The sequence below is a fragment of the Saccoglossus kowalevskii genome, chromosome 17 (genome assembly GCF_978046115.1).
Source record: "Saccoglossus kowalevskii chromosome 17, keSacKowa6.1, whole genome shotgun sequence".
In the NCBI taxonomy this organism is placed as follows: domain Eukaryota; kingdom Metazoa; phylum Hemichordata; class Enteropneusta; family Harrimaniidae; genus Saccoglossus; species Saccoglossus kowalevskii.
Window position 1 is genome coordinate 8,402,287 of NC_140657.1, and position 144,179 is coordinate 8,546,465.

At 36.8% G+C, this 144,179-nt stretch overlaps 5 protein-coding genes across 6 annotated transcripts; 2 read left to right on the plus strand and 3 right to left on the minus strand.

Annotated features, from left to right (window-relative positions):
• Window positions 1-12,817: 12,817 nt before the first annotated feature.
• On the minus strand, window positions 12,818-15,847 carry LOC100371965 (ependymin-related protein 1-like). The gene is made up of 5 exons (XM_002732698.4): window positions 15,544-15,847; window positions 14,829-14,907; window positions 14,332-14,499; window positions 13,631-13,740; window positions 12,818-13,145 (listed from the first exon to the last, which is right to left on the minus strand). Exons 1-5 carry the CDS (start codon window positions 15,790-15,792, stop codon window positions 13,083-13,085), a joined length of 669 nt encoding a protein of 222 aa, XP_002732744.1. The 5' UTR covers window positions 15,793-15,847; the 3' UTR covers window positions 12,818-13,082.
• A 6,778-nt stretch (window positions 15,848-22,625) lies between these two features.
• On the minus strand, window positions 22,626-25,811 carry LOC100370897 (ependymin-related protein 2-like). Its single transcript, XM_002732692.3, has 5 exons — window positions 25,478-25,811; window positions 24,934-25,012; window positions 24,479-24,649; window positions 23,359-23,468; window positions 22,626-22,924 (listed from the first exon to the last, which is right to left on the minus strand). Exons 1-5 carry the CDS (start codon window positions 25,745-25,747, stop codon window positions 22,865-22,867), a joined length of 690 nt encoding a protein of 229 aa, XP_002732738.1. The 5' UTR covers window positions 25,748-25,811; the 3' UTR covers window positions 22,626-22,864.
• A 5,220-nt stretch (window positions 25,812-31,031) lies between these two features.
• LOC100370752 (ependymin-related protein 1-like) lies at window positions 31,032-34,491 on the minus strand. Its single transcript, XM_002732691.4, has 5 exons — window positions 34,202-34,491; window positions 32,765-32,840; window positions 32,413-32,580; window positions 31,820-31,929; window positions 31,032-31,384 (listed from the first exon to the last, which is right to left on the minus strand). The coding sequence occupies exons 1-5, from the start codon at window positions 34,445-34,447 to the stop codon at window positions 31,322-31,324; spliced, it is 663 nt and encodes a 220-aa protein (XP_002732737.1). The 5' UTR covers window positions 34,448-34,491; the 3' UTR covers window positions 31,032-31,321.
• A 6,449-nt stretch (window positions 34,492-40,940) lies between these two features.
• Window positions 40,941-120,376, plus strand: LOC100371816 (uncharacterized). Of its 2 annotated transcripts, XM_085491801.1 has the most exons (61): window positions 40,941-41,274; window positions 66,592-66,783; window positions 68,329-68,539; window positions 80,275-80,437; window positions 80,545-80,697; window positions 80,830-80,859; window positions 80,976-81,017; window positions 82,699-82,740; window positions 83,231-83,293; window positions 83,926-84,000; window positions 84,108-84,191; window positions 84,620-84,676; window positions 85,154-85,261; window positions 87,276-87,329; window positions 87,898-87,951; window positions 89,100-89,153; window positions 89,276-89,374; window positions 89,570-89,668; window positions 90,619-90,717; window positions 91,896-91,940; window positions 92,108-92,206; window positions 92,608-92,661; window positions 92,904-92,957; window positions 94,049-94,102; window positions 94,581-94,634; window positions 96,208-96,261; window positions 96,413-96,511; window positions 96,650-96,694; window positions 97,092-97,145; window positions 97,697-97,750; window positions 98,632-98,685; window positions 99,053-99,160; window positions 99,273-99,362; window positions 99,494-99,547; window positions 100,004-100,057; window positions 100,385-100,438; window positions 100,562-100,615; window positions 101,150-101,257; window positions 101,490-101,543; window positions 101,789-101,896; window positions 102,347-102,400; window positions 106,066-106,119; window positions 106,446-106,499; window positions 106,687-106,740; window positions 107,289-107,504; window positions 107,788-107,841; window positions 108,077-108,184; window positions 109,397-109,450; window positions 109,565-109,618; window positions 109,752-109,805; window positions 110,452-110,559; window positions 110,753-110,806; window positions 112,157-112,228; window positions 112,999-113,016; window positions 113,141-113,161; window positions 113,562-113,820; window positions 114,542-114,654; window positions 115,612-115,662; window positions 116,909-116,977; window positions 117,733-117,951; window positions 118,915-120,376. In XM_085491801.1, the coding sequence occupies exons 1-61, from the start codon at window positions 41,154-41,156 to the stop codon at window positions 119,056-119,058; spliced, it is 5,088 nt and encodes a 1,695-aa protein (XP_085347927.1). In that variant the 5' UTR covers window positions 40,941-41,153; the 3' UTR covers window positions 119,059-120,376. The 2 variants fall into 2 exon arrangements, with proteins under 2 accessions (XP_085347927.1, XP_085347928.1); XM_085491802.1 differs by lacking the exon at window positions 115,612-115,662.
• Window positions 120,377-125,354: 4,978 nt separating this feature from the next.
• Window positions 125,355-142,030, plus strand: LOC102800728 (MAM and LDL-receptor class A domain-containing protein 1-like). Its single transcript, XM_085492390.1, has 17 exons — window positions 125,355-125,507; window positions 127,116-127,265; window positions 129,566-129,822; window positions 130,087-130,324; window positions 133,030-133,183; window positions 133,280-133,436; window positions 133,580-133,727; window positions 133,969-134,109; window positions 134,382-134,647; window positions 136,509-136,599; window positions 136,683-136,835; window positions 137,116-137,139; window positions 138,728-138,874; window positions 139,118-139,380; window positions 140,103-140,256; window positions 140,529-140,631; window positions 141,095-142,030. The coding sequence occupies exons 1-17, from the start codon at window positions 125,414-125,416 to the stop codon at window positions 141,240-141,242; spliced, it is 2,688 nt and encodes an 895-aa protein (XP_085348516.1). The 5' UTR covers window positions 125,355-125,413; the 3' UTR covers window positions 141,243-142,030.
• Window positions 142,031-144,179: the final 2,149 nt, after the last annotated feature.

Consider the following 144,179-nt stretch of genomic DNA (forward strand, 5'->3'; position numbering starts at 1 on the left):
AAAATATATAAAACGATAAGTAGCGGACAATGTTATAATATAAAACGATAATAGTCGACAATGTTATAATATAAAACGAAAATAGCGGACAATGTTATAATGTAAAACGATAATAGCGGACAATGTTATAATATAAAACGATAATAGCGGACAATGTTATAATATAAAACGATAATAGCGGACAATGTCATAATATAAAACGATAATAGCGGACAATGTTATAATATAAAACGATAATAGCGGATAATGTTATAATATAAAACGATAATAGCAGACAATGTCATAATATAAAACGATAATAGCGGACAATGTTATAATATAAAACGATAATAGCGGACAATGTTATAATATAAAATGATAATAGCGGGCAATGTTATAATATAAAACGATAATAGCGGACAATGTTGTAATATAAAACGAAAATAGCGGGCAATGTTACAGTATAAGAGCAGGCAATATATCAGTATAAACCTGGCAGCGAGGCCGTGTTACAACAGAGGAGCAGCCATTTCCGTGGTATAAAGAAACAGCGGGAAATATTACTGGGTAGTTTTCCTTATTTCTGACACATGGTGTGATAAGTCTATACAATATAACAATTTACAGGGAGAAGTATGGCGGACAGTATGTGTATACAAATGGCAAAACAGGTATGGCCAGCAAGAAACGTAACTACTAGTATGTGAGTAAGCGGCAATGTCACACTATACATATGACAGCGGGCATATATAGATACTATTACCCAACATTCCTGCGTGAGAAACACTGTAACTTGGAACTTTAGAAAATTAGCGCGCAAACAAAGTTTGTTTCTCTCTCGCAAATTAATTAATAGGAGAAATGTGCTTCTGCGATGTACGAGACCACGCCCTCAATCTACTGCTTTGTGAAACGCCCACGCAACGTTTTACCAATTAACTCAGTTTGGGCAGACAGCTCGGGGCTACAACTGTTGCCGTTGAAATTATACATCATTTAAAACTTTTACTGTCTGAAAGTATCCACATTTTGTAAAGTAGTTCCGACGCATGGTTTGATAACAGCCCACCAGAAACAAGTTAGACATCATCTTTTAATGTCACGCGAAATTAAGCGTTATTTTCCCGAAAAGTTGAAAGATTATACAATTGTGTGCTCGTATGCTGTAGGCAAAGTCACCTGCAACGGCCTAGTCGGTTTACGCGACGGTGATGTTGCACCGAACTGCAGTGTCTTAGATTTGATGCCACTGCGCAAAACATGTGAAAAGTTACGCACATTTGACTTTTGCCTCTAAATGGTTTTGAGCTCACATTTAAAAAAAAAATGTTTTTAAATTGTTAACTAGAGAGAAAATTCGAGGGTTGTAGTTTATCTCAGTTACCTGATTTGTACACCTCGGCACAAGTGAATGAACTCTTCTGTTCAGAATATAAAAAAAAAACTACACAATTTTTTATTTCGTTACACGCGCCATAAATGAGAGAATAAGCAACATAGAATGTCATATCACAAGAAAACCATATAATAAATTGAAAAAAAATGTGTGCATCAAAATGACCCGGAAGTAAACAATTGTATCGACTGTATCAATTACGTGCCCAATAACGACGACTTCAAGTTCGTTTTACCGGAAATTTTACTAAAGAACTTGATGATAAAACTAACTATCCGAGAATTAGCATGTAGACGGAACTGATATAACAGTAATGAAAATTATACAGTTTCAAAATCCCTTATCGAAAAGACATGTCCACAAATTTCTCCCCTTTAAAATGCAGAATTTTACATTGAATATGAAATTATCGAGACTAAGTAAGAATGAAGCAGAAATTTGTCATCAAATTCCACTTCGGGAAGGAATTGGAGGTAGGGCCCCGGGGCAAGGTCTGGCATCTCTACTTTGTCACGGAGATACGGATAGGAGCCCTGAGGGACAGGGTTAATTGGGCATGGAGTGTTCAGTGCATAGTAGGTATCGGCAGTTATGTGTGAGGTTAGGTAACTAGAAAAATAGTAAGCGCTCTGAGTGGATTTGGGAGAAATTAAGGGGCGACCTATTGGACTCTCAGGGGGGTCAGAGCAACTTAGCAACTTTGAGCCAGAAATCTGATTATGGGATTAGGTTGCTGTATTCTTTTTCCCAAACCTAATTTATAAATTTGTTGTTATCTTAGATGTTCCGAAGTATAGTTTATTGTTAATTCAATGTGCAATATTTGTTTTTCAAATATGTCATCCCTCCTTTGACAGTGCAGTGGGCAACCCTTAATCGATGAGTTATGTCTCGCAGTACGGAATCACATCATATCCGTTACCATACTTTTGAATACTTTCTAATATGTTTAAGTTTTTTTTGGCTTGTTTCACAATCCTGGAAGTCTATCGCGCTACTTGCGAATGCTTAGATCGTTGACGGAATCTATTCATTTCAAACTACTCTCGTCAGTCTTCTAATTAGATCTTCTAGACACAGTTTTGCGCTTATCACGATGACTCAATCAGAAAATGCAAACAATATGTTACCATGGTAACTGAATCGGTGAAGGTTACTGTTCGAAGAAAACAACTAACTACCAAAGTTATCTGATACGATATACCGGTATAAAGCACAGTTAAAGTGAACTAATGTTTCATAGAAAACCAAACAAACTATCTCTTTTTGTGCGTCGACTTGTTACTTTCCCATTCAAACTTAATTATGTATCACTTGTTATTAATTTAATGTGCAGCACACAATATCAGTATATTTGAAAATATGCACCGTTGTAAGTAGGATCTTTAGTGGCTCGATTATTATTCGGGGGTCCATTGTTTCTCCGGACTGTATGCACATGCAAGGTAGTGTGTAATTTTGTTAACTTGCAACAATGAGAAACATATTAATAAATAACAACCAGCCATTTTGTTCACCCTCGTTCATAGGTAGCCGTGTTACAACCACTGAAACAGTTCTCAACTTCTTGACAAGTGTGTGTTTGCATAAAATGGGGTACTACGAACCGTGAAATAATCGCAATCGATCGCTTGTAGAAAATCGGGCATTGAGAATCCAGTAACCAGCACGCTGTGAACCGACTCGTTCGAACGAGACTCGCAGACAAGCCAACCAAAAACCGCCAAATGACTTGTTATAATCGTTATTTTCGATGCGTTCTCCAACTCACCGAAATAAACGAATACACATGCTACAAAGAGTGGTAGTTTAACATTATGGCAACAAATACCAAGTCCAAATAAGTATAGTTATGATCAAATTGACGTCGCCAAATTAGTCGTTTCAATTTGTGTCATGACTACCTATCCCCGCTATCTTCATATTCTTTATACATCGGCAGTCTTTAGTATTGATTGCACTGGGAATAAAATTGACACGTTTGTGTTCGTAACATCGTATCGTTAAATCTATCTATAAACATCTCAATTCTAGGGTCGTAAAGCCCTTTGTTAAGATCGAACGCTGTTTGTCCCAATCGACCCAATTCTGCCCTTACAAGACACCTCCATAGTACTAAGATAAAAGCGAACTATCGTTAAGCGATTGTAGTGTGTAAACTGCTTGGGAAAAAATCAAAATGAAACGGTTATCGATAAAAACTTTAGAACACCCGTTCTGTTATTGTTTAGAACTCCAGCTTTTCATATGAGTTCGAAAGGCCGTGTCCATGGTAACCCGGTAAACGATTTTCTATATTCTTGATAGTGAAGAGTGTAAAAAAGTTCGATTTTCCCGACAAAATGAAAGTGGCAAGCTTTCTGATGCGTATACATGGTTTTGAATTGTTTATAACTTCTTAAATGACTCATTTCACTTTTTCTCTGATTGGAGTTTTTATTGAACCCATCGTTGAAGTATTGAGTAAGTTTTATATGTATTATTTGGAGAGTTGTATCGGCTACTCAGTCGCCACACACAGGGACGCTGCAGTCACCACACACAGGGACGCTGCAGTCACCACACACAGGGACGCTGCAGTCACCACACACAGGGACGCTGCAGTGGCCACACACACGAGCGCTGCAGTCACCACACACAGGGACGCTGCAATCGCCATACACAGGGATGCTGCAGTCGACACACACTTGGACGCTGCAGTCCGCACACACAGGGACGCTGCAGTCACCACACACAGGGACGCTGCAGTGGCCACACACACGAGCGCTGCAGTCGCCACACACAGGGACGCTGCAATCGCCATACACAGGGATGCTGCAGTCGACACACACTTGGACGCTGCAGTCCGCACACACAGGGACGCTGCAGTCACCACACACAGGGACGCTGCAGTCACCATACACAGGGACGCTGCTGTCACCACACGCACGGACGACGCAGTCACCACACACACGGACGCTGCAGTGGCCACACACACGAGCGCTGCAGTCGCCACACACAGGGACGCTGCAATCGCCACACACAGGTATGCTGCAGTCGACACACACATGGGCGCTGCTGTCACCACACACAAGGATGCTGCAGCCACCACACACAGGGACGTTGCAGTCACCACACACAGGGACGCTACAGTCATCACACACAGGGACGCCGCGGCTGCAGTCGCTACGGGAATGAGATACATACGGTACTGAGATTGCCATAGTTATTTAAGAGCTGTCGTTTATTTGAAATAATGTAATGACAATTAGTTACAACGCACATTAAAACTATATAGGTCTTGACAGGAGAACTCCAGTTGCCATTTATGAATAAAGCGGTAACTACATAACCGATCCTGTTCTATTTTTTTCCCAAGGATTAAACATTGCATGTCATCACGTTGCGTTGTATCGAAATTATGACAAAATAAAAGTTTGCAAACGAGTACGCCCTACCGTTCGTTGAAACAGAGATAATATCGCTTTTAGTGTCTCCGATTCTTGCCGAGAAGCCACACGACGCACACTCACCTCTATTGCTTCCGCCTTCTCTCTAGTTGTACGCTAATCCCTTAATCCCATCGGGTGCCCGGGGTGTTCGACGCCCTAATGGGTTCATTTATTGATATATTTTTGTCATAAAAATACTATTTTCTACGTTTTTTTCAGAATTGTTATTACTGTTTCTAGTTTTGAAAAAATATAAAGTATACAATTAGAAATATTAATCATTTCACCACCAGCTTTTCCCGCCCAAATGTGTCTGCACTTTTTTTTTTATATTTTTTAATATTTCTGGAAATGAACCTTAATTTTGGAGCCAACAGATAAAACTCTGGTAAATTTTTATTTTTTATTTTAAAATTTTACTATTTTTGTCCCAATCTTCTGAACGAAAGTGCAGACTATAATCGGGACTATTTTGTGGATTTGTGATGAAAAGAGGGAACTGGTGGTGAAAAGGTTAAAGATAGTTGAAGAACGTGGGTGCCTAAGGGTTAACGTTTTAGGGAACTTTAGTTTCTATAGAGTGTTTCACACAAAAGGCCTTCTATTTGTAAAAAAGTGAACGCTTAATTGCGTAGTTTTTTTGTGCGATAAACTAATTTGTAGCAGACTAGGATTATCGACGTTTTAGGTACTTGTATTGTTTCACTGAGACTATTCTGAAGATTCAGACGAAGATCAGATGCAACCCATTCATTGTGTATGGTAAATACTTTAGATACCCGGATGTATATGTGTGTCGCGCGTTGCTACGGTACTTGAAAAAAAACCCGAATTGATTCTACACTCATCCATACTGAATATTTCATGAAATCGCTTTCATATAATAGAGTCGTATAACTTAAGGGTTGTACTGTAGAACCACTTATTTTCCCGGACACTATTTCGATGTTTTCAGCATATTAACTGTGTTTTATTGTAATTTTACTTGATCGCGTAAATTTAATTTAGTGGATTTTACTAATCAGCGAATCTAATAAATTCTGTCTGTACGACCAATTATATTGTACATTTGTATATACATATACACCTGTTAATATATTTGATAATTTCACATGAATATCCCGATGTTTAAGTTACGTCGATAATCAATCATAAATATGATATTTCCATATTAAACTGCATTCCTCGTGGTAATTCCTGCTTAATACAATGTTTGATAACCATGGTAACACGCTGGTGAAAAATATTTAACTTACTACTTATAAAACCCAAAGATAACGACGTGAGACAACGGATACACCATTAAAGTAATTTAATACTCTATAATGTAGTACATTATCATGTGCATTCACTACATCCGGGGTAGTTTGTAGTCCAGCACGTACCATTGCCCTACAGCGAGTTGTTTACGATGGCGTCGGTGGACAGATAGACGGGCTTGCTTTGGTGAGTAAATTTCACCAATATCAGTTGAGGGACAGTAATACAGATATTAAATATTGAATTATAATTCCTAATTCGTGCAAGACAATAAAACATTAGCTCTCCGGTCATGTCCGGCCAATGAGCTCCTTCGCCCGTGCACTTAAATGTCAAATGTCAATATTCACCCAGTAAAACTGGTATATAAGTGAAATAAAAAAACAAATGATACGGAAGATTCATAGAAATATGCAGAAGCCAATAATGATGACTGGACGTTGGTGATAAATTCGGTTTCACGATGCCGCCATTTGAATTAAATTGACGTTTTTCCATGGTAACATATTGTGTTGCATTTTAATGAAAAAGTATTGCAAACAGACCTCCTCCTCCCATGCGATGACGTCATAGTGTTTTATCGGGATATAAATGTGCTCGCGAAATACTGCACGTGTTGTTCAAATTCAATACACGAATCAATTGAAAAGTGAAGTTCATATTCATCTCTGTTTTCGCGCATTTTAAACAAATCTTTAGAATCAATGGACACTTTATTGTCAAAAATCATGATTCAATTGTGCGATAAACGATCGGAATTGTTTTTAAATTCATGACAGAAATCTTTTATTCCAAATTGATCGTTTTTCTTAAATAAATCGTAGATCGAACGAAGATAAAGTGAAGAGCAATATTTGTGCGGCATTGGCTTTGGGTTTCGCTTGATTGAACTTGAAAAGTAATAATCGATTCATGGAACCATTTAATACATCGTCTATAGAAACGTAAGCTTTTTATCGCTTGGTATCTTGTAATTGACCGGGTACCAACTGTTGTTGTTCAGAAATCATCCATTCCCCCGTCTCCGAATACAGTATGTGAAACAGTGCTGTTGTACATTCGTGAAAATTACAACATCTCTGTTTTGTTGACAGCTAGAGCTACTACCGTGTTACACACCTGACGTAACTAAACAAAGGCAGCTCAATTTGTCAAGTTCAGGAATTGTCTATCCTCATAGTATTAATTTTGGTGTAAGCGAGTAGTGCATTTTACACACAATGCCCATACGCGTCATCAGAGTCACATCGAACGCCGCGCGACGTCTTCCATAATCTTATCACTAACCAATATTAAACACGCACGGTTTAGACAACAGTTACACGGTCAGATTTTACCCTATTTTTGACGCAAACAATGTCATTAAAATATAACGTGGCTGCAATTTCGATATAACTACACCTGGCGCCCCGTTGCAGGATTTCTGTGTTTCGGTATCGCAACGAGATTTCAGTGTTGTATCGTTGTATAGATTGGTTCAACCACAGTCCCTCAATTCAACCGACGGGTGGGCAAGAAAAAGAGACTTGTCCACGACTACACTTCGTCGCTCGCTTTACGGACTAGATACGTGCATTGATGATGTGTACTGCGAACTATCGACATACATACAAAGCGTGTGAAACACTGTACTTCAGAACGGATAGGAGAAACCATGATGTTTTATACGCTAAATGCACTTATGCCTGATTGTGTCGTCCAAAAACATTGAAAAAAATGCACAATGACATTCATTGCGGTGTGAACTTTTCGAATCACTTATTTATTAAATGGTATAATTCATTTTTTCCATAGATAACTTTGGTGTATTCTGAAAATCGGACCATATGTAAAGACGAATATTTGCCCTCAGCGTATTGTGACAGAGTGGACGGTAAATTTCAATTGCGTTGATTGCAAACACAATTTTTAAACAGCGACAGCGCCAACGAAAATACCGAAGTTAAAGGCTCATTTCCGTCGATAGAGACTTTTTATCACCTGTTACGTTTTTATAATTTTGTTGATGGCTTGGATTTGCGTATTTGGCGTTTCAAAGATGAAGCAGACCAGTTTCCGAAAACAACGTATTACGGTAAACTAGCACAAGCGTGTAATTTCTTAAATGTTTTTATAAAAAATTGCAAACAATTATAAATTGAAGTTTAAAAATACGGCAAAAAATTGTACCAGGATACGTAATATTAATGAGTTATGCATAATAATCTCCTGATTTATGATTCGATAGAGTAATGTAGGATAAAGTGAAAACAGAATATATAATGTTATATAAAGTTCGAGACTATATCATACGTCGTGACTTCAACAATTATAGTAAACAGTTGTGTTCACACAGTATTAAGTGATCTATGTGTTATTTGTATACGTATATATGGGTTATATTTACGTAACAGTGGGAGCGTAGATATGAACATTATGGTGATACAGGGACACTTATAAGTAGACAATGACATGGAACGAACAATCTGACGGCGGAATACTCACCAGTACAGGGGTACGTCATGTTGTGGCGAGATCGCTAGGTGGCGTACTATCATTCGTTAATGGACATTGACAAGTGGACACGTGACCTATAAACGTCTGGTATAGATGAAGTACCTTAACTAATATGTGTGATGTATTAACAAGGCTGTGTCCGACCGTGACTGTCACCGAATAATCAATACCATTATATGTTCTCCACAATATTATTGTTGACAAAGTTCACAATTACTCGTACGATTGTTATAAGCTGGTCTGACAAAGCGCACAGATATGAATGCTGTTGAAACACACTAGTGCTTAAGGTAGAGATGCAGTTTACCTGACGGGTATTTTAATTAGTTAATTAGGAAACCAAGATGACCTCCCTTGTCCACTAAACTATATATTTTCGGAAAGCTTATTGTATGAATTTTAAAGTTTTGTTAGTATTTTATTTTAATGGACACTGTAGTTTGAAATATGCACAACAATTTGCTTTTTTGGTCAAAAGTGATTTTAAAAAAATAGCTTCTAAACCATGCTTCTGTTTCCTGTTAAAATTGGTTTATGGGTACATCTGTTTACTATGAAGAAAGTGCCGTCTTGAAAACTGTCTACCAGTTGTCAATTTTGTAGGGCAGCAGCTCAAATTTCACTACTTCAAGTTTATGCATAAATTAACACCCAGGCTAGTTGTCTGTACGATTGCTGTAACACTATTCAACTAAAAACAATGTCTCGACGGCGTTTTGAAGATAAACACATTGTCAATTATTTGTGAAAATTTCAAAACAAAAGGTTAAAGCGTCTAGGAGCTATTTTTTTAAAGTTCTGGAATGTGCACTAAAATGAAGCTGAGATAATTGCTAATTTGCATAACAATTCACTCAGTAAGAAGTTTGCTAATGCTCATAATTAAAATGGCTGTTACAGTTTCAAATTTAAATGTATTATCGTTTTGTAACAGTTAAATACGTGCATAATATGGAGATCCCGTCATTTCTTTTTTTCACCATGTTTTTTTATTATTATTTATGTACAGCCTGCTAAATCTTGCAAAGCATTCAAAAGAGATAATTTTGCACCTGTTATCTATATTTTAAAATCGTTTTTTGAGTATGTTCCACTATTCACAATTCTATAAAAAATTCAACAGTCTATAGCCAAGACTTTTTTGATAATAAAAAGCAAAACAAAAAAAATTCACTCGCAAGTGCCCACGAAGAGTTGTAGTCGTTTCTTTCTGCGTTTGTTCATGATAATTTAATACTGACCTTGAACAGTATGACTTCACCGATATTAGATATTGTAGAAATGTCGAACACTGGCGTGTTCTTTGTCCCCGATGTCACATTAATATATCTAATAGTCAAGAGTTGTAACTTTGAGACAAAAACACAAGACGTCACGAACATCACGCGATACTTGCATAATGAGTGTGGTGTGTGTTAACATCCAATCGTAGGCAATGTGCCAGGCACGTAATTTGTAGGTATCATTCTACGCTGGATTTGCCACGGTTCAGTTGACTTTAAACATTATATAAGTAGTCTAATTTACTAGTATTTTAGTCTGGATGAAACCCGACAAACATGACAAGGCAGGTTTGCAGTTCTATTTTTCCCCAAAATCGGCTGTTATTTCTGTGACGTTTTTTTGGAGGCATGCGTGCTAAAAAGAGTATATAAATGTATTTGAGTATGATTGTTTTCAGTTTCGTTTTTCAGCCTTTTCCATGTTATTTTGGCCATTTTAATCTCGTCTGGCGTCACGGTTTGTGCAAATGAGTAAATAATTGGTTGGTCGGACTGTCCCAGGGGCTACACCCTGCAACCTAACCATATACCTATCGTTCATAGTATTCTGTGTGTTATTAAGTGGGTGCGTAGTCTGTGAAGACATTGATATACCCTAGTCTCTATTGATTTAACGGGTCACGTGATGACGGAGCAAATGCGTGGTTGGTTAAGGTAGCGAGAAGGGAAATTTTCACTTTTTTCTTGATTTTTCAAAAATTGATAAAACGGTTACTTTAGACCTTGATACATCACCCCAGGTTTACAAAAGATCGAAATTGCGAAATAACGTTGCTCAAATTAGTGTTTTAAAACACTAGCAGAAAAGACTACAACTGGCGTTTCGTGGATATTTGCATAATGTTTATCTTTGAAAGGGTTTAAATGATAACATCTTATCTGTACACTCTGTTGTTGACGATTCTGATATAACGGGTGATAAGCTTCCAGTTGCAAACAGTGCGTGTTTATCTAACGTCCATTGTCAGCATTATTGTCAGTCGAGACTTCGTCCGAGAAACATGGTCATACAGTACTCATTTCGCCCAACCTTCCGCTTTTACATCGACCGCTTATCGCATAATTTCCGACCACGCGGTCTTGTCCGAGCGGAAACCGACCGCATTTTAATCGCGTTTTTAAGTTAGCTACGAGTCACGTGTCATATAAACTCAATGGCGTCGGCATACAACTGTAATTCAATATTCATTAAGAACCGCTAGGAAATCAGTCATTCGTATATACTCATAAATGCTTTCAAAAATGGAAATCAATTGAGTGTTGCACTTGACGTCGGTAAAATGAATCATATCCCATGATGCCAAGCGGTATCACGTGTTTTGGAGTAACGTGACTGTCTTTTGTTCATTCAAGGTGTGAATAAGCACAGAGAAGGGAACTGTGCCGCTACTTCTGCAAAATATTCAATGAAACTCTTTGATTCCATTTGCTCCTCGGTAATATTCATTGGCATGTACCTAATAAGACCAATAATACTTTGAACTTTGACCTCTTTGTGTTTTACTATTGCTGATATAGACAAACTCAATTATAATATATGTCTATCTACAGTAGCTCGATACAAGAACGATATCGTACTACATATATAGAACATAAAAATGAGGAGGTATCACCCGTTGAGAAATTTGCCGGACCAACTTTTTTTTGTCAATTTTGGGATGATTCCTAAACAAATGTATGTTATACGGTCGTTTACTGATGCGTTTAGCATATTTCAGTTTAAAGCTTCATTAATAGCCAAGAGTGATCAAGGTTTCAAATTATTATTAAAACACCATCACAAGGAAGAGGGGTGGTTCGGTCGGAAAATGTACAAAGCAAGCTTGTTGGACACACAATTCTTGTTTTATAGTGTCTGATGTAAGATGCATACTGTAATAACAAAATCAAAGCAATTGGTCATGTTTTTTGGAAGTTGAACTTGATTTTGCACCAGTCGTGGTGGCGCTGTAAGTGATGTACGTACTTTAAAGCGTATGCATCCGATGGCCATCGCTTGTCATTGTTTACAAACAAGCATCTATCCATGAGCCTTTGCGTTTTAGCGTGTGTTGTTATCGTCGCTTGGGACTCAATTCCCGCGCATGCGCAAGTGACGACCCTCCCGCTATAAGTGCACGTGACATTCAGACGCGTATTTCAAACACATTGTGTAGTCTAGATCTTAATTATGCATATTGATGTGCGTCAGATGTGTGTTGGCGTTGTATTTGTGTCCGGGAATTATATTCGTGTCATAGCGTTATATCTATATTACGGCTTTAGATCAGTGCCACGGTATTCAATTTGTGTGAGGGCGTTATAGTTGTGTGAGGGCGTTAGATTAGTGTGAGGGCGTTATATTAGTGTGACGGCGTTATATCTAATGTATCGCGGCATTAGATCATTGCTATGGTGTTAGATCCGCTTAAGAAGGTTATAATATCATTGAGTTGTATCTGTGTCAGGTTGTTATACTAGTATTCGTATCATTGTCATGACGTTAAATCGGTGTTGCGGTATTAAATCCGCGTGATGGTGATTAACTGTACGAGAGCGTTATATCTGATATACACCCGTCCGTATCATGGAACCTATACCTGTGCCAGGTCGTTATATTTGACCTTGGGTACATTATTATCCATACGATGACATCATCATGTTTTTATCGAGAGATTATACAACACTTGCTAGTCATGCTGCAGAAATCATGTACGTATACTCCAATTAATACACAATGTATAACAGACGTTCATATGGTTTACCCCTTGTCTTGCTTACTCGCGTGAACGTATTTGGTATGACTTCACTGTCACACCTTGCTGGTTTTAGCGACTGGGAATTCAATTACTACTCACTTTCTGAATTCTGCATTCATCGTATAAGTAAATTATACTAGTATATTTTGTGCTATAAGCCATATTTTATTAAGCCATCACGTGGCTTCGGCTTTATGTGTGTTTGTGTTACGACAGTCAACAATCAGACTCAGGTCTTTGTAGGTTACAGTTTATTAAAATAAATTTCTCTGTAATTTGGGTGTGACAAAGTATACAGAAACATAAACCTATTTAAAATGTTCCTTTATTTTGGTATAAAATTTAATAGAACCAATAGTTTCGAACACTTAGTTATATATAATTCTCTAATGAACTTGGATAATTAATGCATTCCACTGACAGACCATTTTATATATACTGTGTCCTCAACAGCAAAACATGGGTATGTTGTTTCTATTTTTCCTATTGATGTGATTGGTCAACGAGCACCAAATGTTAACATCATCCGTTTCATGCGATCCGATACGATATTGCCCATTGCCTGAAAACAACCACGTGACGTGAATAGTTATAATACAAGCAGTGTGAACGAATGAATTGACGTGCCGTTAAGTCTGCCCTCTAGCGACGAAATGATTCCTCGACTTGGATATATGTTGTGGGTAGCTTAAAGCGGGAGGGTCGTCACTTGCGCACGCGCGGGAACCTCAAGCGACGATAGCAACACACGCTAAAAACGCAAAGGCTCATGGGTAGACGCTTGTTTGTAAACAATGACACGCTATGGCCATCTGACGCATGCGCAGGTGACGACCCCCCCCCGCTTTAAACAATATTTGTACATGTAATAAAGCACAACTACGTACTTCTTCTATCTTCATCACATAAACACTTCGAAGATAGATGACAAAAACGAATTCAGAAAAATTTTGACAAACAAATTAAGTTTACGACAACGGTGACCTGAATGTAATGATTTGTGGCGCTTTGTGACGATATAGATACAACATTCTTTCATTTACTGACCTTGAACGGTATGATGTCATCGTGATCGCATATCTTTGGAATGTCGAACACCGATGGGTCCTTGATTCCCAATGTCACATTCATAAACCCAATGAACGAAATAGTTTCCGCTGTAAGAAAATCGACACAAGACGGTCACGAACTGTACATCACGCGAGACTTGCATAACGAGTGTGACGAAGCAATGACATATATTCGCTCACATTGCTATCAAATAGTGGATCTTTGGTTACGTTGAAAATAACAATATACAATTAAATGGACGCAGATTTGGTTTTAGTCTTATAATAAATTAGTTTTAGTAAAGTGATGACAGCAAACAGGTCCATGATACGAAACACATCTTTTTCATCTTCACTACTAGCAGTAGGGTTAATTCTGAGAAAATGTGTTTGGAAAGTGGTATGCAATTCCAACATTCATTGAATGTTTAATATAATCCTCAAAACTCGCTAAAAAGTTTTGTTCAAGCTATAAAACATTAGTTCTGACGGAAAAACAAACAATACGTTACCTGCAGGACTATATATTTCTAGCAACACTGAGTCAATATCAATTTCATTTTGGTTGGAAGTACATCCAATCTTTTGCCCAGAGAATTATTCCCGGGGAATGAACCTCATAATGTATTTATAAAATGAAATGAACTTGTGGAGAACGCACAGTATTTATGAATATACTAGGATTTTATAGAGGTTTACCTTGAGGTTGATCAGCAAAAATGGTCAGGCCGAAAGGCAGGCATTCATTGGCTGTGACGGCTACACCAACACTGACGTTGGCCCCCATTTGTTGAGCGTTATATGTATACGAGTCAGCCGTCAATGCGTCCAATCCGTACACGTTTGTACCGATGTATTCAGCGGCGTCTGAAAATGAGATCAATTATCTATAATTGACAACGGTCCATGGAAAAAAACTTTTGCTCAAAATTCAAAACAATCGAAGTCTTAAAAAATGGTTTACTTCCCCCAAAATGTGTAGTGCGAGTTTCATTCGAGAATTTTGAAACAGTGAGCAATATTTGTTCACAAACGATAACAATGTTGATTGGAGCGGTATTTCGTGCATATAAGCAATGTTAGAATTGGCTACCCTTCTTGTGGACAGGAATAAAGCGCCACCACAGGTCAAATCAGTATTATATTTAATTGCGTTGACGAAAATAATTTTTGAGATTAAATCGAGATGTTTATACCTGGTATGCACGTGTCATCAATGCTACCCGGCAGATCCGACTTCGTACATTTTCCCGCCATTATTACATATTGCGTGTTCTGTAAATATAGAAATATAAAAATAAAATAATATCAAACTACGGTGGATTTGAATTTTACCAGTGGAAAACCAAATGAAACCAATACATCTACAGCGAAAATTAATCCAACTGATGATATCAAACGTTCACTGATTAGCAGCAAGGCTCACGTGGCAAGAATAACTTTAATTTTGAGAACTGAAACATTGATTTTTCGAATGTAGTGCTTAGACATGCTTGTCACGTACTTTGTTTTGAACTCCTATCAATAACGAGACACACGTGACATGAAATGTACACATTAATAGTCCCGTGATGCTAAGAGGCGTCACGTGTTTCTTCGTAACGCCCTTTATTTGACATTCTCAAGCGTAAATTGAGAGAGGGCCCATCGCAATTCATTACGACGGTTGTACACGTAAATTTAGTGCGTAGCATTATTAATAATATCTAACAGTTTACAACTTTTTAAAAATGAATACGATGTCATTATGTGCTAAGGTGATATTCATAAATTAATTGCATGAATTAAGGCAGCATAGTTGCAATAAGTTCAATTAAGTACAACGAACTGTTGACCCTTCATGTAGAATACCATTTCCGCTGTTGCAAAACAATGAAATTTACAATGCATGAGCTTGTATAAGACACTTACGCTGTTAAAGTCTTGTATGACCTTTACTTTGAACTGTTGCTCCCCGGCGGAAATGTATTCTTCCAAAGCTACCATTTCTTTGCTGTAGTCATAATGTAACGGCCCGTAAACGGTGAATATTCCAGACTTGCCTTGCCGGGTGCAAGTGCCTCCGAACTGTCCCATGGTGCTTTCGAATTGCTTTGGTGGGCAGCATTTGTACGCCGTGGTGAGGGCGACAAATGAGGCTAGCAGCACGATCAGTTTCATTTTGTGTTGTACTGAATGTTCCTCGCCGATCAGTAGTATACAAACCGGCCCTCAGGCGTGACATTGACGTCACTAATCACGTGACTAGTGGCCTAGATCTAAACATGACTGGTAGTCGGACACAAGACAGAATGGAAATTTAGCTAAATTGTGCATATTCAAATATTTGCTCCGTGCCTGTAAATACCGTAGTCTTTGTAACAAAATACTGACATTTTTAGGCAAACGTTCAGTTTTGTCTTTTCGGGTACACGATCAGCAATCAGTCACGAGTTGCTCGTACAAACAACGCTGACTTAAAATGAAAATTTGAATATAAGCTACTAACAAACAAATTGTTTCATAACAATATATTACCCACTTCCAAATATAATGTATTCCGATTCCAAATGAACACTTCGGCCGGATTTGGAAATTTTTGGGAAAATGTTAAATAACATCTGTTTAAAATATGCCGTAAATTATTTGCAATCTGTTTTTAGTGTACTAAGCAAAACTCTATAAATCTAGGAAAAAAGACACCAATCGAAAAAATGAAAATCAAACATCGCTAGCTTCGCCTCGGTACGACAGTCACTAAATAGTGTCAAGATTTGAATATGCTGGACTTCAATTCACAGAGAAAACGAATGATCCTGTAATGTTTAGCGACAGAAAAACTTTGTTCAATCATGGAACTATAAACCCCTAGTTCCATGGTTCAATGCACAGCACATGTATTGTTTATCCTGTGATAATTTACCTATTCGTATACAAACTAAATCAGTCTTCTGCACAATCGTCACGAGACCTAGTTTGCATATGAAAATTTGTGCTTACAACTGGTTTTTAATCCGTGTCGAAAACGTGCACAGAATGGTGGTTTTGTGCACGTTTTCGACACGGCTTATCAGCTACCTCAAGTGCCAAATCCATAAAATAAACAACCAATGTCAATAGAGTAGCCTAGGTGTTAAAAATGGATTAAGTACTGACAAACCAACTTCTGCATAGGTATGTCTCTAAACGCATGCTTTCTGGTTGATTTAGTCATCTTTTTTGAACTCAGAAGCCCGCAAAACCTAATATTACATGTGAGAAAGAAACAAATCCGTCGAGACTTCCCGTTTTCCCGTAAAAGGGATGCTGGCTGTTCCCTCTCTGGACTCCCTCCCCGCGTATACTAGTACTGGTACTACTATGGATTAGTACCATCCATGGTACTACCAACTCTAACCATATCCCCATTTGGTGACGCATGTCAAGCTATAAATGGGCATCAATACTCATTCCGCCCAATATTTCGCTTCTATAACATTTTAATCAACAGCATATCGCTTAATTTCCGACCGGAAAAACGACTATGTTTTTATCCCTTTTTTTTCTCACTCGCTTATTAAAAACACTGACCGCTTGTTCAAACACTGAACACTGGCACATGAGTTGTCGAAATGGTTGTTTTAGTGCTAAAGTTTGAGGATTCAACAAGTATTAACCATTATTTAATTTCGAACGACATTTCCAAACCATCATACTTTTTTTTGTTCGCGAACGTAACTTGAACTATGACCTCTTGTTATGTGAACGTTCCACAACAAGCTGTTTAGAGCGGGACTGTGTTCCGCTTGAATCCCAGGGCTGCTACCTCGTTTCAACAATATGATTATCGAGACAATTACGTGATACAGGCAATGCTAACTCCTTACGGCAGAGAGCAGAGACACCAGGAACATATTGATGCCACGGCCATGTATTTAAAATGCGAGCATGCAGACGGGCGATATTTCTGGGTTCGCGCGCTCGAAAAAATAAGCGAAAATTATTCAACAGGCGGTTGCAAAAGCGATTAAAAATGATAATCGAAAAGCAGAAGCGAGCAGGAGGTTGGGTGAAATTAGTGCTGTTCATTCAGGTCCTTTGTAAAAATACGATCGGCCAAGATCTACAGTATATCATTCTGAGGCACGCTAGAGACAGACAAAAGGCAGTTTTAAATATTGACATCGTTCGTATTTTTTTACATGTAAATGAGTCAAAAAATAGCGATGATCGATCGAAACAGACTCGCTTTGCAAGTTTTAACGGCTACGTTTTGCTGAAGATGTAAGACTTCACTTTCGGAGTTATTACCGAAGATAATGTACGACAGCAAAAAAACAACAACATTTGGTTATGTGAAATAGATTAGCATTCATGTAGGTCCAATCAGTACTGTTGTATCGTTTATTTCGTCAACCGAACGTTACTACCCGGACCTGCTCGTCGATTATTATTGCAAATGTCATTTCTTCCTCCCTGGTCAATGAATCCGGAATCAATTGGGTATAAGTACGTTATTTTAGAATGATTTTCATTTGGTTTCACGTGATAGTTAATCTGATTTATCATATAGCATTACAAACAGGAAGTCCTCGGCATGGGTCGGAGTACCAGTATACCCCAGACCACTCGTTTTGTGATGAATGGTCTGGGTGTGGCTTGTGGGTAACAATAAAAAATGAATTTCGGTGAGGTTGTGATTATTTGGATTTTTGAGAACGGATTTTTACTATTGAAATGAAATTATCACGTCTAAGGGTGAATGGTTAATAGGTGTAGTGATGTTAAAAACATAAGTAGTTCATCTTTTCGCGTACACCACAACAACAAAGGTTTATTTTTTAACACATATCTCCAGTCGTTTGGCGTTTGGACGTAACCCCGGAGTTAAACCATAGACAATATAGTAGGAAGGACAAGCAACTCCAGCGATTCTATTGTAGCAGGGTAGGCTGGAAAAAAGTTAAGCTGCTATAGTCTTTGTTACAGGTATTTTAATTAGTTAATTAGGCAACCAAGATGACCTCCCTTGTTCACAAAACTATATATTTTTGTAAGTATTTTTTTATGGACACTGCAGTTTGAAATATGCACAAAAATGTGTATTTTTGGTCAAAAGTGATTTTAAAAAAAAGCTTCTAAACCATGCTTCTGTTTCCTGTCAAAATTGATTTACGGGTACATCTGTTTACTATGAAGAAAGTGCCGTCTTGAAAACTCTGTTTTTAGGCGGCGAGAGTCGTGAACTCTCGCGAAATGCGGTATTCTAAATGATCACGAGTTCCCGTGTGTAGATGATTTGCTCGATGTTTTTTTTCGGATTTTGATGACGGTGGAAATGATAGTGCAGAAGATCCAAACGCAGTAGACACAGCAATTCGTGTTAATAACTTTGTGTGTGTGATTCAGAGCCCGGGCATCCACATCGAAAATAGCGAAGATTTGCGTTTTCTTGATCGTCACGTAAAAGAAACCCTTTAAAACGCTAACAAAAAACCGAAAATAGTGAAAATAAAATAATAAAGACAATCGTGCCTCATTTATACACAAGTATTCGAGTTATTTTGTTGAAATTATTAATAAAAACAGAGTATAACGTAGGTAGACGTGTATTCAGGCTGAAAGACTAGACGTGTAGTCAAGATGGCGACAGACGTGAAAACGGAAGACGGAATGAAAGTCTATTAAAAAAAATGCGAGACAGAGAACAACAAAAAACAAGCGTAGTCGGTGAAAATAAAAAAATTTGAAGTTTCATGCACCATAAAAACTAAAATTCGAGTATTTTATCGAAAACGGGGTACAGCCTTAGACATGAATTCCGTCCAGTTGAAAGAGTGTGAGCTATAGTCAAGATGGTGACAGACGGGAGAACATACGGATTCAAAGTCTGTTTGAAAAAAAATGCGTGGCAGAGAACAATAAAAAAACGAGCATAGTCGGTAAACAATAACATAATAAATATGATGAAAACAAAAATATTCAAATATTTTGTCGAAAACGTGGTACAAACTGAATATAACATGTACGGAAACATTACTGCCGTCTGAAACTAACTTTTAATTTATAATTAGACAGGAACATATATATTAAAAGTAATATTTACATCTGATAACTATTGTGTGTTCGAAAGATGTGTATTGCGGAAAGAAAACGACTCGTTTGGGGAAAGATACTTGTAGTTCGATACGAAAGTTGTGACATCGCATCGAAGTAAATAACACGTCACTGTTTACTTGCTCATTATAATATTCCAGCCCAGCTTGCGTTGGGCATACGGCGTTTGACTTTGGTGTTACCATGGAGGTTATAATCTGATTAACTACTGGCTGAAAATAAAACATATGGATGAAACCACTCTGATCTCTGAGGCCTACAAACTTGGCACCAATTTGGACAAAGAAAACGTCAGTAATTGGACCACAGGCATAAAAAAATTACTGAACCTTTTGGAAATTAGTGATGTTTGCGAAAAAACCAGTATTATCCCATTAGCTACAAAAAAACTAAAAAATATGTTTGAGAAACACTGCACAGAAACAATGCATAATGACAATAAAGGCACTAATCACAAAAATAAACTTCGTACCTACAGACAGCTGAAAACTGATTTTGCACTTGAAAAATACCTTGAAATTATTAAAAACCCCATCCACAGATCATCTATGACTAAACTGAGGATAAGTGCCCACATACTTCAGATTGAAGTTGGGCGATATCACAACATAGATGTCTTAAATAGAACATGCCCTGTCTGTGACTCCAATGAAATTGAAGATGAAGAACACTTCCTCTTCAATTGTAACCAGTACAAATTTGAAAGAGATGCTTTGTTTGAAAACGTAAACTTATCCGGTAATCTGAAAGCACTTCTCAATAACAAAAATTCTGAAACCGTCCAAGCAATTGCCAAGTTTATCAGCGACTGTTTCAATAAAAGAGAGAATTTCATGAAAAGCAATTTATCAGCTGCCTCAAAATAACACCATAAAAATATTTATATAATAATATTTTCACAGTATTACTATTTATTTCTTTTTTATTATTATTATTACTTATGTATTTTATTGTTCCTTATATCCTTATTGTATTCTAATCTAGATCCCAGAAGGGATACGATATCAATAAAGGTTGTTATTATTATTATTACCTCCATGGTGTTACTATACTACTATACTGTCTATGGTTAAACAGGGCCCAAATTGATAGGGAGTAAAACACGGAAGTGGAAGAGCTGTCCTTGCATTGACCAATCACACAAGAGCTCACAAACACCAAAGAAATATTTGTTGTTGTACTTAACAAAGGGATTTGGCACTAAAAACAATGGAACGTTTATAGGCTTAACGTTGGATTTAGATCGTGTTATAATCCAAATCCCCTACTAAGACTTGTAAGCACAAATTTTCATATGTGGCTTAATATTAAATTTATGTAGATGACGTCTCCCAAACAAATAACCACCTCAGGCTGTTTACTATTAAAATATTTCAAAATATTCCACGAAAACTCTGTTCTCAAATCAAATGCGAAATCTAATTCCGAACGTTTAAATCATTACTCAATTGGGACACGTCATTTACTGAGTAGGACAATGGATCGTAACAGTCAGCGAAGGCCGTAACACGAACCTTGACTATACAGCGAGACTTTCAGGAATATGGGAACAAATCGACAACTCTAGAACCAGAGTTATATATTTAAGAATCCCCCCCCCAAGAAAATGGGTAACAGTTTACACCAATTTACCAAGACACAGTCAATGTGTATTGAAATATGAGTATTGTGGTATTACTCAATTATAACACATGGGGGGGGGGGGGGGCTCGTTTGCCTCTATGTCTTTCTTTGATTTCTTTAATGCTAAGATACCACCTTTTATACGACTTAGTAATTATTTTATAAGGTAATATACACCTAATTAGTTTCACAAACGTGGATATAAGCTAATTTACAAAACACTAGACGATTAGTAGAGTTGTTCAGTTTTATTCAATAGTTATGAAATCGTTTGCGACTAATGTTTTAACGTCCGGTAAATTGTAGATGATAGGCAAGCATTTGAAAATCTTTTAAAACTATATCATACTTGGCTATGTGGTTTATTAAAACGTGATGGTCGTCACCTGCGCACGCGCGGGAATTGAGTCCCAAGTGACGATAACAACATACGCTAAAACGCAAAGGCTCATGGGTAGACGCTTGTTTGTAAACAATGACACGCTATGGTCATTTGCAACGTTTCAGATATTGTTTATTCTGCGCACATTGTAGCAATGTGCATATGAGTTATATAAAACGAAAGTAACTTTTATCCATAAATATGCATTTTTTACCGATATGTTACCGGACTTACCCGTGGTGGTCTTTAGCAGAAGTTGTTTCAGCTGACTCCCAGGATAATATTTGGCATGATGTCACTGTTTACAAATTACATTTCTAAGCCACTTTCTGAATTCTTTCTTCGTCGAACGAATAATATCGTCTGTGCTATAAGCCGCATTTTATTATGCCACCACGTGGATACGGCGTTATGTAGTCCAGACATACACAAACAAAATGGAGCCCTTTGTACAAGTGGAGCCCCAAACTTGGGGCTCCACAATGTTTCATAATTTATATTAATATTTAATCGAATTTAAGTCAGGTTTGCGAAGCTTAGGTTTAGTATCGGGGAAGGTATGGTTCAGTTTATATCAATATTAATATAATTATACCATATCTTACCCCGATACTAAACCTAAGCTTCGCAAACATTTCTATGTTCAGTCACGGGATATTCAACTCTAGTTTAATTAAACTTAATTAAAGTGCAATTCTCCATTGTATTGCATTGTAATTGAGTTTAATTAAACTCCAATTAAAACGCAACCCTATATAGGAACGCGTTTTAATCGAGTTCATATCGCAACTATATTAAAAGTTAATTCAACTCTATTAAAAGTTAATCCAATGGTGGCTCCACAATTCATGAGACACCTGTATGTGTGTATGTGTGTATGTACGTTTTGACAGTCAACAATCAGACTCAGGTCTTTATACGTTACAATTTATTAAAATACATTTCCAGGTAATTTGAGTATGACATAGTATACAGATCCTTCTGCAGGTAAACAGCGGTAGTGATGTTCGTCATCTAATTCATATTTATCTTTTCAAATAAATTGAATGCAATTCGAATCCAAGAGACTGTATATGCATTTTTTTTTCTGAAGATCAAGGCCGAATACTATATATTACCCAGTATTTCAGCAAATGACTCGAGAAGTTAAAGTCAACGAGCACCAAATATTAACAGCCATTTCATGCGATCCGGTATGATGTCATGCATTGCCTGCAAATAAGCAGAGTAAAATGGATAGTAACAATAGCAGTACTCTTGTGAACGAATAGATCGGCCTTTCTAATAAGCCTGCCCACTGGCGACAGGAGTACTCTGTGACGTAATATGACGTAGCATGGTGAAGGGAGTACTGTTCAAATCGCCAATTTTGAAATGTAAATATAGTAAATACTACAAAAAATATTAGTTATTGACAGGATTATATAGATCAATACAACAGAGACGTTTAACGGCATTGCTTTCACTGTCGATCTACGTCACGGAACATTTCGCCGTTAGAGGGCGCAGATGAATTCGAAACGGTCAAGTCAAGTTTTGACGAACAATGTCAATTTGAAAGAACTGATGGAGTTACCTGAAATAATTTAGTGATTTAAAGAGCTTTGGCCGAATATGTACAGCTGTCTTTGTTGATTACTACTGACCTTAAACGGTATGACGTCACCGTGATCACATATCTTTGGAACGTCAAACACTGATGGGTCCTTGATTCCTAGTGTTGTATTTGTATATCCACTATTCATAATGATATCCACTGCAAGGAAAACAACGCAATGGGTTACACACATCACGCGAGATTTGGTTTAAATTTGCATCTTTGTATAAGAAGCATTAATTACGTCATTGTTAATGATATAGTCTCCGTCCAGTTTTTAGATATCGTTTCAAATATAAACAATTAAATATGCAGATAGATAAATTAAATAGAGTGGGGAATAAAACGTGACGTGTAGGGCAGTGGTCGTCACGTCAGCGCGTGTTCGAATTTCGAATTGCTGAGTTTGATTGTACAGGCATGCTTGGGAAACTGTTGATGACATGTTCAAGTGTTGATTTTAGTGTGTTTTTGAGGGTCAAAATAGTCATCAAATTGCAACAAATCACAAAACAGTCAAACATGCACCGGTAACCCACTCTGATGATGTTCATACCAAGGTTAAATGCAATGGATGAGAAAAATATGGTCAAACATTAGTGATTTATTTGCTCACAAATTGCTGCCAGTTGGCTAAATTTTATCGAAATCCAAGAATAACTAAAGAGAAAATTTATTGCATCATAATGTCTTGTTTTTTGTACCAGATTTGATTGTTCATACTAAGTTTCATTTAAGTCGGCGAAGTAATCACTGAGAAACGGTTGATGACATGTTTGATTGTTGATTTTCGGTGTTTAGCAGCGGCGTAACAATGACGGACAATCGGTAAAAGTTCAACCAAATAAAAAACAAACAAACAAATCGACTTGTCTTTGTACTAATATGAACAAAACCCATTCTGTCATATCAGAGATATGACGCGCGCACGAACGAACGCACGCACACGCGCGCAACAGTCCGACTGGATTAGCATTGCAACTACTCTAATTTCCGAGTCAACAATTCAACACATAAAACCTTATGTAAATACATTTACGTGACAAACTTTGAATACTGGAATGCAATGAATTGTTACGTAACGTGCAGCGTGAATTCTAAATTGGAATAAAATTTTCGCTAACAGACAATATTTGATTACAGGAAATATAGTATTATTCAGGGTATACCTTGAGGAGAATCAATGAATGTGTTCTGGGCGAAATAGAGACATTCCTTTGAGGTGACGAGGACTTGAACACTATAGTTGGTCCCCAGTTGCTGGCCCTCAAAACTGTACATGTCTATCTCCAAGGCGGCATTCAATCCGTATACGAGCCTGCCACCATACACGGCGTAATCTGAAAACATGTAAAATATATTAAAACAAAACAACACAAAGGGTGACCATGTTTATACCTAGCTGCAAAAGTACAATTTGTATCGAAGTTCACAGCAAATATGTTTATATATATTTTTATATTTTGTATTTTTTACACCTTTCCAAAAGCAAGCAGTCGTCATTAAAATTTTGAGGTTGATTTAAGATTTTCCAAAACTATGTAAGAAGTATTCATCCGAGGATAATAGCCCTAGGTGGTACCTGAATGATGCACAAATACATTTCAAAATGTTCCCATCGTACCTGGTACGCACGTGTTTTCAATACTACCGGGTAGGTCTGACTTGGTACATTTTCCCGCCTGGACGACATATTGGGTGTTCTGGAAATATAGAATATAGATTTTTAATGCAAGATAAGTCACGTGCATGACACAACGTGACAATGACCTTGGTTTGGTGTTTATTCCAAATTGTTCCAATACTGTGAGCAGGCGGTTGCCATGGCGAATAACATTTTCAATGAATTATGTTGCCTTTTAAATATTCTTGTTTTTATCAAATTAAAAATATATTCTGACTGTACAACCATACATATTTCCCATGAGGCCAATCGGCATCACATGATTCTGTGTAATGCTAATGGCCTCTATCCGACCTTTCGAAGGGGTGGCGTCAATCTCCGATAATACGGATCCGTACTGCAAGTCATTGAGAGGATTTCAATGAATAAATGTCTTGCTTGCATTTTTTCAGCAAATCTTCAAGCACCCCCCCCCCCCACGATTTCAAATGGTTTTTAAAAAAACAGTTTGAGTATCGCAGCTTGGTACGGTATGCACACTTACACTATTGTAGTCTTGTATGATCTGCACTTTGACCTGTTTCTCGGTGGAGATGTATTCTTCGGCAGCCACCATTGCTTTTTTGTAGTCATAATGTACCTGCCCAGTAACGAAGAAGAGCCCGGACTGGCCTTGCGGGGTGCAAGTGCCTCCGACCTCTCCCATAAAGGCTTCAAACTGCTTTGGTGGACAGCATTTTTGCGCCGCGGTGCAGGCGATCAGCCCCGCTAGCCACGCGACCAATTTCATTGTGTTTGTAGGTGTACTGAGCATTCCTCGCCGAACGGTGTACTCGGTGACAGCGTCCCACGAGTGACGTCAGTAACCACATGAATAGCGACCGATATACAGGTAGTTGACATACAATAACCGAATGTAAACATGTGTTCCATTTCAACCAGTCTGTTTTACCCTTGCGTTTCAGCCTCAAGATACTGAGAGGTTAATACAAAAACGTATTAAACCTGAATCCGACCGCAATGTAAGTTTAACAACTTTTTTGTGCACACGGTCAAGTGAAAATATACTCTTATATGCTAAATTCACCGCTAGTTTATTTTAACGCTTTTTAAAGATGTTTTTTGTTTTGTTTTAAAGACGATTCATAGAAAAAAAAAATTAGTACCACTAATCCAAAATGTTCTTTCTCATCGCCCCATATGTTCAAACCACTGTCACATCCATTTATTTCAATCGTTATTTTGCCTAGGTTCAAAGAGTCACAGTTATTTCGAGAAAGTTGAGTGAATGTTATGTTGGTCTAGAAATATACCTTTCTTGAAAATTAGTTTTATTGTCTGTTATTATTAAAGTTTAAACATGTTTAAGTGTGGTTCCCACTGGCAACTACCGAGGCGAAACATGAGAATGATTGAGGTGGAAACGTACGCATATTTATAAGTTGATAACATTTGTTATAAATTGCATGACAATAATTATTGGTGTATAATATTTACAATCATAGAGTTATTTTTGTGTGTGTTACAGTGAAATTTTTTGAAAAACTTGGCTTAATATTTTTCAAAAATCATTATTATTAGAACAATTCCATAGAATACAACGTTTTTAAAAGCTAACATTTTGAAATAATCAATTCAGGTCAGCAGCTGAGTTCACATACTATAGCTTAAAGTCTCTGCTATAGAAATCTATGGTGAAATCGTTATAATACTGCCAAAATGACAACTGTCCACTAAAATACAACAAGCTTACCTGAAGTCTAATTTATTGCAAAATAAATGCTGTGTATTTTCAGTTAGTAGGCTTCTATAGGTGAACAGGACCAGTGAGTGTTATCAGGGACGAAAATCCAGGCATTTTCACCGTCTGGCAACCATCGATAACTCTAAAAAACTGTACTTAGTTGCTGCGATTCTCCGATCCTGAACAGTATAACAAGACCCCCCCCTCTTGTGCAACAAATAAAAATTTTGTTGTTAAGGATTGTCTCGTGCTGTTTTCGACTATGGATGTTCTCACCGGTGTTCCACATCAGCTAACACAGAGCCCATATAAAAGACTCGGTACAGCGGTAAAAATAAAATGTATCCAATATCTCAATGAAATCAATATTGTAGCATCTTAGTTACTGTCTCATCATGTGGTCACCACATGATCTTGCCAGACTACGCATCGATATACTTATATATACCAAGGGGACATTGTTCCCCATCACGGTTTCGTATCCCTTCATCCCGCACTGGCAGTAAACTGGGACATTATACATTGAAAATTTAAGATAAAAGGAAAATGTGCGAATATCTTTTGTTCCAGTTTTAGAATGACTTAAGTCTTCATGTTGGGATTATATTTCTTTCACAACCTATTTTTGTAAATAAATTTGGTGATACCTTTTTTCGGGGATATTCACTGCATAGAATGATAAATTAAACTGTGGGAAGTAAACTCCCTCAATAAAATTAGTTAAGGTAGAAGCCTACTCATAAATTAAAAACCCCAGAATTTATTCATTTTGCAATAAATTGTACTCCAAGGCAATATAAGGACATTGACCTAAAAAAAATTGCGGGTCACCGGCCTTTTTTCGAGAAATTGATGGTTGTATTTTAGTGGAAAGTCGTCATTTTGACACTATTGACTATGACATTTTTACCATAGGTTCCTATGGCAGAGATATTATGCAATATCTCAAAATCTACCTGGTGACATAGGCTGAAAAAATCATATATTGTTAATGATGGAGTACTTTTTGTTGCTCTGAATTATTTAAAAAATCTGGGTTTTAAAATGTGTCAAAATCTGCAATTTTTCTTTAACATTGTGTTCTATGGAATTGTTCTAAAAATAACAATTTTCAAGATATATTAGGACATGTTTCTCAAAAAGCATAACTGTAACACACAAAACAATGCTATTTCATTGTACCATGAGACATTAGCTTCATGATTGTACATAATAAACTAATGAACATTGTCATGCGATTTATGACCAATATTGTCAAAAATTATGACTAGGCTTCTAAACTTAAAGTGCCTGGGAATGATATATCTAAACATTCCTACTTCACTCAATGTTGTTCCGCTCATACAATATTAATTTTGTATTCATACGGTAAGTGTGCATATGCCGTATTCATAAACAAACTCGAATCACTGGTATAGGTAACACCGTCTTAGATTTATCGGAAGCAAAGCCGGGATGACGGACTGGAAAAGATGGGCAACATACGAGAACTGGAAAAGCTGAGGGCAAACGTGGCTACTCGGTTAGTTATACGGTTAGGGCGAAGCTCGGGACAGATTACTTCAGCCGTTACTTGTTTTCATTTCTACTAGCAAGTCTATTGTATTTAACTTTATTTCATTCGTTATACATGAATATTGCGTGCTTGTAACACTAATTGGATTACGAACTTCCTATGGTTTCTAGATCACGAGGTTTTGAGGTGTGGCTCCATGGCAAGTCACATGACTGGTCACCCATCTACAGCACCATAATGTATTTTCAAAACGCAATTTATAAGAGTATGTACCAGGCGGTGGTCACGAGTTCCTGAGTAATACAGGTATGTCTCGGTTAACACAGTATATGAGTATTTGAACTTCTAGACTTACAGTCGGTTCGGAGAACTAACCGATTAAAGAAACACTACAGATGAGAAATAAAGAGGAGCAATTCAATGAGACGGATAGGGGTGAGACGGTAACTATGGTGACAAAAATCAGACATGAAATAGTTCTCTGAATCCCAGAGACGTCGCGATTTTTGAAGAGTATATACTACAACCACTATAATGTTGTGATTACTGTAATATCAAGCCATTGGCAGCCGCCATGGTTGGGGGGGGGGGCTTTCATATGTGACTGGAGTGATAAACCAGTGTGATACCCGACTGTCAGGTTTAGGGTGTTATTTGTTTAAACCACGGCATATTTAAAATCCTCGTTCGATGCCTGATTCATTGCATTTCAGTGATAGTTGTCGTACATGTACTTCAAATGGTCACGTGCATTTGACTCATGCACATGCGCACTATCGTCCACCCGTCATACAAATGTCATACATCGATACAAATGTCCTAAATCCCCGAAAATATCTTACTGCGTTCTATCCGTTTACCTTTACTTTAATAAATACAGTAAATATAATAAGATATACAATTGCAATAAGGAATTACCCGAAATGCACTTTGATTTTTCATTTTACGTATTCTTCCCCTTCATGTGCATGTCGCACATGTAAAAACAAGTAAAAAATTGATAAAAAAGCGTTTTCTCCAGTCTGGCAAAGAGGTTTTTGACTGCATATACTAGTATAACCAAATCATATTACAATATATGAGCTTGTAATTATATATGTCGCAATGTCAACATGTTCAAGTTGATGTATGCAAACAAGACGTACCTATTTGTCAAATTTCCAATGTTCTGGCATATCTGAACCAGTACTGTTATTCTTTTTCTGAATTGTCATGCTTTTGTACACAGAAACTTATTTTCAACTGTCTAGCATTAGCATTGTGCAGGTTTTCCGTGCAGTACTGCGCTTATACAAACTAACTAGGTACTATCTCCTCCATGGTACTATAATGTTCGCATATTATTATGTGGTTCATATCGCTTCTATGTTGTATACTGGCCAGATGCCTGTATAGACGACTTTCCCGGAAGTAGCAAGACTGGGGTGCAAAAATACTCCTGCTTTGTCATGGCAGAAGATACAAACATGTCAGTTGGCTAATAGTCGATAGGAGGAAATTGTATTTTTGTGACGTCGATACACCCCAAAACGGCATGCGCGCGCATGCGAAACGCCGTATCTTCGACTTCCGGGGATGTCGTCTATATATGATGTTACCAGTGCCCTGGTGGCAGGTCATGCTGGGTTAATAAGTTAACAAGATCGCATTTCAAAAAAATACTTGTGTGAAGTTTACAAAGTCCCTGTTTTACAACAAACGTGTATCTAATACTTTAAAATTAAATTACTAAAAATTGCAATTTTAAACTTTTCAACAGGTCTAAGGTATCATGTCATAAACATGAATATAAAATGTAACGTTTTCTACTGATACTGAATAATGTCTTTGGTAGTCAGCTGGAACTTGAGATAAGAATCCGAGATAAAACCAAATTTACATTTATAACATATTCAATTATAATTGAGATATATAGTTACATCAAGTGTCTCTGCAACTGAATACAATGTGTGTTACTACCCCAATACTGGAACAACTATATACGTATTAACAAAATTATTGACTGCCAGTGTGAAGTGAAATATACGTCAAGGTCTGGTGGAAAATTCCATGCCCTATAAATACGATTATTGCTTAAAATTATAATTTGAACATCCATAATTGTGGAGCATATAATTTAAAATGGTTCCAAGGACCTAAGTAATTTAAAGTGCAAACAACTTAGTTGGATGAAAATGTACAGAGCATTTTAGACCGCGTTGTACTGCACTGATTGCCCAAGAAGCGATTTGTTTTACACTGTCATTCTACTTATTATGGCATTTTGTATTTTTTTTTACAGTTTTGACAGAGTGGCTTGATTTTATTCTTGTCTGTTCACTGGTTACATTTATTTATTTTTAGAAAGTAAAAAAAAAAACGTGCAAAACACAAACTAGCTGTCATAACAATATACGAATATATTCAGCCTATGTACATGTCAAATATTATATGTAAATATTTCATTATATTTTGTACATTTATTAACCTCACTAAATCGTACTAGTGTAGATTATTCAAACAATAACAAATACCTTATTTATTTACTATACATTGTGCACCACTTAATCATAGTACATGTGAGCATTTAGTGTGAAATATTTGTGACTTCTATGCATATTGAAAATATAACACTAATTCTAATTGGTGGATTTTGAAAAATTCGATTGTGATATGCCAGTGCATGTCGTATAAACGAAGCTGAATTAGATCAACATAAAAGCTGCTCTCTGATTGGTCCGATTGTTAGACGTTGGGGGTTGGAAGCCAATCAGGCACAATCTTGTAAGTAGCTTTGCATTCAAGTTGATTCAATAAATATGACTCGCTTTTGTTGAGCACAGGGACTCGTACAATAACTTGTAAATGTTGAAATACATAGTTACTACTTGTCACATTTATTTACAAGTTCTGAAGACAATAACCATGGAGCCAAGCCCCCCCCCCAAACATTACTCAGTATACGACGTGTTCAATTCGCCCCGCACATTGCAAGAATGTCATGTTACATAGAAGTGAAGTTTATTTCAATCTACAACATAGTCGTTATGTCATATTGAGTAGATTAACTATCAAGCCTTCATTGAAGGAAACTATTGAATTTAATTACTTCAATTTGTACCACGAAAGACAACGCTAATTGAAGTGCATTAACGAGCACTGTATGATGACATCACCACCTTCATACGATCTGATAATTTTTCACCCATTACCTAAATAAAAATGGAACGAAAAATACGTGTGTTTATTCGATGCATCTTTAAAACAAATAATATTCAAAATAATAAATTATTTTATAATACACGGTTATTATGAGGATGCTGCAAAGTACTAAGGCATTACAGAGCGAGTATTGATTGACAAGTAGAAGAGGCCGACGTGATAGCAAATTGTCAGAGTCCAAACTGTACAATATCCTCAGTAGTGATAACTATTATACGTCTTCTCAATTCAACTGCACTTTGTGTTTACTACCCTGGACAGGGCAACATATTGAACATTATGTTTTTCAAAAAACGCCCGCCATCATATTTGGTAATTTGTATTTCCTAATACGATAGGATGCCGACATCCCATGCAACACGTGACCAAAAATTACGTCTTTTATGACAATAGATAGATTTCGCTTATATGACTTTCTTACTGACCTTGAACGGTATGACGTCATTATGATGACAAATTTCAGGAATGTCAAAGACCGATGGGTCCTTGATTCCCAATGTCAGGTTTGCATACCCAAAACTCATTACAATTGAAGCTGAAAATGTGAAAAAAACAAGGTTAGATTACGCGAGAATTAAAAACACAATAGTATGGACATCACGCGAGAATTAACAGCACAAGGTCACGAACAAAGTGGAACACTAAACAAGTAATAATTCTGTTGTCCTATAAATATATTGTGGTTGCCAAAACAACTAATGCACAGCCGAATATACAAATGCAGTTAACCCACAAACAAGTAGTTTGATTCTGGCTATTAAGAAAATGTCAATCTAACTTTATCATACATACTCTGTACACGTTAAATATCGAAGCAATCGGGCTGGTATTTTTCAAAGTCGAAAATATAATTTTTTAACAAAAAATGACAGAAATAATCGCTAAGAATAAAGAATTATTGACATCGTCACGAAATGAACAAATCTGATAGAGGTCAACCAATGTACTTACTTACAACATATCAAAAGTGAAAGCTAACTGGGTGGTAGTTTTCAAGATTCAATAATCACAGGCTTACCTTGCGGGTGATTTATGCCCAGGTTTACACCCATGGGGATACATTTATCACGTGTGACGCTGATTTGACCAAAGAATGCATCGCCAAAAAGTTTACTACCGTATGAATATATATCTACGGTCATAGCACCCATTCCGTATTCTTGCGTCATTACGTACACGGCAGAGTCTGGAATAGAACACGTATACAAACACTATGTAATGAGTAAGTAACTTTCTGGTATAATACTGCACCATTGAATCACCACAGCAGTCGTGCAGAACTGTAAGATCTGATTTTTATTTTTATTTTTAAGTTCAGGGCAGCCAATCCAAAATGATCATTTGCATAATTGATATAAAGTGGTATTTACCTGGAACGCACATGATTTCCGTATCTGGCAAGTCTGATTTTGTACAATTCCCTCCAATAATCAAGTACATTACTTCCTGTAATTGAGTACAATATTATAGTTAGATTATTCGAAAAAGACGAGTTCTGGATTGGTAATTTTGGACCAATAGCTTTTCCTCTATGTGGTTCGAAGATAATTCCCGTTCAGAATAAACGATATGATTTCAATGTAATATTCGTTGTGTCGTGTCTGTTGGTGATGGGGGGAGGGGCACAACAAGCGAGAAAATTCCCAAATTGTGCTTATACTTTCGGGTTTCTTAGCCCATATTCAGCAGTATTCGCGTACGCCGGTTACTTAGCATGGACACAAGTTTTAGACTTATTAGCCAGTGCGAATGTAACTATAGGTACATGCCAAGTTTAATAAGGAATAACAACTTTAATTGATTAATAGATCCAGGGGAAATAAAATAAGCTCCGCGAAATACGACTGAGACCATCACAGTCACATCAACGATGTAAGCCAATTAAGTCTCTGGGACACGTAGATACTCAAGTGTGCATGAACAACAACGTTCGGGTTGTCATGGAATAACACAGTTCGTGATGTATTCATAAATATATGTATTTACGTAATACATGTATTTAACGACCCCTGTAATAGTTAATGAAGAAACAACTCGTCCATTACAAGGCCTTGGCCTTTAGACTTCTCAGGGGACTTTATCTGTACAGTTGTATCCATACCAGTGCAATATCTAGATATCGCTTTGCTACCAGTGCCTGCCATATCCAGATACACCAGTGCAATATCCGGATATTGCACCGCCACCAGCGAAATACCCAGATATTGCTTCGCCGCCAGCAGTGCAATATCTAGATACACCAGTGCAATATCCAGATAATGCACCGCCACCAGCGCAATATCCAGATATTGCACCGCCACCAGCGAAATATCCAGATATTGCACCGCCACCAGCGAAATATCCAGATATTGCACCGCCACCAGCAGTGCAATATTTAGATACACCAGTGCAATATCCAGATATTGCTTCTACGACAGTGCAATATCCAGATATTGCTTCTACGACAGTGCAATATCCAGATATTGCTTCTACGACAGTGCAATACACAGACTCCACGAGCCACCTAGATAGAGGGTCGTGACTCTTGTTTCAGAAATCTTCACTCAGTCTCATTATATAACTTTGGATATACCGTCAGACTGTTTTCATGTTGCTTTGAGTACGTATTCTCTGATGATCTCCAAATATGATAAATCGATAATAACATCTAATGAACAATTATTACCGCATATGAGAGGGGCCTGCTTGGTGATCGTAACCAAGCCCGCTCAGTTTGCTGCGTGTAGTACAACTCACCTCGTATCTCACATAATACGACACTACTGCATAGCGTACAAAATGATCTGTAAACACTTACACGTACTCACATTGGCATAGTCCTGTATGACTTGCACATGTTCCTGTTGTTTATCTACATACACGGTTTCCTCGACCGCTACCATCGCCTTTTTGTAGTCGTAGTGTACCTGGCCCCATGAAAAGAGAAGCCCGGCCTGACCCTGGTGTGAACAAGAACCTCCGTAACTTCCTATAAAACCCTCAAATTGCTTAGGAGGGCAGCACTTGAACGCCACTGTGCAGGCGACGAAACTCAGAAAAACTAGCAGCTTCATGTTGTACGTATTATAGTGTCACGCTGAATTCTCTACAAAGGGTGGCTTGTATTTATATAGGATTCGAGGGTTTCTATGACATCATTCATCACGTGCTGTTTGACCCAGTTACTGTTCATTGACCTTTATACTGTGCGTCCAAATTCTGAGCGTTTCTCGTACGACTAACTGTCACATCGCATAGTGATACCATCATGCATTTTATATAATTACTATGTGTTCTTGACTTAATACAGCAGCAAAATTAGTCAGTAATTAGGCAGTAATAGTCACGTGAATTTGATGCATGCGCATGCGCATTAGTTACCACACGTCATATCGATTCCAATAATACTAAAATTGTTATACCACTGCCGCGTGATCTTAAAATGATTGTTTATTTCCTAAAATTCGGGACCGTTTTTCAAGTTGACATTTTATTTGAAGATTGGACTTTGGTGATATCATACTACTGTGTTTCTGCTTCTCGCTTTTGCAAATTAAATTAAATTAATTATAAAACTGGTATATTGCTGTTGACATCGCGCAAATCCTAATACAAAAATTCCAGTATGATAATATTTTTTTGCAATATGGGAAGTGTTTCATCACAATGTATTGTACATGCCAGAGGCGACGGTACAAAAATCACCTAATGTTGACCCTCTGAAACCCTGCATTTTGAGGGACAATTTTCAACATATATGTGTATTGATAGGAATGCGTTATTGGCCGGGTGGAAACTGATACCATTTGGTTGAGATGGGACACTTCATTACGAGGACAGTGTGCAGGGGCGGATACAGACTTTTTTATGGGGGGGGGTCCAAACTTTAAAATCACCAGACTAAGTTAATGATTTGTTTTTATATTATACAACTTAAAAACAAATTGAATACATTTTTTAACTGGGGGGTCCGGACCCCAAGAACCCCCCCTCTAGATCCGCCACTGGTGTGTTTTAAATAATAAACAACACTCGAAAGCCATTTAACCTAGAATATTAATCACTGGAATGCGAACCTCCAAGGTCACCTTGGAGACTGACATCATCACATGATACTGCGTAATAAGGCCCGTACAGGCTTGATACAGTACAATATTAATATTTATTAACATTTTATAAACTCAGGCAACAGTTTCGAATTATTCAAATTTAGTATTGATGATATGAATTCAGTAACCTGAAAAACGGAACTGACCGTATTTATTTATTTTTGCTTACAAATGTAAATTCACTTTAAAGCAAAACTTGTAATTAATTATTGTAATTATTTATTATAAATCACTAGACAACGATAGAATTGCGAATAATATTTATCTACCTCAGAACCTACTCGGCACTGGCTGCATCGATTTCGAACCAACTTTAATTAATAGCCTTTCGAAATGAAATAGAGACTATGAAATAAGTTAATGATTTCAGTTTAAAAGACAAGTTATACAGAAATTGACAAGACTCAGATATATAATATGTGGATATAGAGGAATATAATTACAAATAATAAATAATTATAATCACAGATGCACTTCCGTTATACTTGGATGAGATCGCTTAGCGGTGGCGCCAGATACAGGACTACATACACAAACGGATGTTATATATACCACATTGTAACAGCTGAAAACAATAAACCCCATATCAATATTGTTTCCAATTCAAGTGTCCTATTTGAACATTTAAGCTTGTATTTGATCATGATAACCATTGTGTGTCTGTTGTTATTGACGGGGTTTACTCATATACCCTCTAAAATATCTTTTAAAGGGTCTATGGTTTACTGTGACAATGCATTGTTTACTATGCAAGTGGTTGAAGGATTATTGCTTATTTTTAGTTTTGTGCAGTTAGGCTTCGACACGGTTAGTAATTGTGCATTTGACGTCACAGTGAGCCGAGCAGATTCTGACCCTATTGATACTAAGTCATCTCTTATCTTTCATTTTTTCTATGACGAAGTCAAATGCTCATTTCGACTAATTTAGCATCATCTCCGAAAAAAATAACACGCAATTATAAAAACATTTCCCTATTATAAAGGCAAAAAAACCCGAAATGTTCTGCGAGAACCCCATCGCGCGCATCAGTTTAAAACCTGTTCTTCGCGCATTTCTTAAACTTGTTACAATAATTTTATGTTGAGTACCACTAAAGTGTGCCACTTACGGTGTAATGGAGAAATGTATGTTTTCAGTTTCAAGCCCAGAAGACGTTTTGTTGATCCAACTCAGCCTTTAATGTATGTATTGGAGAAGCAATATTTAATAAATATTAAACGTTGAACATATTTTTTGTTGCTGTGGTATTTAATTAAAAAAAAATAAAACCGCTCTATTTTTCTATTTTCTCTTGGACCATGCAAAGAAGCAAAAACCTTGATTTGACTTAAAACTCGCTATAGTATTTTTAATGAATAATCATTATTTATTTAATCATATTTTTTAACTTGCTGTTTCAATACCAGATTTATTAAATGAGCTGGAGAGTAATAATTTTCGTTTGTTCCTCGCTAAAGGCTCAGAATAAATAAAAATTACTACAAGCGTTTATTAAATCTGACATTGTATAGCCACTCATGTGACATCTTCTTTGTATTCTCTGTTAGAGAGTTATTAAAATACGTATAAATATATAATTCCCAAATACTAGTAAATTTAACCTTGTTCTATAACTGCAGAGGGGGATATTCACTAAGTTAAATTTTAGCGTGCTTGACCTTGTAGGTATATTCACTAGGTGTTAAATTCACTGTCTTGTGAAGGTAACAATACATTCCATACCCCAGTTTCATCCGACTGTTTCTGTGCTTTGCTGCCGAAAAGAGCCTATATTTTCAATTCGGCAGCGAAGCGAAGAAACAGAAGGAGGAGGCTGGTATATACATTTCGGTAGCGAAACAGAGAAACAGGCGGAAGTAGCTGAGGTACAATACATTCTATTGCTGACTTTGCGCATATCAACTGCGTCAATATCAGCTAATAATTACGTCCTATACAATATTTTGGTAAAGACAGGTGTCATATAATACATGTTACTAGCACGTCGCGATGAAAATACGTATAAACCATTTTGAAGTAGTTATACGTAATTTTATCGAACTTAGCTTAATGCAGGAGGTAACGTAAAACGTGACTATGGTGAAACACATTCACGCACATGGCCAGTCTCCACTTTGAGACTCTATATTACTAACACGGTTCAACGATGGTCAGCGCTTTAAGTCCTACGGACATATTTCAACACCACATTTTATTAGCCGCGGTTATCACCGCCACAGTGAAAACAAACACCGCTTACAGGCGGCCACCGTGAATTAGTGGTATCGCACTCCACGTCATGGTCACGAGAGTCGCTAATATACCTGACATGCATGCATAAGGCCTTCTAAGTGTGTAAACATTCTGCAACTAAGAAGTGCATTGGTCACCTCCCCCGTCATGAAAGTGTTTATGTTTTTTTTTATTAGGATGCTCATGTCAGGAGATTTTCCATAAAATATTGTAGTCTTGTATCCCAGCACAGTTAGGGCACATGAGGTAGGATTATTAGGGTATATATTATTAAAAAAAACATATATTAAAGTTTAATTTGTCTTGTATCTACGTCTCTTGTATTGTTACCACCAGCTGCCCCGAAATAATCACTCAATTTTACATTTCTTGTATTTTTTTTTTTACTTTTGTTCTGTTTTACTAATTGATGTAATTTTCTAATTGTTTACTTTATTTTGTTACTTTTTTAGCTAACTGTTGTTTATTTAAACAGCATTCTTTATTGTATTATTTTCAAACTCCCAATAAGGATACGAAATCCATAAAGTTGTTTACTTTATCAATTGTCGCCACCGCCTGTTTAGACAATGGATTGCTCCACTTATCAATGACCTTCATAAATAGAAATATTTACTCGGTAAATATAAGCGTACATTTGTCAACGCAGTGTACACACATGTAACTTACGAATAACAACTCACTGTTCAATAACAACTTTCTGGCCAATAAAAAAATTAAAACTATCTACTGGTAAATAACAACTCATCCATTAAAAACAACCTAATGAACAATAACAAGCGGTTGATTAATAATAACAACCTACTTGCCACTAAAGAATTTGCTGGTTTATAATAACCTTCTCAATAATAACCAAATTATCAATAACAAAAACCTACCGGTTAAACTATAACTAGTAATTAAAAAGACACACCAGTATTAACTAAATAATCAGTTTTATCCAAAAATTTCCTGTATCGTCGTTGCTTTAAGTTGTTCGTGTTTGGGTGAAAAAATATTGATGACAGTCATTTATTATCGTTCTATTTTGTTATCGCGCCCTCACACGTGTGAATATTAGAAATAAACGACTTCGTTTGAAATTTCAGGAAGGTATTAATTTTCTTTGGCAAAAAGATTGGTACAGTTTTCTTCCATCTCTATATTTTTTTTCTGTATTTTTTTTATTAATGTTGAATCAATTACACATAATTGTCCATTGCCTACAGGGATCGATTGGTTAAAATTATGGAGAAACATGGCCGAAAGATAACCATGCATATCTGTTCTGTGAAGACCAACTTGTATTTGACATTCAACTAAAGAAACGCTTAATGTGTAACTAGGTAAATGGAAAGGGCTTTAAATTGCAGAGAACTCGGTTAATAATATTAGCACCCATGCTCATTCAACAAAAAGATTCGTACTCTTTCAAAATTGGTGCACATACAATTTATCATTATGTACTAAGCATTTCCACTTTATTCACTTTCTGCGTTTGGGTGAATTTCTCTTAAAAAAAAAGAGGTTACAAAGATAAACATATTATTTTAATTTGGTATGTAATATAATTCTAGTTAGAAAAACACGCGTTCGTCAGCTCGTTCTCCTACAAAATGGATGTACACAAAACACATATATTTGTAAGGCTCTCTGCTTTCAATATTCTCAGAAAAGCAGCCGTTCTGAAGTGTCTAATCGAGTGTTGTCCAGATTCACAGATCACTGATACTTGTCAATAAATAAACCTTCCCACATGTACGCCCTCACACGCCGCGCTTCAGACACAGCGAGGTGAACAAACCCATTGGCTAACAACAATTATATTAGTTTGATATGCTAATTGGTAAATTGGTGGTATGAAATTAATGGGTGACAGAAAAGCCGTTCACATCACCGATATTGCTGTGTTCTGAAAATAACATACGTTTATACAATATGACTTTGCATGGAAAATGTTCAATTTTATTAATTTTAGATCTGGGGTGATATTTCAACTTCACAATAAACAATATTCACGCTATGTGCACTTGCAATATAGTCGTAGTTTTATACGAATATTTTAAATATATTAATGTAATCCAATAACAGTAATTAACATTAATCAAATAGGGAATATTAATCATATGATTTCAACTCCAATCATTTTTCCCGTCGAGCTCGGCGGGAATTACTGCGCCCTCGCCGATAGACTCGGGCGTAAACTGAAAGTTTGTACCTTGGCCGAGGACACGTTCACTGACATAACGGTCGACCAGCGACAATATGATATACGATCTGCCACAAACACATTGTTTTTACTACAATTCTCAAACGCGACCAAAATTGATACATAAATAAAATCATTCAGTGTTTTCAATAGCGTGTAGCAAACGGGATTTACAAACGTGTAACTTTTTTCAAGTTTGACAAGGTGAATTTAAAATGATAAGACATACTACTGATTTCTGTTAGTGATGTTAATGTAGTGATTCTACACTTTTTATTCCTGACCGATCCTCTCAAATAAACAAATAATAATAAAAAATGAGCACACTAATATGAAATCAGGACAATCTCCTCACGTGGGATAATTGACCAGGTAGACATCTCCACGTCACACCGTACAACAAACATCACATGTGAAAATAAGTAATGCAAGCTGACGTAAAAAGTTTCAATGCCCAGTAGCATTTTGAAGAGTTCCGCTCACTCAACACACACTAGTCACAATTTTAAAGCGTTTTACTTTTACTACCTTATGATTACAAAACCCGTGAAAGTTCCACGACGTGAACACCTATTTGTTATTTTTAGACAGTACTGACCGTAGTATTTCCATGGCAACAATATTTGAGATCAAATCTGACCAGCACAGCACCTGCGAATTTATTTCATTAGAAGGATTTAATTGACCCGACAAACACGAAGGCTTAGTCCCCCTTAAGCATCGTTAATTGCTTTGCTCTTCCATAAGTTTAGACCTGGATTTCACTTGAGGCGGCCAGCTGAGTCTTTTCCGGACTAGTTTGTAGGAAAGCGCTCCACACTCCAACTTCAGCTGAAAATTAAACAAAGAACGTCTGAGACCATTTCGGTTGCCCCTGTGGCTACTGCCATTAGACGTATCCATGGCAACCATGTTGCCTTAATGTTGATTCAATTGTGGCAAAAGACTCCGGCTGTTATTCAACTAAACGGCACGATCAAGAAAGTCCGGACATTCTTCAGTCTGCACTGCGATTGGTGCACTAGTCAGACCGTGACGTGGTTTAGGTCATAGACGTGGGGGCCTCGGTCTCGCGTGAGCCACTGCAGAAGTTGACGAGATCTTCACTGAACTCTTGAGTTGCGCTGTGCTTGGGCCGGTTTCAGGTTTTTCGCTGCTATTCATTAAGCTCGTCTAATGGCTGGATGCCACTAGTTAACGTAACTTTTCAAAGGACGCTTTGATTTTGGACGTTAGCCAAAGCTGGTGATGGCCCGGCCTAGGAAATATAGTCGGCATAATTCAAGCCCTTGGGAGAGCGTTTTGTTCTTCAGTCTATTTGCAGCAGTCTTTTCATGCACAAAATGCACGGTTGTTCCAATTCCCCCGGGTAAGTCTTATTTTATGTCCACATCTTTCAGCTCCTTACTTTTTCCAACATGGTGTTCAAAATTCAATATCAGCTGGCATTGGCTATCTTATCTTTAAAGATCATTATCTGTGCTTTATAAATAAGTTGACGCATATTTTGTGCAATCGGAACGCGCTTTCCAAGTTCCATCAGTGTTAGGCTGTACTGTCAATACTGGATATGTGATGAACTCACACGATGTGTTTGATAATCGCACAACCGCAGCGGGGAAGTTAAAATATAACCCATTTCCCCCCTCACATACACTTACACGTATGTGAAGGTTTTCTAGGGTCACTCAGAACACAACGGTCAAGGGTCCACGCTGAGTTTTGTCAAAAGTCAACCCATTTGCTCATACTGCAACAGAAAAAGATATTGCATATTACTACTCAATTTAAAGTAACCATAGGAATATTTTTTTGAAGGTATTTTTTTTTTTGGAAGTTGCCTCCGGTGTTTTATGATTTTTTCTCACGTTCTTGCTGGGAGTCTGGACAAAGAATTTGTTGTATTTAGTGGTACGCAGTAGAGATGTAGAGGGTACACAGGATGTGACGGAAACACTTTCAGACAGTAGTCGCGTCGATGGGCAATTCCTGTCACATACAAGACGAGGACCGGGAAACACTTGAATGACGCTTTTGTGGCGTATAATTAAGATGCTATCCTAACAATTTATCTTTTTTCGTCTCGCTCTGCGTAAGGAAGGTTAACCATGGGGTTCACATGTCATTTTCTGAAAATAATGAAAAAAGAAATGGATCCATGATGCGACAGTGGGCCATATTTGAGGAGAAAGATAAAACTATACTTTGGCAAAAAGCCAATCCGGGGGTGTAGTCTCGACTTAAATCTTTTTAAACTTCAGACAAAATACGCCCTTCCGTCTAATTGAGTGAGTTCTTAAAGACCATTCATTTTCGCGCAACGTATTTATTTTGTCAGCCATGTAAGCTAGAATGGAGGACTTTACGGCCCATGTGGTATTGAACTAGTATGTGTATTTATTGATTTAAAGATAGGCGGACTGATGGAGAGAGACCTTGGACAACAGAAGGCTAGAAGGTGTTCCTCGATAGTGTAGAGTAGTCGATTCGATCCACATGGCTTTAATTGTACAGAATGGAGGCATCATAGTGAGTTGTTCATCAACTCTGTGACGTGTTAACCGTTGTTTTAATACCTTTACACATAGCGACAGAAGAATACATAGCACGCAAGGAGCTAATGTGTTTCAGTTGAAGTCTTGTAGATATTTGATTGAAAGTGTGTTTTCAGCTATAGAGAAAAAATGCATATACCCTGTTGGCCGACCGTGCGAATACCAGATACAGTCACTATCTGGCCCACTGGCGTTATCCCAAGAAATCAAATGTATGATTTCCACGAACACCCAAGGGCCCGTGTTCCCAATTCGACCGCGTTCCCCTCTTTGTACTTACGTTTGTTAGTATACACTTACATGGCGGTTAACACCATTCTTATCGGCGACGATGATCTACGATAAGGGCATTTTTTCATGGTTATTTCCACTTGATCATGTTTCAATTATTTGCCCTGAAAACGTCAATGTCGGGAAGTAGATAATTCGCCTGGCCAATTTCTATATTGACTACCTGGCTTTGTATTGGTGATCGAGTTCGCAAGTCCTAGGGCGCGGTCGTGGCGTTCGGGGTCCACTAATGCCGCTGACTTCTCACCAAGAATTCACGCTCCACTGATATCCGCGTGACTGTATAGCCACTGATCTATCAACGGTCGTATAACATGTCCAACACTGATCCCGACCATGATACCTAAATCCAAAACATACACGAGCAATAGTCACTTGAGCTACACTTTACCCGGACTGCTGTGTACGTGGCTATTTTTACCACCCATCGAGCCCTGTGTAGAATGTTTTTCACCACTTTAGAAGTTGTTTTCTACATTTAGTGCAAACATTAAATTAGCATCCCTGTGTTTACAAAACACTGCGTTGAATAGAGAAATGCACATGGACACTTCAGAAAGGCATTAATTATGCTGCCAACCGACTGAATGTTTAGCAATTCAACCAGACAGGTATCTACTTCCGGACTGAATTCCGCACATCTTTCTCATTCGCCACGTCCCCGTCTTGGTCGCGTGTTTAAATGGGCATGACGGCGGCCTGCCGCTTTCAATGGCGGTGATAATGATCTCCGGTTATGAGCACAAAGACCACGGGGCCGCGACAACAGCTTTAGTAGTGAGTACTTCTAGTATTCTTACTATTCTTGGACGGATGACCCCCGAGCCCCGCGGTTGACCCCCACGATGGCGCCGTTTGCGTGAATCATTGGTAACGCCGTGACCTTACAGTATCATGATGGTGTTACTGTACCATTTTAATAAAACGGGGTCCCAACTACGTACAAACTAGTACGAAATCCGCGGACGCATGCGCAAGTTTTTTCTTCTGTAACTTGTTGAAATAAAATAAAGTTGAAAAGAAATTACTATTGATACAAAAAACCATTGTCACCAAACCAGCCAATCAACGAGCGCAATGACTAATGCCGTGATTTGAAAATATTCCAATATTTTATACTATTGGCCAATATAAACCTCTCGTTTCAGTTTGAATTTTGCAATTTATAAATAAATCAAAAGTAAATCAAAAGCAAAGCAAAACTAAAATCAATTTACTTTTGCGCTTTGCCGGATTTAAATAACAACTTCACCTTATGTCAGCTCACTCGGGTAGCCTAAGGCAGTCCACTCATATTCGAATGCATATGCATTACCCTCCACCGTGCTTAATTTAAATTTTGTCATTTTTTCCCTAACATGTCACCTGTGCAGCTCAATCATCAAATTTGCGAATAAATCAATTTGATAGCGTCATTTTAAGAATGCAAATAAAACAACGACGAATAAAATTGGCGTGATTTATCGTCAAACTTGTATTTTCAGTGACCTGAGAAGTGTACGTACTAGCAACAGTCGTATGTTGAAGGCTTCACGCAAAGTGACATGGCTTATCGTGCGAAACGCGCATGTAGTTATCTTATGATGATGTCATCGACTGTCTAGACTTGTTTATTGTGCAATAATAAAATAATACAATTCAAATTGTACTGAGACAAGTTGGGGACGGTAAAGCGCGCAGTGATTCTAATTTAAATTATTTCTCCTTTTCTCAAGACCGTTGCCGGGGTGACGAGCACGATTATTAAGGCTTATATTATGAATCCTGTATAACAGGAAGGGTGTCATGGCAATGGGCAGCATGTCCGATGAGTAATAACTTCCCCCGAAAAGATTTCCGATAAGAAACATATGTTACCGCACTCACTGATTACTAGGGGTGACCTTTAGTGTGCGGCGGTATACGTACAACATATATCATTGCCTTGCTTTTTGCTCAGCGGCCATAGACAATCACGCTACCCGGCTTCACGAAAAAATAACGTGCTATGGACATATATACTTTCATTGTATCAGTATTACATTGCGATGTAATATATGTATATTTTTTTTGGTGGGCTGGAATTTACGTATTGACCTAACTACACATACTGATTCCGAGAGATCGCCAGAAACTAGAAGGAGAAAACAATTTCCACGATATCTTTAATTTTGTTCGTAATTGTTATTTGGCAAATATGGTGAGATGGGCACCAGTATTGAACCAAAATGAAAGTTCAATGCAGAATGTGAAATCAGATTTCAACATAATTTGAATTACACATACGTGTACATGACCGTGATTCAAAAAATAACAATTCGCACAAAGAAAACAGTGAGTAGATGGTCAAATAGCTGTCTCCATTCTATTAATTAGGCTCCCGCTAAGCTTAGCCACTTCAACGAAAATTTGATACACGAATTGACGCTCACACAACTGTGCATTGAAGGAAACTATTTTACCACAAGAGTGCTACATTTCTCGCGTGAACACAATCCACCAATCACCGCGTCCGTATCTATGGGAATGGAAAACGAGATAAGTATCGCACTCGTTGCGTTGGATACAATTTTGTGAGAGCCGTCGACAGAATTGCCAGAATGAGACAATTCAAACGAAACTTGGAGTCGGCCAGTGAGTGGCAGAACAGTCGGGATATGTTGACCTACTCAGTTTAGAAGTTACACTCCACATTTCTAGAGGCCATTTTGTGGGGTTTTCAAGGACCGTACTTTGTAGCCCCTAGTTTTCAAGGTAGTACTTGAAAACAGCTGTGCCGATTACGCACTTCAGTTACGTCATACAATTCCATAGAATTCAGCGCACACACACACTTAAATAAATAAATATAATGTTAATAATATCTGCCATGCTCTACAATGTAAATTTTCTACTATTTATCGCTTGGTTCAAATTTAAAGCTCCGAAGAATCCAGTCAGTGGATAGACAGGTGCTACCGAGTCTCTATAAAGCATGCAGGGCTGAAAGCATGGGTCGTCTGCAAGTTATTATTTTCTAAGGTGTCTGGCCGCCCGTTTTCCTTGAGGATAACATTACCGGTCGTTGAAAGGGGGCTTTGTTTACTCTTCGGAGGGACAGACTCGATTATATTTAGTTTGTAGAGTATTTAGTAACAGGAGAGCAATTTGAAAGCCGTAGCGAGAAATCAAAGTATTCTGCCATTTAACTTTTACTTCAAGAACCTGAAAGAAAACGGACGCGTGTTGGTTATAAAACTGTTCACGCATGCGCATGCGAATTAGAGGTTAAGCGATCAACAGAAACATTTGTGGGTTCTTTAAAAAAAAAGAGTTTGAGACCTATTGGTAATTGATGTGTCGTCAGTGCGAAGGTTTATGTAAAGTAATTATTAATATGCAATCTTGAAACTTTGAAAAGTAGTAAAACCAAGCCATGGTTTACTGAAAAGTCTGATCGCAGTCCCTTTTCACTTGATTCATTTATGTATTTTACTTGACACTACTTGGACGACTTATTGATTTTCTATATGGAGTTAAATCTCATCCGGAAAAGAAGCTATGAATAGAAGGTCTGTGGAAGTACTAAGGTACCTTCGGTAAACTACCAACACGGGAGTTATTAAACTTACACGCATCAATACGGTAGCCAATCAGTTACAGCCACTCGTATTATCACGTGAGAATCGTACATCAATCATAGTCGGTCTCACATAATCCACCTGACGAAGGAGTAGTCAATCCGAGGTGGCCTTTCGTAAACTACGAGACTGAAATAGTTAAACAGAAATACAGCCGGTGCGTTGACCAATCAGAGACGACCTTCCATTTATGAGCTATTATATTTACCCACACTTGAGTAGATTAGCCAATCAGAGGAGGTTTCTCCTAATCTCATTTACTTCACTTGATCGCGTCAGACATAAACAGTATGTGCGGATATCTGTTTAAAAAAGATTCAGGTCATTGTGATGCGGGAATAATAAGAAGTTAATCGGACGTTAATCAAAATAAACACTCTGGCAGCATTCTGTAGCGTTTGCCGCTGTCTTGCGTGTAATTCAGGCCAAGCGAGGGAAATGCGTAGACCCACTAAAGAAAAACGGGTTGGATCGAGCCATGCGAGTTAGAATGGGTGGTCTAACTTGCTTTATATTGTTGTATTTTTTGGACGGGCGAGGTAATGCAATGGCTAATATTCTTTTATTTTGTGTTGGGATATTCCTTTCTCACCCAGCGGAGTGCTACCACGCGCTACCAGCGAGATATCCTTCCATCCCGAACTATATATTCCTTATCAAGAATGTTCTACGGTTGATATATCATTTGACGTATCATATGTAATTTACTTCAATCCTGCATAGTTAGCATATTCATCATTTGTAATTGTTTCATTTATATCGGATTATTTTTTTATACGAGTGCCCTTATTGGCAATCAATGTGACATGCAGTCTGTGCAACGGTCAGGGGTCAAATTCACTACTTATCGGATTTCATAACGTTTTTAGCAGCATACATTCATATATGCATACCCCAAAATCTCTATTGCAGTGCATACTAGAGGTAATATGTCATACATAGGCCAGGGATTATGATTTGACAACTAACACTGTACAATACACGTTTTATCATCCTATTATTTCTCCCAAGTATGATCCCTCCAGGATTGTTAACAGATTCGTGAATTGACAAAAGTAACAGGAGTCCCCAGCTCAGTCATCAATATTCGATTTATATACGACTCCTCAGCTCAGTCATCATTATTCTGCTATATTTCCTGTAATTAGTGTGATGTTCTTCAGCGTGAGCCGTAAAAGGGTGAAACATAAGGAGAATGTATGGAATAATTATATGTCAATGTACTCTTCTAGTAAACGTTCCCAATATGTGCAATAATAATATCTGTGTACTTTCAGAAAATAAAAACTTGGATCAAGTTGAAATATAATTTCAAAATATTAAAGCGCGGTGGTCGTCGCGCAGCGCGCGTATGAGTTTCATGTAAATAAACAATGTATTTTACACGCGTTGTATACGTCGCTATGAGTCCCATATCGAACACAGGCGCTCGGAACGTTTCTTGGCTAATAAAAAATTACCTAAAGTGGGATCGGCATAGTTAGTCAGTCGCCGGTAAATTCCCCTACTACTCATATAATAATTATATGAGTTATTATATGAGTTATTATATGAGTAGTAGGGGAATTTACCGGCGACTGACTAACTATGCCGATCCCACTTTAGGTAATTTTTTATTAGCCAAGAAACGTTCCGAGCGCCTGTGATATCGAACAGGACGCGGCGCGACGACTACCACCCTTTAAACTCTGTAAAGCAATTGAATCATTCGACCGTGATGTTTATTTATGTTTATGCCACTGTGATAGTTACCGTATGTGTGTTTGTTGACAATAAAACTCGAAAGGAATACTAACTAGCGTCTTTAAGTTTTGCATGTTTCCAACGTAACTAGCGGAACTTGGTTACATTTTAGGGGCAAAAAGTTGAAGGTCAAATTCAAAAAATGTATATATGTTTTCTCGAAATACACTAACATGTCCATGTCGGTTTGTTTCATAATCAGATCAGAGATGGCCGACTGGAATCCATCTTGGTTTTTGGAAAATGTAGTATCTTGGGCAGGATTTTCGGTTTTTGGTACAAACATAATACATTTTGAGATTCCTTTGTGTTCAAATTTAAAATAACCAACTAACAGCCATCTTGTTTTTTCAAAATGTATCGTTGACATGGGGTTTTCTTTTCAAATTATACATGTTATGATACATGTTCGTGACAATTAGTTTCACAATCAGATCAAAGATGGTTGACTGCCTACAATATTGCTTTTTTACCATACCGAGTTTGGATACAAAAAATACACGAATATCCTATCCTGTTTAATTTCTGACCTTATATTTCGATTTTGGAAGAGTAATTGAATACATAATTTCTGTTGATATATACCAACAAATTACCCACTCTCAATTACTAACTATGCTTAAATATTTCCCCTAACTCTAATGGGGACTATGTCAGTAACAATGATTTATTATTTTGCTTCTTTAGTTATATTTAGTTATACTATAAAGCTCTTTCTTGTCCACTGTTTTGTTCGTTACAAGAATTTGTCCTAGATATAGTTGAGTTTTCTTGTATAAGACATGAACGTTTTCACGTAGCATGCGGGATTTCTGGGCGTCTCATAGATTTTCCATTTTTCCATTCTAGTAGTAATTGACACGAACTCTACTTGTTCAAGTTTATTGTGTATCCTTGTTCTTGACTAATTCTGCCAACTTTTGTTTGAACAAACGTGCCAATCGTGGGAACTTGTCGACTGCTTTGCAAAGAACTGTTATTTTGAAATTTGATTATTTTGCCCATGCATATGTGACACGTCATCACCATTATAGTTCGAATGTAGAAAAACAGTTCGTTTACACGGTATAACGAATGAAATATTTTTATTCACACTTAACTGCACCTTGTCTAATTATTGCACAGAACTGAAATACTGTGTGATTTATATGTACTAGTACTATTCCCCTATGATATAGGGGAAAATGCCATTAATTTGGTTCTTGGAAATGTCGTGAATGTTTCTGATCACGTGGCTTTTATTGTATGTGCACTGTCAGCTGTAGATACAATTGGTTGAACATATTCAGATTTATGGGTAGGTACAATTGGTTGACCATATTCAGATTTATGGGTAGATACAATTGGTTGACAATATTCAGATTTATGGGTAGATACAATTGCTTGACCATATTCAGATTTATGGGTAGATACAATTGGTTGACAATATTCAGATTTATGGGTAGATGCAATTGGTTGACCATATTCAGATTTATGGGTAGATACAATTGGTTGACCATATTCAGATTTATGGGTAGATACAATTGGTTGACCATATTCAGATTTATGGGTAGATACAATTGCTTGACCATATTCAGATTTATGGGTAGATGCAATTGGTTGACAATATTCAGATTTATGGGTAGATACAATTGGTTGACCATATTCAGATTTATGGGTAGATACAATTGCTTGACCATATTCAGATTTATGGGTAGATACAATTGGTTGACCATATTCAGATTTATGGGTAGATACAATTGGTTGACCATATTCAGATTTATGGGTAGATACAATTGGTTGACCATATTCAGATTTATGGGTAGATACAATTGCTTGACCATATTCAGATTTATGGGTAGATGCAATTGGTTGACCATATTCAGATTTATGGGCAGATGCAATTGCTTGACCATATTCAGATTTATGGGTAGATACAATTGGTTGACCATATTCAGATTTATGGGTAGATACAATTGGTTGACCATATTCAGATTTATGGGTAGATTCAAATGGTTGACCATATTCAGATTGATGGGTAGATACAATTGCTTGACCATATCAGATTGATGAGTAGATACAATTGGTTGACCATATTCAGATTTATGGGTAGATACAATTGGTTGACCATATTCAGATTTATGGGTAGATACAATTGGTTGACCATATTCAGATTTATGGGTAGATACAATTGGTTGACCATATTCAGATTTATGGGTAGATACAATTGCTTGACCATATTCAGATTGATGAGTAGATACAATTGGTTGACCATATTCAGATGTATGGGTAGATACAATTGCTTGACCATATTCAGATTGATGGGTAGATACAATTGGTTGGCCATATTCAGATTTATGGGTAGATACAATTGGTTGACCATATTCAGATTTATGGGTAGAAAGAATTGCTTGACCACATTCAGATTTATGGGTAGATACAATTGCTTGACCATATTCAGATTTATGGGTAGATACAATTGATTGACCATATTCAGATGTATGGGTAGATTCAATTGGTTGACCATATTCAGATTTATGGGTAGATACAATTGGTTGACCATATTGAGATTTATGGGTAGATTCAATTGCTTGACCATATTCAGATTTATGGGTAGATTCAATTGGTTGACCATATTCAGATTTATTGGTAGATACAATTGGTTGACCATATTGAGATTTATGGGTAGATTCAATTGCTTGACCATATTCAGATTTATGGGTAGATTCAATTGCTTGACCATATTCAGATTTATGGGTAGATGCAATTGTTTGACCATATTGAGATTTATGAGTAGATGAAATTGCTTGACCATATTCAGAGTTATGGGTAGATACAATTGCTTGACCATATTGAGATTTATGGGTAGATACAATTGGTTGACCATATTCAGAGATATATGGGTAGATGCAATTGGTTGACCATATTCAGATTTATGGGAAGATACAATTGCTTGACCATATTCAGATTGATGGGTATATATATAATTGGTTGACCATATTCAGATTTATGGGTAGAAAGAATTCCTTGACCATATTCAGATTTATGGGTAGATACAATTGCTTGACCATATTCAGATTTATGGGTAGATACAATTGGTTGACCTTATTCAGATTTATGGGTAGATACAATTGCTTGACCATATTCAGATTTATGGGTAGATACAATTGCTTGACCATATTCAGATTTATGAGTAGATACAATCGGTTGACCATATTCAGATTTATGGGTAGATACAATTGCTTGACCATATTCAGATTTATGGGTAGATACAATTGCTTGACCATATTCAGATTTATGGGTAGATGCAATTGTTTGACCATATTCAGAGTTATGGGTAGATGTAATTGGTTGACCATATTCAGATTTATGGGTAGATACAATTGGTTGACCATATTCAGATTTATGGGTAGATGCAATTGGTTGACCATATTCAGATTTATGGGTAGATACAATTGGTTGACAATATTCAGATTTATGGGTAGATACAATTGGTTGACCATATTCAGATTTATGGGTAGATACAATTGCTTAACCATATTCAGAGTTATGGGTAGATACAATTGGTTGACCATATTCAGATTTATGGGTAGATACAATTGGTTGACCATATTCAGATTTATGGGTAGATACAATTGGTTGACCATATTCAAATTTATGGGTAGATGCAATTGGTTGACAATATTCAGATTTATGGGTAGATACAATTGGTTGACCATATTCAGATTTATGGGTAGATACAATTGGTTGACCATATTCAGATTTATGGGTAGATACAATTGGTTGACCATATTCAGATTTATGGGTAGATACAATTGGTTGACCATATTCAGATTTATGGGTAGATACAATTGGTTGACAATATTCAGATTTATGGGTAGATACAATTGGTTGACCATATTCAGATTTATGGGTAGATACAATTGCTTGACCATATTCAGATTTATGGGTAGATACAATTGGTTGACCATATTCAGATTTATGGGTAGATACAATTGGTTGACCATATTCAGATTTATGGGTAGATACAATTGGTTGACAATATTCAGATTTATGGGTAGATACAATTGGTTGACCATATTCAGATTTATGGGTAGATGCAATTGGTTGACAATATTCAGATTTATGGGTAGATACAATTGGTTGACCATATTCAGATTTATGGGTAGATACAATTGGTTGACCATATTCAGATTGATGGGTAGATACAATTGGTTGACCATATTCAGATTTATGGGTAGATACAATTGGTTGACCATATTCAGATTTATGGGTAGATACAATTGGTTGACCATATTCAGATTTATGGGTAGATACAATTGGTTGACAATATTCAGATTTATGGGTAGATACAATTGGTTGACCATATTCAGATTTATGGGTAGATACAATTGCTTGACCATATTCAGATTTATGGGTAGATACAATTGGTTGACCATATTCAGATTTATGGGTAGATACAATTGCTTGACCGTATTCAGATTTATGGGTAGATGCAATTGGTTGACAATATTCAGATTTATGGGTAGATACAATTGGTTGACCATATTCAGATTTATGGGTAGATACAATTGCTTGACCATATTCAGAGTTATGGGTAGATACAATTGGTTGACCATATTCAGATTTATGGGTAGATACAATTGGTTGACCATATTCAGATTTATGGGTAGATACAATTGGTTGACCATATTCAGATTTATGGGTAGATGCAATTGGTTGACAATATTCAGATTTATGGGTAGATACAATTGCTTGACCATATTCAGATTTATGGGTAGATACAATTGCTTGACCATATTCAGATTTATGGGTAGATACAATTGCTTGACCATATTCAGATTAATGGGTAGATACAATTGGTTGACCATATTCAGATTTATGGGTAGAAAGAATTGCTTGACCATATTCAGATTTATGGGTAGAAAGAATTGCTTGACCATATTCAGATTTATGGGTAGATACAAATGGTTGACAATATTCAGATTTATGAGTAGATACAATCGGTTGACCATATTCAGATTTATGGGTAGATACAATTGGTTGACCATATTCAGATTTATGGGTAGATACAATTGGTTGACCATATTCAGATTTATGGGTAGATACAATTGCTTAACCATATTCAGAGTTATGGGTAGATACAATTGGTTGACCATATTCAGATTTATGGGTAGATGCAATTGGTTGACCATATTCAGATTTATGGGTAGATACAATTGGTTGACAATATTCAGATTTATGGGTAGATACAATTGGTTGACCATATTCAGATTTATGGGTAGATACAATTGCTTAACCATATTCAGAGTTATGGGTAGATACAATTGGTTGACCATATTCAGATTTATGGGTAGATACAATTGGTTGACCATATTCAGATTTATGGGTAGATACAATTGGTTGACCATATTCAAATTTATGGGTAGATGCAATTGGTTGACAATATTCAGATTTATGGGTAGATACAATTGGTTGACCATATTCAGATTTATGGGTAGATACAATTGGTTGACCATATTCAGATTTATGGGTAGATACAATTGGTTGACCATATTCAGATTTATGGGTAGATACAATTGGTTGACCATATTCAGATTTATGGGTAGATACAATTGGTTGACAATATTCAGATTTATGGGTAGATACAATTGGTTGACCATATTCAGATTTATGGGTAGATACAATTGCTTGACCATATTCAGATTTATGGGTAGATACAATTGGTTGACCATATTCAGATTTATGGGTAGATACAATTGGTTGACCATATTCAGATTTATGGGTAGATACAATTGGTTGACAATATTCAGATTTATGGGTAGATACAATTGGTTGACCATATTCAGATTTATGGGTAGATGCAATTGGTTGACAATATTCAGATTTATGGGTAGATACAATTGGTTGACCATATTCAGATTTATGGGTAGATACAATTGGTTGACCATATTCAGATTGATGGGTAGATACAATTGGTTGACCATATTCAGATTTATGGGTAGATACAATTGGTTGACCATATTCAGATTTATGGGTAGATACAATTGGTTGACCATATTCAGATTTATGGGTAGATACAATTGGTTGACAATATTCAGATTTATGGGTAGATACAATTGGTTGACCATATTCAGATTTATGGGTAGATACAATTGCTTGACCATATTCAGATTTATGGGTAGATACAATTGGTTGACCATATTCAGATTTATGGGTAGATACAATTGCTTGACCGTATTCAGATTTATGGGTAGATGCAATTGGTTGACAATATTCAGATTTATGGGTAGATACAATTGGTTGACCATATTCAGATTTATGGGTAGATACAATTGCTTGACCATATTCAGAGTTATGGGTAGATACAATTGGTTGACCATATTCAGATTTATGGGTAGATACAATTGGTTGACCATATTCAGATTTATGGGTAGATACAATTGGTTGACCATATTCAGATTTATGGGTAGATGCAATTGGTTGACAATATTCAGATTTATGGGTAGATACAATTGCTTGACCATATTCAGATTTATGGGTAGATACAATTGCTTGACCATATTCAGATTTATGGGTAGATACAATTGCTTGACCATATTCAGATTAATGGGTAGATACAATTGCTTGACCATATTCAGATTTATGGGTAGATACAATTGGTTGACCATATTCAGATTTATGGGTAGATACAATTGGTTGACCATATTCAGATTTATGGGTAGATACAATTGGTTGACCATATTCAGATTTATGGGTAGATACAATTGGTTGACCATATTCAGATTTATGGGTAGATACAATTGGTTGACCATATTCAGATTTATGGGTAGATACAATTGGTTGACAATATTCAGATTTATGGGTAGATACAATTGGTTGACCATATTCAGATTTATGGGTAGATACAATTGCTTAACCATATTCAGAGTTATGGGTAGATACAATTGGTTGACCATATTCAGATTTATGGGTAGATACAATTGCTTGACCATATTCAGATTTATGGGTAGATACAATTGCTTGACCATATTCAGATTAATGGGTAGATACAATTGCTTGACCATATTCAGATTTATGGGTAGATACAATTGGTTGACCATATTCAGATTTATGGGTAGATACAATTGGTTGACCATATTCAGATTTATGGGTAGATACAATTGGTTGACCATATTCAGATTTATGGGTAGATACAATTGGTTGACCATATTCAGATTTATGGGTAGATACAATTGGTTGACCATATTCAGATTTATGGGTAGATACAATTGGTTGACAATATTCAGATTTATGGGTAGATACAATTGGTTGACCATATTCAGATTTATGGGTAGTTACAATTGCTTGACCATATTCAGATTTATGGGTAGATACAATTGGTTGACCATATTCAGATTTATGGGTAGATGCAATTGGTTGACCATATTCAGATTTATGGGTAGATACAATTGGTTGACCATATTCAGATTTATGGGTAGATGCAATTGGTTGACAATATTCAGATTTATGGGTAGATACAATTGGTTGACCATATTCAGATTTATGGGTAGATACAATTGCTTGACCATATTCAGATTTATGGGTAGATACAATTGGTTGACCATATTCAGATTTATGGGTAGATACAATTGCTTGACAATATTCAGATTTATGGGTAGATACAATTGGTTGACCATATTCAGATTTATGGGTAGATACAATTGGTTGACCATATTCAGATTTATGGGTAGATACAATTGCTTGACCATATTCAGATTTATGGGTAGATACAATTGTTTGACCATATTCAGATTTATGGGTAGATACAATTGGTTGACAATATTCAGATTTATGGGTAGATACAATTGGTTGACCATATTCAGATTTATGGGTAGATGCAATTGGTTGACAATATTCAGATTTATGGGTAGATACAATTGGTTGACCATATTCAGATTTATGGGTAGATACAATTGGTTGACCATATTCAGATTGATGGGTAGATACAATTGGTTGACCATATTCAGATTTATGGGTAGATACAATTGGTTGACCATATTCAGATTTATGGGTAGATACAATTGGTTGACCATATTCAGATTTATGGGTAGATACAATTGGTTGACAATATTCAGATTTATGGGTAGATACAATTGGTTGACCATATTCAGATTTATGGGTAGATACAATTGCTTGACCATATTCAGATTTATGGGTAGATACAATTGGTTGACCATATTCAGATTTATGGGTAGATACAATTGCTTGACCGTATTCAGATTTATGGGTAGATGCAATTGGTTGACAATATTCAGATTTATGGGTAGATACAATTGGTTGACCATATTCAGATTTATGGGTAGATACAATTGCTTGACCATATTCAGAGTTATGGGTAGATACAATTGGTTGACCATATTCAGATTTATGGGTAGATACAATTGGTTGACCATATTCAGATTTATGGGTAGATACAATTGGTTGACCATATTCAGATTTATGGGTAGATGCAATTGGTTGACAATATTCAGATTTATGGGTAGATACAATTGCTTGACCATATTCAGATTTATGGGTAGATACAATTGCTTGACCATATTCAGATTTATGGGTAGATACAATTGCTTGACCATATTCAGATTAATGGGTAGATACAATTGCTTGACCATATTCAGATTTATGGGTAGATACAATTGGTTGACCATATTCAGATTTATGGGTAGATACAATTGGTTGACCATATTCAGATTTATGGGTAGATACAATTGGTTGACCATATTCAGATTTATGGGTAGATACAATTGGTTGACCATATTCAGATTTATGGGTAGATACAATTGGTTGACCATATTCAGATTTATGGGTAGATACAATTGGTTGACAATATTCAGATTTATGGGTAGATACAATTGGTTGACCATATTCAGATTTATGGGTAGATACAATTGCTTAACCATATTCAGAGTTATGGGTAGATACAATTGGTTGACCATATTCAGATTTATGGGTAGATACAATTGCTTGACCATATTCAGATTTATGGGTAGATACAATTGCTTGACCATATTCAGATTAATGGGTAGATACAATTGCTTGACCATATTCAGATTTATGGGTAGATACAATTGGTTGACCATATTCAGATTTATGGGTAGATACAATTGGTTGACCATATTCAGATTTATGGGTAGATACAATTGGTTGACCATATTCAGATTTATGGGTAGATACAATTGGTTGACCATATTCAGATTTATGGGTAGATACAATTGGTTGACCATATTCAGATTTATGGGTAGATACAATTGGTTGACAATATTCAGATTTATGGGTAGATACAATTGGTTGACCATATTCAGATTTATGGGTAGTTACAATTGCTTGACCATATTCAGATTTATGGGTAGATACAATTGGTTGACCATATTCAGATTTATGGGTAGATGCAATTGGTTGACCATATTCAGATTTATGGGTAGATACAATTGGTTGACCATATTCAGATTTATGGGTAGATGCAATTGGTTGACAATATTCAGATTTATGGGTAGATACAATTGGTTGACCATATTCAGATTTATGGGTAGATACAATTGCTTGACCATATTCAGATTTATGGGTAGATACAATTGGTTGACCATATTCAGATTTATGGGTAGATACAATTGCTTGACAATATTCAGATTTATGGGTAGATACAATTGGTTGACCATATTCAGATTTATGGGTAGATACAATTGGTTGACCATATTCAGATTTATGGGTAGATACAATTGCTTGACCATATTCAGATTTATGGGTAGATACAATTGTTTGACCATATTCAGATTTATGGGTAGATACAATTGGTTGACAATATTCAGATTTATGGGTAGATACAATTGGTTGACCATATTCAGATTTATGGGTAGATACAATTGGTTGACAATATTCAGATTTATTGGTAGATTTAATTGGTTGACCATATTCAGATTTATGGGTAGATACAATTGGTTGACCATATTCAGATTTATGGGTAGATACAATTGGTTGACAATATTCAGATTTATGGGTAGATACAATTGGTTGACCATATTCAGATTTATGGGTAGATACAATTGGTTGACCATATTCAGATTTATGGGTAGATGCAATTGGTTGACCATATTCAGATTTATGGGTAGATACAATTGGTTGACCATATTCAGATTTATGGGTAGATACAATTGGTTGACCATATTCAGATTTATGGGTAGATACAATTGGTTGACAATATTCAGATTTATGGGTAGATACAATTGGTTGACCATATTCAGATTTATGGGTAGATACAATTGGTTGACCATATTCAGATTTATGGGTAGATGCAATTGGTTGACCATATTCAGATTTATGGGTAGATACAATTGGTTGACCATATTCAGATTTATGGGTAGATACAATTGGTTGACCATATTCAGATTTATGGGTAGATACAATTGCTTGACCATATTCAGATTTGTGTGTGGGCATATTAGGGTCAGCGTGTATGAGATTACTTACCTTAATCAGATTTGTTCATTTTAGCGACAATCTAAACTTGTATTATTGACTTAGTACTTGGTAAGCCGTCTTCATCTAATTTGTGTGAAAAACAGATCTTTTGTAAGGTTTCTGAGCGTATACAATTACTTGGAAGTAGTTACACTGAATGTTCTGCCATGTATGCAAATTATAATACACTGTATTTATCGCATCAATTCCCGGCGACGAGACAATTATTGTCATCAAAATGCAAAAAATTTAATTAGATCAATAATTATCTTGAACTAATCACGCGTAACTAACCGTGGAGGTGAACCAGACATACATATTACAAAGTCATTGACAGAAATGTCTCACACTTTTGGAAGTTAATTAATTAGATTTGAACTTCTTGATCTTTAATACACTCACTGTATGCGATAGAAACTAGATACCAACGAGAGTATGGTAATAAAGAATTCATTTAGACAGTAACAGTAGCACCAAAGGAATGCAGGATCGGACTATTTATAAATTGCAAGAATGGGATGAATGAAATTATAAACTGTTCTCAGCTGTGATTTTTGCGTCCACATAAAACCATTCCACGTCGTACAAGATGCATTTTAATGGGTTAGGTAAGCTTTGTTTGAGTGGCTGGTCTTAGCTTTGAATAAGAAAGTATAAGAACATTAGAAACATTGTGAAGTACTTAGATAGAAGGCGGACCTAGAATGTGCTTTTTTTAGTGACAATGTGACATTGTCTATGAATAAATTACCCACCCTATAAGATATATTGGTCAGCCATTCGTGGCAGGGTATACACTGACGGCATTCTAACATTATGAACTGGCAACAGACATAGACAGTCTTGTGTGCAGGTCATGGGTATGATATGCATATGAAATTTCTTGTGTCTATTAAGCTTCCAACAGGGATAAGACGAGTGAGAAAAAAATAGATCAGTAATTCAGACCTTCTCTCCACTAAGTATGCTATAAAACAACCTATACATCATCTGAAAGCTTAGATATAGGCAAATATATATTAGTGCATATAATGTACCAATATCTGTGCGAGTATTTCTTGCGACAATGTACAAGAAACCTGCGTGTCAATTGCAGCCTGTCAAAGGAAATGTTGGTAACATGTAGTTATTAGGTTATAGTTAGAAAACAACGATAGATAACTAATAAAACGCAGTCTTGCAGTGTTACGATCGTCACGTGCAATTCGCAGTTCATTAGCATGGATGACAGTGTAACAAATTGAAATTTTAATAATCAGAATAGTAAAAAAAACGAATAGCGCAATTAAACGTCAAGTAATCCTTTACATAAACATTTACACGGCATATGTATTAACGTATTCGCCTGATTTCAACTTTCGGACGATGGATATGTTGTATTAATTAATGTCACTGATCACTGCACTGTGTTGCTACCTTGAATAAATGCACAATCAACGTCCATATTGCACGTTTCCCCAAGTTGCGCGCGAAATGATATATTTCCGTAAGAGGTTGAGCTGCAGCCTACCTTCATATTAATGTATCACTTTAGTATTCATTCGCTATTTCAGATGAAATGATATTATAACTACAATAAACATTCTGTTAATATGACACATATGTTTGAACAAAGATATTTGAGTAATGTGAACATTAAATATCGTTTTACCTGACTTTAAATCCATGTCAACTTTGGTTGTCATTCGATATGATGGAGACAAAAGGGCTCGATCTGAAGTAAATGACACCATACGATCTTAAATGTTCGCACATTTTAACTTCACATAACATTTACGTTATTTATGCCCGAATATAGGGTTAGAACGAAGACACTGCACAATATGCACGCAGACGGTGCAGTTACCATGGTGACTCATGGATAGTGTTCACTCCCTGGTGTATACAGACTGTGGTGATATTTATTAGGTTTTCGATTTGCATTTCACTTTAAGGCAATTATTGAGTCATAGTACCTTATTTGGCATTTGTATTTCCTAATAAGGTATTCTGTAAGATGCCTGGTATATATTGTTCGTCGCCATCTCTAACTAATTTACTTTGTAATTCTGACATATATAACTGGGAAAATTATATATTCATAAACATTTAATAACCACATCTCCTATATTTATACCACCATTAAATAATATTCGGCAATTGACGTAAGCATGATGGGAATATTTTCGGCCTGGTTGACACCCTCCACAGACACACACACATACATACCCGTATAATATCATGAGAGAATAAGACGCGTGTGAGTTTTGGAGTAAAGTCAACCATGTCATAACGATTACTTTTATAAAGTTGGATGATATTCGAAAGGCAGCGATCGTCGTGCCGCGTTGCCTTCGATATGGGTCCCATGCGATGCACCCGGCACGTGCACAATTGTGGGTCTACACACGGAATTCGAATCCGCGCTGCAGGCTGACAGGCCACCCTTAAACCAGTTAAAACTAAAAGACTTGGGTCACACAGTGACTTAACAGGAACGAGATTTACTGGGCCTTTGCACTGTAGATGGCCACTATAAGCAATAGACCTGTGGGGGAGTCAAAGGCTGCACGCCTTTTCATTACAACTATTTGCTCTATGACTTTTCACCAACGTGGAGAAGCAGACACAATTAGTCAATTAACGCTTTAATATCACTTAAAATAGGGGAATTTGGAGTAGTTATATAGTTGTTAAGAGGTTACAGTCTGTTGATTCTTTTTCAAAAGAACAGTAGCCATGAAGGAAATAGAGATATTCTCCCCAGGATGTGGTTACCAGTCCCGACGTATTGCAATGAAGTAAACCATTCCAGAGAATCTCAAGAACAGAAATTATTACCGAATTGAGAAGAAAATTATTCGATTATTATTCGACATTTGTACTTATTTTGTTTAAAGGGCACTGAATCAATTGGATAATATCATATCCATAGGACCTATAGAGATAATGTTTGTTGTATGTTGACACAGATAAATAAATAAATAATTTAATTGCCAATATAATAAGTAATTAAAAAACGTAACTTGTATCAGATTATTGCCAGGCAAATTGATCTTCTAATTGGCCATAAGACAATAATACCCACAAGCATATAGTAAAATCCCACCAATTCACCCTGATTAGAGACAAAATCTTTCGTTTGATATATTTGGGTTTGAAGTCCACGTTACCTATAAAACAACGAAATGTACTACTGTGTGATCACAGCAGTGTGCTAAATTTAGAGAGAGAAAAAACAACTACTTAAGATTTATTCGCTTCCTCCTATGATCATCTGGTTTTTATCGGGTGTTCAGTTATGCGTGCATGCTATCATCACCTCCCTGTTAACATTTTATAGAGCAGAGAAAGAAACAAGCATAACTTTGACATTTGTTTATATTTATAGTCTATATTGTCGTAAGTGTCAAGTTAATGAGGTTCTCGTATAACTTTTCAAAGGTAACTGCATTGTGTGTTTTCGAACTGCAGCAGAACCTGAGTCAATAATGGTGACTGTCTAACGTATGCTCAGCAAATGTCCAGTTGACTGGTAGCGTGAAAAGTCGTTAATGACTCAATAAACGTCACATACCGGGCCTAACTCAACCCGTTAATTGCTTGGACTGCAAGCATTTTTCAGTATGTTACACATATTCAGTATGTGCGCTTAACCAGACTTAGCTATTACATATGGTTTCTATTGTGCTACTCAGCTGTGTCCTCTAAGAGGCATATCACTGACCTTCTGTCTATGAAGATCACTGACCTTTTTGTCTATGAAGAAAGGGTGTATCGCCCTGCTGGAACCTTACCCAGACTAAACGGAAGTATAGACGTTATTAGATTAAAAAAACGTAAATTAAGGGGAAGACCCCTGCTGATGGAATATGTTGCAAAAAGAAAATAGCATGTATGTTTGTAGCTTGCTCTGTCATTGTGTGATGATTGCGTGAATATGGAGCTATGTTCTGGCGACATTGTCAGACAAATTGGGGCATGCGAAATATGATTTAAATGTTACTATATATTCATATGGCATAAAACATTAACATTCCGATGCATCTGACCATGACCCGTTCTTATCGTTATATTTGTGATCTAAGAACCTAGATAATATCATGAACATGGTACTGCCGTGAATAATAAAGTCAAACTGCACAGGGGAGTCATACCTCTCAGATTGAACGTTGGAACGTCCCACCTGTATAACGGGATACTCAAGAAAACGAGTTCCCAATCTCGACGAAGAATCGTAGACCTCTCTAGCAACTCAGCTGTCATTACGAAAGGGGTGACAATTTAAAATTGTATTACGTATAAATCTAATAATGACATTGGTATTGTTAATTAATGGCCTTGATTGAGTAAACAGTACCATAAGCTGCTCCTAAACAATTGGCTTCGACATGATTCTAAAGGCATCACATACTCTTCACACTTTCATTGGGATATCTTTCTCTGATTTTTTGAAAGGCCTAACTGCATCAATGCTTTTGACGTTTCCCAGGTTTGAAGAAAACCAGCGCGAGCTTCCCATCTGTTGATGTAAGCGTATGTGTGACCTCATACTACAAATACATCAGAGCTAATGAGTTTGCTTCCGGTGACAAGTTGACTATAGAGACACAGAACGAAGAACGCAACTATTCCACAAAAATTCCGTTCACAAGAAAGTAGTTAAACACACTGTGTGAGCAAAGAAATTCGATTCCAAGTCCAGAATACATGATCCAAATCTTAATCTGCCTTGTATATTTGATCATTGTCGAATCCTTGACCTCAGTTAACCCATTATCTGTCATTCATACATCCGACACAACATTCAGCTCTAGTATTTACATGCCACATTTAGGCAATCTATACACGTAATGGGAGTAATAAACTCAGTCACCAGAATTCCATATGTACATAGGCAACAGTGATCGCAGAACACCAAACAGCGATCCATCAGAGAAATGGTAGAACGTTTTCATCTTAAATTTAGATTACTCAAAAAATATCAGTTACTGCGTTTGTGTTTTGCTACGGGAATGGTGTAGCCTAAAGACAGAGCTTCTATCTCTTGTTTGCAATCAATAGATATCACGCCTGTCGGTGTTCGTCAACCTAAAGTCATAAATTAGCCTCCTGTATGTCTGACGTTATAGGATAAATCCAAACATAATACTAGAGTATGCGATACATCTGAAGAAGCAAAGTGAACTATTTATAAAGGTATATCTGCTCTATAAATTCAGGGCAAAGTTCAGGCACGGGTCACTGGTCTTGCAATAGAGATGCTGATATTTACATCATTTCATTTACCGCAAATAACAACTTATTCATTATCATTATCACTTTTGTTAGTTAAACTGCTCTATCCAAAAGATAATTCCTGCCCCTGTATTTCCACTTCTTCGTGTAAAAACTAGCCTGAAACCAATCATCGAGAAGAATTTACATAAATCACATCATCTCTCACTGTCAGAGGACACGACCGTGATTTACGGTTCGTAATTCGCTTCAGATGTAGCGACCGATGATTAAATGCATTTCTTTACGTTTTATTTCGTATTCAGAACGCGTTGGACTTGCACGTGTTGGCATTCCACTGTTCTCCCACTAGGTCACTCGCTGCATGGGAACAGACTGTGAGCTATGCAGCCGCTACTCCACATATGAGACTTCGTATATTTACATACGCCCGTTGTAGTTCGCTCGGGGCATCTCTATTCAAACAAGAACTGCCATTCAAGCCTTGGCACATACATATATACCCGATTTTGATGAATTAAACTAACATAGTATTTAAATTTGTAATTATGTAAGATATATGTATTTACGTTTCTTAGCAACCACCTAATTACCCATACTAGTCAACTATTTAAAAAAAAAACATAACAGAGTAGTTCACCCATGTAATTGTCAGAGTACACTGAACGTGTCTGTATACCAAACTCCGGGCATTAGGAATGCATCAAAGTGACAATAAATTTGCCGAGCGGAATACCCACTGTGACACAGTATTCGTTCCATGAATATTTAACCTATTTAACCCCTGTCCCACTAAAGGGTATATGCAAATTTCTATTTAGCGTAACCGTGTACATGTGGTGCCCCAGTAAGTAAAACAAAATGGCGATGTTGACGTGGCAAGCTACCGGAAACAACGTAATGATATAGTGTTGCATATTTCATTTCGGTGGTGTGGCAACCGATGCGATTTCAGGCCTAAAGCTTTTTTTAGATAACCCAAAATACAAAAAATTTGCCTGACAGCCACGTCACAGATGTGGACTGCCTGCTAAATATACAAAATGTTTAAGAGATGTATTAAATTTATACATCAGGTACACCATATTTATTAAGTCTATATATTCATCAAATAGTGTATAGTAGATATTCACCCGTGTAATAATGTAATACTTTTACTATACTGCATTTATAGTATTATATACAACAGGATTTGACCGGACTCCACACAACAAATTTCACTGATTCTGTTCTAAACTTTTTGGATTTCGGCATTCCCATGATGTATCCTTGGAAGGAAAAGATGTATAATAATAAGGTTATTACGAGAATACCTCACAGTATGCACTCGGACAGTACGCCGCGCATCGACCTCCGCTGCGCGTCGGTCGATACTCCAGCTGTACTGTCTTCGTGCATACTTTGAGGTATTCTCGTAGTAACCTCATATTATTATGAATTCGTAACATAGAGAATAAGTGGCAGTACAACGAGAATGGTGTCAATTGAAAATTGCATACATTCTGATCTTTGGTCTGACCCTATCTGATCTGCTAACTTATCACAATGGCCGAACACATACACCCTGATTTACAACAAATTCCATCACTACAATCATCAATTTAACTCGATGTATGCAATTGTGCAGCAGTAGCGTGGTTGTGTGTTAAGGTTGCCTTTTAGTTTTTAAAAATTATTTTGTAGTTGTCATAAGTTTTCAAAATAAATGTGAGAATACACCCAAAATATCAATAGTAGACAAACTAGTACGCGGAAAAGTCACGCATGCATAAATCCCACATTGACATTGAAAAACAAAACAAAATATGCAAATAGGTTGGATATTTGAACACATAATGTTTTAAATTGTATTCAAATTGTTTAAATCGATTAGCAATAATGACATTGCTGAGGTTGGTTAGTGCACGACATGTAATTAAAGGTAGATCAAATGTAGTAGTTATGAAACCATGTAGTCTACACATTTTGTAAAATGAAAGAAATCCCGGCCTGCCAACCATTTTCTGACGCCATAAGTTTAATTGACATCGAAGGAATAATCACTATTAATGGTAATTGAACTGTAAAATACGAAGTCGAAGTCAGCTCAAGAACTCATTCGTTTGAGGGTTCAGTACGAGAGTTATTAGTATTACATAGAACAATATAACGGTTTCCAATGGTGGCTTTGCCCACCAGAACCCCCCTTCAACTCCAAATCCGCTACTGATAATTAAATGTATGTCTTAGTCCTTGCATCGTAGACAAAATGTGAACATACTATACTGTTTGACTTGGAGAGGGGTCATGTGATAGATGGGCAATACATGGCTGGGAAAATTGATGGCAGTCAAATTCTTGTCAGTGTTGAAGTTGAACTAACAAATCACAAACCCTTGCCGGAAAATGCAGTGTGTGATCTTGATTAAATTGTATATGTTTATAACATATTTTGTCTTGTTCTAGATCTCTCATATTCGGGATATATCAACTATTTCAATTCCAGTTCTCCCTTTTTCTAATTGTCAGATTTACATTGTCTGCTGGCCACCAGGAAAAATTGAATTCACGTACACGTGGATGTTCAGTTGATACGTGACGTCTTGTACAAATTGGTTTCTTTTCCCTAAAAAAATCTTAGATAAGGGTCAACATTTCGGGGTAATGAAATAATAATGAAAGTAGTATTACTGACCAGATTTAGGCAAACATTAACGTGAATGACAACTCCTCGCGTACCCAACACAGAGTTCTCCTTTTTTATTGTTTTATCGCCCTGGTGTTCTATCCAATTTTACCAATTCTATTCTGATTTCTTCCCTTCTACAGGCGCAACAGATATTTTAGAGGTTGCCGGATTTAGAAACGAAAAGCAATTACGAGGAGTACACAAGGCAGACGGCTTTTGTTTAGACAGGCCAGTTAGTGAAACGTCGAGATATAAACTGGGCACATCTGATACAGCCTTTCGACTAGAGGAAGAGGCGCAAATTAGCATACCAACGCTGGAGTTATTTTACGGTAAGTATGACATCAGAATGCACGTAATGACGAGACATGTGTTGATGGACACACTGTAAGCTAACGATACGTTTACACATACTCAAAACTATGTGATTATGTGTTTATAAAAATGAAGTGTTCAATCTAACCTTTGACCTAGTTATTATGTCATCTCTCGATAAATAAGGAAGACATTGAATGAAAGTTGTACTTGTTTTACATACTTGTGCATTTCTGCTCAATTTAAATCATTTTAACAAGCGATAAAAGTGTGATTGAACACATTGTCAAATTAATTCGGTAAAATAATCATAAACTTAGAAGATCAAATTTTACTAACAAAATTGGTTCTTCTGTGTGCCGTATGGGAACTATTAAAGGTTGTCGCCTGGCAACCGTTGACGGTCTGGGTGACGTATGAACTAGGTGTTGACCTGAATCGACCTCCATACGTCAGAAACAACTACCCCCAGTCCAACACACAGAGTTTTAAATAAAAGTTATATTATAATATCTGTGACTTGTATCACTAAACTCGTGCCATCATCACATTGAAATACACGCTGTCAGTTAACCAAATAAGGTAGTTCATTGACCATATATGGAAAGTTGTGCTTTCTCGTCAAAGTTAGTCATTCGATGAGAACGGTATATATGATAGACGCCGTGGATTCTCAATTTTTTAGTAATCACTACACAAATCTCGATGAACTGAGCAGACAATTCACCCCGGGTCCTCATCCTTGTGGAGTCGAGATGAACTTACTGATGACATCGTATATGAACCATGGCAGTCAACTATTCCCCAATGGATGCCACTATAGACGAGAAATCATAATAGACTGCATTTGAGAACGGAGATGTCTGATATTTCTACACGCCCCAGTCAAAATAAACAAGCCGGCATTTCACTTTGTATATATCGATTACCGGTTTGCTGCATATCTGAATGTCAGTCTCGGTGTCTGACGCGAGACCGATAATACCTTTCACACGATAATATTACATTTAATAACACACCCCCTTCCTCACAAATTGATTCAATCACCGAAGGGGAAATGTATGTTTCGATATAACTCATAATAACTGTTCATTGTCAACGTTTGTAACCTTATAAAAAACATAAGGGACGATAAGCAAAATAGAAATTGAAATTCTGGATCACAGACATATCAAATTTTTGAGAAGCCGTGCAAATCGTCTGCCTCAAATATATTTGAAGCAGGTACAAAGCCATTAATTATATTGACCTCAATGCAGAAGTAATTATCATTCTGTTGAAACGGTCAAGGTCAACTTGGGGGTAGTTTTGAGCATGCTAAAAGGTAGTTTATCTTGTTGAAACAGCAAAAATACTAGTCGGTTGGCGATATAATGTAGAATAACGCAAATGCGTATGTATATGTAAAGGTAATTAAAGATAATACAAAGCGTATGCGCACTAGCGAATGCTACTATATTTACTATTTTTTTGCGATAACATATACCATTATTAAAATATGTTAAAACATTATTAAACATGTTATTCACATAGTCTCACTAACATTTCCGTTACATCTATAGACGATTTTCCTGACGATTTTTCCATCATTGCCACGGTGAGATCGGAGAAGACATCGGAAACAAGTTTGGTTACGATCTACGGGAGTGATGGAATCGCGCAACTCGGCATCGAGCTTAGCAACAGAATGACAAAGTTTATCTACCAAGATTACTATCCCAGAATGCCTGGCGACGATATGACCACTTTTCCAGCTGATATTGCGGATGGCAAGTGAGTAAATCTAGGGCAGTGGCATATGCCGCTGTAGAAATTCAATGCAGTACGGATATCGCGATATGGTGGTATGATATCGTGGTATTGTGATGTGTTCTTGCTTCGATGCCATTTCTAATGCCTGCAATCTTATGTTTTGCTACACTAGGCGCACAAACTAAGGCACATGTTTTCAATGAGAAGACAAAAATGAATAAAATAAAAAAACGAATCCACTACTGAAATAGTAATGTAGTTTGACAATAAAAAACTTCATCCGCGATACCTACTTAAATCAATTGGCATATATCATTATCTTGTGTGCGTTTAAATAAATAGTATTGTTTATTTTTCAATCACTATACTAGTGACTTCAGGAATGCATTAGCTTGGTCAAATGTATAATTAAGTGTAAGAGATACAACTAGTTAACATTCGGGTTAGGCATTTAGAACACAGCAACGATATCTTAAATGTTGTTTCGCGCAAAGTAAAATGTATATCAAAAGCATCCAATATTTCAGTAGACCAATGCGTTGCTATTATTACTATGCATAATATGTTAGAATTCATAAATAGACATTATCAAAATTGCTAACTCTCATTTTGCAACAATCACCTCTCTATTGTAAAATAGGAATTGCTCCAATGATGCCCAGTTTGTTTTAAAAATATACACTTGTAGAATAGCTGTTTATGCATTCCAAATACCCGAGTGTTGTATAAAGAAGAGGTGGATTAAAAAGCGCAGACTCTGTCAACAAAGGGTTGCATTCTGTGGATACAGCGGTATTAGTTAGATATTCTACACTCTGCCCGGCATTACAAGTGGTGGCCTGTCTCGCTCACAGTCTCTACTTACAAGTATTGTGGTGACTACCTAGAAGAATACAAGACTGGCTCCTTCAGTTTGGGCTATTCTGTTGGCTGTTCTGCCTCATTTGACAACATTCAATAGAAATGTGTGTGTCACGTAAAGCCATAGGTGTCACCAATAAACAGAGGTAGCTGAACGCTGGAATCGTGTTACAACGCCTATCATCACTTATAAAAGCACTTCTTAAGGAGCCTTTTAAAAAATGTCAATTCCCCCTGACCGCTAGTACTTTTTTATGCGGCTCTAACCACTGCTTTATATCGCCACTTTGGCTTTATTTATGTGTCTATGCAATGCTTTCCATGATCCCCCCTCTATTGAAGTTATCGTCAACAAATTAAACAACGCCCACCATCATCGTCGCTGTGGACATTACACCACTCATAGACACGTGTGTATCCAATGTCCAACGCCTGACAACTGTCACCGTAGTTCCGGTAGATATGCAACGGTTTTCGTCTAACATTACTAGCCAATAATCAGTTTCGATTTCAATGTCATGTTGTAACACAAACTTACATTTATCAATTAAGCGGCCACCCTGATAGCAAAAACTAACTAACATAACATGGTTTGAGAGGACTTAGCTTCAGACCAATTTCACGAATTCTATCCCACTTGTAAAACATACCAGACATATGCAATCGCTTGAACAATTCTTCCCCAAGAACTACTAAGTGCTGAATTTGGTTGATCGCATTGGTGTCTACTGATATTTGGTATTGCTGTAATATGTTCCTATCGACAAATCTAATTTACTCAAATATTGTCCATAAACTTTATTAAGGTAGTATCTGGGCGTTTTGGAATAGCGGGGATGTATCAGAAGTTATCCGAACTAGGTGGTCGTAACTAGGTGCTGCTGTGGACAAAGATGGTTTCCTTTAGTGTACTTTGACCACAAGTGAATATCTCAAATACCTAACGATACAAGAAAAAAACGACAACGAACTTTTGAACTTGTAGAAAAAAAGCATAAACTCCACTTTTTTAAAACCAACAAGCAGTCAAAATTGCCAGTGGTTTGTTCAAAAAAAGGATCTTCCAGTTGAGTCAGGTGTAACAAAAGAAACCAAAATCCAACTATCAATATTTGAAGTTCAAAATCCACAGCAAGACATGTAATCTCCAGTTTGTTTTCCTAGACACTCACACCTTTAGATTGCGCCTTTGGAGACGTATCAACTTCGTTGACTTTCAACATACGTGAATCAAACCTACAAGCACCCTGCATGCATGTGTGGAAGCTTATAGAGTGGTGAAGTCAGAATGGTGCCTGGTCTGTGTCGTAGCCTTGAGGATTAGTTGAAACATGAGAGGAAACAGCTTCTTCGCTCCATTTCATTGCAGACAAACGTTAAAAGAGAGTGCTGGCATTGTGTTCATTGTGGAAGGGAATGTTCAAGCACGGCGGCATTCTATTTGGCATCTCTGCCATTTTATTTGGTTATCCTATGAATTCTACAATGTAACGTTATCCTGCTATTTATAGTGTATTCTCCTATGTACAATATATTGCATTAGTGTGTCCGCACTTTGGGTACTTATAACGTCTCGCCCAATAAATTGTATATCTCCTCAAAAGCGTTCCCAGTCGACCTTTGAATGGTATGAACTCTGAACATCAGTACGAGAAGCATAGGCTTACTGCGTCTGACTTCTTCGTAGACACTGTGTGGCATCAGAAAGAGGTGCCTGGCAATTAGCTACACGTTCTGTCATCACTAGTCCGTAATCATCGCCTCTATTACCTTGTTCAACAAGCCACAATGGCGATTTGTCGCTCCAGTGTATACTGCTACCATTGAAGCATGTCGACCAGGGGTGCTTATCTCAGAGTGCCTATTACAGTACGAAAAATGAGAACCGTTTATTTGACTCGTAAAATAGAACTCATCTGGTGGTTTCGCTAACCCTGAAAACCGCATGCATGTCAGAGGCATTTGGCGTGACAAGCTATTGTGAATGTCTGGCCATTAAAGTAAATATATGACCAATCAGATGTCGTGTATCCCAATGTAGACTGTATTAAATTTCAGTCGCTGCTGTTTCTTTCCTCTTGTGGTTATCGCTTGCGTTGGCTGGGTGTTATTTTAACAAATGTCCTAAAACGTTTCGTGTTCGATGCCATGGTGAGAAAGCCATTTTATAACTGTAGGCGGGTATACAATGAAATGCGAAATGAATGGAATTCTTCATAACTTTAAACACAAACAAGCGTGATGTACCAATATATGTTGCAGTTAATCCTGGCCTTATTAACGCAAATGTTTGGAATAGTTTAATCAATGGCCAGCAAAGTATTGAATTCTTAATGCACCCTCGTCCAGGATATGTCTTTTTAACAACCGACTACTTCACTCAAGAAACCCGCCCCATCCACACACAAATTTGAGCTGCTATTCGCATTTGTTAACATTATAGAACACAGTTGTTTTGGATTTGGGTTTTTGCGGACATTGTCAGTTCAAATAGTGCATTTGAACTTTCTAATTACTTTGCTTGAATGCTCACAATTGGTAAACAGAGAATATCCGAACCAGCGTGTGATTACGAACAAGTATGGTATAAATGTCTCGCTTTATTAAACATAATTTAAACTATTCAAACAACAAACGTTGCGTTTGATGAGTGTATTTTGGAATTAAAAATATATATTTAATTTAATTTTTATTTCATAACTACAGCGTTTTTACAATGCGCAACGTTGCACTATATATTTGTAAAGACAACATACGCGTCCTCTGATGCACCGAGAATCTACGACTGACTTTGTTGTACATACCGTGATCATTCGCTGCTAGAATGAATTGGTATGTCAACACAACCAGTCGGTAAATGGCAAATAAAAAAAAACACCATTTTGATCACGTGTACGTCGACATACTCCCACTAGCTGATGATTATTTCGGGTGAGGCGTACAATATTACTTTCTTACATCTCGATTGTGATAAAATAACATTTACTTGTAAAATGTATATGAAGTGCAATTAAAATATGAGCAGGTGGTATAACTTGATAAACTTTAATCAGATAATCAAAATAATAATAATTACGTTTCAGGGAAAGCCTATTATAAATATATCGATACGTCATCCTACTAAGCTAAGTATGGATTCGTATCTTGTATTAATCGGTGCGATCTTAGAATTATACATACGTTTTGTATTCGATAGATTCCGCGTATAAACGATAAGAAATACTAAATTGGAGGCATAGTGGGATTTCCAGATACATACAAATTACGGTAACCTTGGAAACGGATTCATAATGTGTGAATTTTGACGGTTGACCTACATTGGCGTCATAGACAGTAACATTCTGAATCTCCAGACGGGGAGAAAGCATGCCAGGAACGCTGGGAACCAGAAGGACGCAGTCCACGTCAATACATCATCAATTTCACATTCCCGTGAGTTTGTGTCAAAGTTCCCTACACTGAAGGACAAACGCGGGATGAATATAGGGCAGATTAGAACATTCCTGATGTAACTGATTGATTTTCCTGATCGTACATAACTGGCGACCCAATAATGGTTCTTTTTTTCCTTAGAATAGATACACGGTTTGTGGTGTTGTGGCTGAATACAATGCATGTATGCAGCGAAGTAATTATATACAGCTAGGAGGGTCGGTGATGTTTCGACATATTTTGGTTTTATTTCCATCAATACTAAATCAAGAGACCACCTTTGAAGTATGCCCATGGTGTGAATACTGTCACTGAGATATATTATGTTTAACGTGAACGTTACAACGAGATTTAGATTGCACAAAAATGACGTAATGCGACCACCCAAATACTAGGCAGGGGGTACTGAAACAACCATTCCTGAATTATTTAGAGTAATTACTTTTTATACTAAGCATGCGAAATGTTCAACCTTTGGTTTGAACATTTTGCAGATCAAATGATTTGTATGCTCTAACCAAGACAAAAAAGGTTTCCATGTTGCAAACGATTTAAGTTCACATGCAGAAATTGATGGGGCCACTGGCCAGAACGTAGATAAACCACGCCCACGATGAAATATTCTAGATATAACCCTCGTACCGTATTCGTTCCTATTTATGTAGAACACCGTGCCTCTGTTTGCCCTTGAATCAACCACATTATAAATCAGAGAGACTTGACCGAATCATAGAATCATTATTAATGGGTTACTGCGTTTCTCGCATTTCAGTATAGGCTATAGGGTTCGACTGTAATGCGAAGTTGGCTTTATTGCTAACAGCACTGCGTGATACTCGCACAACAAACTGTGTTTTGTTCCATTTTATAGGAGGACATAGACGAAGAATGTGGGCAATTAAAGCAGCAAGCGTCTATTGGTATTTACGAATATAATGGCATCGACATTGAGAGTCCCAATAATATGGCCAAGTGACACATTACTTAAAAATAACTATGTACTTTTCCTCAAGTAGCAGCGTTCTCAGGCTTCATTTACACCAAGACATAGTTCACGCTAAACAACCATGGAAGTATGTACTGAAATATGTGCCGTGTAGTTACGCCTCGAAGGTCAATGTTACTACCACGTTGCTATCAACAATCTTGCTTACCCGCCGATGGTGGGGCTGTGGTTCCCTTTTTCACTTATCAAATTCACACACAATGAAATGTATTGTGCAGTTGATGTTGGACATGGCCATGGTTACACGTCATCAAAATACGTCACTCATATGTGTCAAATACACCATGGGTGATGTAAAAAAATGGTCCCATATATCGTATCAAAGATACCACGGGTTACGTGTAACGATGGTCCCATATATCGTATCCAAGATACCATGTAACGATGGTCCCATATATCGTATCAAAGATACCATGGGTTACGTGTAACGATGGTCCCATATATCTTATCAACGATAATGTGGGTTACGTGTAACGATGGTCCCATATATCGTATAAAAGATACCATGGGTAACGTGTAACGATCGTCCCATATATCATATCAAAGATACAATTGGTTACGTGTAACGATGGTCCCATATATCGTATCAAAGTTAATGTGGGTTACGTGTAACGATGGTCCCATATATCGTATGAAAGATACCATGGGTTACGTGTAACGATGGTCCCATATATCGTATAAAAGATACCATGGGTGACGTGTAACGATGGTCCCATATATCGTATCAAAGATACCATGGGTTACGTGTAACGATGGTCCCATATATCGTATCAAAGATAATGTGGGTTACGTGTAACGATGGTCCCATATATTGTATCAAAGATAATGTGGGTTACGTGTAACGATGGTCCCATATATCGTATCGAAGATAATGTGGGTTACGTGTAACGACGGTCCCATATATTGTATCAAAGATAATGTGGGTTACGTGTAACGATAGTCACATATATCGTGTCAAAGATAATGTGGGTTACGTGTAACGATGGTCCCATATATTGTATCAAAGATAATGTGGGTTACGTGTTACGATGGTCACATATATTGTATCAAAGATAATGTGGGTTACGTGTAACGATGGTCCCATATATTGTATCAAAGATAATGTGGGTTACGTGTAACGATGGTCCCATATATTGTATCAAAGATAATGTGGGTTACGTGTAACGATGGTCACATATATCGTGTCAAAGATAATGTGGGTTATGTGTAACGACGGTCCCATATATTGTATCAAAGATAATGTGGGTTACGTGTAACGATGGTCCCATATATTGTATCAAAGATAATGTGGGTTACGTGTAACGATGGTCCCATATATTGTATCAAAGATAATGTGGGTTACGTGTAACGATGGTCCCATATATTGTATCAAAGATAATGCGAGTTACGTGTAACGATGGTCCCATATATCGTATCAAAGACAGCATGGGTTACGTGTAACGATGGTCTTATTTACATTACACACTTTGCGTGATATAGTGGTTCTGTGTCACTCATCAACAAAATCCTAGGCGATTTATATAGATGGTTCTGTATAAACTGTCTAACGATTGTCTCATTTAACGCATCAACTTGGTCATTAACATGTGATTTACTCATTTCTCTCCTTCTTTACGATCTACCCAAATAAACATGTTATTATCACGGCCACACATATTAACGGCGTTTAAACCATAAATAATCAGACGCTTTGGACATTGATCGTGTGATTAATTATATGTGCTTTCTATAAAATGGATTGTATTGCTTCCTTTTGTCGTAGATTATATACGTTGACTTCTGACGTGCTTTCGACTTTTATGTGAATGGACGGACGCTGGAAGCTCATTAATGTGATCATTACAGAACAAACAGCACACTTGGCTGAAATGTACAGGCTCCACTTTTTGAAAACTACATAATAAATTTTAGTTTCAAGAGTGGTCACATCTCTTGGACATTTGACCACTCAGCACTCGGTCAGATAATTCTGAGTACCATCTGTTATAACCTATATTTTCCCTATCCCGGGTATTTTAGCAGACAATTTACCACTATTTGCTCTCCTTTTAAAATGTATATAGTCGACACAACACGATTCAATTCTCGTAAAATGTCACCCTTCTAACTTCTTGCAAACAAATTCTAACGGTCTGAATAATATTTGAAAATACTCTGCCCTAGTTTAAAGCGCCGCCATCGTCGGGTCGTGTCTTCTTCGATGTTGGTTCGTGTCACGTGTACAACACGTGTAAACTATTGTTTACACAAATTATAAACCCAAACTGCGTGACGATTTTCGTGCTTTAAAAAAAAACGAAATTATAAAACTTGGCATAATTGCCGGTGAGGACGCTCTCCTAGAATAGTGTTGCTATGGCAACAAATATGTAAAAATCTATTAGACGCTGGCATAACAGTATATGTTGATGTAAAAGATTTTATTCATATAGTTTTACGTTTTATAGTACACACACGCACGTACGTACTGGTGATGATATTTGATGTCAAATTTCAGCACTCACGGTATGTCTTACGTGGCTATCTAGACAAACGATGTAATACGATTACTTCCAAAATTGAGCGGCCTGTTAGTAAACGATCGCCGCACGTCTCGTGGCTCAACTGCGGTGACAGACAGAACACCCGCATTGCTAGACCGCATCATGGATTTCATCTCTGGTAAAATCGGTTTCTTCAGTATGTCAAGTCTTGAGTTGATTAATGTTGGCAGCGTTCGCAGAGGTCAGTTATGGAATGCCATCTAAAATGAAATTATTTTCTGAATGTTGGAACCAGTTAAAAGCCGTGAACATGCGGGCTGAATTGCGGAGTGACGTTAACAATTCGGCCAATTAATCAAACGAATGAAAAATTACCTTTTAGATGATTTACAAACGTTGGGGGCGCTCGTTGCCTGTATTGGATCTAAGATAGAAGGGTTGGCCGTTAGGTAAGTGGGCGTGGAAAATGTGTTTTGATTAATAATAATAATAATAATAATAATAATAATAATAATAATAATAATAATAATAATAATGTCAGATAATTTTATTTGAAATTAGTCAGTTGTTTGTAAATTAAATAAAACCCATTGACATTTTAAAAAGCTGTGAAATGAACATTTACGAGAAAAAGGAAACGCCCAAACTCCTTCAAAAGAAAATGGTCACGTGATTAACGAATGTATCGAACATTTTAGCTTTTTCAGCCAAAATAGAAAATTAAAGATCTGATCATTAATTAAGCAATTGAAAAGAAGACAACTCAGATTTTATCAATGAAATATGAGCAGACATAATTACTGTATGGTTAGAATATATTCACATTCATTAATTTCAAAACTTTAAGAAAACTACACTTTGATCTAGTCAGTTGTCGAGACTCTCCTGAACAGTGTAACGCGACCACCCCTGCATTTGCAACATAGTATATCGATTTGATTGTTCAGCATTACCTCAAGATTGAGTGTGTGTTGACCGGTGTACCACGCCAGCTCGCACATCAGCCCATGGAAATGCACGCTACAGTGATGCACGTCCAAGCAACAAGGGACGTCCCGTAGCTCCCCTTCCCGAGAATAGCTGACCAGGCTGGCGTTGACTTTGAGCGGCTGTTTTGCAACTAATATGGTTGTGATAAATCAATATACACCGGAGAGATTACGTTAAACCGTGGAGCAGTGAATCCTAATTCCATGTCGTAAGTAAATATAAATATGGCATGTTGTATTTAAGTTTGCCCTGAATAACCTTGAAGATCAACTTGCCAATGAATAAAGAAAGCTACTTATTCAAAAGAAAATGTTATGCACATGATATAACGACTTTTTTTCCCCCCTGGTTTTGCTGATAGATCAGTCAAATATACTTCCAAAACAACAATATCATTTCCTTTATACGTTGCCTTGCTTATTTACTAGTAAGTTGGTCTACACGGTTATGTGGACATACTTAAATGCATTGTCCCATATTTACAAACACACGAAGCTTGGGGTTCGGATTCGTGTTCCCCATAGTATGACAGTGTACTAGTAATTTTCAGTGTTTTAGCTTATCGTGTATAAAACACATTATTTGAAAAACGGACACTCCAAATAAAAACCGTGTGTAGTTGCCTAATTTGCATAATAATTTGAAAGAATTTTAACTGTTACACTGATATAGATAGATAGATAGATAGATAGAATTTTTTATTTGGAACGTACCAATGAAAACTTGAGTAAAGTCCAAAAATAACAATAACAAAACAAAACATTCAGAACAACAAAAACTTTCAGTATTAAAACATATCAAGAATATAGAAAATAAATTTTGCAAAAATGCTAAGAATGAAAAAATCATTACTTGAAACAATAATAGGAAATAATTCATCCATGCTAAAATCTTCCAGCTTTGGGGCATAGATGTATAAAGCTGCAAGGAATCTAGATCTTTGTTCTTTGATTTGACAATTATTACAATATAAAATGTAATGTTTCTCATCCCCTACTTTATTGCATTCATGGAGATTACATAGCCTGTTTTCATTCAAAATGCCTTTATGTCTACCGGATTCAATGGGAAGAAAATGTGCAGAAGTTCTAAATTTAGTATAAGCTATTCTATGATTTTTATTTTTAATTTTTTCCAAATAATGTTCAAATTCAAAATTTTCTTTAGCACACCTGTAAAAGTCAAGCTTACAATTGTTCAACAAATTGTTTTTCCACTTCATACGGTACAAACATTTGAGCTTCTCTTTATAAATATCACAAAAATTGTTCTGATGTGGGTCTGAATTAGTTAGATCTGTTATGACTAGTAATTTTTGTATAAAGTATATATATCATACCGTGTGCATGGGGTGACACGACTGAGATGGCGTGCATAATTAGATATGCAAAACATATGCAAATGAATAATTACGAACATTCGGTAGTATCGTAATTTATAGGTTTCACCACACAATTAGAATTATCAACACGAACGTATTTCCTCTTATTATGGAAACACTTTTTTCCATGAGGTTTATATTTAATATGATACAAAAATAGCAAGCCTTTGTTATGGGACTAGTTTTGAATTGGTTGACTGATTCATTTGAAGTGAGTAAACAGTTGGGTATTTTTTCTAATACGGACGGAACCAGTGTAATTGAAACGGCCTTGTTTTGGGGGACCTTCAATACTATAATGATAATATGTACAATTTTATTTTTAAAAACTAGACAAAACATTGTTTTTAATATTACTTTTTGTTAATGTTAATGTTGGGGACTATATGTTAAATAGGCATATTTTGAAATTGGCGTCTATGCGAATTTTAATAGTAGTGTGATACCTATATGTCCAATTTGTTTTCAATTGTGACGTGACCGTAAAATTGACATTAGGATTGGCTTACCTTATTTGAGGTTTTTGGTGTCATATGTTATTACGTTATTGTCACGTGTTAGTGTCAGAATACGTCATCAAACATGAATCCAACATTGAAAAGGCAGGTAACCTTGTTGCCGACAAAATGCGAAGAGAATTTAAGTACTAGACTATTAGTTACGTGTGAGTTACAGAAAATAATAATTTATCAAAACTTCTCAACACACAACTTCGATATGTGTTGGAATGTTAGCGGTATCGGTGTCTGACGCGACCTCAATGACCGATCTGTCTCAGCATTACTTCACTCTCTCTCTCTCGTTGTGTTGAATACATGGATAAGGAAGGGTACATACGTTCCAATGTGTAGTTGTCCGTATGTTACAGTTGAATAAAACATTGGCTAATATAGATTCCTAGAATTGTTTAACAACACAGTCAGATAAAATAAATACTTGAATAAAATATGAATGATGTTGGGGAATAAATAGAAAAATATTCCTGCTCAGTGTGCTACCAAGATAGTTTAAGTTTAACTTTTAAAAAAATTGAAATTGTCGTAATCACTTCCCCCAAAATATATTAAAGTATTGTAACACACACCCTAATGTTCACTCTTGATTAATACCCATTAAATATTTCCAAGCCATTTTTTTAAAAAGAAAGTACGAGTAATGAATATTTCGCAGTTTTGAACACAAGTCGACATAGTGCCCATCCATTGGCAGTCGCATAACAAAATCCAATGTGAATTGATTAGTTGCGCTCCATGTGTCAGATATTGTAACATATCGCGTAGAAAATATTTCTTGCATCGAACTTTCTATTATCGGGATAAAACTCCTGCCGCGTTATCGTAATCTGCCTTTATGCCCTCTGTGTTCGAATGAACTAATTATATGTAGATGAGTTGTCTTAAATGAATAGACCTGAATTCTAAGTTGGATGCTTTTTCTGAAGGATCAAACTGCTATGCAAATATATGCGTATGATATACTCATTTGCATATATAACAGGAAATGCCTGATTATTGGTTCTCGGTTTATTTTTTCTGGTCAATTATCAATTATTATTCAAGCAGTTCTAAACAAAATTGCATTTTGTTATCTTTTGTTTCTATAGTTGGCATAGGATAGCTTTCAGTGTTCGTGGTGACATGATAACGATGCTGTCAGATTGCAAGAATAACTACACACAAACACTCGGACGTGACCCATTTTCAAAGATAGACACAGACGGCATTGTGGTCATCGGGAGGAACCTACGAAAACCAACCATTTTTAACGTGAGTGACATGATGGAATATATATATATATATATTTATTTATCTGTATTTTTGTTTTTCGTACGCTGGTAGCTGATTGATTGATTGATTGATTGATTGATTTACAGGGAGATATACAACAGCTGATAGTTACACGTAGTCCATACGATGCTTATGACTATTGTACACTGTATACACCAGACTGCAACACACCATTGCCCGAATATCCACAGAATGAAGAGGCCGGATCAACACCGGACGGAGGATTCATAACAGATTTCGTAAGTTTGTACACATTTCTTGGTAAGAAATAGTACCCCTGACATCATAAATATATTCAAGAACTTTAAATTCGGGTTTATATTGAGAAATAATTTTACTAATGTTTTATTTCTGTCGTTTGTCTATTTCAGCCACCTTATGTGCCTGGTACTGGCGGACAAGTAAGAGTTTTTATAATATTAAACATATAAAAAAAGAAAAAACGTTAGAGTGATGAAATATCGAACAAGTTTATGACGTTTTTTATTTTTTTGTAATTAAATATTTATTTTGTCAGGGACAAAAAGGACAGAAAGGTGAACCCGCGGTTCTCGAACCGGTAAGTGACGTTGAGATACTTCCTGCTTTGCATTTTTATCTTGCATGTATCGGTTTATTTTTGTCACGGGATAACTACTCATACCCAAATATCCACGTGAGTTCTAGCCTAAAACGTGTTCTGACGACACATTATTCCGACGCGACCATTCACCTACGAACTCTATCATATTAGCCCTCCACCACACCCTACTACAATATCGGTGTAAGAAAGTGTAGTGATGTTTGCTTTATCAAAGTCGAAACAAAAAAACGTGAGCATTTGCCACATGTCAGGAATTAGTGTTACACCAAAAAAAAATATTAAACAAACGAAACAAAGCACCGAACCAGGGGTTACAGAGTCCCGAATAATTGACATCACATAGTGTCTCATCACCACACCATTATTGGAACCAGACCACGTACGAGTTCTACACACATATTAAAAAGTGACGTATACAACTTCCCAGGTCACACCCCGGCATGCGGCCGGCCTAGCGCCGATACGTGGTACCTATCTAAGACTATCAGAGTCACGTTGCCCTTCATTATCAACTGTCGACCTAGCAGAAAATAATCAGAACATGAAAATCATTTTCTTCTGTTGCGCATTTAATTGCACATACGGGAATTATTAAGCACTGTTCAGCACGTCCTCTGACGAATATTCAGAAACACGTAACAAGGTCAGAGGTTAATCCTAAAAATTTATGATACAGTTCCAGTATCAGGTACCACAGCAGTTCCAGTAAAGTGTGGCCACCCATCGCTCACAGTTAATCACCCCCAAGTACACTGCATTCCTGCATTTGATTGTCTTTTCATCGCCACGATTGAATATATTTTAGTTACGTGCGTCGATGTTAAAGCGGGGGGGGGTCACTTGCGCATGCGCGAGAATTGAGTCCCAAGCCACGATAACAACACATGCTAAACACGCAAAAACTCATTGGAACAATTCCTCGATTTAAATCACGTTACTGAATTGAATACCATAATTTTTGCCACCAATATTTGTATACATTGTGTATGTGTTGTATTGTTTTCATTTATTGGAGCAGTCTGACGTAATTACCCAATGGCTACAGACTGTGGTCAATATTTTAGAAAAACAATACAAAAATCTATATTTGATCACAGTTGATAACAGTTAAATTTGGCGAACAGGCGGTTAATATAAAACGACAAACTAAAATGTAGAATAAAAATACGATATCAATATCACAGGGTTGATGAACTTGAATATGCATGAGCTATAAACCGACTGGGTTATTTTACTTCAGCAGGATATTTGTAGATATAAGTTATTACAATTCATATTCATATGTTGACACAGTATAATGATACGATCAACGTCAGAACAGTGTGATTGTTTCACGTATGTAGTTCGTTGCATTGTTTGTTGTGTCTGCTTCGACTATGGTTGATGCCTTGCACACTTGTTCGCAAGAAGCGCGTGAAATTAGACAGCGCTGCTACTGGAATGGGACATGGCGGTAAATAACAGCACTCGAATCCATTATTGATAACATGTGTACGCCACGCGTTCCTAGATTACACGTAATTGATGTGATATTCCGCTGTAACAGACAGGGACAACCTGCAAGGCAAACACAAATAATGTCAATGTCACCTTGTATCCTTGCGTTGATGTCTTACAATTTTATAAATTAAAGCAAAGTATGTCCTTCTTCCCATAGGGTGTGTTCATACCAGGACCGCCGGGCCCACAAGGACCACAGGTAAATATGATATAATAATATAATATCTTTCTACGGACAGGAACATATTTTGTGATTTTTTTTATTTCGAACCTTAAAAAATATTGGGTGTTATAAATCAAGCCCTCTAGTGGCGAACCGCTTATGTGACGTCAGAATGACGTGTATGGATGAAAGCAATATCGTTCAGATTGACAACTGTATTGTGTTGCGAAGTGATTCGTCTTGCAGATTATAGTAAATTGTTCAAAAAAACTTGACCTTCGTTGTTGGACGACTATGACTTGAACGGCCTTTGTATCACCCGTTTATTTTTAGAAGCGTCTTGTCGGTTTTGAGGGCGCGATTTATAGTGAAGGTTTATTAACAAATACAAAAGTGTGCTACAAAAAATGTATAACGTAATGTTCTAGACTGGTGTCTGTATCATATATGAAATGTAAGGTATTAAGTTCCCGAGGAGTGAACCTGCGAGTGTTGTTAACATGTTCTGAACGTTGTCTCTATACAGGGTCCCGAAGGTCCGATGGGATACGATGGCCCGCCTGGTCCACAGGGAGAAAAAGGTGCAAAAGTAAGAAAACATTTCTTTTTATTTGGATCATTATGATGTATGGTGTATGCTAGAGTTTATTGACCTTCATAGTTGGTACAGTATGGAGTAACTTTGACGAGGTACACGAACAAATCAACGGACCTGTGTCACGCCCTAATGGATGAGATTGAAGACCGTGCAGATAGCACAAAAGTAGGACCATCACAGAGCAGTCTTGATAGCAGATAATTCACACTAAATGTTGGTGTTATAATATTATCCCCAGAACACATCGCACGCCATTCAGTAAGCGATATGTGAATACTATACCATACTACATGTGGTATATACATTAGTATCGAAGGCATTCGGACAAGTATATGAGGCAGTATAGTTTTAAGAGCTATCTGATATTTTTTAGCGTAATTATTTTTCACCATTATAAATTTCAGCTTTCAGCACAGTTATATGTGATGTAAGACGAAACCAATGTACAACTGTATTCCGATTCCCTTTTCCGGCGTAGACAGAATAGCAATTCATATGTTTGACGCCTATTAAATCATAGACCTTAGAAAGAGAAGGTCTGTAAGTATATGTATCCGATTTATGAATTCCGCTCTACCCCGTGTATTGTATTGAGTTTTCTTTATAATTGCTTCTATTCTCAGGGTGACGAAGGTCGTGATGGCTTCAATGGGGAGAGGGGTTTCCCAGGCGCACCTGGACCTGTTATACTTATACCCGTGAGTACTTACTTTGCTCAAGCCTAATTACTTTTCGTTTCTGACAAATTACTTGCGTCGTAATTTGATCTTAACTCCCCTTCCTCTACGTCTATGTATTTATTTAGAGTGCCATCTCAGATGGGAGCGATCACAAAGGACCCAATAGCGGAGCAATGGCTGCTTTCACTAATTTATTGCAGACGCAAAGGGTGAGTATGCTGTATGTTGATTGGTCTGTCGTCCCAATGACCCGGATGTAGATTTCAATAAAATGCATCGCTTGTGAAGGAGGTAATAACTTGCACGCAAAGTTCATTTGAAACGAATAGCCATGAGGAAAATATACATACAAGCAAAATCATTGCACTTAATTGTTGACATGACTGACTGGAATTTTGTGTTAACACATGTTTTACAAGTTTTTTGTCGTTATACATGCTGTGCCATGCACAACTATTCAATAAGACCAGAATTTGAAAGCACATTCAAAGTACCTACTCTTTGTAACTATAGAAATTTTCCAATATATAGATCAATATATATATATGAATGGACATTTTAATACTAGTAGCTTCTTCATAACTGTTTACTAAAATTATTTATTAACTTATTATTTTCTTTCCTATGTTTGTTTCAGAACGCTCTAATTGGCCCATCTGGTCCGATTGGTTTAACTGGTAAAATTGGACCCCCGGTAAGTAAACACTAGTATATTACCAATACCCAAATTGTGTTTATCATGTGACCGCAGATACTTAACATTACCATGCCTCAAACAAGGAAGATCTTGTAATTTTATGAGTATCCAGAATTGTGGAATAAGACCAAAAATATAATGGTATGAAACGTCTAAAACAAATTAGAAGAAAATTTACTTTGCAATGTGTCGTCTACGTTTTTGTGCGCAGCTCAGTAAAAGAGCGGCAGTCGTTGTTCCACGTTCTGTTCGATATGGAACTCATAGCGACGTGTACAACGCGTGTAAAATACATTGTTCATTTACATGAAATTCGAACACGCGCTGCGCTACGACCACCGCGCTTTAAATTTCATGACGATTGCGGTACGCCGGGATTTGACTATTTGTTTGTAATAAATTTAACTAACCATGCATGGAATTGTTATATGACTGTTTGATCATTCGTGACCGGTGGTAACTTCTGATTTTCAGGGTTATCCAGGAACTCTTGGCCCCAAGGGAGATGAAGGTGACATGGGCCCATCCGGCCCACCGGGAACTCCAGGACCACAGGGGTTACCGGGCAAACAGGGAAGAAGGGTAAGTACTAGCAGCTCTGCTGGCATAAAGGTATGAATTATGTCAATGGGGAAACAAAAATACCATTAATTCGTCCCAACAAATTAAATTATGTTCCCGCAATCTTAATCTCATTTAATCCCACTAAGTTGTTTTTACCTTGCCCGTACCATCAAAGATGGAAGGGAAAGGTATATTAAGGGAAAAATTTTGTCCGGCGTTGTCGTTGTCGTCGTCGTCGTCGGCGTCGTCGTCGTTAATAATTGTTATTGTTTGCATAATAACTTTACTAATTCTATTCCAAACTTTATCAAACTTGGTCACCTTATTCATCAGTATAAAGTCTTCCCTGAGTTTGAACAACAGATGTCCTGTATGAAAATATCATGCAAAAATTGAGAAAATCTGATAAAATATTTTGACTGTTTCTACTTGACTGATCACTGGTGATACACATCAAAGGTCACTGATCTCAGTGGAAATATGCATTGTTGTATGTGTTCAATGAAGCAAATGTTTTATCTTGTAATAATATTCTTGGTAATGTATCTCAGAATCCCATACTGGGTTTCAAAACCAACTCCTGGAATGATTGCACAGTCTGATACACATTTGCAAACCTACGAATAAAATCTTTACAGAAAACAAGATGTCAGAAAATCAATATAAGCACTCCTATGAACTGGGTGCCTAACTTTGATCAAGATCTGAAGCTAATAGAAAATCTGTTTAGTTCAAAGTTATCAAATCAAAAACAATACATAAAAAATACATTAAAAGCAAAACATTTCATCCACATTTTAAAAAGAAAATTATTCTAAAATATATGTATTCTGTATTTGACAAACAGTTCATTCGACAAATGAAAACTCACAGGAATATGTTTCAGCTATTAGAACAGAATGATAGAGTTTTTATAATACTAGTTTAAAAACGCACTTCAAAGATTGCAGTGTTTGAAGATGTAGATTCTCAGAAGGCAACAGTACTGTTGACTTCTCCCTCCACTGGACACCAACTAACTATTTAAGTTGATTTGCATACAAAGCAGAGCTTGCAACATGATAGCTATTCATAAAGGGTGTTTTTTTTTACTTTTCATATAATACAGTAGTCACACAATGAGGCAGTTCATATTTGTCTCAGTGAATCATTAATTTTTGGCAGACACCTGTACAAAATACTTGGACTAAAGCCAGCTAAATTTTTCTGTTATCTTGCATGTTTTATGAATCTATTCACATCTAAATGCAGCACTTTTTTTTTGCAATGAGACATTTGTTTTTATTCTAAAATATCTGAATTACTTTGAATAAAGCTGGAAATTATGTTCCTTAAAATAATTAAACAAATAAGGCACCAATGTTTTTGTAAGATATTTACATCTTTTAAGGACATTCGGTAGACTGATTCCCCACTGTTGGTTCAACCCCAAAACTTGTTTGTATTCAAAATTAATTATGACAATGCATATTTATATTGAAACAAACTATGATAAAGGGAATTATATTATATAACAAAGGGCAAGGTCACCAGAGTTCAACTATGTTTGTCATTTTGTTATCCACTCTACTCCGTTAGATAGTTCGTGATTGGTTGAAAAATATCTCGTGAGTTACTTAACAGTTCCCATCTGTTATGGTTGTGAATTTTAAACCCTGAAAAATATGACGAGGAACTACAAAAAAATTCATTATTTACGGGCAGGGGGATAAGAAATGTAAAAGAAAACTTTGGCGTTTAAGGATTTCGTTATAACAACACAATTCTTCACATATACATACGTAATGGCGAGGGGGGGTCAAATGCATTTCATTCTAATATTAAATGCCAAAAACGCATACAATATATGACTTGCCAGTACCTTACTCTACAATTCTAAGGTCCCTGACATGTAACATGCCTGATATGAGTAGACGTTCATGTGCATAGATTGATTTGATTCGGTTGATTGGATATAACTTGAAATGACAGGGTTTTTGTTTTGTTTTTGCATTCGAGACGTGTGAGCACCATTATTGGTTCTGTCTTTCAGGGAAGAAGTGGCAAAGATGGCATGAGGGGGAGTCCGGGCGCCGTTGGTACAAAGGTATTTAATTATTTGATTTAGCATGACAAAAGAATGGGCAATTGAACAATATATATGATTCGGTGTGTGGCGATGGTTGACGCGGTGTGCTAACGCAGCGGCGATGGTTGACGTCATGTGTTAGCGAATCGGTGTAGGTAGACGCGGTGTGCCATTGAATCGGCGGAGGTTGACGCGGTGTGCCATTGAAGGGCCGGAGGTTGACGCGGTGTACCATTCGAGCTGCGTAGGTTGACGCCATGTGCTATCGGTGTAGGTAGACGCGGTGTGCCATTGAATCGACGTAGATTGACGCGGTGTACCGTAGGTTGGCGGTGTGCCATTGAGTCGGCGTAGGTGGACGCGGTGTGCCATCGAAGCGGTGTAGATTGACGCGGTGTGCCATTGAAGCGACGAAGGTTGACGCGGTGTGCCATTGAAGGACGATGACGCGGTGTACCATTGAATCGGCGTGAGTTGACGCGGTGTGCCAACGAAGCGGTGCAGATTGACGCGGTGTGCCAGCGAAGCGGCAAAAATGACAAACATTACGTCTGTATTCAAATTAACAAGCTTCATTTATTTCTAGGGGGATCGTGGTTTCGATGGATTGCCAGGAATGCCAGGACCAAAAGGTCACATGGTGAGTAAGTGGTAGTTATGCAACGAGGCTATTCATAGAATATGACTTGTGATACTGTTTAAACCTTTCACTGCAGTGTATCACTTTATAATCATAGTTATGGCGGATTGATTCAATGATTATTGTCGGTGAAATTATAGTGTTACATGCTGGGTTATATCGAACATTTATCTATATGATTTGAATGTTTACATTGCTGCTTCGCTCGTAATGTTTTAGTTTGTCGTTATTGTCGTGGTTGTTTGGGCCATTTTATTCTAACTTCTATCAGACTATATTATCGATCAGTATAACATTTTGCCCGAGTTCGATTTAGTATGTCGCGCGTCAAAATATCTCGAAATATTCCGGACCATACTGAACAAGTGGGAAATCGTCAAAGCCTCTGAGAATACTAGAATCAGCGTTAACTACGACAGCAGGATCTAATGGACCATTTTCCGTTCACCTTTCCCGCCCTTCTCGCATTACGCGAGATCTGGCAGTGAACGGAAAATTGCCTATTGCTACAGTGACATTGCAAACATACCAATGCAATACATCTATGAACAATCTTCAACAGAAAACAGATGTTACCGACACTGTACGTGACTAATCTCGGCTATCACAGAAGGATGAGGAATAATCGAATAGCGCAACCCTTGACCCTTTGAGTGTTCTGTGCAAATACGAATACGAATTTGTCTCATTTGACATATAACAGATTGAGGTGAAATCGTTTCGTGACACGGGCGCGTTTAGCCAATCAATTGGAGGCGTGACGAATAGCAACCGCCAAGCAGAAAATCATTCATAATCGATATCACGTATCATGTGACAGCTATTTCCCATTTGAGCCAGTGAAAGATATTCTATAAGGAGTTGGACGTTACACTCTCTGGTGGTCGCAGATATTGAAAACAAATATATGGGAAAACATAATACAAAAACAGATTTGTCTGCAAAGATTTCGAATGTCCATTTTTATTATTTTTTTTCCACATGACGACCACTTTAACAATGACTGTTGCTATTTTCCCCGCCACGTTATAATAAGTAAAGACACGAACTGACACAAGATTGTTCATTTCATGAATTTTGTTTCCCACTTGTCAAGAATACCAACAAAGAGCAAGGTAACCTAAGTTTATTTATGTTTTTTTCTGTAGGGCAATCCGGGACCACAAGGGCTGATGGGTCCGGCCGGTATTACCGGGGAACCAGTAAGTACAACGTAGAATACTATGTTATTTATATACAAAAATTAACATAATTAACTTAATATATTTTACTTTGATTGTGTCATAAGTATTAAGGTAGCCTTCTCATGCGTTTTCGTTCCCAGGGTGACGACGGACAATCCGGTCCGATGGGCCCGAGTGGTGAGCCAGGTCCCAGGGGTTTACCTGGTCCCAGGGGACCAACAGGACTACAGGGTGTGCCGGTGAGTTTGAACTGAAACCCTAATGACATGAACCATGGGTTTACTTTATTCATTCGTACATACCGATGCATTACGGGAAACCATGCGTATGGGTTGTGTATACTATATAAAGAATTGTAATCTATAAACACCTTCAGATCAAATCTTAATTTATTCAGTGTTCATTCCATTACGTACGTCTTACATATATTGCAGGGTATACCTGGTGGTCCTGGTTTGGAGGGTCCAAAGGGTAGCAGCGGACTTCCTGGACAACCAGGTCTGAGGGGAAATCCTGGGATTCAAGGTTCAACGGTAGGAACTCAACATTAGACCTATCTTTTATTTTATTAATAGCAATTAACATGTTATTTTAGTGTATTTTTTTTCAAGTGGCAACCATGTTTTACTTGAGATGATAGAAGCATATTTAATGAGATATAATTAGATGTGTGTCAGTTTTATGTGTACATTTCACGTACAACTGACGTACTTGACTCTTTCCATGAAATTTTATCTATGAACTTTGAACCCGTTATCTATCTATCACAACATATTTGATTGAGCAGGTTGATTTCACACGCTGTCAATTTAACAGCCACACTGATCACTTTTTCCGGTCATTTTGTGCAGCAACAACCAAAATATTGATTGCAACAAAAGAATCGGTTACAGTAGTACTGTAGAGGGCGATGTACAATTTCTTATCGAGGACAATAGTATATATTTACATGAACACCACTTATTGAGTAACAGATTTAAGAAAGTTTAGTATATACAACCTATCATCGAAAGGACGGTAACCACGGTTACGAGGAAACATTCAAGGCATTCAATATCGAGACATGTGTATCGTTTCTACTACTTTTCATTTTACCGCAATATCTGAAAAGTTGACAAACCTGAATTCCTCCTCAAACTGTATTAGTCCGTCACTTCAAAATTCACCAGTTCACTATAACATATTAAATAATACATTTTAAAATAGCAGCATGCCATATTTTTTTAAATAGAGGGAATTATATTCCTCGATACAAATTCCATGTATCTATGAATTTGTATCGAGGAATATAATAGAAACCGAGAGAAAAACAGACTTTTCGATTGTCTACTGAGTGTGGAATAAATTGTTGTGCACAAAGACAGTGTTGAACAAACATGTCGGCAATTAGATTTTAATACGAAAATGACAACAAGCTGCTCTCTGATTCATCTGACTGAATTATCATTAACATTTCCACAATGTTTTTTTTTTATCATTACAGGGTCCACCTGGCCCACAAGGACCCATGGGATCTCCTGGAGATCCCGGTCCTGAAGGTAAGCCAGGCATGCCGGGATTACCAGGAATAGATGGGCCACCGGTAAGTAGTGACTTCATGTTCGGTTATTCGCGAATCCACCATCACTCACAGTCTGCGAAGTTTCATTGTAATCTATTTTGTGTTATTGCATAATAACAATGAATGCATATATGGATTTTTTTATATCCTATGCATACATTAGTTAACCGGACTATTACATTGTCAGTCCACTCTCGCCTCTCGATATATTCATTGATATCTTTTTTACTCCCGTGCGCAAAGTACACAATGAGAGTCTTTGCAGTTAGCCTGTCTGTATGTGTGTGTGTGTGTGTGTGTGTGTGTGTGTGTGTGTGTGTGTGTGTGTGTGTGTGTGTGTGTGTGTGTGTGTGTGTGTGTGTGTGTGTGTGTGTGTGTGTGTGTGTGTGTGTGTGTGTGTGTGTGTGTGTGTGTGTGTTGGTGTAGACGTAGAAGTAGAGCCAGTAGTCCAGACATACACAAACAAAGTGGAGCCCTTTGTACAAGTGGAGCCCCAAACAAGTGGCTCCACAATGTTTGACAATTTATATTAATATTTAATCGAATTTAAGTCAGGTTTGCGAAGCTTAGGTTTAGTATCGGGGAAGGTATGGTTCAGTTTATATTAATATTAATATAATTATACCATACTTTACCCCGATACTAAACCTAAGCTTCGCAAACATTTCTATGTTCAGTCACGGGATTTTCAACTCTATTTTAATTAAACTTAATTAAAGTGCAATTCTCCATTGTATTGCATTGTAATTGAGTTTAATTAAACTCCAATTAAAACGCAACCCTATATAGGAACGCGTTTTAATCGAGTTCATATCGCAACTATATTAAAAGTTAATTCAACTATATTAAAAGTTAATTCAATTATGGCTCCACAATTCATGGGACACCTGTATGGGTGTGTGTGTGTGTGTGTGTGTGTGTGTGTGTGTGTGTGTGTGTGTGTGTGTGTGTGTGTGTGTGTGTGTGTGTGTCCGTCTGTTCCACTGATATCTCAAGAACCATATGTTGGGTTTTAATGAAACTTGAAGCATAGATGCTCTGGGATAATGCGCAGATTTGCTTAGGTTTTGGTAAAAAGTGTATTTGTTTGTTATATGTTTTAGGATCAGTTTAGATATATGTTAGGTAATGTGTAGGCTTGATTATTGTTTCTTTAAGATCATTGTTGTAATCATATTGTTCGTGGTTATTTGTTTCAGGGTCACTCTGGAAAAGATGGTCCGTCAGGAGACAAGGGAGACACGGTAAGAGCATGATACATAATAATTACATGGAAATATTTAGTCCTATTGCTAATTTGTATCTGTGATACGAAACAAAGTGTTCGTTTTGTTACTAATAAATCGATGAAACTGTCTTGTTAGTAACATAAATATGACTGTATATTCACTATATTTTGATCGTTATACAGGGAGTTGGCGGGCCTCAGGGGCCTCTTGGGTATGCTGGTCCAATTGGAATGAAAGGAGACAGAGGTATACGTGGTCAGACTGGTAGTAAAGGTCAGAAGGTAAAGAGTTTAAACTCATATTGTGAGATATCCGAAATCGACACCCCTGTATATGTGGCATCTATTTTATATGAATGCATTAAGTAAAATGTAATATGAGATTCCATTTTTATACTGCGATGCTTTTTACACATGTGTTCATATAAATGTGAACCGTTTCCCGCCATAATTAACAATCATTATAGTCCGAGCTACTTTGTAGCGATTTTTGAAAAAAAGTATTGATTATCATATATCAATAGTGAATACTGAAAGTGTAGACTATTATCCTGTCACTTTTGCTTTGTTCAATCAAGAGATTCGTTTATGGGACACATTTACATACAGTCGTCCAATTGACGTACCTGAGAGCTACTAGTAACATAATGTCGTTATACCAGTAGTTATGTTTGTGTCTCTAGGGTGCTGAAGGTTACCAGGGATTTAAAGGTGACATGGGTCCGAAGGGGAATAGGGTAAGATTGTGTAGCCTTAGTCTGTCAGTACACCATAAACAAGTTATAAACAAGAAAGACGCGAATTATGTGTGAAGTTTTTAGCGTATAGTTTTCATAATTGCGGTCAATGTTTCTTTTCGAGTCAAATCAGCCATCTTGTTTTTTTCACTATAAGATAATCTACAAATCAACTGATGTAATCAACTGTTTAGTTTACTGCACAATTTATATACGTTTTTGACACGGCTCTTGTTTTACAGGGGGCCAATGGTGAAACAGGTCCACGGGGGCCAGAAGGGAATAACGGTGTTAAGGTGAGTAATTGACTACTCCCTCGAGTGCCAGGCGATCTTTCTCGATACGATCAGACCTTTGGTGTCATGCCATCTGTGTCGATAACGCCTCGGCCTTGGATGCCATGCCATCTGTGTCGATAACGCCACAGCCTTTGGTGCCATGCCATCTGTGTCGATAACGCCACAGACTTTGGTGCCATACAAAGTATCCATAACGCTGGTTCAATTTCCATGTGTTTTACTTTTTGTTACAGTTTGTAATTTGTTTGGAGATACGCATAATATTGTAACTTGTTTGTAGTTATACCCTTGTGTAGTTAATAGTCAGTTTATTATAACGTCCACCTGGGTATATTATGAAGACAGTACAGCGGGAGTATCCACCGACGCGCAGCAAAGCAATAACCTTATTATTATACATCTTTTCATCCAAAGCATACATCATGGGAATGCCGAAATCCAAAAAGTTTCGAACAGATTTAGCGAACTTGTTTGTTCCCTATGGACTGTCATGTTTGTTTTTATTATTAGAGGACGCTTACGTGCGTAATTGTTCAATATTTGGAATTTGCATTACCTAATATGGTAAAATGCAAATACCCGGTGCAATACCGCAAATTTACGGCACGCTGTAACTTAGGGCGTTACGATGACAGATGCATAATAATACTATTTACTGTGGCTCTCACGAATTAGTATGATTATTAACCTTATAAAATTCACAGATCGTTATTAAAATCATATTTTAATTTCAACCTTGTAAACACTAAGACACACATTTTATCGGCAAGTAGCTACCCCGGAACAACAATGCCTAGAAACATTAGCAGAATCAACACACGTAATTAAATGTGTGTCAGTATGGGTATAGGTGGCGCTTTACTCGTTGTTTCGTACGTAAAAGTCCACATGAGCAGTCTGTAACGCAATCAGCCTTCGAATCTCAATGTTCTTTATACAAGTTTACAGATATTTATGAAGTCACACTTATATTAGAAACACACTATGGAAATATAATATGGAAATATGTAAGAAATATAACACTAAGACAAAACAAAAATCTAAATAGGCATCACAATTGTACATATTCATTTTTCTTTTATTTCAAGGGTATCCAAGGAATACAGGGCGATGCCGGTGCAATGGGCCCGCCTGGGGAAAAGGTATATACTTCTATTTTCGTAGTTGCCGCAGAAATCTCGTTCAGCACGAGAGAACACAGAGATTTGTTTATTCTCTTCAACTTCAAAACAATTTTCTATTCTCCTCCTCATCTCGTTTACTGGTCATCTGAATTATGTAACCATGGTATTTGGGGAAAGTTATCGCCGTGACAGTGAAACACGAAACGCCATTTTAGAGAAAAATTAGTCTTGGTCCTAACGAGTTCTTAGCGGTCATTTTGCACTCCACGGTTTATTCTAATCGCAGAAAGAAATGTATACGAACCAGCTGCCGTATATCGGATCGAATTTTTAAACGAAATCCACATGGGCGGAACAAGTTGAAACTATTCCATAATGATCGAAACAAAACTGCATTTATTGGAAGTCTGACAAAAAATCTCTGTCAATAGTTGTAATGAAATGAGTTCTAAACATCTATAGAATTTAAACAGTTGTTGTTTACAATTCATTTCAGGGCAAGATGGGGATACCTGGTTTACCAGGATATCCAGGTAGAATGGGACAGAAGGTACGTTATATCCTTTATTACAATTTACGATCAGAATCTTGTTTGCAAGTCACCCCTTTCGTCATTTTAACATACTAATATAACGGTAGCAACGTCGTACAATGTAAACCGGAAGCTTAGGTCCATGCTATGACGGGGTATATATTAATGTCTTAAATAATGCCAAATTCAGAGAGAGACAAACCTTTTTACCTTGCCCGTACCATCAAAGATGGAAGGGAAAGGTATATTAAGGGAAAAATTTTGTCCGGCGTTGTCGTTGTCGTTGTCGTCGTCGTCGTCGTCGTCGTTAATAATTGTTATTGTGAGCATAATAACTTTACTAATTCTATTCCAAACTTTATCAAACTCACTGATCTCAGTGGAAATATGCATTGTTGTATGTGTTCAATGAAGCAAATGATTTATCTTGTAATAATATCCTTGGTAATGTATCTCAGAATCCCATACTGGGTTTCAAAACCAACTCATGGAGAGATTGCACAGTCTGATACACATTTGCAAACCTACCAATAAAATCTTTACAGAAAACAAGATGTCAGAAAATCAATATAAGCACTCCTATGAACTGGGTGCCTAACTTTGATCAAGATCTGAAGCTAATAGAAACTCTGTTTAGTTCAAAGTTATCAAATCAAAAACAATACATAAAAATACATTAAAAGCAAAACAATTCATCCACATTTTAAAAAGAAAATTATTCTAAAATATATGTATTCTGTATTTGACAAACAGTTCATTCGACAAATGAAAACTCACAGGAATATGTTTCAGCTATTAGAACAGAATGATAGAGTTTTTATAATACTAGTTTAAAAACGCACTTCAGAGATTGCAGTGTTTGAAGATGTAGATTCTCAGGAGGCAACAGTACTGTTGACTTCTCCCTCCACTGGACACCAACTATTTATGTTGATTTGCATACAAAGCAGAGCTTGCAACATGATAGCTATTCATAAAGGGTGTTTTTTTTACTTTTCATATAATACAGTAGTCACACAATGAGGCAGTTCATATTTGTCTCAGTGAATCATTAATTTTTGACATACACCTGTACAAAATACTTGGACAAAAGCCAGCTAAGATTTTCTGTTATCTGGCATGTTTTATGAATGTATTCATGTCTAAATGCAGCACCTTTTTTTTGCAATGAGACATTTGTTTTTATTCTAAAATATCTCAATTACTTTCAATAAAACTGGAAATTATGTTCCTTAAAATATTTAAACAAATAAGGCACCAATGTTTTTGTAAGATATTTACATCTTTTAAGGACATTCGGTAGATTGATTCCCCACTGTTGGTTCAACCCCAAAACTTGTTTGTATTCAAAATTAATTATGACAATGCATATTTATATTGAAACAAACTATCATAAAGGGAATTATATTATATAACAAAGGGCAAGGTCACCAGAGTTCAACTATGTTTTGTTATTATATAGTATGTGGTATGTGGATCATAAATTGTTTCAGTGTATCAAATCAAGTTACCAATTGTCCGGTGAAACAAAATATTATTACATAAATATAGACAATATTTATATGATTAATATTATTATATATTCTTGTAGGGTTCACTGGGACCGTCAGGTAGAAGAGGGAGAACCGGTCTGAAGGGGTCAAGGGTAAAGTGAATAATTTATTTTTATTTATTTTTTTACCAAACTCAAAAGTTATTTGAGTGTTTGCAATTCTTATAACGCGCAGCACGATGTATTGTATACTGGATAGCTCTCTATACTTTAACCCGTGTACTCTCCTAATGTTTTGATCCAGGGTCATCCAGGTACGAACGGTGAACCAGGGTCACAGGGATCACCGGGGCCGAGGGGACAGCGAGGTGCTAGAGGTCAAAGGGGTACGCGTGGACCCAAGGTAAGTTGTTGTACTTTAGATAACCGTAGCCAATGAATTAATTTATGAACTGAACGTTTTCGTGACTTTAACAACACATAGAAAAGACACATGATGGGAGCTATATGTAAACAATGACATTCGTATTTTCTGTGACAGGGTTCTGAAGGCCAAGAAGGACCAGAGGGACAACAAGGAGAAAGGGTTAGTTCATTATCACTGTTTATACACCAGCTATGCGATTGGCTGCGTGAGTAGCCAATCAACGACCACGTTACAGCTGGCGTTAACTTGCACAATGAGCGACAAGCCGTTGATAAGGTGGAGTTATTTTAAGCATTGAAGCCGTAAAGCAAGTGTAGTTTTGGCATATACGTGGGACAGTATCAACAGATGGTTTAAATGATTTGTAGATAGCGAAATTATGTTTATCTTGTCTAGTTTAGCCATTATATTAGTAACTAACACCGTGGGACACTGGGAGTTGTTTTGGGCTATACCTTCGCAATAACCCACTGTCCCGTTGTGTTTTCTATATATACCATTTATGTTCAGTGAACATTTATATGTGAACATTCTAATGACTTATTCATTTCATTAGGGCCCACCAGGTGTACAAGGACCAAGAGGATTTGAAGGCGAGAAGGGACCATCGGTGAGTGCATGTTTATAGAGGGGAACAAGGGCTATTTTCGCTCAACGAAATTGCAATATTTTTTTGTTCGTACAACGTAAATGGAAAAATAAATTCCGTAATTCTGTAATCACAGGCTAGACGTACAACGTAATCAATAAAATATTTTTTTCCTACACTGTGAAAATGTGTAATTTTTCTCAGTACGTACAAGAATTTACATCCAAATAAAAAAAAGTCGTAAAGAATAATCCAGGGAAATTACATTTTCGAAACTGTAAAACGACTAGATGACACAGTTCACTGCAAAATTCAATTTTCACTGTAAACTGTAAAAACGTCTTTTTTCCCTTGTAAATTGTAAAAAGCCCTGTTTATTCCCCGTAAAACTGTACCAGCTACCTCTCCTTGGAGGGGGTCTTTTATAGCAATCAATGTGTTGTTTTGACACTAATTTAACTGCGTGGTCAAAATTTGATGGGATGAAAACCAAATTTCTAGTATACGAAAATATCTTGCCAGCAAAAGAAGATAAAGTAACAACATACTCTTGTGCTATGTTCTTATTGCAGGGTGTACCAGGTCAACCTGGTCCAGTGGGATATCCTGGTGAACGTGGTGACCCTGTAAGTATTGTTACCTACACTAGCGCGGGGCAGCGGGAAAGAAGATATTTCTGTGTATGTATGTATGTGTGTATATATTAGAGCTCGGTGGGAAACCATGATAAAGTCTTCAAACTTTGCACACGTGTTTCCTTGTATTAACTCACGAGACCTGGCTGCATTTTTTGGAACAAACTTTGGAGGTGCGATCCCAGTACGTGTTTATGTATTTTCGGATTGTACAATACAACCATATGAGGAAACAGTTCCTTCAAACCTGGCAGCACATAGTGTCGCCATGTGATACGCAATATTCAGAAATATGGTCAAAGCGGGATAATAGCTACTGCCTTCAAACTGCAAACACCCGTTGCCAACAAGACCCGTTTGGAGTTTAAAAGGTCAAAGGCACAACATTTGTGCAGGGGGTTTTTGTGCGTCATTCCTTCTTTACTCACATATTCAGAAAACTCACAGGACCTAGCTAGATTTCAATACAGCTGTTGACCTATACTGTGTCTCTGATTGTTGATTTTGATATTGTTGGCATCTTTACCGAGTCATGTCTAGTAACCTGTGTTTTGGAGAAAAATCTAATTACATCCCGTCTTTGTATATGTTCTATCCAGCTTACAAAACATCGCCAAACAATAGTTACGATAATTTAATTAGTACGCATGCGTAGATACGGCTGGATGGGAGTGTGTACCCTTATATGCATTTAGAAGCAATACTATGTACCTTCCAGCTTACTATAGTACACGTGTATACAACGTTTTCGGCCATGTCTATATGGAAAATACGTTGAGAGAAACAATTATTGCAGTATTTTAATTAAAGCTTTTTCTTTCATCTACAGTAAGACTAATCCATTTATCATGTCATTTTATGTACATTTTCAGGGATTTGAAGGAAAACAAGGACCTCAGGGTCCTCCCGGTGTAATTGGGCCACAGGTAAGGAAACTATTTTGCGCTCTGAGTGTATACAAATTACGTCTGAAACTTGATTGATTGGGTAAATCATATTATATTTGTAATATTCTGTGAGAGTGTGATATGTTAATTATAAGGTAACACGACTGCTGCAACGCCACTGACACTCGGTAGTAACCCGACTACTTCGACTCCATAATTTTTATGATTGTAATAAGCATCACGAGTAGGTTGATAAAAGTTGTTATAAAGATTGATATATGGTTAATTTGTTACCTGGCGTCCTTATATTTATATATTGCACATTTATTTTAACATATCCTAAATATTATGACCACGAATGAATGTTTATATTGGAGTAAAATATTGAATGTGTTCTTCACCACAGGGTCCGAGTGGCGAGAGAGGTCCCCTTGGTGAACGTGGTGTGCCTGGGTCGCCAGGACCTTCTGGAGAACCTGGGTTACCTGGAGAGGCTGGTAAAGAAGGACTTCCGGTAAGTCACGTATAGTATATATCGTATGTACATTCATGTTGACAATGTATGCAATTTACGTCGCACTTATTTTCCATAATTTTCACCTGTTTTTCGTGTTTTTTATTCCCAGGGTCCACCAGGACCAGTTGGTCCAGAAGGCAAAATCGGACCACCAGGAATTCAGGGATTTCCAGGAGATAGGGGAATGCCGGGAGCTGAGGTATTGATTTACATAAACCTGCTCGTATAGAAATAACGGAATAACATCAAACAGTTTTCTCCTGATATATCAGTGTGTATTTAATATATATTCAGTTATTCATTAAAACATGTTCTGTTGTTCATGCATAGGGACCAATCGGTTTGAAGGGTGACATGGGACCGTCTGGTCCACCGGGGCCTCAGGTAAAATTAAATTACTTCGTTGTCTACATCTTTACTATCATGTTGTATTAAATGACACTTACGACTAAAATTATACGCTTAAATAGAACGTAATTCTACTATTTTATGTGGCAATTATACTATTTTATATGGTAATCATACTATTTTGTATGGTAATTAAACTATTTTATATGGTAATTATACTATTTTATATGGTAATTATACTATTTTTATGGTAATTATATTATATTATTTTATATGGTAATTATACTATTTTATATGGCAATTCTACTATTTTTATGCCAATTATACTATTTTATATGGCAATTATACTATTTTTATGCCAATTATACTATTTTATATGGCAAATATACTATCTTATATGGCAATTATGCTAATTTTTATGTCAACTTCATAATACAAAATTAACCTATGACCTAATATGATTATTTTCTAATATTATTCGTCTGATTTCAGGGATCATCTGGACCACCTGGCCCACCAGGAGAAGCCGGATCCATAGGCCTACCGGTAATACTCTTATTTAGAGTGTGTTAATTGTGTTGTGCATTTTTATCACAGTACATAATGTTGTGAATTTTCCCTGCATGTTGTCGCATTCGGAACAAACTCGAGGTCAACGTATCTTCATTTCATTGATTTCGTCATGTTTGTTCGTCATTAGTTTGTTGTATATATATATATATATTTATTTATTTATTAATGGAATTTTACGAATTATCTTGTAAGGTTTGTATTGATTATAATAGTATTACTACTTCGCAATTTGCACAGCATACAATATACTGCATTTTTAAACAATGTAAAAATAAGAAATGTTTTCTTCTGTATTACTAGGGTCAACCTGGCCCAGTTGGTTCACCAGGCCCTGCTGGAGACAAAGGCTCTATTGTAAGTACATTTTATTAAAACAATTGTATCTTGTGACCAAATTCGTAAGCACTTTCAATTCAATTTGTTCAAGAATCGAATGCATTTACTTGGAATAATAACAAATGGTGTGTTTGTCTTCAGGGAGACGATGGTCCACCGGGTCCTGCTGGGAGAGATGGTCAACCTGGAATCAGGGTGAGTAACAATACCACTACTTCATATCAGTTAGTTGCCTGATCTGAAAATAATCGACTGAAGTTATTATGAATAATGAGCTCAAGTAAAGTATGTTGACATGTAATGTGTAGGAATTATGTGTAGGGATTCTTAGTGATTGGTTCAATATACTGTAAGTATATATGTTCCTAATTCCTGCAAACAGTTTAGAGTGTTAAGTACAAGCTGGTGGAAATATTCCAGTCATTATAGCGTTATACCATACAGAAAGTTGTATACAATCACGTGTAATATCGAGCTGCCGTGCTTTACCAGTGCTGTCACGACCCGCACCAATACTGTTATTATCATTATAATACGTTCCTATAGATTTCCAAGAAATATAATGTAACCGAAAGTTACGCTAATTGAACATTCCACAGTATACTCTCGCATTTGCAGACTTCTACCCTGATACGATTCATGTAAGGGTCTAAGTTATGACCGCCTCTGATGAAGACATTGCATTGTTATATGGGAATGTATAACTGTATTTTCATTGGTTTATCGTAGGGACTTCCTGGTCCACCTGGCCCTGAGGGGCCACCCGGAGAAGAAGGTGAGACTGGTGAACCTGGTCCGCCAGGAATGAAAGGATCTAAAGGTGCTCGAGGATTATCTGTAAGTGCAGTAATAATTAACACTGGTGAATTTGAATTACAGTTATCCACTAATGAAAAGTACTAAAGAAATATACAGAAACCTATACACTTCTCAACTATGTACGTCGATATATGGGTGCCAAATAAGGGACAGAATATGTGATATCGCTAATGTGTCCTTATCTATTGCTTGTACTGAATTGTGAATGTATATGATTTGTCAATCTTGTTTTGTTTTGGGTCTATTGTAGGGTCCCGAGGGTCCAGCAGGTGAGAGGGGCCCAGAAGGAATGCCAGGACCATCGGTAAGTTGATTTTCATAACACATTTTGGCGATTCAGGTAATACATTTAATTCATTTTCGAACTTGGATTTCCACATTGAACTGTTTTACCACCATTCCAGCTATCAAGCGATTACACAATAGTATTTATTATTACCATCGTTTATGCAGTATTTTACCAAATAATATTAAAGCATTGGAGGACTGTATTGTATATGTGTTATCTCATTCGTAAGATTGTTTTAGTAACATAGTCTCTACTTTTAGGGCGAACCTGGGGAGCCGGGTATTCCCGGACCAGTGGGTCCAGCTGGACAGAAAGGAAGTGATGGATCTCGGGGTGCTCCTGGACCTCAAGGACTTCCCGGACAACAGGTGCAATTCGATAATATTTTCAGTGCAAAAATACATTACATACGTATTTGAGCTTTAATGTGATTGGGATATTTCATCATTATCTGATTATAGCATTATTGGCATTCTATGTGCATTAAGGCTTGACTTATAATTTCCAGTTGACATGTCTGCGTATTTAAATGAATATCACTCATAGTACCTCAATGAATAAACGTTGTTGTCCGCCCATAACACATTATAATTAGACCATATATAATGCATTCCTTTCTGCCTGACCAAGCGTGTGGACTACCACGTTACACGGACTGCACGTAACAAGCGCACAATGCGCAAATATGGATTTTGCCGACAAGAGTAATTGCGTTAAAACATTGACCCGTCAGGTTAATTGTTGTGTAACAGTGTCTAACGTGAAAGCAATTACGGTAAAAATAGTATTTTAATTGTATATTATTATCTTTTACTCAGGGCATGCCAGGGACCCCCGGTTCTAAAGGGGAAATCGGTGATGATGGTCCAAGGGTAAGTTTGCTTCAGATTATTATGCATTCATAGTAGATTATCAAATCTTTTGGAAAGTTTTGTATTTATTAGCCCTAAATGAAAGATTTTTACTGAAAATTACCTTAGCTCGTGTGTGTATAAATCGTGCACCGTAACTGAAGAATTCAAAATGAACAGTATGCTGGCATATTGTACAAAAAGTAAGGATTGATCACCGGAATGACGTGTTAGATTTTGTATACAGTTGTTTATTGTGCGTTCCGTATTGCAAGTTGTAATTAAAGTGTTTTGCTTTCAAGTAATTATATTATTATTTTTATTTAAACAACTTTTTGTTCTATATTGGTATTTTTATCAAAATTAAAACTTTCCAGTCGGTTAATGATAAGCAAATATATTGTAAATCAAATCACCCCGTTTAACCACCCTGAAAAGTATGAATGTATACCATTGTGACTACTGCTCCGAATACCACTGGCACATGCGTCATTGCGACAGTTGGCGCAACAGCGGGCGAAAATGAAAAACGTGACTCTCGCTCCTAGCGAGATTTAGGCGCGTATTTGCGTCAATGGTCTGATTGAGCATACTTAGTCATTAAATATGTCCAGAAAAAACAGTAAATCTAAAGGCATTATCTCATAGTGCAAATATAACATGACCATCATTTTGCAAATTAAGGTAGCAGAATAGTTTTTTGGGCACTTTTCACATTTTCTTTTTTGAAAATCACACGAATAGCTCCCTAAGGCATGCTACATACATGGGTGTATTTATTCTATTGAAAAAAAAATATATTGTACAAGTAAACTGATTTTTTTCTAGTGTGCAAACAAATGGCCAAGTTTTTGTTTATCCAGTGTACACCCAACTAGTGCATCTCATTAATATGCATGGTTTACAAACATAACTGAACTGAGGGTAAATAGTTTTAAGTTGGGCCACTTTCTTTATTTGCTATTTACAAACAACTGATAAGATATCTGTTTGTAGTTTACACACAGCTGATAAGATGTGTGCACTGCTGCCTTTCTAGACAGGAAGTACAGCAAAGACAAAACAATCGCTTTAGAAACAACAAATTTTGAATAATCAAAAAAGTACATGAATGTACTACTTCAATGTAATTATATGTTAACAGAATAAAAACTTACAATAAATTTCTGTAATATTTTTTTCTTGGCTTTGTCATTGAAAGGTGTCTGACCACGGGGTTACTTTTTTAGTCCAGAAGTAATGCAGTTACATTGGGAGGGGGCTCCCTTTTACAAAATATGGTTGCAAACAATAAAATACGGCCATCTGTGGTGGCTATGCATTGCATGAAAATTCAGGCCACAAACTACATGTAAAGGTTGATCAATGATAAGAATATGCTTGGACCTGGTTTATATAATCCATTTTTCAGAGGAGTTTTCACCAAGTAGCCATACTTGCATGCTTAGGTTTTTCTAAATTCGTAAATTATGTTACAAGTAATAAATCTGTCTGATAAATACTTGGTTGTTTTATCTAATGTACTCATGCGAACAAAATGCACGGCAACGAAATAGTAGCGTGCCCCCCCCCCCTGGCCGACGTCTTGACATCGGATAGTGGACCAGTGTTTCACGCAAGGCAAGGGTAGATCTAGGTAGTTTTTATAGATGATAACAGTGAGTCCGGTTACAATTAAATTTTGAAGAGATTCATCTACAAGTATAAGACCTGAGGTTACTGCGACGGTTAAACGGGGTTTGATTTTTAATAGCACAGGAAATGCTACATGCCAGCATACATCACTGGGTCACATTTTACAATTATTATCAGTAATTCTTTAGTTTAGTTGTCATTCACTAATTATGGACGAGATAGTAAGCACGCGAAAATTTCCAAGAAAAAGAAAGCGAGGAAGAAAGAAGAAAAACATCAAAAGAATAATCACTCCTGTCAAAAAAGATTGTGAAAGAGACGATGCTGGGTTCGTACAGAACGGATTTCCCCGTCGAAACCAGTGTCAGCCATGAAGTGGGCGAAGAAAGTTTTACCGTGACACTGGGAGTCCGATGAATCAGACTTCGATATAGTGGGTGATACTCCTGTTCAAAACGTTCGAGAGATGTCTGTATCTCGCAGGAAAATAATGTTAACTTCCGACGTAGAAGAAGAAAGTGAGAGTGAATGTCACGGCCGATCGTTTGAAGACGGCGAGATTCGACTCGTTGACATGTCACTGTTGAAAGGCGCCCTAGAAAAAGAGATTTGTCAATTTTGCAAAGTAGGCAATATCTCAATAGTGGAGCGCAGGCGTCACGGTCTAGGCAGTTGTATTCGATCGAAACTGAGCCAGCCTAGCTTCCCGTCATCTCGAAAGAAGGGAGCGGTTTTCTAAATAAATAAAAAGGCTGCCATTGGAATGCGAGCGATTGGAAAGGGACGGTGCGCTCTGGTGAAACTGTCAAGCTATTAGGGGTTACCTCAACCAGTAACGGGTCCGCCCTTTCGCCAGTATGTACGAGCTGCCTCCAGGAGACTCCGAAACTCGTGGCATGCTTGAACTAATAAGTTTACAAACACAACGGCCCAACAATAAATACACTGTATTTGCAAACACTTCAACTGCCAAGTGTAGTCTCTGTATTGTTTGTTACTCGCAAACAGAACCGCTCACTTTGCATAATCCAAGCTTTAATGGAATGACGTCACCGTTCGTTATCAGCACAGACCGTCACAAAACTCCATAGCGTGAAAGAAAACGGCCAAAAAACAAAGTTTTTCACAGATATAAATGTCGGTTCATGATTTTTCTTGAAAACAACTTTCAAAGCATTTTATTTACAATTAACCCATGTAAATTTTGCTGCTGAAACGGGAGTTAACGTTGATTGAAGTTTGAAATCATAAAAGTGCCGATTTCTCGGTGTTCGGTTTTTGGCAATTGCCGTTGACCTAATTTTAAATGGCGTTTCACTGAATAGCGCTACGATGTCGCCGTTTAGCTTTTCTTACTCTTTGATATGTTGGCTTCATATCCGTATTTGCATATTTGCAAAATTCTGTTGCGTTTTTTCACAAACCTCGCGCAAACCAACGGTATACTCTAACTTTAACACCAAAAAACGTGCTTGAAATTTGTGATTTTCGGAAAGAAAAAAAAAACTTAATGCAAAAAATAGAAATACGGATTTAAACTTCATATCCTTTGCTTCAAAACAGTGTAAAGTTTTTGGTCGCATGAATGACTGTAGAGATGACAATTAAAATTTGATTTACGTTAGTTAAATTATCAGCCCCGCTGATTTTCAGAATCACGTGACGCTAAAACAAACACAATGTTCACAAAATATTAATAATAGGAAAATACAAGTCAAGAGCTTTCCAAACATGTATAGATTGTATGGTTTCTTGTAAAATTTATTCCGATTATAAGTGTTTACATTTTTCATGCAAAAAAACTATCCTGCTACCTTAAGGCGATTTGATAATATAATATCCTTGTTGTGATTGTCATTGTAAATGATAATGGTGTCAAAATAAAGTTCTAACTGCGAGCGAAATTTCATGACAAAATATGGAAACTAAATAGGAATATACGTCGTTTGTGAATAATTCCGATTTTCATCTGAATTTTCGAAAAACAGAAACATTCCTCTGTGTCCATGTTTGTATGTGTCTTTTTGCTAAATCATATTTTCTTTTGGCAGGGAGTACAAGGTGCTGCGGGACCTCCAGGAAAACCTGGTGATCGTGGTGCAGAGGTAAACATTTAGCGTGTCCCACAATGACTACTGTAAAATGACTAATTTTCACTGTGTTTAAATTTCACTGATTTACCATTTCAGGCATATTCAGCGAGTTTTAAATTCACGGTTTTATCATTTAGATAATGTGTTCTATGCTAAATTTTACAAATTCACTGTGTTTTAATTTAGCGCATTTTTCCAGTCAGCGAAATAAGCTAAATTAAAACCCAGTGAATAATTACCCCCTTTACAGTAGTTTCTAAATATTTCTTGACAACTTTCTATTGTACTTAACGTCTATGGAGATATCATCTTTACATACGCTTCTTTTTCATTTACAGGGGGTACCAGGAATGGTTGGGCCTCGTGGGCCGGAAGGAGATCGTGGAGACAAGGTGTGTACCTATTGCCTTTGTCTGTGTGTCAATATTAGCTGATCAAAAACCACTCACTGCTGCTATGAGGTTGTCTTACCTTCGTTAATTACGTACATGCACAAGAACTTTGATAAAGTTACTTGCATAATTGTTTCTTCAAATCCGTTTGCTGGGATTAATTAATGATGTCTATTTCATTACACAGGGTAATCAAGGTGAACAAGGTCCTAGGGGTTTCCCAGGTGAACGTGGTCCAACGGTAGGTTTATCGATAGTTTTCTTAATTTCTAAACTGTAAACATTTGGTTCTGGTAGGCACAACCATATTTATCTTGTTAAAAGTAATGTACTAAGTTAATGTGTATGTGTACAGGTAAGTACTATTAATTCAGGGTGCGAATCAGTATTGATATACTGCATGTATCTGTGGGATCGTGGCATACTTTTAAAGGGCATGTGATTATGTCTTCATATTTATTCATGAATTAATTAAATCACAAGATGTTAAAGTTGTGCCTATATTTGGATTCAGATTAGACACGCTAAACAGTATGTAGCTGGTCAAAGTATGCCATTATATTAAATGCATTGTTTGGAGAGAGCGACAAACAAATAAACGCGTGAGCGTGAGTCAAGCTTACTAATTGAATACCAGCCAATTTTTTATTGGGTCTGAAATGTTAAGGTGGAGTACTTTTGTTATCCTAAATTATTCATAAAAATGATATTCTGCTGTAACACTGTTCTAAAATAACAATTTTTGAATATAATGTTCTCGATAATTATGGTAATACAATTATTTTCAAGGGTTCAATAGGTGAAAAGGGTAACCAGGGAGATGAAGGAGCCCAAGGTCAACCTGGGGCGTATGGCCCAAGAGGAGAACCTGGAAACGAAGGTCCCAAAGGTCACAGGGGGCCATCGGGACCACCGGGACCACCAGGCTCATCAGGAGTACAAGGACCACCCGGTAAAGATGGTACGAAAGGAGAGCGGGGACAGAGGGGAGAAATAGGTCAAACGGTAAGGCCTTATTGATTGCAGATTGAGTAGATGACATGTGTACAATCGAGTAAGACACAAGTCAAATCATTTATGGACGATACGGCGCACTACCTTTTGTCTCATATCCATAATTGTTATGGCGACATCTTTCGCGGAATATTTTCAGAAGTTTGCTGAATTACCTTGGAGCAACATAGAACACATTGTTTCAACAAACATATTGCCTAGCGACGCCGTGACGTCAATTTACTGCTTCAATGTTTTGTATACATATGTTAATTGAATATAAATTCTTTTATAGGGTGCACCGGGTCCACAAGGAGATCTTGGTCCACCTGGTCCGAGGGGATCACCTGTAAGTCATTATTATTGTATTCTGTTTACTAATTGAATTTATTTATTTTTTAGCGATTTTCGAAATGTTTATTTATAAATTCAGTAATTAATGCTGAAATAGCAGACCCTTTTTCAGACACTGGTGCTCAAAGTTGGATTCCATCCCAGATATTATGACTAGAAGTATCACAAATATATACGTCCCCTCGGTATTCAATGTGATATGTGATTTCATAATTTATGTGCATAATTAGGGTCCGCCTGGCACCAATGGACAGGAGGGAGAGCAGGGTCCAAAGGGTGAGCGTGGCGATAAAGGAGAACTGGGCCCGCAAGGTATGCCGGGAGCAACTGGACCAATGGTGAGTATCAACGTATCCATACCTTCCTATTTCTTGTTTGGTTTGTAATTTGGCGTCGTTCGTCTACCCCCATTTCAGTCTGTGGAATGTGCACCTGTAACCATACCATCTACTACATGGTAACGTGACTAAAAATAAACTAATCTTTAGCGACGTTCAAAAACAGGATCGTTCAAAAGTATTCTATGCGGTGGGGGGGGGGGGGGTTGTCCACCTCTTACCGGATTTTGGTAGTGTTTCTATATATTGTTAACTGACCATTTTCACGATCTTTACGTGTTTTAGTTCGTTACAAGACTGAGTATGTCAATTTTTTTCGCCACATCTTAGTTTCAACCAGAACACTCAACTTTCGAATTGATGGCACATTGCTTCAAATGTAATCGGAGCTTCCCCACCAAATGTCGTCGAGGTACTTGTGTGGTCGGGGTTTCTACCGAGTTTAGGGAACTCGGCAATCGTAGATTAGCTTCATAAGTTGGCAGGCTAGAGGTACATACAGGAATCGTTACCAGGCGGTAAGGGTATATATATGGAAGGAATGTGAATAGTTCAGTATGTAACGCTTAATACGTTTATTCTTAATATACAGTAGAGCCAATCCATGACTGATCTAATCACTAACTATAAACGAGTCTAGGGTGATGACTTTATCATAGAAGTATGATTGAACTGTTCGCTGACAGACCATTTGACTGCAGCTCTCAATGTCGACTCACTCGTTGTTGCTCTGATGTTCCTCCCTACTCAAAAACGGTTCTTATCCTTTATACGCATAAGCATCCAAAAAACGTAGTTTTCAATTTTAGATATCTATTCACGTTGTCATGGATGGTCATAGTTCAAGGGCTGTTTTGATTGAGCAGTAAATAACAATTGTTCCTACTTAGAAGGTATCAGAACTCAATGAATAATGGGGAAAGACAATCATATTGCTGTCAGTAGGGAGAGTACGCACGTGACTCAGACTTTAAGTTCCAAATATGAAAACACGTAATTTCTAAGGTTTACACAAAACAGTAAAGTTAGGAACGGTGGCGTTTACGTGTAATACAGTGAAATTGTTCACAATCATGATAAACAGTGTACATCAAAGTTCTCAGAGGGCGCAGTATTTGGATCTCTAACACGAACTATTCAATTATGACTCAGATTGAATTCGTTTGTTGCAACGTACAACACTGTGTAATAAGCGTTTGTTTTACATTCCAGGGACGACCTGGACCAACTGGAGCTGATGGGCCAAGGGGACCACCTGGACCCGAGGTTAGTAGAATGTTAATATGTTATACTAAGTTTAGTAAACCCATACATAGAAATTGTTTTGATAATAATGTTACAAATTGTTATTATTTGCTAATGCATATCTTTCTGTCATAGGGTGCACAAGGTGGGGAAGGGCCAGCTGGACTTCCAGGCTTAGCTGGGCCTATGGTAAGCATAACGATACATTTATTCATATCATAATCGTCGAATAACAACATCAAGAATATATGGCATGTATATTATCTAGAATTCAAAATATTGAGAATTCATACCCAATTGCCTTTCATTTTGTCTTGCTCAGGGAATGACGGGAGATAAAGGCGATAAAGGAGAGCAGGGAGTGAAAGGGAACAAGGTAGGAAGCGCGCCATCTAACGGATAGATGCGTCAACGTATGCTTGGTGGTTCCCGGCGTTCCTTGCGAACGGCAAGGAGGGCGCAGTTGGCTAGTAATTACCATCTTCTTTCAGTGGGTAATAATTCCGGCACTGTAGTCATGTGATTAAGTGACGTAGTTGTAAAACTGTCTTAGACTAATTGTTTTACATACACCCTATTTGCAATAATGTAACACCGTGTCAGGTAACCAAGGGCCTAAGTACCATTACTAGTTACTTGTATCTGCCAATTATGATTGGTGCACCATGTCACGTGGCCAGGAAACAGCCAATTAAGTGTTACTCATTAATCAATAGTTATAACGACTAACATGAATGTTACGTAATGTGTACAATGTTGACTCATAATTCAGCTCGTCGTTTATGTTCACAAAATATCTTCAATGTCAATCAAGTCTATATATGTTTTATTTTAATGTTCTGCTGTGAGGCCGTGTTACATACAGAACATTGGCGTCTTTCGGTAGTTGATTGTGGTGATAGACGGTCCCGGCAAATTGCGTAAGATGAGAAGTACTCTTGAAAAAACTCGATTCAGTCCCAGTGGTGACACATAATTATTTGGGTCATGTGTTATGAATACTAACTATGCTAACTTCACAGGGTGACAAAGGCCCAATAGGACTCACTGGTCCTAATGGACCACTTGGCGAAAAAGGAAGTCGTGGTGAAGTTGGGCAAGAAGGAGATATGGGACCAAAAGGAGAACCTGTGAGTGAACTCTTGCTACATAAAATCATACCATATGCAAACCTGGTTATTTTCACACCATTTGGCATTGCCATAGTAACACACTTTATGATTCCTTCTTCAAAGAATGCATTGTTTGATATCAATATTCGTAAACTTGTGATTTCTTTAGGCAGAATGCTCACATCGTATATATATTTATCTTATTTTACAGGGTCTCACAGGTCCACCTGGTCCACTTGGTCCTGATGGTCCCCCAGGTCTTCCGGTAAGTATCTGCCTCGCACCGTCACTGAAATAAACTATGGTTGATAAGGTTACCTTGCCTAAACACCTTGTGCATGGCTTATTTAAAGATACACTGAACTCCCGTGTTTGCGGTTCACAGTTAGTTCAGCTAGCAACAACTTTGGTGCTAATCGTAAGACTTGTTTCAGAGAAACTCATTTGATAGTATAATAGACTGAGTTCTAGAAAAAGATGCCTATCAAAATGTTAAATAGCTGGGATCATATGATGCTATATTGATTAGTTGAACAAAGAATGTGTTGATGATAAGTAAAATAATAACATAATAGGGTTACAATTTAAACAGATCTTGTATTTTGCAGTGAGTGCATATCTACTTTTACGTATACAAATAGGTCAAACGTCTATGTACATGGCGATTCTGCATGATTTGTTACTGCGGTAAAAATGGTCATTCAAATTTCAAAATAGTGATTACCCATAGTGATCAAATCACAATCATTGTGTTCACGTTACGCGAAGTACGGGCTAAGATTTAAGCTGATTTAGGCTTATCTAGCATATTTGCATTTCGGCTAGACCCAATTGCGTCCACGCACAGGGAGGGCCAGTCGTTAGCACGGGCTAAGGGGTGCCATTAGTCGTTGACCTTTGGTAAGCCGCTATTTACGAACGAAAAATGGATGACACGCGCGAGGTTCTATTTCTGCTGTTGGCATGTTTCGTTCTAATTTTGAAGCGACGTGCACAGGAACGCGAGAGAAGACGGACCACTTATTTGGATGCACATAAACAGTATACAACGGGCGTAACAGAATACAGCGTTTTATTAATGCATGTCGTAGACAGCGAACCAAATTTATTTTGTCTACGATTGGAGCTGCTGTACGCTCTACTACAGTGACCCGATTAGTGTGGAAGTGAGCGCGGAGTAATGACTGGTGGAATAGTATAGTGTCGTTATACGAACATGGGACAATTTTCACACCCAAAGGTCGCCGCAGAGGGCGCTTAGCCCTGGGCTAAGCGTTCGCGCATACTTCGTTAGCCCGTGCTAAGGTCTTGACCGCGTCTTAAATTCGGATCAGATTTAACCCGTACTTAGCATTCCTTAGCCCGTGCTAAGCGTTCACGCACGTTTTCTTAGCACGGGCTAAGGAATTTGACCTCTTAGCCCGTGCTAAGAAGCTGTGCGTGAACGCAACTAATAGTTCGTTTTTTGCCAAACACAATTACAAAATTGTGGTCGTTATTATATAGTCATTTAACACCTTTGAAACTATTTGTGATTATTGTGTCATTCATTATTTAATAGACCAACGGTTGATCTGAGTGTAGGTTGCGATAATTGTACTGTTATTCATTGTAGGGTATTGAAGGCGGCACTGGGGACAAAGGTGACAAAGGTGACGTAGGTCCGAAAGGAGATCTAGGGTTAACTGTAAGTAATCCACATGCATGTTTCAATTGCTGCAGTGTATTCTACTCGGTAGAAGAATTGCGAGTTACAGTGCATTGCATTTAATATGTAAATTACGTTGCCATCTTTGTAGTTTTTGTGGTAGAACTAATTGTACATACATGTTACGATAATTACATTGTATTACGTTTTATAGGTGTATTATTGTTGAATATTTCGTTAATTCAATTACATATGTCGTATTGGAAGGTACGTTGTGTTGAGATTTAATACTGTAGACTGGATTATGTTTAACAGTGTATTAGGATACATTACGTGTTTCTATATTGTATATTGTTAGATTCGCTGCCCACTGCCATGGGCTTATGGTATGACTAATTTCCCATCGTCTGTCTTGCGCCATGCGCCATCCGTCATCAAACTTTTCAAAAATGAAACTTTCATTTGGAATTATTCCCCAATTTCAGTGAATATTTATCCCATGATTGTTGAAAAATTATTAGAAACTGCTTCTTGAGACAACTGCAAGCCCAATATCTTCACTAGTAGATATGTGTGTACTTTGGGCTGACCGCTGTCAGATTTGATGGCGACGATTACTTGTACTTTTGGTGGTGATAGTAACTTGCCTTTGTATGTTTGTTTATTAATTATTTTTTAGATAAACAATATTGATGTTGTGTTATATAACTGACCTTCCACACTTGATGTCCATTGCTATAATTTGCAAACATCACGTGACGAAAAATCTACATATGGTAAAGTAACATATATATTTTTTATTATTTCAGGGACCTGCCGGACCACCGGTTAGTATCATTCTAAATACCTTTTATTTATTCATTCATACAAATGATTGCAACACGTTGATATCCCGTTCTTTAACAATTTGGGATCGTAATATTGATTGATTTTTTTGTTTTTCAATTGTAGGGTCCTCCAGCAACAATAGAAGTAAGTATATTCCTTTTTATGTGATTACACGACTCGATGCTGTGAAATATTTCTAGTTCGGATAAGTCACACAATCCTCTGTCTCGTCCCTAGCCAGTCTTTCAATAATCGCAAAAAATCGTTCTCAAAATATTTATCTTTCACTCTAGTATATTTACGAAGTGAAACGATGCGAAAAGTCGTTGCTTTCGGTTCATTTGTTAGAATTGTCGAGAAGGAGACCGTGAACGAGTCAAGGAAACTGCTGACGTAATTGAACCCCAAACTCGTAGATGACCTTTTCTTCGAATGGGGCGAATCGATGTGCCTAAGGATCTTCACATGAACGCTATGTGTATAGAATATATTTCTACCTTGTGGAATTATGCTAATTAAGGGTCATTTGCATTTGTACTCTTAGAATCTACAACAGCTGGTGGAGATGGGATTACTGGATGCTACGAGGCAGATGATGAGGGACGAGGCAGAACGACGACGAAGGGCGGCAGGTGACGAAAACGATCTACCTCCAGAGTACACCGATGGATTGGAAGAAATCTTTGGATCATTGGAGGCACTTAAGATTGAAATAGAACAAATGAAAAGACCAATAGGTACGCGGTTCAACCCTGCGAGGACGTGTAAAGATCTTTACATGTGTCACGAAGACTTTCCAGATGGTATGTATTGAGTTAGTTCGTCTTTTTTCAACACAATTTGATTGCAACAAATCATACTGTTCCAACAGTATGCAACTATAATTGTCAAATATTTTTAAATCAGGTATTCTCGGGAGCAAACATCCGGGCATTTTCACCGCCTGGTGACCACAACGAGTGAAAACAACAGTCGGAAACTTTCAAAACAGTCAAAAACTTTGGGCTAATTGTAACAAGACTACTTCTACATTTTTAATATGTATCACTTCTTGAAATCTTTTCAGATACCAATCGAAGCCTTTATCAGACCCTGCACTTTTGGGGGCATTTGCAATAATCATCGCCACCTATTCTGCTTTCAATAGTGATAATGTCGAAATAATTTTTTAATAGTAATAATTTTCCAAGCAACCACTGTACGTTTTTGTTAACGAAGTTTCGCGGTATTATAATTAAAAAAAAGGCCAGCGCACTTCCCATTCCATGATAACTGCATCTCGCCCATTATTGCGCACATCCTCGTGCGAGCCCTGTTACCAAGCAATAGTGGACAGCGTGTAGTCCTTTATGTCCGAAATAGTAAGACGAGTTTCGAGGGCACTGTGCTTCGTGTTCGTCATATAACTCGTATGTACTTGTACTATCGTGATTATCTTATAATGTTTTGAACGCAGTAAATTGAACACAATGAACAAGCTGCAGTAAATATGACTGACCGAGTTATCTATGACATACGTTTCAGGCATGTACTGGATAGATCCTAATCAAGGGTGCAGCAAAGACGCTATTGAGGTATTTTGTAATTTCACCGCAGGAGGTGAAACCTGCGTACAGCCTGACGAGAGCACTGGAAAGGTAAGAATTGATGGGATTTAGTTTCTGGGATCCATACTTCACGTCAATATCACAGTCTGAAAAGCGTTGACGTACTTCTTCGGATTACTTCCTTCTGTGTGGTTTAATCTGTGTGAACAGTTATTAATCTAACGTGTGATGCTGACGTCACTGGTTTCTTTTGTTATTTGTTTCTAGATTGACTCTGCTCTATGCATTTAACTCACGGCACGAGGCGCTGATTAAGGATGAAACGCACACCTTAAAACGCACTGTTTAAATGATATGTTTCGCGATGAACATCAAATACATGTATATATTATGCATATCATCTCGTATAGAGAGGAAGCTGGCTATCATGCAGAGTTCATGAATTATAATCTTGTCAATTTCGTTAACGGCTTGGTGGATCTGTGCATTTAAATATGTCTACGCTGCGTTTGATCACATGTTTTATGTTTTGAACCACGTGACTACTGAGCTTTGTTATACTGAATCAGTAAACACCTGTTCATATATCATGTGACATAGTATGATATTACAATTCATTTTCCACATGGATAAAGAAAAAAAACTATTGAATAAAAATAAACAAAATAAAATGTGATGAGGAAAAAACTAAATATGTCATTTCATCTAAATGGTGTGTCTTAATCGTATGTGTTTGAGGTGCTTTTAATGGGCAGTCTACCGGGTTAAAATAAATCTTTTTATGGGTGGTCGCTTAAATCACACGTATGACCGCTTTTACAGTAAAATACGGTGGTCTACTTCTACTCTGTCTCCGAGTATTACCCGTCAGTGAATGCTAGAATATTTTGCATGTCTACATCTCATCTTCATGTCACTTTTTTTTGCATTTTCTTTTCATCTCTTCTCAGTAATGATTGAAATCTCGTTTTTTTTTTATTTTTAAATATTATTGTTATTATTTATCTATATTTGGAATATTACCACCAGTCAACTTTTTATCTACAGCTCGTGGCAGGCTCCTTCGATGAATCCATACTAGATGATGTGAACGCCTCGGTAGTACACTTTAAGCTGATTTCTTTTGGTCATTTCTCATTTCCGCTAACTTTATTAATCCCCCTTCCTACCAACAACAAATTACGTCTTCTGCATTCATACTGCACACCCTAGTACTAAAACACTGACAAGCTAGCGCAAACATTTACATATACCAACCCAATCAACTCGAGAATGCTTTTATTTTTATTTCAACAACCAAATAGTTTTTTCCAATACCATATTGCCATATGATTATTTTAAACTAAACAATTAACACCTATACCCTGCAAACACATGTAACATAACCACATGGTGATTGAAACATCATATACCTTATAAATCACCGAATCCAAGTCCAATGCGACTCATGTGTCATGCTATTTGATTAACTAATACAAACATCTCTAAATACTTGATTTATGATATCACGCATCATACTGACACTCGTAATGTTGCCAACTAACAACATAACCAGCCAATACGACATGAAATCTATAACTGAAATCTATGCCTGCCGGATGTGGTTTTGTTATTTGTTTCTACTTCAGAAAAGCACTCATTACTCGCCTGTATTTTCTCTTGTTTTCAGTTCCTAGTTTCCTACTTTTGCTAGTTCTTACGGCTCACTGTATTTCTCACCCACTCTCACTCCACTTAGATATGCCTGCGAAATATTTCACGAAAAAAAAGCTTTTCACTTTTCAGCTATCGCCGAACTGTATGTGTGATTTATTGAGTGGTCGATTGATTACTTATTGAGTGGTCGATTGATTGATTGATTGATCGATTAATTGATTGGATAATTGGGTGATCGATTGATTGCGTTCTTCAAATGCACGACAAACATGAAAACAAAATATAAATATACAATCAATCAATCAATCAATCAATATTTGTTGAAATGTAATTATATTCAATACAATTAAAAAACAAATACTAACCAATAGAGAAAGACACTAGGAGTTTCAAGCTTTGTAATATATGTGTGTGAAGAAGAATATTTATTTTAGCAGATACAAATAATAATTGCATGGACTTCCATCCCATTTTTGGCAGAGGCTACGTCACTTATGACGTGTATGTGTTCCATTGTTTAAAGCAGAACCTTTATTATTCTCTGTATAATGCACACATGTTGTTACCAATAATGAAGACAGTTTGTCAATCAAACCCACATAATTGTGAAACTATGCAAGTTGCCAAGCAACTGGTTTCCATTTCTGCAATGTTGACGCTTGTTTTGTTGTGTTTTTTGGCTCAATAGGTGACTCCTAGAGGTTATCGAAAGGCACGCCCTGGAGATTGGTTCAGTGAGTTTAAACAAGGAGATCTGGTAAGCATGTATTTGTATACATCATTATGTTTTTGCACGGTTGTCGACTTTGTCACCCTGAAAACCATAAACTTGACAGGATTTGTCGATTTATGTTCAAATTTGATACAAACAATATATATGTTGAGATAAATGTCCATTGTGATTTGTTTCGTGTTCAAATCCAAAATGACCAAATGTCAGTCATCTTGTTGTATCGTTGACAATTTGTTCTCTTCAAATTATACACGTTAGAAAAATGTCCATGTAAATTTCACGATCGGATCAAAGATGGCTGACTGCCTGAAATATTGCTGTTCGACTATAATACTATCTCTGTACATGAGCCCGAACAAAAGAAATTCAGTTTGGATACAAAAATGCATGAAAAGCATATCCTGTTTAATTTCTGACCATACATTTCGATTTTGGAAGAGTAATTTAATAGATCTAGTTTCTGTTCATACTAGACTAGCCATGTATTCACTCTTAATTATTAACTAAGCTTTTGGTCCGTCAGTTTATTTTTGGGATTAATAACATTTCCCCCTAAATACATGTGTATGTGTCATTAATAATGACTTGTTCAGTCGAGAGGCTGCTTGTTATTTGTTAAATCCTGGAAGTATTAAATGATGCATTGAATCACGCCACGTGGTTTAGTGGCGTACTGTGTATCCAGTGATTATTTGGGGGGCATGTGTTGTTGGTAGTACCTAACATATTTTCCCTGGATCAGACTGTTACAACGTGGTTTATTATTGCTTTTGTTCCAGATTAGCTACTCTAATGTCGGTGTAGTGCAGATGACATTCCTACGGCTACTGAGTGCTTCCGCTAAACAGAATTTCACATATACATGCCACCACTCAGTGGGTTGGTACGACCAAGCATCTGACAACTATGACAAAGCTGTCAAGCTGATGGGTGCTAACGAGGAAGAGTTTGCGTACGATTCCAATTACCTTCCTACTGTCATAAAAGATGGATGCAAGGTATGTTCATAAGCAAAAAAACGGTCACGTTATCGTTATCCGCTGTTATGGCAATTATATGTGACTACTGGAGTACTGTTCAATTACAGGCACACAAAAGTTCATTATACTTAAAGCGGGGGAGTCGTCACCTGCGCATGCGTCAGATTGCCATAGCTTGTCATTGTTTACAAACAAGCGTCTCCCAATGAGCATTTGCGTTTTAGCGTGTGTTGTTATCGTCGTTTGGGACTCAATTCCCGCGCGTGCGCAGGTGACGACCCTCCCGCTTTAACAAAAGAGTCGTACTCGAGATAGCGGCTAAGGCCTCGCTGGCGCATGCGAGATCACGTTACAATACGCTTGTCATACATGCGGGTCCGTGGGTTCTACTTTGTCTGCATGAACTGTTTTTGACGTATTGGTCAGTAATTTACGTCATAATTACATGTAACAGTGTACAACAAGGCACAATGACTATATTGAATCATGCGTTCCGGACACGCGTTGTTGCGTACATCGACACGCTATGTTGTCCTCGGCTGTAGATAAACAACGATACTATTCTATATGAACGCGATTCCTCGCGCGGACAGTACACATGAATTTAATTTTGTGTTCGGATTCCAATATGTAAGCTCATTTTATTTGTATGAGTGATACAAATGAATTAATGTTACGCTGTATTAATGTATAAAGCAGCTTGATGTGTGGTGACTTCATACTTATAATATTTTTACATTGTACTTGCACTTCACGCTGTGGTCATTCTGCAGTAGCAATTGAAACGCAATAATTGGTAGAAACTGTTCGTATTTGTTATACTGCCCTCAACTTCATTATACAGCGAGTCACGTAGCGGCAAAAAAAAAAAAAAACCTAGTCTAGTTTGATTGCAAACGTATTTGATTTGAATTCAAATATAATTCGAAAATACGAAACATTTGTTGAATTAAATCATTACTTATTTTACTTTCATTACAGAGCGCACCTAAGAGAAGCAGCACCGTATTTGAGATAGAAACAACGAAACTGCACCAGCTCCCAATTATTGATTTTATGCCCGGGGATTTCGGAAAGCCTGATCAGCGATTTGGTTATGAAGCTGGGCCTATCTGTTTTAACTAAACCAAAATATTCCTTAAATCTTTCTAACATAATATTTTACACATACCTAACATATTTGTATATATGCTGATCACGTGTTCATCCATCACGTTCTTATCACGTGCCCAGCATCGGTGTGTGTATATTCTATTGCATACATGTATGCAGGTTTCCAGTTCTATTTCTATTTCCTGCATTTTTTTGTCGTTGAGTACTTTTCTAACAGTTAGATAAAGAGAGAGGTTTAATATGCAAATTTCACTTAATGTGTTTATAAGAGGATGATTTCAATTGGTGCTACAGTGTCACGTGACCACGAGTTCTCGTTAAGAATTCGATGGCCGGCAGTGTTTTTTATAGTGTTTTTTTTTTATTTTATAACAATTAGATACCTCGTAGTAACTATAGGCATTTTATAAATAATATCTGAGTTTCGTTGTAATACAATCTGGTGCCAGAGATAGTCGATGAGTTACCCGCTGAAATATTGTAGTTCCAATCCAGTTTTTCACTGAAATAAAGGCAATTTACGTCTGGTGCCACATTTTACTTAACTTTAATGTTTTAAAAATACTCGCCATTTTCATGGTGATTAAGGTGCTACATTTTGGAAAAAATATCCCAGGGGCAACCCCCTTTTATAGAATAGATTCCGTTAATATATAGTATTTTCGCAAATCGCCAACAGGGTCAAACTGAAATTTAGTGTTGCCAATGCAGACCTCAAGGCAACATAGTACCTCATACCTACACCAGACAGGTTACGTTTTTATTCATTTTGGGGTTACAGATTTTTTGTTTTGCTTCATTATTTTTTGGGCCTTTTTGAAAAAAATATATATATTGTATTTCCTGAAATTATATCTTACAACAATGTTACTGTCATATATAACAAACTGTATTTTCATTTAGTGAAGTTCTTGTATCAGAGTGTTTGTTGGCGTTTTCATGTATCATGGATTTGCGTGGGCATTTATGTGAAGGCCGAAGTACTGGCCACTTTCAAATAAAAAAAAACGTGTTCAACTGTCACATGTAGTCATAGGGTAAACTACAAATCAGACCACGTGCAGTCGCAACAGACGGACATTACGTACAACAATGCAATGTAAGTGTTGTTCATCAATATCATTTCATTGTCGCATGCTTTATAGTCGTTATTTTATGCAAAGTAGTTCCATGATTCCGTATGTCGACACCACGAGTCGTCTACCCGTTTCAACAGTTGAACACGTTGCTTGTATTACTTTTAATTGATTTGTATCAACTTTTTGTTGCTTTTGAAGAATTGTGTACTAGTTCTGCAAATAAATTCTCCTTTTTTTTGTCATGAATATAATATTATTAAGAAAGTCAACTTTTAATAAAAACTGATTGACATTTACTCACACCAAAGGCGACTGACTGTTCAAGCTACAGTGGATATGTCCTGTGTATATATACAAACCGTTTGTATAAGCAATTGAATATTTCGTCATTCTTGTATATGTTATACATATTCGCATTGGTTTTGTTTTTCATTGCCACATCGGGCTTTAAAATACCATATGTGTTCGGATTAGTTCAGTCAGGTTTACAATTACTTAAATCACCCTACGTGTTCGGATTGTTTTGGTTAGGGTTACAGTTACTTTAAATTACCATACGTGTTCGAATTGGTTTAGTCAGGTTTATAGCTACTTTAAATTACCATACGTGTTCGAATTGGTTTAGTCAGGTTTATAGTTACTTTAAATCACCATACGTGTTCGAATTGGTTTAGTCAGGTTTATAGTTACTTTAATTCACCATACGTGTTCGGATTAGTTCAGTCAGGTTTATAGTTACTTTAAATCACCATACGTGTTCGGATTAGTTCAGTCAGGTTTACAGTTACTTTAAATTACCATACGTGTTCGAATTGGTTTAGTCGTGTTTATAGTTACTTTAAATCACCATACGTGTTCGAATTGGTTTAGTCAGGTTTATAGTTACTTTAATTCACCATACGTGTTCGGATTAGTTCAGTCATGTTTACAGTTACTTTAAATTACCATACGTGTTCGGATTAGTTCAGTCAGGTTTACAGTTACTTTAATTCACCATACGTGTTCGGATTAGTTCAGTTAGGTTTACAGTTACTTTAAATTACCATACGTGTTCGAATTGGTTTAGTCAGGTTTACAGTTACTTTAAATCACCATACGTGTTCGGATTGGTTTAGTCAGGTTTACAGTTACTTTAAATCACCATACGTGTTCGGATTGGTTTAGTCAGGTGTATAGTTACTTTAAATCACCATACGTGTTCGGATTAGTTTATTCAGGTTTACAGTTACTTTAAATTACCATACGTGTTCGGATTAGTTCAGTCAGGTTTACAGTTACTTTAAATTACCATACGTGTTCGAATTGGTTTAGTCGGGTTTATAGTTACTTTAATTCACCATACGTGTTCGGATTAGTTCAGTCAGGTTTACAGTTACTTTAAATTACCATACGTGTTCGGACTGGTTTAGCCAGGTTTACAGTTACTTTAAATCACCATATGTGTTCGGATTAGTTTAGTCAGGTTTACAGTTACTTTAAATCACCATACGTGTCCGGATTGGTTTGGTCAGGTTTACAGTTACTTTTTATCACCATACGTGTCCGGATTGGTTTGGTCAGGTTTATAGTTACTTTAAATCACCATACGTGTTCGGATTAGTTTTGTCAGGTTTACAGTTACTTTAAATTACCATACGTGTCCGGATTGGTTTAGTCAGGTTTACAGTTACTTTAAATTACCATACGTGTCCGGATTGGTTTAGTCAGGTTTACAGTTACTTTAAATTACCATACGTGTCCGGATTGGTTTAGTCAGGTTCACAGTTACTTTAAATCACCCATCCGTGCAGGCCATCTCCTCTCGCGCATGTGTTCCCTTCCCGCGTTTTTGCGTCCCACTATAGTATTATATACTATAGTATTAAGTACATCATTATGGAAATCATCATTTATCTGGGAATGAACTCTACGTGAAATTGTTACGATATATTAATCGAATTTGTACTCTAAACAAAGGTCATAGTTACATTTACATGCCGTCATAACATTTGGTAGTATTCCATCCAATACAACTCCGCGTCGAACCCATGTAACCGGGGCAACGCGAATGTCGTAATCTCGTCAATGTAATCTCGACAAAGCTAAGGCATAAAATGGGTCCCTTCATTAGAAATACAGTGATTTCATTGGGATTATTTGGGTTCAAACAGTCCTTGATAAAAAAAAAAAAAATGGAACATGTATAACATATATGAGGTTGGTTGATCATTCAATGATATTCCCAATTGATAGCTTACCCTTCCCCCTCCACTCAAACGCATACACCTCCCTCACTCTGAAACGTCGGATACTTGAAACACGCTTCCTCGATATCATAATATTCGCCTTGACCATGGGTAGATGGCAGTATCTGGTACATGTTTCTTATATTGTGCTTGTTAGTAAAATAAATAATAGCATGTGTTGAAAAAGTTCACTGAATGCAGGTGTCCAGAAGCTCGTTCTGTTCGACATGAGACTTATATATCGCATAGTGCTTCAGCATAACATACGAAGGCGCGTGCGTGGTACCATGATGTAGCAACTTCAGCTCACGTGATAGTTCAATCACAGTCAGCTGGCGTGCGAGAACCAATCACATAAATTAATTTATTCGATATTTGAATTACAGGACTATCTGAACCAATCAACACAAACGCTAGCCTCTCTAGAGGGCGCTATTCACCTTCAGCCCTGGGATAAAGGTCAAATACGTCGCCATCTTGAGTGGCTACCCAAACGCGTATTTGTTAAATGCACGATGTAATGGCTTCCCTACGCAGTAATCAGTATTACCAGGGGTCTTGCCCCCGCTGAATGTGCCTGTAATGGTTTATATTGTGAACTCTTAAATCATGGAGGATTAATAGAATAGATAGAATCGTTCTGAGATTTTGAGCATGGCGTCCCCCTCATCGTTTTTCTGTTTTTTCCGATCTTCAAAGATCTAAATGACATACACATCAATAAAAGCACTCAACTTTAGTTGATACTACAGGTGCGATAATTATTACAGTATGAAGGAACGCACAGGAGATGCATATGAATACTAATTATCATCATAAGCGGGATTGACTCAAATCAACATGCCGTCGGTTAAAGGGCGGTAGTCGTCGCGCCACGCATGCGCGAGATATATGGGTCTCATATAAACAAAGATGACTTTGATTAGGTAATTATTAGGTGATTAGAAGGTATCAAAGGATTCGCCGGCAGTAATCAGTGCAAGTCGCGCCCAGGTCAAACCTCATACTTTTGAAGAGCGCTTTGGATTTGGGAAATGCAAACATTAATATTTGATATATATATATATTAAAGGACGGTGGTCGTGTCGCGCAGCGCGTGTTCGAATTTCATGTAAATAAACAATGTATTTTACATGCGTTGTATACGTCGCTATGAGTCCCATATCGAACAGGACGCGGCACGACGACTGACGTCCTTTAATTAATAATATGTTTGCTGCATATAAAGCGATTAAGCCTCCGTCGAATATTGTTGTTACACCTCAACTGTTCACATTTGTTTTTTTTTGGTTTTTGTTTTTTTGAAAAGGTGGAGAATCAATAACAGGTTGTATTCTCAGAATATTCACAAATTGTTACTATCATTTCTTTTTTTAGTGATTATTATTTCCAAAGATTAATCAAGGATTTCTTTGTAATTTCAGATCTCCATTCATTAAAATATGGTTACTTACAAAGGTAAACCCAAGGAAGACTTCTTTGTATAATTACGTTGTTCTGTGGCTAGATATGTAATACCTATCATCAATATGATTCAAGTTCAAGTAATAGGCCTATTGTGTGACGACTGATTTCTGTATCAGTAAAACCTGAATTTTGACCTAAGCGTAGTTTTGGTGATATGTGGAATTTCATACGGAGAATATTTTTAATACACAATAGTTACAGTATCAATATGGGAAGTGACGTAACAATCTGGTCTTGTTGGATGTTCATTTCATCTTTTATTTGTATAGTTAAATATATATTATACATGGTACAGGCGTACGATTTTTCAGCTAATTTGTTTTTCTTCTACCCTCCACGCATCGTTGAAACTCATAATTTGCTGGCACGCCAAAGCGTTTAGTGATGTAACCGAACTACTTGAGTTGTTTTCTCCGACTTGTAATGATACCAAGGAGCTCATTATTCTGGTCCATTTCCCTCTCGATTTTTCTCCGAAGCTACATTAGTTACATGTGTTGCATAACGAATGTACGCCTTCGGTCGTCGTCTTGTTGCAATTAGATACAGTCGAGGTCTTTTAATTCTGCATCATGAAGCTAGCTGTGATGACGTCACCGTATACGTATTGTAATTATGGTCTAGTCTGTAGTGCCTCTGAAATGTGGGACTTCTGCAACATTCACAGTCTAAACTGAATTCGTAACAAATAATCTAGAATCGATTAAGAAGTCAATAATGATCGACTATTGGCTTAGAACGGAAATAGTGTAATTTTTTTCGAACGTTAACGGTCTTCGAATCAGCGGTTTACAGAGTATCGATTGAAGGGTCTTTGAAATGATCAATTATTCAACAAGATGGACGCGGTCAATCAATTCACTTTTATAACACGACTGACTATCCAATGAGCTTTCGACAATTTTTGTTTCCATTATAAACGTTGACTGTGTCATGTTCTTATTGGAAAAAAACACTCCACAATTTGTAAAACTCGTAGTATAAATAAGATAAGCAATCGCCATTTGACGTTTACTGCTGGTGTGACGAGGGCAAATTCTCAACATTTCCCGCATGTATCCGCACGTAAACAAAGACATTTCACACAATAATCGCCCCAAATTCCAAGTAAAACTGAACAAACAAATAAACAGTTTTCATTTGTCTGAAGCGAGAAATATTGATTATTATGGAGCCATCTTGTTATATTGAATAAAGTCTACCATTTACAACTACACAAGTATTTCTATATTCTAGCAACTATTGCATATATTCAACTTCCAATACTTAAACCAAAATGTCCGCTCTACTCGTGCTACTTCTTCCCTCACTTAGCTCGACGTATCAGTTCTGTACAATACATTAAACGGACTACTAGTATTTACTAAGTCATAAACAACGCATCGCGTGACACATCTTTTAAACGAATAAACACTTGCACTTGTTTATCTATTAGTATTCCAACACGACAGTCGCTGATTGGCTGAGAAAACAGACAAATCACCTACCTGCAACCTACGTGTAATTATCCACGCCGACACTTACACTATCGCTGATGACGTAGAGACGTGTTTGACACATGTAGAATGTGAAGCGTGTCCCGTGTATGTTTCGTGCATGCTGTTAATACTCAATCAATTTAATTATCGCATCATGGATACGATGTTCTTTTGTTTGTTCCTCGCGTTGTCAATGGTGTCAGGAATTAACGGTAACCGATCTATTATTTTAATCATACCAGGCTTTGCGGCCAATGTTGAATATACGTACCCCTGGTTGAATACATTACGTCATAGGTCGACAGATGTAGTATTATTACACGGTTTGACATTCGTCTTTATTAAGTAATAAGCTCTGTGGTGAGAATGCTATATCAGTACCTGATTCATGGAGGGGTGTAAGACGGTCTGGTGGTACGTGTTTACAACCTAATCAAAATAGTATACATAGTCCCATAACTTTTACGATCGTGTAAAAGGACATCGAAAACAATTGAGCCAGAACGTTTTACTGTTGCTTATCTGTACGTATATACCAATGAATAATTTTATAAATAACAGTGCAGTCGGTAACAAAAACAGTGAAACATTGCTAACAGAAATATTACAGCAATGAGTTATCGGGTTTTTTCTCCTCCGAACTCATATTCATGGTTCGTTGCCAGTTGCTTAATTCGCGTCCTTGACAGTCGGTGTTGCTTGGAGTAAAGTGAGTATTTGTGTTGTCGTTTTAAAGCACGTCAATTGAAACATCGACATTAAAATAAAAACAAATAAAATCCGCCCCCATGGAGCTGCATGCGACCTCGTAACCCACAATAAAACAATGTAGAAACTGGTGAATGTTTGGAATGTGTTTGTTTTCTTCTCATTGATGACCCCGGGATTACAGTGGATACGTTATTAGGCGACAATACAAATATAGCACATAACACAGGTCGTGTTTTTTTCAACGTAGTAAGTTTACCATATGCATCGACCAACGAAGCAATCAACTCAGAGGCGGTCCGACAGCGGTTTAAACTACAGCCATTTGTTTGTTAAACATTTGGCGCCGTTGCACTGAAAGCATGAAGCTAATATTCAGTGTGTAATAGTCTCATGCTAAGTACACAGTGGAAGAACAAGAAATTCTGTGAATCTAGAGATTTGTATAGATATGAATGGATAAACTATATCAACATAACAACAGTTAGTTTTCAACATACAAGGCGACAGCCGCGAAGGTCGTATTACAGAGACTCGTCCACTTGTTAGGTTTGCTCTTTTCAAAGCTCAATAAAAATGGTGAACGCCTCTCCGAATCGCGAAGTCATGTAGAAAAAAAACACGACTTTACTACATTTAGGGAGAAACACAGTTTACAAGGAAAAGCAGATATTTCTAGCGAAGAAGCTAATTAAAAAGGGTCTAAGAAAACAATAATCGCAAAGTTTTTTTTTTCTATCTCAAAACTCCAGACACTAAGTTCAGAGATTGTGAATTGTCACGTCCATATTTCAAACACCACGCCCACTTTTGCAAAATCACGCCTAAGTTAAAGATGTTCAAATAATAGTTAACCCATGGAACTATATGGGGTTTATAGTTCCATGGTTAACCGAACTTCGAGTTTCGGGCATCATTAATTGTTATTGTTATTAAACTATTTATCTATACGTCGCATAGGAACGTGACGCGACTACAATCATTTAACTACACTGGTATATTTCGCTGTGCGGTCATATACAATTCATTGTGCCATGCAACTCTGGTACAGTATGATTTTTCTAGATACTCAAAACATAGTCCCTGTTTTTATGAATGGCAGTATATTACAGGCAGGCAGAATTTCTTCTGCGACTTCGAAGATAATATGTGTGGGCTGACTAATGACGATGGTAACCAAGGTAATTGGGAACGTAACCATGGTAACACCGGAACATCGGGCACAGGGCCTTCGAGGGACCATACTCTAGGAAGTCTAGATGGTGAGCAAGAACCTTTTTTTTTTCTCGTAATTACATTTTTACTTCTCAAATATGAAAATGGGTTGCTTGTATGAATAGATAATGTGCAAGGTGAGTCGAGCCCAGGATTTGTGAACTGTTGTCAAAATACGATTTGTTTACCCCATGTATAGATTGTGATATTATAATATTGGACTTTGTATTTGTTAGATTGAGAGGACAATTTCCATTGACTGTCTAAACATGTTTCAACTTGGATTCCATGCGTCAACGTCATTGTCAAAATCGTCAGGTTCTATGGGTTCTACTTATGTGTTGTGGATTATTTTACTGTCATCTCTCAGAGATCACACGTTCAAGTGAACCATCACATAAATACTACCAAGTAAGGCTCCAACCATTTTAATAATAGACAAAAATAGAAACAAATAAATAAATAAAGTATACTGTAAAACATTTCTTTTTCGCGAATTTAGCGAAAGAACTAATTCGCTAATTCAAGATGTCGCTAATGACTTTATTATCAATTCAAAATGGCCCCCAAACAAAGAAATTAACAATGACAAGAGAGATTCGCTAAATCAACATTTCGCTATTACGTCATTTTACCGCAATTTGCTAAAATTGCATGCCGCTTTTTCAACATGCCTTACAGTATTCAGACAATACAATCAGTATAAAAAACAAAAGCCTCTTCACTCGGTAACAGTCTGAGAACGCTAGGATCGTACGTAGTTAAATGTCTCAGAACCCAAAATACTGACTGCACGAGAAATATAACAAGGAAATAAACAATAAAACCGCAGAAGGTTGTTGTAAGTTTCAATTATGAAGATAAGCTATCATGTGGGCTGTGATTGTTAACTGTCATCTAGGAGCCCACACATTAACTCATGATGTCAACGTAAATTGATGTCTTGGAATGTATGTTTTTCTAAATTAATAAAAAACAACAAATTATTTTAAAAATATATTAATCTTCAATTATACAATAATCATAAGAGAACAGATTAGTTAACTTTTTTTCAAACTAATTTTTCGAGCTATGGGCAGCAGATGACTATTAGTATATTGCAGATTACACACATTAGAACACGCACGATACGATATGAGAATCTTATCTCCAAATTATAGCATGTCAACTAATTTGGTATTTTAGAACGCAGGGGACGAAAATGTGAGGGGTATTACATACTTTATAAGCTTTTCATGTTTTGCGGGTTTGAAAACAAAAATATATTACCAGGAAGGTTGTTTCAAGTTTAGGCACATTAGACGCACCATATTGTTTGGAAGATGTTTACAGGTAAGGAGCGTTACGCAGGTTAGACACGTGAGATATACGCATGTTAGCAATTCACATTTTGCATTCTTGAAAACTGTTCTGTCTACAATGTGGTTGCAGTTAATGCATGAAGCGCACGTTATGCACGTTTGAAATGGTTATATGCAGGTTAGCTATTCACGTTTGGCGTTGGATTGGGAAAAAACCCACAACGCTCCTAATTACGAAAAACAACGGTACTTTAACCATGGAACTGTTTTTAACAAAACACACCAGTCAAAGGAAACCACACATAATATTAACTACAAACAGAAACTGGCGAATAAATAAAGTTATATAAAAAAGGGTCATTACACAACTGTTGGCCTGCTAACGAGTTGTTCACTACGCAGTTTCATTATTGTCATACATATAATTATTTTCCAGATTCAATAAAATGAACATATTTTCCGAGTTGTTAATCCAAACTTAAAATATGGGTAAACGCGAAAGTCAAGGTGACCTTGAAAAAACAAAAAGTAATTTATTTAAAAAAAAGAAAATCTTTATTTTATTTGGAAAAGAAAACAAACAGCATGATTCGACTGCATGCAAGTCTATACAACCCTTAAATATGTGGAAAAGATAATATTACTACAGAGGCAGTCAAATAAACGAGTGAATTAAACAAGGTTGTTGATAAGATGCACCTTATCATCACGTATCGGCATTATATATATATTACTGACAGCTTGCAACATGTAAAAAGAAAGGAGACATCTTTTAATTAATATCAAAGTTATTAGTGTAGGTTCGGTTATTGGATCGCGCAAAATATGCAAATTTTCCCTAGAGAGGCCCAATACCCCGTTACTAAATACGTTCGCCTGCCGTTTATATCGTAAAAATAGGAGAGAAAAGCATCCTGCACGAATGAAACCCGTAAGCAAAACGTGATACTTAGTTTATATGCCCCACAATTATTATTGGTTACATTATCAATCATAAATACCTTGTAATACTTAGTATTTTATGAATATTCTATTTCATACCATAGGTTTTTATGTATACGTCTCATCTGCGAAGCTTGGTCTGGGCAACCGTGCTAAAATGTATACACCGTTATTTGAGCCAGCGCCAGACAGCTGCGTAACATTCTGGTACCATATGTGGGGCGACGATTGTGGATATTTGACTGTGTACATAGAAGAAGCGAATATCAAACCTGCTACTGTGATCTGGAAAAGATGGTTTGAACAGGGAGATGTATGGAAGAAAGGGAGCAGTGCTATTGCAACCAATGAGAAATACAGGGTATTTGAAAGAATTGTTTAACGTATTCGATGTCTTCAGGACTTTCATTATTAGCATATATATAATTTTTTGTGGTACTAGTAAATGATATTGCCATTAAAAATTTAATTGAATACGATCACATAATTTTGTATTCATTTTACCATTGCATGAATTGTGTGATGTTCAGGTGCATTTATTATTTCATGGTTATCTGTGCGTAGTTATTTATGCGTAGTTGTATCAGGCGTGTTCACCGTTGTTCTATTTCATGTGAAATTGCAGCTAATATTTGAAATCTACCACAGTGTGTCATATCCAAAGAACTTAGACCGTGGTGATATGGCATTGGATGATATCAGAATTACGACCGGTGCTTGTTGGCAAACCGGAGATTGTGATTTTGATAATGGATCATGTGCTTGGGAGAACAAACCTGGAAATGGGTTTGATTGGAGTTTGAAAAAAGCTGATGATGGTTCATCGGGACCTGCTACAGATCATACAATGAAATCCAGCATGGGTAAATACTTGTATGTATGATTGAACTGAATGTGTTGGGTGTTATTTATAACATATCTCGTTGTGTTTTTGGTATGTCTTGTTGTTAATGAAATTTGAATTGTCTGTTGAACTATTTTCTATAAATGACGCTGTGCCACTAACCAAAAATGTAATAATAACCGTAAATGTAATAAAATATAATACTAACCACAAATGTAATAAAATGTAATACTAACTAGAAATGTAATAAAATGTAACACTAACCGAAAATGTAATACTAACAAAAATGTAATAAAATGTAATACTAACCAAAAATGTAATAGCAAGCAAATAATGTTACATTTGTGTATCACCCACAAATGTAATAACAACCGAAAAAACTTTAATATCAACAACATATGTAATAACCCTCGACAACAAATATAATATTAAACACGTGTAACATACCTAATATCAGTAATACACACACACATACACATATCCACACACAAAAACAAACTAAAAGACTAAACTAAGGGACAACATAGTTTTGTGCTTGGACTAATATTATAGAGGGAATGTATTTAGAATTGAATTACATTTGTAGTTGGTGGTTATTATATTTATGATTGAACAATCTCATTGCATTTGTGATTGGGTGGTAATACCTTTGTGGTTGGGTGGTAATTCATTTGTGATTGGGTGGTAATACATTTGTGATTGGGTGGTAATACATTTATGATTGGGTGGTAATACATTTGTGATTGGGTGGTAATACATTTGTAGTTGGATGGTAATACATTTGTGATTGGGTGGTAATACATTTGTGATCGGGTGGTAATACATTTGTGATTGGGTGGTAATACATTTGTGATTGGGTGGTAATACATTTGTGATTGGGTGGTAATACATTTGTGATTGGGTGGTAATACATTTGTGATTGGGTGGTAATACATTTGTAGTTGGGTGGTAATACATTTGTGATTGGGTGGTAATACATTTGTAGTTGGGTGGTAATACATTTGTGGTTGGGTGGTAATACATTTGTGATTGGGTGGTAATACATTTGTGGTTGGGTGGTAATACATTTGTGGTTGGGTGGTAATACATTTGTGGTTGGGTGGTAATACATTTGTCGTTGGGTGGTAATACATTTGTGGTTGGGTGGTAATACATTTGTGATTGGGTGGTAATACATTTGTAGTTAGGTGGTAATACATTTGTGGTTGGGTGGTAATACATTTGTGGTTGGGTGGTAATACATTTGTGATTGGGTGGTAATACATTCGTAGTTGGGTGGTAATACATTTGTCGTTGGGTGGTAATACATTTGTGGTTGGGTGGTAATACATTTGTGATTGGGTGGTAATACATTTGTAGTTGGGTGGTAATACGTTTGTCGTTGGGTGGTAATACATTTGTGGTTGGGTGGTAATACATTTGTCGTTGGGTGGTAATACATGTGTAGTTGGGTGGTAATACATTTGTGGTTGGGTGGTAATACATTTGTGATTGGGTGGTAATACATTTGTGACTGGGTGGTAATCATTTGTAGTTGGGTGGTAATACATTTGTGGTTGGGTGGTAATACATTTGTGGTTGGGTGGTAATACATTTGTGGTTGGGTGGTAATACATTTGTCGTTGGGGGGTAATACATTTGTAGTTGGGTGGTAATACATTTGTGGTTGGGTGGTAATACATTTGTGGTTGGGTGGTAATACATTTGTGATTGGGTGGTAATACATGTGTGGTTGGGTGGTAATACATGTGTAGTTGGGTGGTAATACATTTGTGATTGGGTGGTAATACATTTGTGGTTGGGTGGTAATACATGTGTGATTGGGTGGTAATACATTTGTGGTTGGGTGGTAATACATTTGTGACTGGGTGGTAATACATTTGTGGTTGGGTGGTAATACATTTGTGGTTGGGTGGTAATACATTTGTGGTTGGGTGGTAATACATTTGTGATTGGGTGGTAATACATTTGTAGTTGGGTGGTAATACATTTGTGATTGGGTGGTAATACATTTGTGGTTGGGTGGTAACACATTTGTGGTTGGGTGGTAATACATTTGTGATTGGGTGGTAATACATTTGTAGTTGGGTGGTAATACATTTGTGATTGGTGGTAATACATTTGTGGTTGGGTGGTAATACATTTGTGATTGGGTGGTAATACATTTGTGGTTGGGTGGTAATACATTTGTGGTTGGGTGGTAAAACATTTGTGGTTGGGTGGTAATACATTTGTGGTTGGGTGGTAATACATTTGTGACTGGGTGGTAATACATTTGTCGTTGGGTGGTAATACATTTGTAGTTGGGTGGTAATACATTTGTGATTGGGTGGTAATACATTTGTGATTGGATGGTAATACATTTGTGGTTGGGTGGTAATACATTTGTGGTTGGGTGGTAATACATTTGTGATTGGGTGGTAATACATTTGTGATTGGGTGGTAATACATTTGTGGTTGGGTGGTAATACATTTGTGATTGGGTGGTAATACATTTGTGGTTGGGTGGTAATACATTTGTGGTTGGGTGGTAATACATTTGTGATTGGGTGGTAATACATTTGTGGTTGGGTGGTAATACATTTGTGATTGGGTGGTAATACATTTGTGGTTGGGCAGTAATACATTTGTGGTTGGGTGGTAATACATTTGTGAGTGATACAATTATTACATTTGTGAGTGATACAGTCGCAAATCGTAATTGATTTTAATTATGTGTAATAGTTATTAATTTAAGTACTTACGTTGTGTGTATCTCCATCCAACCAGGCTCCTATATGTACGCTGATTTTCTGAATCCTCAGGGAAATAAAAAAGCCGAGATCATGATTTCCAATCTGCTGAAAACTGATGTTAACGGAAGATGCATGCAGTTTTGGTAACTATATAACTCTAATATAAAATGCATAACACTATCATTTAAATATGGTATTATTCATAGTAAACGTGACACGTCGTCTATTCTAAATGCTAGGTATTTCACATCGGGGATTTCAATTGGTACGCTGAATATTTATGTAGATTACGGTTCCATGCCTCCTGGTAAACAGCTTTATTGGACTACGGGTGGATCCCCCACCGGGGAATGGAGAAAGGCATCTATACCTGTTGTCAGCCCTGTTGTACATACGGTAAGTCTAGAATACTGGTGGCAAAGTAGTGTTTAGTTATGTATCCCTCAGCTGCCCTCAATGCCACTGTGTATCTCGGAGCTGAGAGTGGGGATATGTTTTTGTAACCTTACGGCAATTCAATGTTGTATTAATACCCATAGGTGAGAGTGGAAGCAGTGGCGGAAAAGACCACCTCTGGCATAGTTGTTATAGATGATATCAGGTTTACTACTGGCTGGTGTCACGTTCATCCGTCGTTTGCCGAGGCCCCGTCAGTTTCTCTTCCACCACCAACGCCAGACCCAGCAGGTTGGTGATGTGTTGTTTACATTTACAAGACTCGTCGGTATTGGGCAGAAATTAAAGTAGAAAGTTGTTTTTGGGAAGATGGCCTAGACCTCCTAGCCAATGTGAACCTTTGCATGTATAAGCAAAACAAGCCACAATCCAAACACGTAATAATGACGCATACATTTATGTTATAACTTGTGATCTATCCTGCATTGATGGCACTTATATACATAACATACGCCCTGTGTTCTGTCTTTAGAGCTGGGACAGAATTACTGTGATTTCGAGAACGATCTGTGTAATTGGTCTCAAAATGTGAAGAATGATGACTTTGACTGGGAGCGTGTCAATGCATCCAGTGTCAGCAACGGACCTTCTACAGACCACACATATCAAAGAGGTGATAATCAATGATAATTACCATCGGGTAAAATAAATCTATGGTTTTTCGGGAAAAAAAACATTCCCTTAAGTTATGAATCAATGTCACGGAACGTCGCAGAATTTTATCTCGAACATTTATATATAAACCTCATTTTGCAAAATGCTCTTCTGAATTATTGTGCAAGATGATTCTATTCTATTCTATTCTATTCTATTCTATTCTATTCTATTCTATTCTATTCTATTCTATTCTATTCTATTCTATTCTATTCTATTCTATTCTATTAGATGGACAAGGTGCGTATCTCTATATAGGCACCTCTTCTTCTTCGCTCGGGATGGCAAGTCTTGAGAGTCGCATGATGGGTGCAACTAACCAATCATGTATTGTGTTTTGGTATCACATGTACGGCACCAACGTACCTCGGCTCAACGTGTACGTGAGAAATAAAACTAACCAAGCGCTGCCGCAACCGATATGGACTCGCAGTGATGGTGATTTAAACAAGTGGAAATACGCCAGTATTGACCTGAAAAGCGCAAATGGATTCCAGGTATAGTAATAATGTTCATCACGGAAGTTCAAGAAGTAAAAACACATATTTTCACATAATCAAAAAACACATAATTGAAAAACATATATTTACATAATTTAAAATACGTATTCAAGGAATTGAAAATACAAAATCAAAAACACTTATTCGACAAAACCATATTTTGAACACACATACTCACATATTTGAAAACACATACTAGCATAACAAAACACATTCACACAATTGAAAACACATCCACAAAATAAAATAAACATTCACATTAGTAAACATACATTCACATAGTATTATAAAACACATACTAAACTAATAAAACACATATCCACATAACTGAATACACATATTCACATAATTGAATACACATATTCACATAATCAAATACATATATTCACATAATCAATGCACATATTCACATAATTAATACACGTATTTACATAATCAAATACACATATTCACATAATTGAATACACATATTCACATAACCAAATACATATATTCACATAATCAATACACATATTCACATAATTAATACAAATATTCACATAATTGAATACACATATTCACATAATTAATACACATATTTACATAATTGAATACACATTTTCACATAATTAAATACACATATTCACATAATTAATACAAATATTCACATAATTAATACACATATCCACATAATTATTACACATATCCACATAATTGAATACAAATATTCACATAATCAAATACACATATTCACGTAATTAATACAAATATTCACATAATTGAATACACACATCCACATAATTAATACACACATTCACATAAATGAATACACATATTCACATAATTGAATACACATTTTCACGTAATCAAATACACATATTCACACAATTAATACACATATTCACATAATTGAATAAACATATTCACATAATTAATACACATATTCACATAATTGAATACACATTTTCACGTAATCAAATACACATATTCACACAATTAATACACATACTCACAAAATTAATAAACATATTCACATAATTGAATACACATATTCACGTAAGTAATACAAATATTCACATAATTGAATACACACATCCACATAATTAATACACACATTCACATAAATGAATACACATATTCACATAATCAAATACACATATTCACGTAATTAATACACATATTCACATAATTAATACAAATATTCACATAATCAAACACACATATTCACGTAATTAATACACTTATTTACATAATTGAATACACATATTCACATAATCAAATACACATATTTACACAATTAATACACATATTCACATAATTGAATAAACATACTCACACAATTAATAAACATATTCACATAATTGAATACACATATTCACGTAAGTAATACAAATATTCACATAATTGAATACACACATCCACATAATTAATACACACATCCACATAAATGAATACACATATTCACATAATCAAATACACATATTCACATAATTAATACACATATTCACATAATTAATACACATATTCACGTAATTAATACATATATTCACATAAGTAATACACATATTCACATAATTAAATACACATATTCACGTAATTAATACATATATTCACATAATTAATACACATATTCACATAATTAATACACATATTTGCATAATTAATACACATATTCGCATAATTAATACACATATTCACATGATTAATACACATATTCACATAATTAATACACATATTCGCATAATTAAATAATAAATTACATAACAAAACATATTTACATTATTGATTCTGTAGGTTGTAGTAATTATCAATCACATGCATTGTTTTATAACCATTCCAAATCATCGACAAATAAAGAGTTATTTCACTTTTCCTTCAGATTATCATATCTGGAAGCAGGCTCAACAGCAGTCGTGGTTTCATTGCTCTTGACGATGTACGTGTAATGGACGGTCTCTGCCCACTGCCACGTAAGAAAGCGTTTGTACATGGTATTCGTAACAGCTAAATGGTATTCTGAAAATGTGTGATTCACTAACTATATGAATTTTAGAGTATCATTCACAGAGCTGTGATTTCGAAGCAAATAATTGGTGTGATTGGGAGAACGGCCAAGACAATGACGTCAGCTGGGAAAGGGGCAGTGGTTCAACAGTGGCTTATTCCATTGCACCGTCTACGGATCACACTACAAGAACGAAAGCAGGTAACGGGGTGGTGGTATGAATATGAAATCTTAATTGAGAATCCCCAGACGATGAACTGAAGATGCCTCGAAACTGGTGGCATCACAAACTACTATAGCATAACATATTATTATAGTTAATACATGGCATCATATCAATACACATGTGACGTCATATTCAAAGTATGACATTATATAAAAACACGTGATGTGGTGGGATTTACAAGTGCGTGTATAGTAAATAGAGTTGTAACAGAAAATGTGCTGCGAGTATGATTAAATGGGTTCCTTGTTCTTCCAGGTCATTACCTGTATTTAGATAATAGCAAACAAACAGAAGGGGATGTCTCGTATTTGACATCGGCTAATCTACGATGGCGGGGATCGTCGTTAAAAAAATGTCTCAATATGTACTTGTATTTTCTTGGTAACACTGGTGTATACTCGAGTTACATCGAGGTGAGTTGTAGGTATAATTGGTGTAGATGCCACTGTATTCAATGATGCGATATGAGAGATTTCTACTTTCTACGTATGTGTATTTTGTGTTTTCTAAATTTGTATTGCTATTTCTTCGTTTTTTTACGATTTCATTATTGAAGCCCTATATACATAGCAGTGGAAAGTGTTGTTTTATTTTTGTATTCGGACTGGTGTCATAACCTCTTGTGATCAGAATCAGTGGGACAACCAGCTAGGTTCCAAATCTCAGCGTTCCGTGTCATTCGATTGAACATTATTCGACTTTGTCCAACCGCGGAACTCGCTCATATTTTTGAAAATAAAGATGAAATCGCTTAACAATATACAATTCCTGATTTGTTGTTTAGTTGAGCACTGAACTGTTACACAACAAAATTGAGGCAATGACCTAAATTTCCTCAAACTAAAAAACACGCCCTCTTAACTTCGCATTAATGGTGATTCGATGCACATGGGTTTATCAATTCTCGGTGTTACGTAATCGCGGCATAGCCAGGAACGTCGCAATGAGTTGACAAGCCCATGTGACTCGGAATATTCCAAGTTATTGCAATTTGATGGCACCAGTGTTGTCAGCTGTTACTGCTAACATTGTTACTTGCCAGCTTACCTACGATGGGAGTACGTACCAAATATTGGTGGATGGTCCGGTTCATCTCGACCTCGGTGATACCTGGGTTATAGCTGGTGTCCAATATTCGTTCTACGAGTTCCCGGGAGGGTCAGTTCGATTTGCTATCAAAATAGAAGCCGGTGCAAGCTCCACTGCCAGAACAATTGTTGCAGTTGACGATGCATATGTTACAGATGGACCGTGTCGATATAATAGTAAGTGATCGAGTCGCAAGGACGTCGGTGTTAATGTTACGTTGAACTCCCGTGTTATACGTCATACACTTAAAGGACGATGGTCGTCGCGCATGCGCAGCGAGTGTTCGAATTTCATGTAAACAAACTAGGAGTCTTACATCGAACATGACGCGGCGCGAAGACCACCTTCTTTTGTTATTCAGTCTTAGGTGTATGATCACAACTTGATATGTAAGCAGACACTACCCGTGCACAATTGAAGTAAAAATAATTTGTGCCAAATTCCTCATAGAATAATTGAGTTACCTCTAATTCTGTTTCACCCAAGGTACTGTAGAATACTTTATTTTCGCTTGGAATTTATTTTCGCTATTTTCGCTGAAGGGATGATTCCGTGAAAATAAAATCCAGCGAATATACTTTTTTTCCTATATTTTCACTTTAAACTCATCCAAAATCAGTGAAAATAAATTCCAAGCAAACGCCCAAAAAGCCTTTTCAGCGAAAATTAATTCCGGCGAAAATAAAGTATTCCACAGTATTTTTAAATCTGGAAGTTTTTTTGTCTTTAGAGTACGGTGCAGTGTGGGTAACATTACAACTGTACTTGTATCTTTCAGCTCACGTAGACTTCGAGTACGGATTCGGGTTCTTCTTCAATGTTTACGATAAGGAAGCAGACGATTTCGAATGGATCCTCGGAAATGGTCATAACAAATTTGGATTAACTGGGCCTACAGTGGACCATACATTTGGTAGAACCGAAGGTAATTACTCACTCTCCCACCTCCAAAGAATACCTGCAATGCCCACCTACACCTTTCCAATTTTAGATCTGGTGTTTTGATGGCATATAGTGCCTAATTTTGTCTATTTGATTTCACAATTGTTTGAATTATTTTCATTTGTTTTAAAAAATATATACGCAAATTCGTGCAAGACGGTTCAAAAAAGACGAAAAAGTAAAATGGCGGTTAAAATTATTAATGATGATATCGTCTGCTTGCCAGGTTCGTATGCATTGTTTGATGTCTCCGGTGGGTCATCCGGGCAGAAAGCCCGATTGGAAGCCAGGCCTTTCTTGAAAGCGAGATGTGTGGAATTCTGGTACCACATGTACGGAAATCATATAGGAAATCTCAGTGTATATATACAGAATGACGGCCGTGCTCCCGAGATATTGATATGGAGTCTCGCGGGACAACAGAATGAAGCGAACGAGTGGAAGCAAGGACGGTTCGGATACATGGATGGGCAGAGATTTATTCGAGCTGTACGTATGTCTTTAATGTAAATGGTTGTAAACATTAAAAATAATGCTTTAATGGTCCCAAGGAACACATTTAGCACGTGCAAAATAAAATGTTCATATATAAATATTGTTATCACCACAGACGATCCATGGTTCATAGACTTACATCCACAAACGTGCAAAGCAAAAGTGTCTTGCAAATAAAAGTCAAAAGACAATATTTTCTTATAAACAGCAACCGTGACGTAAAACGACCGGTTTAATGTTTTTGTCCCGAGTTCTATGTCGCTAGACCACTACGATAATTGTGGCTTCAGTCATTTTCTTCAAGGCTAACGCGACCAAATGCAGTAGGTCTTCTTTCGTAAAGTGGAATGGCGAAAACGCCACAGCGCTTTTTTTTGCTACTATTAGTAGTAGTTTGCTACAAGTCTGTGTGTATTTATTGTTATCGAATATTTGTTAATGGTTCGACGTACATGGGAAGGGGCGTTTCTGTACATTCCTCTCAAATAGCTGGGCTAGTACACACATCTGCGAAAGTATCCACTACACTGACGTCAGTCGCTACACTTTTTCTTTAAACTGCCTGTCCAAGTATTCAACAAAGCACTAACATTTTAAGCGGCGCGTACGGGAACCAAAACATGAATTTTTTTTTAGAAATATAAGTTATTGCAACAAATGGTCAAGTAATATGACGTAATAGCTCAACAACATTGTTGTAACCTTTATTCGTTTAGATCACAATCGAAGCGACCCGTGGTGATGGAGTCAGAGGCGACATTGCCATAGATGACGTCGCTATTGAGGAAGAGTATTGTGAGGGCGTAATTCCAACTGAAGCGGGTCAAGGTAGATCAAAGCCATCGGTCGCTGAGAATGCTGAATCGGACAGTAAGTACTCACACATACCTGGAACTGTATTCGACGCTTCGCCACAATGTTGCTTCGTTGGTTCTTTAACATTTTCTGAACGTAAAATGGCCAACATATTACACCTGTAAGGGGTTCCTCCATTTTAAAACTGGGGCTGCGCTGAAAGATTTTGTAGTAATACACACATGGTGTGCAATCCAACCATTATTCTTTTCATAGTACCATTGCTACTCTAGTGTCTGATTGTTATACATTTGATACATAGTATTCGTTTATATTACGTCATGTAGATGTCACTGGCATCGTCGTCGGCGTCACTGTCGCTATCGTAATCATAGCCGTTGTCCTGGGCATCAGTGTTATCGTGTACAAAAATAGAGATAGTCCAAAGCTGTAAGTATATATTATCTGATATTATCTTCTCAGCTTCTGCAAAACTATCCATTTAATTGCAGAATATCGATTAATACGGCTACGCATTGTTATAGCGGGGTTTCTTGAATCTGTCTCGTATGTTTCTAGACGTGTCTTGCTTCGGCTGTACTGCATATTGCATTCTGGTTCCGGAAGCTGCCCTCAACGACATTCAATCGAACTCAAGGTGCTCGCGGGCGTCATTCGGGCAGTTGAGTGTAATGCGTATTGGCACGGCGTCTATATGTCATTATATACCACATCTATAAATTATATGGGCTTCAATATCACTTGTCAGTGACATTTGGTCCGAGTACGTCGTCATATCGTATTCGAACAAGACGCCATCTTGATGACGTAATCGAAAAACAATATCGCGCATGCGCACGAGAAACTTCATATTGCTAATGTGTGTGTATGTGTGTTATTTAACAAACCACAGGAGCAGAGCAATTACATCAGTCACTGGTCATGTGAGATTCAATCGCAACGATGAAGACAATGTAAAGCTAGAAGAAATAGTACTGGAGTCAACATCAACATATCCGGAGTCGGAGCCGGAGCCGGAACCGGAACCGGAACCAACATAATTAGAATCATAAGATCAGTTGATATATAGAATTCGAGTAAAAATTGATGACTGAAATGAGCACTCATATAATTTATCAGACACAAGAATACGGCAAGTCAACTACTCGTTGATCAGGCTAAGTGGTGTGAAATTATAATGAGCCAGTTTGGTGTTTCATTGTTTTGTTGTAAATGCAACAATTATTTACTGGGGTTAATTTGGCTATTTCTACTGTCAATTAAATTCCGCTAAATTAAATCTACGTGAATATGTAAAATAACAATAAAACTCATTGTTTCCTTGACAATTCTTTGAATTAAAACACAGTGAATATGATCAAAACATCAAACTAGTGAAATTAAATGTAAGTGAAAATAAGTGGTTTTACAATATCTTTTTAATTCATTTAAATATTGGGCCAAAGCTTCATGATACCAAATAAAAACATATGGCACAATATGTTAACATGTCCGAGCTACATATCTACAGACGCAGTGTAATTAAAATACGATATAGGTGAAAGTAGGCTACATGATTGTATATATATATTTTGTTTTACTTGCTCTGTTTGTTTTTCTGCCGTATCTTGGTTATATCAACTTGAATAGATGAAATATGATATTGAAATTTTAAAAATTGCCTATACCTACATCGATTTTAATCGGATTTCTGCAAACGGCAGCTACACAGTAATTAGTTTTCTATAAATATATATATATATTCTCACGTGACATATCACCATGTATTTATTCATTTTGTACTACAAAATTAATTTTAATATATTAAAATATATGAAAAAATGGAAAATGTGAAATAATTATAAAAGTTATTATGTTTGTAGCACAAAAAAGCAATAAAAATGATTGATCGCTGTTTTTTTTCAAAGCTACATCTACACCTACGACCCAGATAACGTCATATCCGTGCTGTGGGGAATTGTGTAACAATATGAATTTCTTAGAAACGACTTCAGTGATACATGTATCTTAAATATTTGTTTGTGTTTGACGTGCCATATTTCTTCACTTGACAAAAAAGATAAGAGACAAATAATATAAGCTTTGATCGTACTTCTAAACAAAATATCTACAAAACAATTCAATTTTGAAGAAAACATATTAGTGTCGCAATTTACGCAATGACGGGTCATGTTTAGACTGATTTCCATGCCAACAGTGTTAGGCGTCTGAATATACTAAAGATTCGAAATTTGAATATTATATTTTATTACTAGACATCATATTTTGTTATTTTAAATTATGTTTTTGTGAAATGAATAATACGTCATAGCACACTGGTATACGTGAAAACTCCGAGTCGTGTGACATGTCGTGTTCGAAATAGTTAAAGATTGTGTAAACACAGAAATTACATTCCATGCACGTAGAGTAATATTTAGAAATCCTTAGACGTACAAATGGTGTTTGAATATTGTCACGGGCTTACTTTTTGAACAAATTGAACAATGGTTTCACGTTAAATTAACTTTGATACCAAAGAATAAAGCTCACTGCCAGGAATAAAAAGGCGGGGTTTTCTCAGAGTTATACTTTATGACAATAAACTAACCATGCCCAGATCAGAAGGTTTATGCGGAATTGTTGGTATGTATCGATACATTTAAATTATGCAGATTTGTTGAGGTATGCAATTAGAGCCATGAGATCACCGTAATGATTCATGGTTTTAAAAAATGTTTAAAATAAAATTCAGCAAATACACATTTTTCCTATATTTTACATTCAACTCGTCAAAAATCAGTGAAAATAAATTTCATACAAAACAACCAAAATCATTTTTCAGCGATAAATAATTCCAGCTAAAATAATGTATTTTACAGTACTATACTTAGTATGTGTTATTTAAAGTATAATGTTGTTAGTTCCCGCTGTATAGTTCCGTATCAACAGTGTGAAACTGAATAAAGTTTCTAGTCCCAATACTAGTATGCTGGTCATACATGGTACGAGATCGAGTGTAAACAGGGTCTAGAGGTATCGGGGGACAAGTGTTAATAGTTCTTTTATTCGGATACGTTGACAGGTTTCCGTCTAGAAAATCCAAACCACATTACTAGTTTTTTAGACAATGATGTGTTAATGTACAATACGTGTGAGACGTCGTTTAACCAGGATGTGTTCCGACAAGACGTGTTCCCGATTTATGACTTTATTCATCGATTGAAATTCACGTAAACGGTTCTTACCATAAACACATTTACACTGTTTTTCCTTGTTTTCGTTTGTTTTCTATACATATAACCTTTGACACGTCGAGTCAGAACAATGGCTGCACCGTAGAAAAAAATAATAACACTAAATTGTTCCCAGAAGGCAGTGTGCTTGACGTCACCTGCGTGGTATTGTTTTTTAATGTCCCAGTCAGGGGACACTAATCACAATAATAGTAAATCCAAATATCTGAAACCGCAAGTTTTTATCATAACTTAGTGGCTTTATTTATAAAATAAATAAACTATAAAAAAATGTATATTTGCTGAATTATATTTTCAACATTTTAAAAATAAACTATGAACTTAAAAATTATCTAAATGAAATAAATAACTTTAGCTTACATAGAATGTTATCAAAATTCAGGCTTAGTGATCACATTTTGGAAATTGAACTGGGGAGAAGGAGAAAACCAAAACTACCAACAGCAGAAAGAGTCTGTAAAAAATGTGATCAAGGCGATATTGAAGATGAAAAACATTTTCTTTTGAGCTGCTCACATTTTGAAAATGAAAGAAAAATCCTCCTGAAAAACTGCAAAATTACTTCAAGTGAAAAGAACAAAGACATAATATTCTTAAAAATTATGGAAAATAACATTGCTCTGTCTCTATATCTTAAAAATACCATATACAAATCACCGCCTGTGTAAACCCCTGGGTAGGGAGAATCTTTACCTTTACTTTATTTACTGTATTTTTATTACTTCCTGATTTTTTGTAGTT

What these genes read in the sequence shown, in the direction of transcription:
- LOC100371965 (XM_002732698.4), bottom strand. Translation starts at nt 15,792, where the DNA reads ATGAAACTGATCGTGCTGCTAGCCTCATTTGTCGCCCTCACCACGGCG. An exon ending in TGATGACACGTGCATACCAG is followed by an intron (nt 14,500 to 14,828) that starts GTATAAACATCT and finishes TCTCATTTTCAG; the next exon opens with ACGCCGCTGAATACATCGGT. An exon ending in TTTTGCTGATCAACCTCAAG is followed by an intron (nt 13,741 to 14,331) that starts GTAAACCTCTAT and finishes ATTTTCTTACAG; the next exon opens with CGGAAACTATTTCGTTCATT.
- LOC100370897 (XM_002732692.3), bottom strand. Translation starts at nt 25,747, where the DNA reads ATGCTCAGTACACCTACAAACACAATGAAATTGGTCGCGTGGCTAGCG. An exon ending in TGAAAACACGTGCGTACCAG is followed by an intron (nt 24,650 to 24,933) that starts GTACGATGGGAA and finishes ACATGTTTTCAG; the next exon opens with ATTACGCCGTGTATGGTGGC. An exon ending in ATTCATTGATTCTCCTCAAG is followed by an intron (nt 23,469 to 24,478) that starts GTATACCCTGAA and finishes TTTTCCTTGCAG; the next exon opens with TGGATATCATTATGAATAGT.
- LOC100370752 (XM_002732691.4), bottom strand. Translation starts at nt 34,447, where the DNA reads ATGAAGCTGCTAGTTTTTCTGAGTTTCGTCGCCTGCACAGTGGCGTTC. An exon ending in GGAAATCATGTGCGTTCCAG is followed by an intron (nt 32,581 to 32,764) that starts GTAAATACCACT and finishes GTTCTATTCCAG; the next exon opens with ACTCTGCCGTGTACGTAATG. An exon ending in GGGCATAAATCACCCGCAAG is followed by an intron (nt 31,930 to 32,412) that starts GTAAGCCTGTGA and finishes TCACATTTTCAG; the next exon opens with CTTCAATTGTAATGAGTTTT.
- LOC100371816 (XM_085491801.1), top strand. Translation starts at nt 41,154, where the DNA reads ATGGCCCGGCCTAGGAAATATAGTCGGCATAATTCAAGCCCTTGGGAG. An exon ending in GCTGATATTGCGGATGGCAA is followed by an intron (nt 68,540 to 80,274) that starts GTGAGTAAATCT and finishes TTGTTTCTATAG; the next exon opens with TTGGCATAGGATAGCTTTCA. An exon ending in CCGGTCTGAAGGGGTCAAGG is followed by an intron (nt 96,262 to 96,412) that starts GTAAAGTGAATA and finishes GTTTTGATCCAG; the next exon opens with GGTCATCCAGGTACGAACGG.
- LOC102800728 (XM_085492390.1), top strand. Translation starts at nt 125,414, where the DNA reads ATGCTGTTAATACTCAATCAATTTAATTATCGCATCATGGATACGATG. An exon ending in TACAATGAAATCCAGCATGG is followed by an intron (nt 130,325 to 133,029) that starts GTAAATACTTGT and finishes TATGTGTAATAG; the next exon opens with TTATTAATTTAAGTACTTAC. An exon ending in TGAGAATGCTGAATCGGACA is followed by an intron (nt 140,257 to 140,528) that starts GTAAGTACTCAC and finishes TACGTCATGTAG; the next exon opens with ATGTCACTGGCATCGTCGTC.